Here is a 120,158-nt window from a genome sequence, read left to right as displayed (position 1 = left end):
CTGGTAGAAGGGAATTCCTGGGGTTTTATCACCTGTCATTGGAGCAGGGCCGTAGATGAGCTAATGAGGTCAGGGGAGGAGAGAAAATAATACCCTTTATATGAGTTTTTCCAAATATTCAAAACATTTTATATCCAGTATGTTCCAGAATTTTTTCAACATTCCTATAGTGCAGTGTTTCTCGAATGTGGGTCAGAACCCACTAGGTGGGTTGTAGCAGCGCAAGACGTTGCTTTGGGAAACAACCAAGGCTTCTGGGGCCTTGTTGTTTGGTGGGAGTGCAGAGGCACTGAGAAAGTTTAGACTATAAACAGGAACAGCGAGGCGCAGAGCAATGAATGAGAGCCGGGAGACAGGTCTCCGAAGGTTGATGCAGAGAGGCTTGAAGCTGGAGCAGATCTGACTTCTTTGCCCTGCCTCTGCAAGCTTTCTTTATTCTTAAACATGTCACAATCCCTTGCAATACAAATTACACTAACAGCTTCTAGCTGGCCTGGCTAACCGCAACACATTCTTAAGATAAAGCTCTTTTTTTAACATTCTGTTGTTTTCTAGCACTGGCTTTCAGACACTCAGCATATCTTAAGGCTGCTCTCCAAAGAGTGTGCTCTTTGCGCAGACGCAGAGTGTGCTCTGCTTTGTTGCCACATATGCTAAGACATCTCAAAGCTCAGTGCCTGTGCACATAAATACTACAGTGGGTCACGAGCCAATCTGAGGTGGTTCCCATTCATTTCAATATTTTATTTTTAATATATTAGTATTGATGGTAACATGATATGTGACTGCATTTGGAAAAAAGTTACAGATGTATATGCTTCAACAATGATAGTCAATGGGGCTTACTCCTGGGTAAGTGTGGATAGAATTGCAGCCTAGGATTGTTAAAAATTTTCCTGCATGATGTCACTTCTGGCTATGACACCACTTTCAGGTTAATGACATCACTTCTGGTGGGTCCTGGCAGATTGTCATTCTCATATATATGAGAGTGGGAGAACCAGGGCTTCCTAGACATCCATTCAGTGGATTCTGGTTTTTGAAATCTCATTTCTTAACCACAACAGTATGCCCAGGGATGCTGCACCCCAAAGCGCCACCCAATGCATTCTGGGGTCCAAAACCTCTGTATGGAGGAAAAGTCCATCACAGGTTACGAGTTATGACTCTGTGCAGACTCTGGGTTTTAGAGGTAGCCTGTGTCTGAATGGCAGATGCAAGGGAATGACAAGATACAGGTCTCGTGTAGTCCTAGAGGCATCTGGTGAGCCACTCAGAAGTACAGGAAGTTGAATTAAATCAGCCTGATCCAGCAGGGCTTTTCTTTTGCACTTCTGTCTTTCTCTTTGTTTCAGAGCCTACAATGGTGGCTTTCAGTGGCTTGCACATTGCCAACAATAAACCAATAATGCATAGAAAAAATAATAGACCTTTTTGTTGATGTTTCAGGATTGGCATGGTTCTTCCCTGATAGCACCGTTCAAATGATATCCTGGTAACTGTTAGCACAGGCCAACACACATTTTGCTTCCTTAAACATTACACCAATTCCTGGGTATATTTGGGGTGCCGATTCCAAAAAGGGTATCTATTTTGCCCTATCACATCTAGTTTAGCAGACATGGCATAGCCTCTTTAGTGAATGGTTCAAGCGGCTTCCTCATGAAGAAGCCTGCAGCATGGCTTCCTCATGAGGAAGCTGCTTGAACCATTCACTAATGAGGCTATACTATATCTCCAAAACTAGACGTGATAGGGCAAAACGGATGCCATTTTTTGAATCGCCACCCCAAATCCATATCAAACCACCATAAAGTTTGGGAAAAACTTTTCTGACCCTCAATTTTGTAGGCCTGTGTAATCAGCGGTAAATAGGCAAAGTGATCAGTAGATGATGCAGAAAGCAATAACAACATGGAGCATGAAACCACTGAACAGGGTGAATGTATCCTTTAATATTGTAAAGATGCCCAGGTTCTTATTCAAACCATTCAAATCACAAGAATAACCTACTGATTCTCCTTTACAAATGGGCCCATTCTAATGCGTCCTTTTCTATCTTTGAAGCACAAAACAAAAACTGGAAGGACAAAGGAAGTTGGAATGAAGTGATAACTTCTCAGAGGACATCAACAGAGATAAAGTCATCCTACCTGTGGAACCTTATAGATATCCAAGAGAGTTGCCACATGGAGGGAGACTCGGGAATCCACTCCCCCAATGACTGCTATCAGTTTATGCTGGTTGTCACACTTGTAGTTGGGGACAAATCTCTCTACTGAGGATAGCAGTAACATTGTGACATGATAGGACCACTTGTCACTGAAATAGCTGTCATAGATGTGGAAGCCCAGAGTGACATTGGGTAAGATGTGGGGATGTTCATTGATCTCCTTCACTGCAAAGGCCAAGGCCAGAATGTGCTGGTAATGTTTTGTTATTATTCTAGAATGAGAGTTATGTTCTTTATCACAAAAGTTTTCCAAACTGTAGTTTAATTATTGAAGTTTGGTTCTGCACATGTTTAAACTTTTTTTTTTTAACATTTATATGTTGCCTTTAGATATAGGACCCATCAACTAAAGGACAACATGTGCTTCTCTGATCAGCTAGGGGTACTGTGTTGTTTCGGATGCTGTAGTGGGGATGCACTAGAAATAGATGTACCATGAAACATTCCAAGAAGCAAGCAATCTATTTTGGTATCAAGTATCAGGAGAATATAAAGGTGATCACAGTGATGGGAATCCTGAATTGAAAGATTACTACAATGTCCTTCAGATAAAATAAGATCAAGTTAACTCTTTTTTAAAATTTAAATATCAAAGGGCACAATCCTATCTTGTGCTGGAACAGGCAAGCCAGGAGGTTTGCACCGTACCCAGCATCAGATAGGACTCCACAGTGGCTCAGCCAATGGTAAGGGGAAACTCTTCCCCTTAATCCTGGGTAAATCACTGCAGCCCCTATGGGTCTCCTCAGACTTGTGCCACCTCCTGAGGAACGGGGGTTGAGATCAGCTGGATCCTAGCCCTGCCTCCTGCTCCCTGCCCATCCGTCCCCAGGACCGCCCTCAACAATTGGTCCAAGAGCCACTGTTTTGAGGCCGCAGCTCTTAGGACTGAGCTTTCAACTAAAGAAGTATTCAGAAATAAGAACAAATAAGATGTAACTCCTCACGTAAGATGTTCATGTGATGCTGGTGGAGGTTCTTCAGTGAAGGCTATTGGATCAGAAAAAATGAAGGATTGAGAAGCAATGCCTCCGATAACAGCACCTCCTGGCTGGTGATACTTCTGAAGTGGAGGGTGTGGATCACGGACTTGGCATTTAGCAGCGTGAGCCTGGCATACCCAGTGAAGAATCAGTTCCAGATATAACACCACAAATGCCACCATCCTAAGCTCACATCTATATCTTCCTTCTCTAACTAGAATCTTTCTATTTGTTGGCCTGACATGATGGTATTTTTGTCTCCTAATATGCCTGAACCCAGAGATATATTGTCAAAACCGTGCAAATCAGATTGATGGAGCCTTGTCTGCTTGTTGTCTGAGCTCTAAATGGTAGTTCTGGATAGATTTGTAAGGTTCATCTTGCTCTTTGCCGTATATTTTTCTGGCTGCCACACTATAGTTTGGTGTTGTTTTTTTTTAGTACTTGAATTAATTACAGTCCCCAAGTTAAACATATAGGAAGGCAGTTATTAATTCTTCAATGGGTATTGCCTGTGGAACTGATGAAGAAAACATGTTTTGGGGGCTAAACAGAAGTGATGTCATCTGTTTATTTTGATAGCAAGAGACATGAGGGAATTGGAGTGTTCCACAGCAAGTTAAGGATACTTGAAGTCCAGTGGTGAGCCTACCCTTGGTGTCACCCAGGGCCAGGACTGCCGAATGCCCCCCCCCAATCTCATTTAGGGGCCTTCTGAGCACTGGAGGAGCCTGTGTGCAGCCTTCTCCGGCTCACTGAAGGCCTTCTAGGCCTCCAGAATGCCTTAAAACATTGCTACTAGTTTTTGTCTGAAAACTGGAACTGAGGTTGAAAGTCCTTCTGGAGGCCTTAGAAGGTCTTCAGAGGGGCAGGGATGGTGCATGTGGCCTCCCCGGCCCTCCGAAGGCCTTCAGATGGGGGCAGGGTAGGTGGAGAAGTGAGGAAGGTGCCACTGCCCCTGCAGATGTGGAAGCCGGGGGCATTTGACCCCCTTGACACCCCCAGGTGCACCAGTGTAGCAGACCAATTCTAGTCCCCCCATATGATGCAGCAAGGTCAAGGAGGCTTGCTAGGTATCCGGAGGGGGGGTGATGCCATGGTATGATGGGAAAGGGAAGTAAGGAAAACTTTTCCTTATTTTACTCCATCATGCCATGGTCTCCCATGGATCTCCTTGGATATGTGACAGCTCTTTAGCTGGCGTAAGTCTGAGGTCACAAAAGGGGCATGCTGACTGTTATTGGAGGGGATAGGATTTGATGCGAGGTGCCACCCTTTCCTGCTTCCATCACGCCCCCACCCTCCCCCGTTCCACCATGTTCCTCCTTCCCCCTGCCCGTTCTGCCTCTCCTGCTGACTTATGTGACTCTGTGGGCCTTCTTCTACTTGGTGCCACACATGGGGCCATTCCAGCCTCCCCACCCATGTTCTGGCAGCTTCGAGCACTACCAGTGCACCTTTTACAATTGCCATAATAGGATTGGGCTGTTAAAATAATGGTTTGTGGGGTAAAAGTCGAGGGGGATGAAACATCTTGGCTGAAAGGTCTGTGTTACAGGCAGTGCTTTTTCAACCCCATAACATGTACACACTAGGGGTATGCATGGATCAACGTAGCTGCTAATGGCACAGCTATGCAGTAAAAGAATTAGGGAGAAGTACGGGAAAGGTGCAACAAAAATGATTTAGTGTAGTGACTTAAGCAATTTTTTCTCCTTAAATGTAAAAAAATAGGGCCAAGCTGAACCTACTCACTCAGGTAGACAGAAGAAATCTATTGTTTCTCATTCACTCCTGACTGAAATCATGACTGCGTCAGGTGTTGTTAGGAGGCAAAATGAGGACAAGGGAAGAGAAAGGAATTCCTGAGAAGGAGCAAAGGGCAGAACAAGAGGGGGGAAAAGACAGGGACACTAGCTTGGTTTCCAGGGGGAACCTGGGGTTCCGGAAGTGTGGGTTTTTGGTTGCAGGGAAGGAAAATGAAAGCCACACTGAGTGTGCCGTCAGTGTGACTGCACACAGCAGGGAGTTGGTGGGACTTTGGCAAGCCTGAACTGAAGACTATGGCTACTGCTCTTCTTCTGTGTCTCAGGGACCATGAGGCAAATTTGCCAAGACCAGGTGAACAACTGTGTGTAGTGGAATCTCATAAACAGAAAGAGGGCTCTGGAGCAACCCCTGCCATACACCCAAGCTGGAGGGGACATACCCCATCCACCTGGGCTTAGGGTGGAGGATCTCCAATCTGTTGTTGTAAGACCGGGTCTGGCAGTGTCCTGCGCTTTTGGACTGCCAATGCAAATAGCAGGAGCCCCTACATGCTCCCAGATGCCCAGCTGGAGCAAGTGAGAAGGTTTGGTGGAGAATCATGGGTGGAGAGGGCCAGGAGTGGCCCTGGCAGGAGGCAGCTGATGGGCTGAAGGGTGTGGATCTCAGCAGCAGCAGCACCTGTTGAGATCCTAAGCCTTCTTTCCCACCCAACCCCTGAGGCTCCTCAGATTAACAGAAGCTAAAAAGTTGGCCTAGATCTGAGGAGTCCCATTCATAATCGGGCAGCTTAGAAGGAGGTAAACTAAAGATATTTTTAGTGTTACACGCTTTGGGCTGGTGTGGGCTAGGGCTGGGCTGTTAATCATTGAGGGAAGTAGTGCAAGGGAGCCACATTTCTTTCCTGGAGGGAAGGAGCACATAGAGAAGTGGCCTACAAAGTTTATCTGGGGGGTAGCAGATTAGTTTGGGGAAGCATCACCATCTCTTCTTGCTTCCACAAGCCATGCAAAGCAATGGTAATTGTAGCAGCTGAAAGGACAGACAGCTGCTACAGTCACCTTAATACTTCCAACAATACAGAGGGGTCCATCTCTAGTTAGCTCATCCAAAGCTCCTCCACACAGCTGCAGTGTTCCTTATTGCACATTTGCAACAGTGTGCGTACCCATCCTGCTGGCAAAGGCTGGCGTAGGATTGAGCCGTGCGTTTTCCATAGCTTTTCAGAGACACTTTGCAGAAGGGGTTCACAAACTTTATGTTACTGCAACACTTGAAAACTAATATATAAATGCAGAGGTTCTCAAATTGGTCGCAATGCCCCAGCTCGAGAAGCTCTGCCTTTGCCCCTCTAAGGGGCGGGGGGATCTGTCATCTGTGCATTCATAACAGTCATTCATGTCTAAAAAGGAAAAGATGTGGTCTTGATTGTACCATACCATGAAACTCAACAAAATACCATAATTCTTTTCTCTTCTGACCAATAGCATTCTATCCTGTCGGTCTAAGGGCCAATTACCCAGCACCCCCCAATAAAGACACAGGCAAGGGCATATGGTACAAAGGGCCACTTTATTAACTATTTAAATATACTTCAGATTGCAACAGGGCCTAACAAATAAGTCATGCGGGTTCTACATGGGGGAAACGGAGCTGCCCGTCTACTTCCCCCTATATTGATTTGGGCGACCACACCAGACTCTGGGCAGCGTCAGTACAAGCCTGCCGCCCCCTTCATTGTCACCCCGAAGGGGCAGGGTGGCAGGCTAGCTCAGGCCACCCGAGCGAACCCGCGGTGCGCCTTTACCACCAGGCCGAGGTTCATCCAGCCTGCATCACCCAGCCGGGAATGCCAGCATGACCAAGCGTGGAGTCCACCCGGCCCTTGCCACCCTGCGGTGTACACCGATATGACCTTACCTACCCAAAACCCGCACGACACCTGCCTAAAGTGACCAAGAAGACCTATGGAAAACCCCCATTCCGCCCCTAACTCCACAGTCCGGGGTAGGCAAAAAACCACCAACCGATGTGCCAATTAGGCTGATGGCAAAAATTCCTACCCGGCCCCAGAAGGCGACCAGCTAGTCTCGGACTGCCAGAGGGTGGGCGGGTGGGTGACTGCTGCCTGGTCCCGACTGCGCGGGCTTCTCCGAGCAGCCTGCACGTGGCCCCAGACCAATTAGCCCCCAGCCAATCAACTGCGAGGCTGACCCGTCCTGTGTCTCGTGAGGGGGCAGGGTAAACGCCGGTGGCGCGCTAATACACGTGCCACCAGAATTCTATGCTTACCTAGTGCTGGCACTGAGCCCTAGCCCGTGCGCTAGGTACTATAAACATGCCATAAAGCACGTTTATGCTACATGGAGAGTAGGGAGCACTGTGCCCAGTACCAATATGTATGTAGTCATACATGCTACATGGAAGGTCAGCCATTGACTGATCTTTTAAGGTGAGAACCTAAATGATTAATTCTCTTTTCTAGGTTTAGGAAAAGAACAGAAATTAGAGCCAGAAGGATGACTGTGTTCTTCTGTGCCAGGTAGGAGTTACAGTGTCACAATGACTGATGAGAACAATAGTTGGAAACCCCTTTTGGGGAATTACAAAGTTGTAGGGTTCACCAAGATCTTTCATAACCAAGGTAATGAATAGTAAATGAGGTTCAAATGACATAGTACTTGGGGAGAAGAGGCTTTTCCTGAACTTGTTTATGTCAAGTTACTGATTACTTATGGTTACTGATGGGATGTGGTCTTTGGGAAGAACGAGACTAGAGTAGCAGGCAAAGAAGATCTCTATCCAGGATCCTGTAAATTGGTTTGTGATTGATCTACCATTGTAAGAAAAAACCTTCTAAAATTCTAAAATAAAATAAGAGTTTTGACTCTTTTGAAGTGTGTCAATCAATGAACACCAGATTTTTTCCATCACTGACAGTCGCTTTTCAGGGGTTCAGACAGGACTGGGCTGTCAGTCTTTTCTTCTTGTCAGTTGTTCCTTGTTGTTCAGCTCAGACCTCAGCACAATGATGTGACATTTGGGGAAAAAGATGCAGCCCAGCAGCCCAGCACTAGAGGACAAGATAGAGAAGATCTCCACAGCAATCATGTTTTTCCTCTTCGTGCTCAGGTAGGTAGGAATAAAGGAAAGCCAAACACTGCAAAAGACCAACATGCTGAAGGTGATGAATTTGGCTTCATTGAAGCTATCGGGTAGTTTCCTGGCAAGAAATGCCACAGAGAAACTGACAACAGCCAAGAAGCCCATATAGCCCAGGACACAGTAAAACATAGTCACAGATCCCTCGTTACATTCCAATACAATTTCCTCCAGCACTGAATGCTTGTCAGTGTCTGGGAAAGGAGGAGACGTTGCCAGCCACACAATACAAATGCCTGTTTGAATGAGGGAGCAGGAAACAACAATGGAGGTGGCCAGTGTGGTTCCCATCCACTTCCTCATCCTGCTTCCTGGCTTGGTGGCCATGAAAGCCAGAACCACCGTGATGGTCTTTGCCAGCACGCAAGAAACAGCCACCGAGAAGATGATGCCAAAAGCAGTTTGTCGGAGGAGACACGTCACTGTCATGGGCCGTCCGATGAAGAGCAACACGCAGAGGAAGCAGAGCAGGAGGGAGATGAGGAGGGTGTAGGTGAGGCTGCGGTTGTTGGCTTTGACGATGGGAGTGTTGTGATGTTTCCTAAATGTTCTTAGCACCAGAGCTGTGGTCAAGGAGAGCAAAAGGGCAGCAAAGGCCAAACCGATCCCTAGAGGGTCTTTGTAGGACAAGAAGGTCACAATCTTTGGAATACATTCATTTCTTTTTTGGTTTGGATAGTTTTCATCCGTGCATCCATAACAGTCATTCATGTCTGCAAAGGAAAAGGTATGGTCTTGATTACACCAACATGCCATGAAACTCAGCAACATGCCATAGTTCTTTATCCTCTGACAGGTAACATTCTGCTGTTCATATTAAAGGATCTATTCTGAGCAGATCCTGTGAAATGTAGCAGAAGATGGTTTAAGTGGTTGCGAGCACTGCGTTATAACCTACATTGTCAGCCAAACCCTATCTTACAAACCCCCCTCCCCCACTTGATCAGCAGTTGCAAATAATGGGCATATTGTATTCAGCAGCGAAGGTAGATTCCCTTTCTCCTCTCCATATACCTCCCACTCTACAGTGGGTCTCCTGGAACTGGCGCTCGCACAAGTCCGAGTTGAGAAAGGGGGCCTTGAGGCTCCTTCCAGATGAGAAAGGACCCGACGCATGCCATTGCCACTGGATCCACCCCTCCCATAGCTCCCCATCTCCTGTTCTTTCCTTATCCTGCTCCCATTTTGCCTTCCCCCAACCCATCCTTGGCTTACGTGCTCTGGATAGCTTCCCACTAGTGCTCCAGCAGCATGCTACTTGGAAGACTACTGGAGCATGCTTTATGACTGTTTTTGGCAACTTCCAACTGTAAAATGTAGTACAGGCATGTGCCGCTTAACAACTGTTCGCTTAACGACGGAGTGCATATATGATGGTGGTCAAAGCACAATAAACATGCTCTTAATGAGAGAATCGTGTCTCCCATAGCCTGCAGTAGAGTGTCTGTTTACACAACAGAGAGGCTCTTGACGCAAAGAAGAGGTGATCTATCTCCAGTAGCCTGTTCAGCCAGCTAGGGTCTGGCAGGGAGTGTCTGTTAACACAACAAAGTCAATAGATTGGACTGAATGTTCACTCAATGACCTAATCGCATAACAACAGGGATAGGAGAACATGTCCTATATTGGGAATATCCCTGTATCGGGCTCTCAGTCCCATAGTCATTGACAGTAAACCATGGTAACAAGCATTTACTCGAGACTTTACATTATTTCTTCATCAGCTTTCTACCAGCTAAATGGTGACCTGCTAACTAACCGCAGAAAATGTGGTGAGTGTCTTACGTTTAGCAGGGGAGAGCAAATGTCCTTCTGCCCAGCATAGCACCTTCCCAGCGGAAGTCTATTGTCTATTTCTTGAACTCTACGAGAACAGCAACCATCTTTCCTTTTGATGTCATATGCCAACTGCTTAGACAACAATTTGAGATAATAATAGATAATTCAATCAGACACTGAATGGAGCTAACCCCAGCAATCTCCCAATTTGCTAGATACGTTTCTCAGGAATACAGTCACCCGGTTTGATACCTCTGTGCAGACCTTGGTTCCAGGATTAGGTTAGGATTGGGCTGTCTGTTAAATAATAAATTCAATCCGTTTAACCATTTCTGAATGAAATGCATGCAAGTGTACAGCAAGCAATGAAGGAGAACCTGGAGCATCAACTGTTTCATCAATGTATAAAATGTCTCCATCATAGTATTTATAGAGGCTCCTATTCATAGGAAAAGAAAAAAAAAACTTTGCTTGTCATGGTTGAAACTTATTTCTCACTCAGCACAGGAAGTCTTCCTGGACTTACCAACAACACCCTCCTACCTGATTAAACCATCTGTGCCATGTGAGGACATCCTCATTGATGGTGAAAGCCTGGTCTGGAGGAGCCTGGGGATCCACACTCCCAACTTTATCTCTATGAAAGGATTGAATGGAGGAAATAATCCAGTTGATGATATCAAATCCCGCAATTAATTCCCCATTTTGGTCAAAAGAAACTTTGTCTCCTGCACTGTTGTTAAATGAGACGATTCTCAGAAACTAGATAGAAAATGGAAAGTCAAGGGTATAGAAAGACTGCACTTGGAGATGATCATTTATGTACTTCTTTTACTTATATCTAGGGATAGTCTAAATTGGTAAAAATGAAATACCACCGCCAAAACAAAAGTTGGGCTTATCAAACAACAAAATGCAATATCCTGCTCAATTAATGAACTAACATTGATATGTACCTATGAAAGTGGCTGCAGAGCGTCTGTGAATTCTCCCAAGTACTTCTGACTGTGTGACTCAGATCCCAATCCTGAGATCCGTGGCATGGTCCTTACGGCATGTTTGCGTGGTTTACCGCTGGGTTCCCACCGGAACTAGCCCAGCGCCAACCGGCGCTGGGCTTGCGCCCAGCGGTTGCCAAGTTCCCCAGCTCCGTGGTCCCCCGGACTGCTGCGCTGTGGAACGGGAGGCAGTGGCGTGGCCGGGGGCGTGGGGGAGGCGTTCCGAGGAGGGGGGAGCATGGCTGGGGGTGTCGGGGTGGTGTGTCGGGGGCGTGGGAGAGGCGGATCTGCGGAGCTGAGCTCGGCAGGATCCAAGGTGCTCGTGCAGGGCTGCTCACTCTTCACGAGCACCTTTACTTTAGAGGTGACCTTTTGGTTGCCGCTAAAGTGAGTAGCCTCATTGCGGGGCTGCTTCCCTTACTTGGGGGAAGGGGATGAACATCCCCTTTTCCCAAGGAGCCTCCCGTGGTAGCGCAGGTGGCGCAGGATCTTGTGGCATCCCTCCGTGGAGCCGCCAGGTTCGGGAGCGCCGGGCAGCTCAGGAATGGGCTGCCCGCCATTTCTGCCCAATGTTGCATATACACAGCAGAGATCAAATGCGTACGCCTGTGGACTGGACAACTATGGGCTAAGCCCCTGACTTGCTCACAGCTCTGTTGCTTTCACTTCTGAGAATGCTCAGAAGCCGCCAAGCAGTGGAGTAGCTAATGAATGTGTAGCCCAGTGCAGAGCTCAAAATGAGACCCCAGAAATGATGTCACAACCAGAAGTAACATTACACCCAGGCTTTTTAAAAAGTGCAAATTGGGGGGAAACCAGCCTCCTCCATATTAACACCGTATTGGTCCCATGCAGTATCATAACATCTCATTGGCTCTCAGAACAGTTCCGTTTTGAGTTAAAGAAATCCACTTTTTGTTCCCTAAGGCAGTTGTGTTTTCATTTTCTGGTTAATTGACCATAACGTTTGATAGCATACAGATATTCTGATGTGGTTGGATTCATTGCATTCTGCATTGCACTGCCTTTCCAGTGATATATAACATGATGGTATTATTTGTATATTTTCACAATTTTGGCCACTACTCAGTGGTCAAAGCTCAGCTTGTTGCTCCCCTAAAGCTTGTTGTCTGGTGTGATGGCTACCCCCTGCACCCCCTTAGCTACACCACTGCCGCCAAGAAAAATGCATGGAGCCCTATGGAAAGTGAAACTGAGTGACATGTTTATTCATGTTAACTCATGAGTAGGTGACCGTGCCTTAGTCCATTGGGAAGGACAGGCCGAGAGGAATGCAAGGACACCAGAATGGTCCCAATCTGATGAACCAAAAACATGCGAGAAGGAAGTCCCTCCCTCCAAGCTGATAAGTGTATTGAAAGCTATGAAAAGTAAAACTGAGCTATGCGTTTGCGTTTACTTATGAGTAAACAAATGCTTAATGGTTCCTTGTTATGTTGGTGTTCCCCCCCCCGCTCTTTAAAACCAGTTTGTTTCCATAGCAATGCAACACTTATTATTAAATTTAAAACTATATTACATATAATTGATTAATTTAAGAGGCTATGCGCTGCCTTTAAGTGTCACTCATAGGAAAAAGGAGGACATTTAAGTTAAGGACACGAGGCTTAAAAGGAGGACATGTCCTGGAAAAAGTGAGCATCTGGTCATCCAGTCTTCAGGGGTGTTTGTGTGAGTGTTATGCCAGCTTTATTCCTGTGGCTATGCCTGCTGACAGCCACAGGCATAAAAACATATATGCCACCTATACAACAGTGATTACAGTAGATAAAAATGCTTTAAAATGGATTAAAACATTAATTTGGAATAAAAACACATAACACCGTTATAACACTGCTTTCAGCCCCCCTTTTAAGGATAGCACCGCTGTCCATGAAAAATAAAACGGTTCTAGACTGCTACTACTTACATCACTTTTTTCCATAGGAATGAATACTTAAAGGGCTTGAGATGCAGCCTATTCTATGGCGCAAAGGGAAATTTCTAACACACTGGATAGTGATTGCTGCTTATATGAGGAGGAAAAAGCAAAGATGTTTGAATCTGTCCATTCTGCATTTCAGCCTGAAAGTGCTCAGAAACAACATGGGGAACTGGACAAAGGAAGGATGTGGGGAGGCGGTTTGTTTACAGATACGGCTTGCTTTAACACCCAATGCACACTGCTTTGCTACATGAGGAGGCTGATTCCATTACCTGCCACAACTGCTGATTCTGGCATTTCAGTCCCCTTTCTTCAACAAGGGCTGTATGTGGGAGAATAGACAAGGACATGGCATGTAAAGCACGGGCCACAGCATGGACAGCATTGTAGACACTGTAGCTGTGTCCAAGCATGCCCATTTCAAAGAAAGGTCCCGGAAGACTCTCCAGCTTCTCCTGTCCTGTGCAAATACCTTCATTCACTGTAACCAGGTCTGGATTTGGGAAGACACAGTCGAACGCATCTTGCCAGAAACTTCTGATAAAGCCATCTCCATTGGTGCTGGATGGGTTTCTGCTCTCAAGAAACTGGCGGAATCCTGGTGGGTCATTGGTGTGAATTGTGAAGGATATCGCACCATGTAATATTTGTGCATCCCAAATCCTTTGAAAGGGATTCAATACAAACTCTATCTGGGCATTCATTATGAAAACTTTACTTTCTCCTGTACTTGTCATGTGTTCCTGTTCTGACAGATATGGCAACCATCTCAGAAATGTCATCACATCAGATTCTCCATAGACAACCACCACATTGGCTTTAGTGCCCGTGATTATATCATCTATTTTTGCCCAACTTTGCATCCTGTCAGTCATTTCAGAGATTCGTTCTATGAAGGCGAAACAGATGCCTCTCTGGGAAAACAGTGGAACCACCATCTGCACAAATCTCTCTCCATCATCATTTTCCATAGTCAGGAGCCCAATCCAAGTCCAGCTGAAATGAAGAAGTAGGGAGAGAATCCCTGCACATTGAAGGGCTTCCTTGGGGAACATCTGGTAGAAGGGAATTCCTGGTGTTTTAATCTTCATCATTGGAGCAGGGCCATAAATGAGCTAACGAGGAAAGAAAATAATAATAAACTTTACGCAACTTTTTTAAGTATTCAAAACACCACCATCTGTTCAGCAATTCTTTCAACAACCCTGCACTGAAAGTTATATTCTATTCCTATCTTACAGAGAAGTCTCAGAGGATGGAAGAACCAGGTTTTCCTAGAAATCCTTTAGTGGATTCTGGGTTCAGAAACCCCATTCCTTAACCGTTACACTATCCAAGAGATGGCGCCCCCCCAAAGTGCCACCCACCTGCCTTTGCAGGTTCACCCCCTCTGTGCTAAAAATGAAACAAAGAGAGGGACTTCCTGGTTTTCCAGCAGCATGCAGGTAGCAAGTCAAACAGAGGAACAGTCTTCTTGCTTGAGAAGGCAGATCACTGCAGTTTACACTTGCAGCCAGTGGGGGAAGTGGCAGCAGCTTATTCAGGGTCCAAGTTATCCTGTATCTGCTCTCCTTGGAGCTCTCAAAATGTGCCACGGATACAACCCACATCAGCTAGCCTCATGAACTGGCAAGCGCTGAACTGCACCGCTGTTCACAGAGAAAGATGTTGCACAACACGTAAATATGTGTGTGCCCCAATACATACATATGTAATAGTGTACCTGTTAAATTCACAGAACAGTCTGCCGCTTTCACGCAGGTTCAATCCAGAACTTCCTTCAATAATTGGCTAGGCACATCATTACAAATGAAACAAACTCTCACTGATTTTCAGATAACCTTTCCTTCCTTCAAAAACTTGGTAAGCATGGTCTTGCAAGGTTAGAGAGCTTGGGGACAGGTTTTAGCTCAGTGGCATGGTGTGCTGAAGAGGGCCTAGGGTTATGTGCTGAAATGTTTCTCGGGTATTTGTTATATTGGCCACATCAGCTTTTTCTACCTAAACATCATGTGCACTTAGAGGTTGCAACAGAACACAACAAGACCACTGTGTCCCCTCTCTATGGTGTGAGCATTTGGGCAGGCAGATAGAGAGCACAATTTTGTCACCACTGTGCCACGTTCCTGGCACTTTCCAAGGGCCAGAAGTGACATCATTAAGCAAGAAGTGACATCATTCAGCTGATGATGGGCAGAAATAAGCACTTTGTTAAGAACATAAGAAGAGCCCTGCTGGTTCAGGCCAAAGGCCCATCTAGTCCAGTTGTATCTCACCTGTATCTCATGGTGGCCCACCAAATGCCCCAGGGAGCACACAAGACAACAGACACAACCTGTGTGCGTCCTGGTGCCCTCCACTGCATCTGGCAATCAGAGGCAGCCTGCCTCTAAAACCAAGAGCTTGCACATATCTACTATGACTTGTAAGCCGTAATGAACTTTTCCTCCAGAAATGTGTCCAATCCCTTCTTCGAGGCATCCAGGCAAGACGCCATCACTACTTCCTGTGGCAAAGAGTTCCACAAACTAATTGGAGAACTCAAACACACACAACCCCTGGCAGCAGCCCCATTTTTTTCCAGTGTTGGCTTTTTAGAGGGGGAGACTTGACTCGAGTCCTTTAGAGTCATGAAAGGGCATGCTGGTAATTTCTTTTATTATTATTATATCTTCATTTTTTTTAAAAAAAATGGTAATTATTCATATGCATTCATTAGGCAAAATGATCAGTAGATGATGCAGAAAACATTAATAACATGAAGCATGAAAGCATTGAACAGGGTGTTTCTGTGAATGTGGTTGGTAATACTGCAAGGATTCCTGAGTTCACCAACTGAGTGGCTGCCCACAAGAATATGATACTGAATTCCCTTTCCAAATGTTCCCATTCTAATGCTTTTTTTCCTGTCGTCAAACCACAGTATGAAATCTGAAGGGAGAAAGGAAGTGTGAAGGAAGTGTTACAGCCCCATATCCCATAAACAGAGACACTCTACCTGTGGAACCTTATAGATATCCAAGGCAATTGCCACATGAAGAGAGACTTGGGAGTCCAGTCCCCCAATGACTGCTGTCAGCTTATGCTGGATGCCACACTTGTAGTTGGGGACAAATCTCTCCAGAGAAGACAGAAGCAGCATCGTGACATGATAGGTCCATTTTGTGCTGAAATAGTTGTCATAGATGTGGAAGCCCAGAGTGACATTGGGTAAGATGCGGGGATTTTCATTGATCTCCTTCACTGCAAATGCCAAGGCCAGGACATGCTGGTAATGTTTTGTTATTATCCTAGAATGAGAGTTGCATTCTTTATCAGAGAGGTATTCCAAAGCATAGCTTAATTATTGAAGCTGGGTACTGCACAAGTTTAAAGCTTTTCTCATTTTTTTTTTACATTGTATATGTTACCTTTCATGAAGGTAGCATGTATATGTTACCTTTCCTGCATGTGTGATTTGTAGCTGCCTGTGAAAGGCTCAGAGGGCATGAAATGTACAGCCATAGAGACAATAACATTGCGAAGGATAACATCCGGAGTGTGAAGGTTCTATATGACTAGAATAATATTGTAAAAAACCCCTACAGGGTGTGTGTGTGTGTGTGTGTGTGAGAGAGAGAGAGAGAGAGAGAGAGAGAGAGAGAGAACTGCCTGCCTGTGTAAACCTTGATAAATCTGAAGAAAATCAGATGAGAAATGTGGTATATAAACTCAGATATAAATAAATAAATTGAATGAATGCATGAATAAGTAAATGAATAAATGAGAGGTGTAGGCCCCTTCATGTGTGTCATTTGCCAGCTAGGCTACTGAGTAGTTTAGAATGTTGCACTAGAAAGAGATGTGCACAAGAATATGTCATGAAACACAGCACCGAGCAACCTATTCATTTTGGTATCAAATGTCAGGAGGATACAAAGATTATCACAGTGCTGAGATTCCTGAAGTGAAAGATTACTACAGTGTTCCTCAGGGATGGGAAAACCCAGCATGGCTTCACTCAAGTCGAGTCGCCAAGTCACCACCCCCAGCAACTGGACTCAAAAACGAGTCATAATGGGGCCACTTTCTGAGTTGCTGAGTCACCCTTTAATGACTCTAGAAGACTCAAGTAGAGTCGCCCCCCTTTAAAAAGCCAGCTGCAGAAAAAATGGGGCTGCTTCCGGGCTCTGTGTGTGTCAGAGTTCTCTTTAACTGCTCCCCTGCTGCCCCATATCATCTGTAAACTGGGTGGGAGGGGTTGGAGGAACTGCGAGAGAGCTGGGAGAGAAGCGACAAGAGGGAGGAGGGTCAAGTGCAGCAGCTGCGAGGCTTACCAGGACGACCCAATCCTTTGCAGTCCTACTTAAAAGTATTCACACTGCAACCAGTCAATCAATAAGGCTTCCCCCTCCCCACCAGGCATGGTGGATCTCCCTCCCCCCATCCCTGCCTCCTCCCCTTCCCTGGGCTTCTGTAGCCAAAGGTAAGGCAAGAACCCCCCTTGGCGCCTCCTCCTGCTCTCCCTCAGCCAATGAAAATATCAGAATGCCCATCCTTTGTCCAATGTTCATCCATTCCTTCCTTCCTATCAGAGATGGGGAAAAAAGCCCAGTCCTGCCTTCCCCCATTCATTGCAACATTAACGCTTTCCTGCCTCCTGGCTGGAACATCCCTATTGCTCGCCCTATCAGAATAATGGCCCCACGAGGTTTTTCGCACCATGAAAACAGTAAGCAAGCACACCGATACACAGGTAGACTTGAGTCTGCACTCGTGGGGACAAGTGCCCAGTTGGCAGTGCCCTGACTTGAGTCTTTTTCAGAGTTTTCCACGTATGGGACTCACGAGTTGCTGAGTCACCCAAAATCAGACATTTTCGCAACTCAAGTCTGAGTCACTACCTCAGGTTCCCAACCCTCGTGTTTTTCAGATGAAATAAGATAAACTTTACTCTTTTTGAAAAGTTCAAATATCCGAATTTCAAATATCAAGATGAGTCTTCTAAAAGGAATGCTTCTATAAAGCACACAACCAAACAATGTGCACAAGTGATACAAATTGACTTAGAAAAATCCTCCATGGAGGAGATGGATGGAGGTAGCCACAAACAGTGGGAGGAAACCCATAGTCAAGCTGGAGCAAAATATAAATAAGAACCAAAATAAGAACCAAATAAGAAATAAAAACCAAAAAAGCATAAGTCCTTACATACGATAGTCACGTAATGCTGGTAGGGGTTCTTCAGTGAAGGATGTTGACTCAGAAATAATGGAGGACTGAGAAGCAATGCCACCAATGATGAGATCTCCTGGCTGATGGTACTTGTGGGGTGGAGGGTGTGGATTGTGGACTTGGCATTTACCAAGGTGAGCTTTGCATATCCAGTGAATCAAGAGAACTAGCAACAGTAACACAAATGCCTCCATCCTCTCCATACGTCCAGAAACTCTGTAGTTACTCGCCTGAGATGAATGCTGGTTTTGTCTTCTAATATGCTTGGACCCTGGGATGCACTGTCTGATGCATCCAAGATCAAAAATCAGAGTGAATGATCCTTATCTGACTTAGCTCTAAATGGTAGTTCTGTTCACCCCGGTCTGTACTGTATATTTTTGTAGTTGCCACTTAAACTCCATTATTTTTTAGAAGTAATTGATTACTAGTACTGTATATTTACCTTGGGGACTTAATTATAGTCCTCAAGTTAAATTAACAGTAGTCTTTAATTCTTCATTGAGTACTGTCTGTAAAAATGATGATGAAAAACATATTTTTTGAAGTTGAACAGATGCCATCTGTTTAGTCCAACAGCAAGAGACCAGGACATGCATTCAGGAGAGGTAGGGGAGGCAGAGCCTTTCTGGACTCAACAAGTAAAAAAAAGAAGGCACAAGGACTCACACAAAGGCACCCCTATTACAATACACAATGGCAGCCTGCAGAGCTGCTTCAGCAGGTTAGGCACTGGCTCTGTAAAAGCAGCAGGAGAGGGAGCAGGCAGAGTTCGCTGTGTGTAATGGATAGAAAAAAAAACAGCAGGGCACCCATGCAAGCCAGGCTCTATTTAAAGCACCAAGGAGGTGGTTATTGAGTCGTGTCTTTGCTATCCCTCTCCCCCAACAGATCAGCCTACTCTGCTGAGAATCAATTGTGTATGGACTGGCTAGTACTGTAGTAAGTATGCAGTGACAGTATTAAAGAAGATTCCTTGTACTGTACTGCTATGAGGCAAGCACTCAGCTCCTACTATTTGAGAGGGTGTCTCCTGGGTCCTAAATCTCTCAATTGGCATTGGAGGGGGGGGGGTGCGTTAATAAACCAAATCGGGAAACTCCCATGCTTTCACACTACCATGAGAGCAAGTCCCACTGAATACAACAAATTTTTCATCTGAGGAGACATGTATAGGAATGCACTGCATGTCAAATGCAAAGTAAGCCAAGTGCACATGTCAACCTCCCAACCACCCCTATTCCCTCTAGATGGGTGGGCACAGAAGGGAAGAGTGGACAAGGAAGTGGCTTGAAAGCCACAGAGGTCTAAGGAAGGTCGGTGGCAGTTGATGACACCTCCAGGCTTGCTGCCTGGGTTCCTACACCCCCAGCCCACCTAGCTATGCTAGCGGTCTGAGGAAGCTTTCTTGTTTCCATCCATCCATTTAAGCCATTTCTGCCCAACGTTGCATATACACAACAGGGACCAAATGTGTACACTTGTGGGCCAGGCAAAAATGGGTTAAGTTATGGAAGAGTTGGAGGTAAAATGTCTACCTTTGCCCATCTTGTAAATCTTGACAATTGGGAGGGGGCTTGTGAACATAATCCTGCTTTCCCTCTGATTGTTCCCAGAAGAAAGATGATGTAAATGGTGCTTGTAAGTTTGTGTGAATGAGAGCGAGGAAAACTGTTGCAAATTTGAGAAATGTGCCACGAAACGTGATGGAGAAGAGTCACCCATTCTTGAAAAAATAAAACACTTTCAATATGATTTGGAATTATGCCTTTGAGGGCAAGAATGATATATTTAACCTTTTCCCCAATGAAGATTTGCTGATGAAAAATTACAATTCCATTGAGGCTGTTGTCACACGGAGGAAGATTTTCAGGCATGACATATATGTTTTAACAGAGTCTCACAAGATTGATATACACCCAGTATATAGTAATAAATAGTAGCAATTAAGTAGTAGTTTCTCTTTAAAGAAATGTTCATTAAGCTATCTACATGCATATTTAATATAGGGAGCATTTTGGAGTCCTTCAAGAAAGATCTATATATGGTAACTGCTGGGACAGAAACTCTCACAGATAGTGTTTTGTATAGTGTTTTGTACACACACACAAGGTCAAAGAACACCAAAGCGTGAAATGCTTCAGTCTTTTCTTCTTGTTAGTTTTTCTCTGTTGTTCAGCTTAGGTCTCAGCACAATGATGTAACATTTGGGGAAAAAGATCCAGCCCAGCAGACCAGCACTGGAGGCCAAGATAGAGAAGATCTCCACAGCTACCATGTATTTTCCTTTGGTGCTCAGGTAGGTTGGGACAAAGGAGAGCCAAACACTGCAAAAGACCAGCATGCTGAAAGTGATGAACTTGGCTTCATTGAAGCTGTCAGGAAGTTTTCTGGCAAGGAATGCCACAGTGAAACTGCCAATAGCCAAGAAGCCCATATAGCCCAAGACACAGTAAAACATAGTTACAGACCCTTCATTACATTCCAATACAATTTCCATAAGCACTGAGTGTGTGTCAGTGTCTGGGAAAGGAGGTGAAGTTGTGAGCCACAAAATACATATGCCGGTCTGAATAAGAGAGCAGGAACCAACAATGGAGGTGGCCAGTCTTGTCCCCACCCACTTCCTCATCCTGCTTCCTGGCTTGGTGGCCATGAAAGCCAGAACCACCGTGATGGTCTTTGCCAGCACGCAAGAAACAGCCACTGAGAAGATGATGCCAAAAGCAGCTTGTCGGAGGAGACACGTCACTGTCATGGGCCGTCCGATGAAGAGCAACACGCAGAGGAAGCAGAGCAGGAGGGAGATGAGGAGGGTGTAGGTGAGGTTGCGGTTGTTGGCTTTGACAATTGGAGTGTCGTGGTGTTTCACAAACGTTCTTAGTACCAGAGCTGTGACCAATGAAAGACAAAGAGTAATGAAAGCCAAACAGATCCCCAGAGGGTCTTTGTAGGACAAGAAGGCCACAGCCTTGGGAATACATGCATCTCTTTTTTGGCTCGGATAGCTTTCATCTGTGCATTCATAACAGTCATTCATGTCTACAGAGGAAAAGATGCGGTCTTGATTATACCAACATGCCATGAAACTCCACAAAATACCATCATTCCTAATCCTCTGACCAATAGCATTTCCAGTTGTGGGCCTAAATCAGTAATTTGGCTTGTAAGCCCCAAGGTCTGGAATGCCACCTGATAACGAAGTCTTCGTAAACATGTCAAAAGTCCCACAGCAATGTACAGTGCAAAAAAAAAAATGCTTTGGAATGCCCAACTGTCATGTTACAAAGTCATCAATGATGGCGGCTTAGAGGAAAAGTTGAGAGGGTACTTATCAATGAATTTTCTGTATGGTGATGGCAACTGGCCTGGATGCCTTTAAAAGGGGATTGGACAAGTTTCTGGAGGAAAAATCCATTACGGGGTACAAGCCATCATCAGTGATGGCTGCTTAGAGGAAAAGTTGGGAGGGTACTTATCAATGAATTTTCTGTGATGCAGTACCAACTTTGGGTCACGGATAAGCATAAGAATTGTAATCAGCGAGGGAGCTACTCCTCGCCCTTGAAAGATTCATTTTCTCTTTTGATTTCACCCAAACCACTCACCAGTCTTATTACAATTCCAGAATTAATCATAATTTTATTGACAGTTAATAGTGGTAACTTATGCATGTGCACATTTACACATATTTACGTGAGACATCACATTATTTCTTCTTCATCAGCATTCTACCTTCTAACTAACATAAGAACATAAGAACATAAGAACAGCCCCACTGGATCAGGCCATAGGCCCATCTAGTCCAGCTTCCTGTATCTCACAGCGGCCCACCAAATGCCCCAGGGAGCACACCAGATAACAAGAGACCTCATCCTGGTGCTCTCCCCTACATCTGGCATTCTGACTTAACCCATTCCTAAAATCAGGAGGTTGCGCATACACATCATGGCTTGTACCCCATAATGGATTTTTCCTCCAGAAACTCGTCCAATCCCCTTTTAAAGGCGTCTAGGCTAGACGCCAGCACCACATCCTGTGGCAAGGAGTTCCACAGACCGACCACGCGCTGAGTAAAGAAATATTTTCTTTTGTCTGTCCTAACCCGCCCAACACTCAATTTTAGTGGATGTCCCCTGGTTCTGGTATTATGTGAGAGTGTAAAGAGCATCTCCCTATCCACTCTGTCCATCCCCTGCATAATTTTGTATGTCTCAATCATGTCCCCCCTCAAGCGTCTCTTTTCTAGGCTGAAGAGGCTCAAATGCCGTAGCCTTTCCTCATAAGGAAGGTGCCCCAGCCCCGTAATCATCTTAGTCGCTCTCTTTTGCACCTTTTCCATTTCCACTATGTCTTTTTTGAGATGCGGCGACCAGAACTGGACACAATACTCCAGGTGTGGCCTTACCATCGATTTGTACAACGGCATTATAATACTAACCGTTTTGTTCTCAATACCCTTCCTAATGATCCCAAGCATAGAATTGGCCTTCTTCACTGCTGCCGCACATTGGGTCGACACTTTCATCGACCTGTCAACCACCACCCCAAGATCTCTCTCCTGATCTGTCACAGACAGCTCAGAACCCATCAGCCTATATGTGAAGTTTTGATTTTTTGCCCCAATGTGCATGACTTTACACTTACTGACATTGAAGCGCATCTGCCATTTTGCTGCCCATTCTGCCAGTCTGGAGAGATCCTTCTGGAGCTCCTCACAATCACTTCTGGTCTTTACCACTCGGAAAAGTTTGGTGTCGTCTGCAAACTTAGCCACTTCACTGCTCAACCCTGTCTCCAGGTCATTTATGAAGAGGTTGAAAAGCACCGGTCCCAGGACAGATCCTTGGGGCACACCGCTTTTCACCTCTCTCCATTGTGAAAATTGCCCATTGACACCCACTCTCTGCTTCCTGGCCTCCAACCAGTTCTCAATCCACGAGAGGACCTGTCCTCTAATTCCCTGACTGTGGAGTTTTTTCAGTAGCCTTTGGTGAGGGACCGTGTCAAATGCCTTCTGAAAGTCCAGATATATAATGTCCACGGGTTCTCCCACATCCACATGCCTGTTGACCTTCTATAAGGTTTGTGAGGCAAGACTTACCCTTACAGAAGCCATGCTGACTCTCCCTCAGCAAGGCCTGTTCGTCTATGTGTTTTGAGATCCTATCTTTGATGAGGCATTCCACCATCTTACCCGGTATGGATGTTAGGCTGACCGGCCTATAGTTTCCCAGGTCCCCCCTCTTTCCCTTTTTAAAAATAGGCGTGACATTTGCTATCCTCCAATCTTCTGGTACCATGGCCGTTTTGAGGGACAAGTTGCATACCTTAGTCAAGAGATCTGCAACTTCATTCTTCAATTCCTTAATAACCCTTGGGTATATGCCATCAGGGCCCGGTGACTTATTGATCTTTAATTTATCAATGAGGTCTGAAACATCTTCTCTTTTAACCTCTATCTGACTTAACTCCTCGGTTAGGAGGGGCCGTTCGGGCAGCGGTATCTGCCCGAGGTCTTCTGCAGTGAAGACAGATGCAAAGAACTCATTTAATTTCTCTGCCATCTCTAAGTCTCCTTTTATCTCCCCTTTCCCTCCCTCACCATCCAGAGGGCCAACCGCTTCTCTGGCGGGTTTCCTGCTTCTAACATATTTGAAGAAGCTTTTATTATTCCCCTTAATGTTGCTGGCCATGCGTTCCTCATAGTCTCGCTTGGCCTCCCCTATCACCTTCTTACATTTCTTTTGCCACAGTTTATGTTCCTTTTTATTCTCTTCATTAGGGCAAGACTTCCATTTACGGAAGGAAGCTTCCTTGCCCTTCACAGCCTCTCTAACTTGGCTGGTTAGCCATGCGGGCACTCTCCTGGATTTAGTGGAACCCTTCTTTCTTTGCGGTATACACCTCTGCTGGGCCTCTATTACTGTTGTTTTAAGCAGCCTCCATGCACTCTGGAGAGACTGGACTCTTTTTACCCTCCCTTTCAACCTCCTTCTAACCAGCCTCCTCATTTGAGGGAAGTCCGCCCGTCGGAAGTCAAGGGTTTTTGTTAGAGATTTGCCTGGTATTCTTCCCCCAGCGTGCACGTCAAAACGGATCGCAGCATGATCACTGTTCCCCAATGGCTCAGTAACGTTTACATCTCTAACCAGGTCCTGCGTACTGCACAAAATTAAATCCAGAGTCACCTGTCCTCTGGTGGGCTCCGTGACTAGCTGATCTAAGCCACAGTCATTTAGCACGTCAAGAAATCCGGTTTCCTTATTGTGACCAGAACACAAATTGACCCAGTCAATATGAGGATAATTGAAGTCCCCCATGATTACAACCCTGTCCTTCCTTGTCACCTCCCTGATCTGTTTCCTCATTTCAAGGTCCCCATCAGATTTCTGGTCTGGAGGACGATAGCACGCCCCCAGTATTACATCGCTGCACAAGCCTGGTAATTTAACCCACAGAGATTCTACGGTGGAGTCGGACCCACCTTCAATCTCTACTTTGCTGGATTCTATCCCTTCCTTAACATAAAGGGCCACCCCACCTCCAACACGCCCCTGCCTGTCCCTCCTGTAGAGTTTATAGCCCGGGATTGCGGTATCCCACTGATTCTCCGCATTCCACCAGGTTTCCGTTATGCCCACTATGTCAATATTTTCCCTTGTCACCAGACATTCCAGTTCTCCCACCTTTGCTCGTAGACTTCGGGCATTCGCATAAAAGCATTTTATGCCTGTTGACCTTTTCAAAGAATTCTATAACTGGGTTTAAGGATTGCAAAGGGGGTGTGTCCTGTGTTTAGTGGGAAGACCAAATTGATTTATATTAGCCAGTGTAGCATTGTTCCCCATGAAGGTGGAAGTAACCCTAGCATTTTCCTAATCTGATAGGATTACAGTCCTCCTGTTGGATACCTCTGTGCAGTCCATTTCTTACCCTTCTGGTCTGAAATCTTCCCTTCTGGACATGGGATGCAATCATAGCAGCAAAATGGTTCCCCTTCCTTCACTTTCTTGCTAAATCCAGGATGGCAGCTCTCACTACATACAGAACGAGGTTGAACCTGAAACATATGTGAAAGATGAGATGGAGAATCATGGGGAAAATGTGCTTTAAATCCTTAGCTTTCTGGAGCCTTTTTGTATTCATGAAAGAGATGAAGCATCTTAGCAATATGTGAATGGACTCAATATGGACCACTTGGTATACTATAAACAGTTGCTCTTTTTCTTTTGAAAACCAAAAGGAGCCAATCAGGGGACAGATTAGAGGAGGGTTGAGGGCAGTTCACCCAGAGGTTCAGGTGGGGAGCTGGAGACAGTATGGTGTTGGAAAGGGGTGATCATGGCACATACCACATCCCCTCTGTCCTTCCCTAGCCCCCTGACTCTCTTCAGACTTACACCAGATAAGGAGCTGGTATAGGTCTGAGGATTCCTTGCAGGTGACCGACAGAGAGTTAAATATGATCTTAACCTATTTCTCTGGAGCCATCTTGTCTACTGTGGACCCAGCTTTACTGTGTAACATTATTACAATGCTATAAAAACTTATTAGTTTTCAAAAAAATTCCTATGTGAGTTCCACTGTTCATTGATTTGTCCATGGTTCTCCAAAGTGCTCCATCACAAATCTGCAGCAGGTGCTACTGGATCTGAAATTTCAGGAGTTGGCCAAGTGGTTAGATCTTCTGATGGTCAATAACAGTTGACAGTGACTCATATGACCAACCCTTGACATTTGTCAGGGTCCCCCTGACTTACCTGGGGGAAACCTGGAGAGAACAGGCTTGCAGGGTGAGAGGGCAGCTCAGGGCAAGGAGGAGACAGGCCCCAAGGCCAGCAGCAGGTGGAGTACTGGCCTGGAGAGCCAGGAGAGGAAGAAGAGGGGAGGAACACCAGGCTCCAACCTTTTGGCTCTCACAAGCAGTGAGGGGAAGGGCCAGAAGAGGCCAGTCAGCCTTTTAACCCTCCCATGGAGGAAGGGGCGGGGCCTGGAGGGGCTGGTCATGAGCATAAAGCCCAGCTGGGCCAAGGATGAAGCCAGTCTGGGGCAGGCAGCTGGAGGGAGAAGAACCCAGCCTGCCTATGAACTAAAGACTGGCTAGGAGCCAAAAAGCCCTAGCAGCTGGGGGAGAAGGGCCCAGGTGACGCAACCCCCTTCCCCCACACTCTCTGCTGAGGCCCCAGTGGCTGGGCCATTGCTCTGGGAGACAGAACCTCCAGGGCCCCGCCACTGCCTCTTGCAAATACGTGTGTCCCTCCTCAAGGCATTCAATACTTCCCCTCCTTTGTGTTGCCTCTCCTTCATTGCCCACCGCAGGAAACAGGACGGTTAACACTGAACACAATGAAACTAATTCACACACCTGCTTTGAGTGGAAATGATTAGTAGATGCAGAGAATGGAAGCATATTGGCATACCCCTGCTAATTGGGCAAGAGGCACTTTTTCAAGTGGGTGCTCGCTCCTCTTTTTAGCAGGGGGAGAGTAACTGGCCCACCTCACCCCAGCAGTGTCTGTTCTAGTGGCTGTCTGCTGGTGTTCTTTTTGCATCTTTTTAGATTGTGAGCCCTTTTGGGACAGGGAGCCATTAGTTAATTCATTTTTCTGTGTAAACCGCTTTGTGAACTTTTAGTTGAAAAGCGGTATATAAATTCTGTTAATAATAATAATAATAATGAGCAGAAGCCATGCGTTTTGAGCAACATTAACTTTGGTCCTAATGATGGAATTAGCTGAATGCTGAAGAACATTCATTTTGAGCTTAGATCCATTCACCAGAATAGCGATTTAGGGTGCAATCTGATCCTGCTCTGGAACAGGCAAGCCAAGAGGCTTGTACTGTATCCAGTGCAGGATAGGGGCCCAAAGTGGCTCAGCCAGAGGTAAGGGGAAACACCCTGGCCCCTATGGGTCTGCTCAGACTTGCGCCATCTCCTGAGGTGGTACAAGTCCAAGGAGAGCAGAGCTGCTTGAAGCTGCTGCAAACTCCCCGGGAACAGGGGTTGGGAGCCGGCATAACTGCTGGATCCCAGCCTCACCTCCCACTCCCCACCCACCTGCCCCAGGGCCACCCACCACTTGACATCTCCCCGTCCCAGTACGCCTCCTTCCTGCCTCCTCCCCGCCTCCTCCCCGCCCACCCCAGAATCTTGTGTTGGCTGACGCAAGGCTTGGTGCCTCTGTCAGCACTGAGGATTATGTCGGTCTCTGCAGGCTGGTGCGCCTCTGCCGTGCCAGCCTAACCGACTCACAAGGGGGCACGTTTCTGCCTCCTCCACATTTGTGCCTTATGGCATGTTTGTGACCCTCTTGGGTCAGCACAAGGGACTTGCACTGGGCCAACGTGCAGTCTGGATTGCGTTGTTAAATAATATATTCAGTCCCACTAAGCTTTTCTGAATCCAATGCATGCAGGAGCACAGCAAGCAAGCCAAAAGCAGCTGGAGCATCAGCTCTTTTTCAAAGCATAAAATGTCTCCATCATAATAAGTATTTATAGGGAATTCTATTCACTGAAAGTAACTTTGCATATCAAGGCCAAAACTTATATAGTGCTCATTCAGTACAGGAAGTCTTCCTGGACTTGCCAACAACATCATCCTACCTGATTAAACCATCTGTGCCATGTGATGGCATCCTCATTGATGGTGAATGCCTGGTCTGGAAAAGCCTGGGGATCCATACTCCCAACTTTCACTCTATGAAAGGATTGATTGGAGGAAATAATCCAGTTGATAATATCAAATCCAGCAATTAACTCCCCATTGTGGTCAAAAGAAACTTTGTCCCCAGCACTGTTATTAAATGAGACGATTCTTAGGAACTAGATGGAAAAAGAATGCATCGAAAGAACATGTAGAAAGCCTGCAGCTGGATATTTGAGATGATCATTTATGAATTTGCTTTATATTATTTTTTTGTCTATTAGAATGTAGACTCAAAGTGCTTGGGACACAGCCTGCTTCATAGTTGTATATTTTTCTTTCACAAGGAAGTACTTGGTACTAAGTATTCTCCAATGATCTGCAGAATGATCACTGGTCAGTTTTGGGGCTGGCCAAGACTGATGGGAGAACACTGATGGAAGACTGATGGAAGACTTCCAGGACTGCTGGAAGAGGATGCAATGACTGAGGCACTTGTTTTTACTAACCCAGAGGCTACAAGCAGAACACTATATTCAAGGAAAACTACAGTGGGCACAATCCTATCTTGGGCAGGAACAGGCAAGCCAAGAGGCTTGTGCTGTATCCAGCGCAGGATAGGGGCCCAAAGTGGCTCAGCCAGAGGTAAGGGGAAACATTTCCCCTTACCTCTGGGTAAGGCACCCTGGCCCCTATGGGTCTCCTTAGACTTGGGCCACCTCCTGAGGTGGCGCAAGTTTGAGAAGGGCGGAGTGGCCTGAAGCTGCTCAGAGCTCTCCTGTAATGGGGGTTGCGATCTGGTATAACTGCCAGATCCGTGCCCCGCTCTCCACCTGCCTACCCCCAGAGCCACCCACTGCCTGCCCTCCCCCTGTCCCAGAATACCTCCCTCCTGCCTCCTCGCTGTCCATCCTGGAGTCTTGGGTTGGCTGAGCTCGGCTGACGCAAGACTTGGAGCCTCTGTTGGCGCAGAGGCTTCTGCCAGCCTCCGCAGGTCGGCGCGCCTCCGAGCACCGGACTTGCCGAATCATGAGGGACTTGTGCCAGCCCAACATGCAGTCTGGAGTGCGCTGTGTATCACTGAATAGAGGTTGCTACTCATATGAGAAGTTTATAGAGAAGAGGGAGAAGAACAGAGATACGTGTTCAAAAGAGTCAATTCTGCATTTCTGTCTACAAGTGCTCAGAAAGAAAATGGGAAATGGGACAAAGGAAGAATTTTGAACACAGTTTATTTAGAGATGGGCCTGCTATAATCGTTAATTCATGGTGTTTTGCTGCATGAGGAGGCCGGGTTCATTACCTGCCACAACTGCTGGTTCCAGAGCTTCAGTTCCCTTCCTTCAAGTAGGATTTTGTGTGGGTATATAGACGACGACATGGCATGTAAAGCACGAGCCAAAGCATGGACAGCATTGTAAACACTGTAGCTGTGTCCAAGCATGCTCATTTCAAAGAAAGGTCCCGGAAGGCTTCTGAGCTTCTCATACCCTGTGCAGATATCTTCATTCACTGTGCCTTGGTCTGAATCTGGGAAGACACAGTTGAATGCATTTTGCCAGAAACTTCTGATAAAGCCATCTCCATTGGTGCTGAATGGGTTTCTGCTCTCAAGAAACTGGTGAAATCCTGGTGGATCCGTGCTGTGCATTGTGAAGGATATTGCACCATGGAATATTTCTGCATTCCAAATCCTTTGATAGGGATTCAGTACAAACTCTATCTGGGCAGTCAGTAGGAAAACTTTACCTTTTCCACTAGCCTGTTCTGATAGATATGGCAACCATCTCAGAATTGTCATAGAATTTGATTCTCCATAGACAATGACTACGTTCGCTTTAGCGTCCATGATTATATTGTGGATTTTTGCCACTTGTTGGAACATCTCACTTATTTCAGAGACAAAAGTCATTCGGGGGATTTGTTTTACGAAGGCAATGCAGATGCCTCTCTGGGAAAACACTGGAGACACCATCTGCACAAATCTTTCTCCATCTTCATTTTCCACAGTAACAAGTCCAATCCACGTCCAGCTGAAATGCAGAAGTAAAGAGAGAATCCCTGCATACTGAAGGGCTTCCTTGGGGACCATCTGGAAGAAGGGCAGTCCTGGGGTTTTATCATCCATTTGTGGAGCAGGGCCATAGATGAACTAATGAAAAATGGCCAGGTGGGGCCAAGAGAAAAAAAAAATAGCATTTATATGACTTTTTCAAGAATTTAAAACACTTCATGTACATTGTGTTTCAGCAATTTTTTCAACAACTGTGTCGAGAGTGTTATTGTTACTATTCGCTTGTTACTGACAAGAATCTGAGGCTGAGAGAACAGTGGCTTTCGTGACAACACTAAGGGCGCAGTCCTAACTCCTTATGTCAGTGCTTTCTAGCACTGGCATAGCAGTGCCAATGGGACGTGTGCTGCATCCTGCAGTTGGGTGTCACTCACGGAGACCTCCTCAGGGAATGTTTGTTCCCTTACCTTACAGCTGCATTGCCCTTATGTCAGTGCTGGAAAGCACTGACATAAGGGGTGAGGATTGTGCTGGATATTACCTGCCTCAGAACTTCCATTCCATATCGACTACACAAGATTCAGGAGCCGCATAACATAGAATGCCAGCTGCACTTCAAATACAAACACTCCAACACCCTTATCTGATGTCATTATACCTTCAGAACTTCAACGACTGATGACTGTATGTGAGGAGCATAGCAAGGAGGGGAATGACCTGCTTCAAGAAGGGGGTTCTTTCATTGTTGCTTGCAATGGGGGTGGCAAGTCTATAGTGAAAGGTGTTCTAATTCTGCCACATTGGGCACTTTGCAATCTGCCACTGATGCAACTCGCATGTGCACATGAGGGCCCTGGGTAATCCCACATTAAGAGAATAAGATGTTCACAATGCAGTAAATTCTTGCTTACATTTCCTCACAATCATATCCATGCCTACTGAGAAGTAAATTTCATTGTATCCAGTAGGGCAGTGGTTCTCTAACTGGCGAGTCGCCACCCACCAGTTTGTGTAATGCTTCCCCCGTCCCTTTAAGGTGCAGGGGAAGAGGAAAGGCAGGGAAGCGATCCCCAGGATTGTGTCCCTAAAGGGAGTGAAGTGGGAGTGTTTTCACTTACTTGGACTCAGTGAGGGCTGCTGGAGTCTGCTGGAGATGCAGGGAGCCCTGTGCAACACTTCACAGAGCTTCCTGAGGTTTGGAATCTTGAAACAGAGTGATTGCAATGCACCTCATTGAACAAGTGATCTTTATTCAAAAAGATGTTTCCTTTCTTCAAAAGATCACTCATCCTCTCTTTCAAAAGGTATATTGGTGGCTTACAGTATGACTTACTGATCCCCAAGAATAAAGCTACAACATTGCTACATTCCACCCCAGCAATAAAATAGTCACCCCTCCCTTTGATGTTCCTGGATTGGCATGGTTCGATCTACATAGCATGGTTCAAATTATATACCAGGAACTGTAAATGAATGAAGCATTAAGTATGCCAAGTGAACCATATACAAAGCAGAATAGCATCAAGCATGAAAGCACTGATTGGCATGTTTCTGTGAAATTGACCTGTAATACTGCAGAAATGCATGGCTTCCTCAACTCCATAGCTACCCAGAACTGGTCTATGGTCTGAAAGTCCAGGAAGACTGTATATGTTCATGAAAGGGCTGTGTTTCTGGCAGTGCTTTTTAACCACCTGTAACATGCACACATTCAGGAAAAACAATGTGGCTGCTCAGGTTCTGTGTATTGGCCAGTGGTATAGCTGTATAGTTTAGCAGGAAAAAGACTACAGAGAATTAGGTGATAAATGCAGAAACAACAGGATTAATTATAGAACCATAAGGAAAATAAAAACAATGATTCAAAAAACAGTGCCTAGCTGAACACACTCATTCAGTTAGACAAAAAAAATCTATTTCCACACATTCTTTTAAACGTGACTCCATGTATAAGATGTGTAAGATGAGTCTGAAGGTAACTCCTGGCATACAGTCAGGGAGTACACTTTGGGCCAAATCCTCCCAATCTTCCAGCACTGGAGCAGCTCTGCCAACAGGGCATGCGCTGCATCCTGTAGTTGGGGGGCTTTCATAGAGGCCTCCTCTAGCTAAGTGAATGCTTGTTCCCTTTCCTCGGGGCTGCATTGTGTCTGCACCAGCATTGTGCATTCATAACAGTCATTCATGTCTAAAAAGGAAAAGATGTGGTCTTGACTGTACCATGCCATGAAACTCAACAAAATCATATCCATGCCTACTGAGAAGTAAATTTCATTGTATCCAGTAGGGCAGTGGTTCTCTAACTGGCGAGTCGCCACCCACCAGTTTGTGTAATGCTTCCCCCGTCCTTTTAAGGTGCAGGGGAAGAGGAGAGGCAGGGAAGCGATCCCCAGGATTGTGTCCCTAAAGGGAGTGAAGTGGGAGTGTTTTCACTTACTTGGACTCAGTGAGGACTGCTGGAGGTGCAGGGAGCCCTGTGCAACACTTCACAGAGCTTCCTGAGGTTTGGAATCTTGAAACAGAGTGACTGCAATGCACCTCATTGAACAAGTGATCTTTATTCAAAAAGATGTTTCCTTTCTTCAAAAGATCACTCATCCTCTCTTTCAAAAGGTATATTGGTGGCTTACAGTATGACTTACTGATCCCCAAGAATAAAGCTACAACATTGCTACATTCCACCCCAGCAATAAAATAGTCACCCCTCCCTTTGATGTTCCTGGATTGGCATGGTTCGATCTACATAGCATGGTTCAAATTATATACCAGGAACTGTAAATGAATGAAGCATTAAGTATGCCAAGTGAACCATATACAAAGCAGAATAGCATCAAGCATGAAAGCACTGATTGGCATGTTTCTGTGAAATTGACCTGTAATACTGCAGAAATGCATGGCTTCCTCAACTCCATAGCTACCCAGAACAATATAAGACTGAATCCTCATTATAGTTTTTTTCCCCTATTCTGATTCATAGGTCCACTTCTCCAAACCGCAAAGTCTGGAATAACAGTGAACATATGAATGAAGCCTTAAATTCTCATAGAGCTGTAAGCAAAGAGACCAGGGTATCCTACCTGTGGAACTTTGTAAATATCCAAGACACTTGCCACATGACGGGAGATTTGGGAGTCCAGTCCTCCAATGACCACTATCAGGTTGTGCTGCATGTCACATTTATAGTTGGGGACAAATCTCTCCAGGGAAGACAGAAGCAGCATTGTGACATGATAGGACCACTTGTCACTGAAGTAGCTGTCATAGATGTGGAATCCCAAAGTGACATTGGGTAAGCTGTGGGGATTCTCATTGATCTCCTTCACTGCAAATGCCACAGCCAGGATGTGTTGGTAATGTTTTGTTATTGTCCTAGAATGAGAGTTTCAGTCTTTATCAGGAAGGTGTTCTAAACCATAACAGAATGACTGAAACTGGGTATTGCATGTGTTGAAACCCTTTTCTTTTTTTAACATCATATGCCTTGCCTTTCATGAAGAGGTGTAGGCCCCATCATACAAACACATGTTTCACCTTTCAGATGGAGTGCTGTGTAGTTGTAGTGTTGCATTAGAAAGAGAAGGGCACAAGAAGATGTCATGAAACACAGCAAGTAGCAACCAATCCATATTGGTATCAAATGTCAGGAAGATACTAACATGATCAGGGTGACTGGAGTGATGACACCAAAGACCACTACAATGTACTTCACATGAAATAAGATCAAGTTCACTCTTTTAAAAAGTTCAAATATTTAAGTTTCAAATATCGAGATGGACAGTTTGGGTAGTATCTTCGTCAAAGAAAGGTATCCCTGGGCCTTCTTCCTGAAAGCCGCTCTACAAAAAGCAGTATTATGTAGTAATTGCGTTGGGTCAGTCAGTCAGTCTGTCTGGTGAATGTGATGTGATGTGAGAAAGCAATTGATGGAAGAAGAAAAACAAGTGAGGAAAAAAATAAATTGTTATACAAAGAAGTCAACTAATGTTTAGAAGCATCTATGGAGTGACTTTCCTTCTCTGTGTTTCTACTCTTCAGAACTTCCTTCATGCAATTAACCTTTTCTGCAGTCAGTCTAAGAACCACTGTTTTGTGCCTGCAGCTCTTAGGGCACAATCCTAACCCACTTTCTAGCACCGGCATAAGGGCAATGCTGCTCCGAGGGAAGGGAACAAACATTCCCTTACTTTGAGGAGGGCTCTGTGAGTGCCATCCAACTGCAGGATGCAGCACACATCCTATTGGCACAGCTATGCCAGCGCTGAAAAGTTGGTTAGCATTTGGGCCTTAAGGTCTGAGCTTAAGTGATGAATTATTTCATCACTCAAGTGATGAAATAAATGGATAGAAGAACAAACGTCTTACGTCAGGTGTTCGAGTAATGTTGGTGGGGGTTCTTCGGTGAAGTCTATTGTATCAGCAAGAATGAAGGATTGAGAAGCAACCCCTCCGATGATGAGATCTCCTGGCTGATGATACATGTGGAGTGGCGGGTATGGATCACGGACTTGGCACTTACCAATGTGAGCCTTGCAGGCCCACAGAAGCAGCACTTCCAGAGACAGCAACACAAATGCCAGCATCCTAAGCACAGGACTTGCTCCTCACCCCCTAAGTAGAGTCTCCATATTTCCTCTCCCAAAATGAATGGTATTTTGTCTCCTAAAATACCTGGATCTGGAATGTAGCGTCTAAAGTACCCAAGATACGTCTGATGCTTCCTTGCCTGTTTCTTGCCTTAGTTCTAAATGGTAGTTCTGGGAATAATTATCATGTCCATCCTGAACGTTTTCCCAGCTGCCACTGAAACTTCATAGAGTTTTTTTTTTTAACAAGTACCTGAGTTAATTACAGTCTGTTAAGATAATTAAACAAAAAAAAGCTGTTAGTTCATAATTGGTACTCCCTGTGGAATTGATGAAGTAAATAATGATTTTTGGTTCTGAAGTGTCAACAGATGTATTGTTTAAGAGTGAGGGACATGTAGGTTTGGAATGACCTACAGCAAGTTCAGGACACCCAAGAATAATACTCTATTGCAGTGGTTTCCTAACTTTCCAGCACAGCGACACACCTTGTCCTCCACAGTGGGTTGCATCATGATGTTCATTGCAAGGCCTTCTCGGGAGGCCTCTTTTGGGCCACACTGAGCCAGCAATGCACACTATTGACCTGTGTGGGCCTCAGAATGGCCCACAGAAATGATGAGAAGCGACTTCCGGTTAAACTGGAAGTTGTGTCCAAAAACTGGAAGCCACTTTCAGAGCTTCTTCAGGACATTCCAAGGCCTGTGGAGGCCAATAGATTGGATCGCTGGCCCAGCATGTCCTAGAAGAGGTCTCTGGGGCTTTCCAATGCTTCTGGAATGGCTGTAATTTGGAACCGACCAGAAGTAGTTTGGACAGGGGGGGAACCCATGACCCACTACACCCACCAGTAAGTTATGGACCAGACTTTGGGAAACTATGGTCTATGGCAGCCATATTTTCAACCACTATATTTTGGCACACTGGTGGTCTGCAGGTGTGACACAGGAGTTTGGGGGAGGGTCATTTATTAGTAGGGCCATTGGGGGATGTGAGCCCCCCCACCAACAGCAGTATGTGCCTTATCAATTGTCAGAAAACTGATGGGATGCCTTGACAACTTTAGTACCTTGTCAGTGGGCCAAGAGGCAAAAAAAGGTTGAAAATCACTGGTCTATGGTCTGAAAGTCCAGGAAGACTGTATATGTTCATGAAAGGGCTGTGTTTCTGGCAGTGCTTTTTAACCACCTGTAACATGCACACATTCAGGAAAAACAATGTGGCTGCTCAGGTTCTGTGTATTGGCCAGTGGTATAGCTGTATAGTTTAGCAGGAAAAAGACTACAGAGAATTAGGTGATAAATGCAGAAACAACAGGATTAATTATAGAACCATAAGGAAAATAAAAACAATGATTCAAAAAACAGTGCCTAGCTGAACACACTCATTCAGTTAGACAAAAAAAATCTATTTCCACACATTCTTTTAAACGTGACTCCATGTATAAGATGTGTAAGATGAGTCTGAAGGTAACTCCTGGCATACAGTCAGGGAGTACACTTTGGGCCAAATCCTCCCAATCTTCCAGCACTGGAGCAGCTCTGCCAACAGGGCATGCGCTGCATCCTGTAGTTGGGGGGCTTTCATAGAGGCCTCCTCTAGCTAAGTGAATGCTTGTTCCCTTTCCTCGGGGCTGCATTGTGTCTGCACCAGCATTGTGCATTCATAACAGTCATTCATGTCTAAAAAGGAAAAGATGTGGTCTTGACTGTACCATGCCATGAAACTCAACAAAATACCATAATTCTTTTCTCTTCTGACCAATAGCATTCTATCCTGTCGGTCTAAGGGCCAATTCTATGCTTACCTAGTGCTGGCACTGATCCCTAGCCCGTGCGCTAGGTACTATAAACATGCCATAAAGCATGTTTATGCTACATGGGGAGTAGGGAGCACTGTGCCCAGTACCAATATGTATGTAGTCATACATGCTACATGGAAGGTCAGCCATTGACTGATCTTTTAAGGTGAGAACCTAAATGGTTAATTCTCTTTTCTAGGTTTAGGAAAAGAACAGAAATTAGAGCCAGAAGGTTGACCGTGTTCTTCTGTGCCAGGTAGGAGTTACAGTGTCACAATGACTGATGAGAACAATAGTTGGAAACCCCTTTTGGGGAATTACAAAGTTGTAGGGTTCACCAAGATCGTTCATAACCAAGGTAGTGAATAGTAAATGAGGTTCAAATGACATAGTACTTGGGGGGAAGAGGCTTTTCCTGAACTTGTTTATGTCAAGGCATAAAGGTTACTGATGGGATATGGTCTTTGGGAAGAATGAGACTAGAGTAGCAGGCAAAGAAGATCTCTATCCAGGATCCTGTAAATTGGCTTGTGATTGATCTACCATTGTAAGAATAAAGCTTCTAAAATTCTTTAAAGAGTTTTGACTCTTTTGAAGTGCGTCAATCAACCAACACCAATTTTTTCCATCACTGGCAGTCGCTTTTCAGGGTTTCAGACAGGACTGGGCTGTCAGTCTTTTCTTCTTGTTATTTGTTCCTTGTTGTTCAGCTCAGGCCTCAGCACAATGATGTAACATTTGGGGAAAAAGATGCAGCCCAGCAGCCCAGCACTAGAGGACAAGATAGAGAAGATCTCCACAGCAATCATGTTTTTCCCCTTCGTGCTCAGGTAGGTAGGAATAAAGGAAAGCCAAACACTGCAAAAGACCAACATGCTGAAGGTGATGAATTTGGCTTCATCAAGAAATGCCACAGAGAAACTGACAACAGCCAAGAAGCCCATATAGCCCAGGACACAGTAAAACATAGTCACAGATCCCTCGTTACATTCCAGTACAATTTCCTCCAGCACTGAATGCTTGTCAGTGTCTGGGAAAGGAGGAGACGTTGCCAGCCACACAATACAAATGCCTGTTTGAATGAGGGAGCAGGAAACAACAATGGAGGTGGCCAGTCTTGTCCCCACCCACTTTCTCATCCTGCTTCCTGGCTTTGTGGCCATGAAAGCCAGAACCACCGTGATGGTCTTTGCTAGACGCAAGAAACAACCACAGAGAAGATGATGCCAAAAACAGTTTGTTGGAAGAGACACGTCACTTTTGTGGGCTGTCCAATGAAAAGCAATGATGAGAGGAAGCAGAGCAGGAGGGAGATGAGGAGGGTGTAGGTGAGGTTGCGGTTGTTGGCTTTGACGATGGGAGTGTTGTGGTGTGTCCTAAATGTTTTTAGCACCAGAGCTGTGATCAAGGAAAACAAAAAGGCAGCAAAGGCCAAACCGATTCCCATAGGTTCTTCATAGGACAAGAAGGTCACAACCTTGGGAATACATTCATCTCTTTTTTGGTTTGCATAGCTTTCATCTGTGCATCCGTAACAGTCATTCATGTCTGCAAAGGAAATTGTATGGTCTTGATTACACCAACATGCTATAAAACTCAGCAACATGCTATAGTTCTTTATCCTCTGACAGGTAGCATTCCACTGTTCACATTAAAGGATCTATTCCAAGCAGATCCTGTGAAATGTAGCAGAGGATGGTTTAAGTGGTTGGGAATGTTGGGTTATAACTTACACTTTCAGCCCAATTCTATCCTCCCCCAAATTCTATCCTCGCCCATTTGTTCAGCAGTTACAAAAAATAGGCATGCTGTATTCAGCAGCAAAGGTAGATCCCCTTACCCCTCTCCTAGAACTGGCGCTAGCACAAGTCCGAGTTGAGAAAGGGGCCCTTGAGGCCCCTTCCAGATGGGATAGGACCCAATGCATGCCATTGCCACTGGATCCACCCCTCCCATAACTCCCCATCCCCTGTTCCTCCCTATCCTGGTCCACTTTCGCCCCTTCCATTTGGCCTTCCCCCACCCCTTCCCTCCTCTCCCACTGGCTTTCCAGCTCCAGATAGCTTCCCACTAGTGCTCCAGCAACTTGGAAGACTACTGGAGTATGCTTTATGGCTGTTTCTGGCAACTGCCACCAGCAAAATGTAGTGCAGGCGTGTCATGTCATAACAGTCATTCATGTCTGCAAAGGAAAAGGTATGGTCTTGATTACATCAACATGCCATGAAACTCAGCAACATGCCATAGTTCTTTATCCTCTGACAGGTAACATTCTGCTGTTCATATTAAAGGATCTATTCTGAGCAGATCCTGTGAAATGTAGCAGAAGATGGTTTAAGTGGTTGCGAGCACTGCGTTATAACCTACATTGTCAGCCAAACCCTATCTTACAAACCCCCCTCCCCCACTTGATCAGTAGTTGCAAAAAATGGGCATATTGTATTCAGCAGCAAAGGTAGATTCCCTTTCTCCTCTCCATATACCTCCCACTCTACAGTGGGTCTCCTGGAACTGGCGCTCGCACAAGTCCGAGTTGAGAAAGGGGGCCTTGAGGCTCCTTCCAGATGAGAAAGGACCCGATGCATGCCATTGCCACTGGATCCACCCCTCCCATAGCTCCCCATCTCCTGTTCTTTCCTTATCCTACTCCCATTTTGCCTTCCCCCAACCCATCCTTGGCTTACGTGCTCTGGATAGCTTCCCACTAGTGCTCCAGCAGCATGCTACTTGGAAGACTACTGGAGCATGCTTTATGACTGTTTTTGGCAACTTCCAACTGTAAAATGTAGTACAGGCATGTGCCGCTTAACAACTGTTCGCTTAACGACGGACTGCATATATGATGGTGGTCAAAGCACAATAAAGATGCTCTTAATGAGAGAATCGTGTCTCCCATAGCCTGCAGTAGAGTGTCTGTTTACACAACAGAGAGGCTCTTGACGCAAAGAAGAGGTGATCTATCTCCAGTAGCCTGTTCAGCCAGCTAGGGTCTGGCAGGGAGTGTCTGTTAACACAACAAAGTCAATAGATTGGACTGAATGTTCACTCAATGACCTAATCGCATAACAACAGGGATAGGAGAACATGTCCTATATTGGGAATATCCCTGTATCGGGCTGTCAGTCCCATAGTCATTGACAGTAAACCATGGTAACAAGCATTTACTCGAGACTTTACATTATTTCTTCATCAGCTTTCTACCAGCTAACTGGTGACCTGCTAACTAACCTGTCTAGACTGATGTCTATGTTGTGGTGTCTTTGTATATTTTTGTTTTGTTTTGTTCTTTCTCGTATTTTATGTCAATAAAGGTCTTACTGAACTGAACTGAATAGATAATTCAATCAGACACTGAATGGAGCTAAACACAGGTTTCTCAGGAATACAGTCACCCGGTTTGATACCTCTGTGCAGTCTCTTACCCTTCTGATCTGAAATCTTCTCTTCTGGACATGGGATACAGTCATAGCAGCAAAATGGCCTCCCTCTTTCACTTTCTTGCTCCAACCAGGATTGCAGCTCTTACTACATTTAGAAAGAGGTTGTACCTGAACCATAAATGAAAGAAGAGGTGGAGAAGCAGGAAAATACTGTGCATGGTTACCTTATGTTTTTGGGGCCATTTTGCACGTTATCAAAACTGGTGAAGCATCTCAGGAATGAATGAATGTACTTAAGTAGTACCACTTGATATGCTACAAACTGTCACTCCATTTCTTTACAGGTTGAATCTATTTATCAGTGAATTTTCCCTTCTTGGATCTGGCTCAACCCAGGTCCCCTGGACCTTGGTTCCAGGATTAGGTTAGGATTGGGCTGTCTGTTAAATAATAAATTCAATCCGTTTAACCATTTCTGAATGAAATGCATGCAAGTGTACAGCAAGCAATGAAGGAGAACCTGGAGCATCAACTGTTTCATCAATGTATAAAATGTCTCCATCATAGTATTTATAGAGGCTCCTACTCACAGGAAAAAAAAAAAAAAAAACTTGGCTTGTCATGGATGAAACTTATTTCTCACTCAGCACAGGAAGTCTTCCTGGACTTGCCAACAACACCCTCCTACCTGATTAAACCATCTGTGCCATGTGAGGACATCCTCATTGATGGTGAAAGCCTGGTCTGGAGGAGCCTGGGGATCCACACTCCCAACTTTAACTCTATGAAAGGATTGAATGGAGGAAAGAATCCAGTTGATGATATCAAATCCCGCAATTAATACCCCATTTTGGTCAAAAGAAACTTTGTCTCCTGCACTGTTGTTAAATGAGACGATTCTCAGAAACTAGATAGAAAACGGAAAGTCAAGGGTATAGAAAGACTGCACTTGGAGATGATCATTTATGTACTTCTTTTACTTATATCTAGGGACAGTCTAAATTGGTAAAAATGAAATACCACCGCCAAAACAAAAGTTGGGCTTATCAAACAACAAAATGCAATATCCTGCTCAATTAATGAACTAACATTGATATGTACCTATGAAAGTGGCTGCAGAGCGTCTGTGAATTCTCCCAAGTACTTCTGACTGTGTGACTCAGATCCCAATCCTGAGGTCCTTGGCATGGTCCTTACGGCACGTTTGCGTGGTTTACTGCTGGGTTCCTGCTGGAACTAGCCCAGCGCCAACCGGCGCTGGGCTTGCGCCCAGCGGTTGCCAAGTTCCCCAGCTCCGTGGTCCCCCAGACTGCTGGGCTGTGGAACGGGAGGCAGTGGCGTGGCCGGGGGTGTGGGGCAGGCATTCCGAGGAGGGGGGAGCATGGCCGGGGGTGTCGGGGTGGTGTGTCGGGGGCGGGGGAGAGGCGGATCCGCGGAGCTAAGCTCGGCAGGATCCAAGGCACTCGTGCAGGGCTGCTCACCCTTCACGAGCACCTTTACTTTAGAGGTGACCTTTTGGTTGCTGCTAAAGTGAGTAGCCTCATTGCGGGGCTGCTTCCCTTACTTGGGGGAAGGGGATGAACGTCCCCTTCTCCCAAGGAGCCTCCCATGGTAGCGCAGGAGGCGCAGGAACTTGCGGCAGCCATTCGTGGAGCCGCCGGGTTCGGGAGCTCCGGGCAGCTCAGGAATGGGCTGCCCGCCATTTCTGCCCAATGTTGCATATACACAACAGAGATCAAATGCGTACGCCTGTGGACTGGACAACTATGGGCTAAGCCCCTGACTTGCTCACAGCTCTGTTGCTTTCACTTCTGAGAATGCTCAGAAGCTGCCAAGCAGTGGAGTAGCTAATGAATGTGTAGCCCAGTGCAGAGCTCAAAATGAGACCCCGGAAATGATGTCACAACCAGAAGTAACATTACACCCAGGCTTTTTCAAAAGTGCAAATTGGGGGAAACCAGCCTCCTCCATATTAACACCGTATTGGTTCCATGCAGTATCATAACATCACATTGGCTCTCAGAACAGTTTCATAGTTCCGTTTTGAGTTTAAAAAATCCACTTTTTGTTCCCTAAGGCAGTTGTGTTTTCATTTTCTGGTTAATTGGCCATAACGTTTGATAGCATACAGATATTTTGATGTGGTTTGATTCATTGCATTCTGCATTGCACTGCCTTTCCAGTGATATATAACATGATGGTATTATTCGTATATACCAAGATTTTCACAATTTTAGCCACTACTCAGTGGTCAAAGCTCAGCTTGTTGCACCCCTAAAGCTTGTTGTCTGGTGTGACGGCTACCCCTTGCACCCCCTTAGCTATGCCACTGCCACCAAGAAAAATGCATGCAGCCCTATGGAAAGTGAAACTGAGTGACATGTTTATTCATGTTAACTCATGAGTAGGTGACCGTGCCTTGGTCCATTGGGAAGGACAGGCCAAGAGGAATGCAAGGACACCAGAATGGTCCCAATCTGATGAATCAAAAACATGCGAGAAGGAAGTCCCTCCCTCCAAGCTGATAAGTGTATTGAAAGCTATGAAAAGTAAAACTGAGCTATGTGTTTGCTTTTACTTATGAGTAAACAAATGCTTAATGGTTCCTTGTTATGTTGGTGTTTTACCCCCTGCTCTTTAAAACCAGTTTGTTTCCATAGCAATGCAACACTTATTATTAAATTTAAAACTATATTACATATAATTGATTAATTATAAGAAGGCTATGCGCTGCCTGCAGGTGTCACTCATAGGAAAAAGGAGGACATTTAAGTTAAAGGGAGGACATGTCCTGGAAAAAGTGGACATCTGGCCACCCAGTCTTCAGGGGTGTTTGTGTGTGTGTGATGCTTGTTTTATTCCTGTGGCTATGCTTGCTGACAGCCACAGGCATAAAAACATATATGCCACCTATACAACAGTGATTACACTCGATAAAAATGCTTTAAGATTGATTAAAACATTAATTTGGAATAAAAACACATAACACCGTTATAACACTGCTTTCAGCCCCCTTTTTAAGGATAGCACCACTGTCCATGAAAAATAAAACCGTTTTAGACTGCCACTACTTACATCACTTTTTTTCCATAGGAATGAATACTTAAAGGGCTTGAGATGCAGCCTATTCTATGGCACAAAGGAATAAACAAACAAACAACAAACCTTTATTAGGCATATAGTTTTACAACTAATATCTCCAGACAGTCAGGTATGAAGGTATATGTTAAAAGAGAGATAAAAATAAGGGTTAAAACACAACAATTTACTTACAGAGTTGCTCCAAGTTGCTTAGGACCAGCAGCTTAGCCCGCTTCAAGTTGCTCAAATTTAAAAAATTTAGCAACTGGAAGGGTCACTAATTCAGTTTCACCCACCAGCAAAAGTTGTAAAGAGGTGATCTCAGAGAGACCTTTTTTGATTCCTGACAATGAGGGGAGATACTGGTCTCTGAGCACCTGATTGAAAGCACAGTGCAGAACAATGTGTGGAAGAGAGTCTGCCTCTCTGAGGCCACAATTGCAAAATCGTTCTTCCTTTGGGGCATTTCTAAACTTACCAAGTAGGTCTTTAGAAGTCAACACCTTGCAACAGGCTAATGTAAAAGCCCTCCTTGCAAAGGGGCACTCTAAGAAGCTCAGGTACTTTGGTTGTTGACCAAAGGTATTGTTAAGATGGAAATTTAGGGGCAAACATTTTTTTTGTGCTGCAGCCAAAATCTCTTGCCTTTCTATGTCAGTTAGTCTTGTTGTCAAGAGCCTAATAGAAACCTCAAGTGTAGCAGCTCCTTGTAGATCTTCCTCGAGACTCATTTGTCTAATTTTCTCATTGAATAGAGCTAAGCAAGGAGATAACAGCGAGTCAGTCAATAACCCCTTTAAGAATGGGTTTTGGTCAGCCCTGAAGCACACTTTGGCCCAGTATTTTAAGAAATTGGACCAATCTAGAAACTCCAGCCTAAATTGGCCTGTCTCCAGGCAAAGTGCCGCGAAAGGAACGCAATGCGGTATACCTAAGATCTGATATAGAAAATTGGAATGGATCTTTTCAATCGAGTCATTTAATGCTGGCATCCAAACAGGAATGCCATACAAAATTTGAGGTGTAACTTTGGCATTAAAAACCTGAAGAACAGCTGGAATGAATGAGTTACCCCAAGAGAAGAAAAAACGAGTAATAGCCTGAACAGCTAGTTTGGATGAGTTGATTACAGTAAGACGATGGGAAGACCAGAAATGCCGGTAATGAAACCGGAGACCTGCTGTTGGCATCCTTCAGTCTCAGAAGACTATGGTGTCACGCTCTGAATGGTGGTTCTGGAACAGAGTGTCCTCTCCAGTGCGTGAAGCCTGGGTAAAGTAGGTATGGAGGATAGGCTGTTACCCATGCAGCAAATTCCCCCTCTCCACGTCGCTGAAATGGTCGAATGGAAAGGCAGAGGCCAATACGGTTGGTTCCAGCGGCGTCGCAGGAGTTGCCAGAACGTGACTGTGGTCAGCCATGAACTGCCTCAGGGACTCTGGCTCCGGATTTTGCCTCGAGGTTGACTCCTGAAGCCTTTTCCATAACTGGATGTAGCCACAAGGCAGTGGAGGTTTGGGATCAGAGTTTTCCTTCTCTCAGATGAGCTGCCTCCCCAGGCTCACGAGTCCCATCTACCCGGTGGCTGTTCAGTCACCTCTTATGACAAGTACAGCCAAACTGAGGGCCTATTCTTATCCCCAGCCCCCAGGGGATACCAAGAGACAGGGGAACCGGAGACCAAGATACTGAAATTCCTTGACTTGTTGTATTGATTCACCATTGAAAAACCAAGACTATGGTTTCCAAGAGTGCCCAAACACCACAATCTTGGACTTTTCATAGTTTAGCTGCAGGGCGTTGTTGGTAAAATATTCTATGTAGGCGTTAACCAGCCTCCTTAATCCTAGTTTAGTTCGGGATATCAGGGCCATGTCATCATCATACAAAAGTAGAGAGATATCCACTGAACCTAATTTGGGGGAATGCGTATCGAAGTTTGCTAGAAAGGGAGCCAGATCGTTAATGAAGAGATTGAACAGGGTGGGAGCAAGAACGCACCCCTGCTTGACCCCCTTGTTGATTGGAATTGGGGCCGAGAGGCCGCCCCTCAGAGATAATTTCACTTGGCAAGACGTGTTTAAATGAAAGGCACGAATTAATATTAATAGCCTTTTGTCCACTCCCATCTTCTCAAGTTTATCCCAGAATCTATCTCTGTCTATGGAATCAAAGGCCGACTTTAAATCTAAAAAGGCCACATATAGTTGGGATTTATTTTGAGTCCTTTGTTTGGAGATTAGGTGGGATAATACCACACACTGATCAATTGCGGACTTATCTGGCCTAAAACCCGCTTGCTCTGGGCCTATGATGTTATGGTCAGAAATCCAGGCCGAAAGTTTCTTCAGGAGACGGGAGGCATACATTTTCCCTGCTAGGTCTAAAAGGCTGATTGGCCTGTAGCTGGGGGGAAGTTTTTTATCCCCTCACAAAGGAATATTACTAACACACTGGATAGCGATTGCTGCTTATATGAGGAGGAAAACAGCAAAGGATGTTTGAATCTGTCCATTCTGCATTTCAACCTGAAAGTGCTCAGAAACAACATGGGGAACTGGACAAAGGAAGGATGTGGGGAGGCAGTTTGTTTACAGATACGGCTTGCTTTAACACCCAATGCACACTGCTTTGCTACATGAGGAGGCTGATTCCATTACCTGCCACAACTGCTGATTCTGGCGCTTCAGTCCCCTTTCTTCAACAAGGGCTCTATGTAGGAGAATAGACAAGGACATGACATGTAAAGCACGGGCCACAGCATGGACAGCATTGTAGACACTGTAGCTGTGTCCAAGCATGCTCATTTCAAAGAAAGATCCCGAAAGGCTTCCGAGCTTCTCTTCCCCTGTGCAAATATCTTCATTCACTGTGCCTTGGTCTGAATCTGGGAAGACACAGTTGAATGCGCTTTGCCAGAAACTTCTGATAAAGCCATCTCCATTGGTGCTGGATGGGTTTCTGCCCTCAAGAAACTGGCAGAATCCTGGTGGGTCATTGGTGTGAATTGTGAAGGATATCGCACCATGGAACGTTTCTGCATCCCAAATCCTTTGATAGGGATTCAATACAAACTCTAACTGGGCAGTCATTATGAAAACTTTACCTTTTCCTGTACTTGTCATGTGTTCCTGTTCTGACAGCAATGGGAACCATCTCAGAAGTGTCATCGCATCAGATTCTCCATAGACAACCACCACATTGGCTTTAGTGCCCGTGATTATATCATCTATTTTTGCCCCTCTTTGCATCCTGTCAGTCATTTCAGAGACAACAGTCATTCAGGGGATTCGTTCTATGAAGGCGAAACAGATGCCTCTCTGGGAAAACAGTGGAACCACCATCTGCACAAATCTCTCTCCATCATCATTTTCCATAGTCAGGAGCCCAATCCAAGTCCAGCTGAAATGAAGAAGTAGGGAGAGAATCCCTGCACATTGAAGGGCTTCCTTGGGGAACATCTGGTAGAAGGGAATTCCTGGTGTTTTAATCTTCATCATTGGAGCAGGGCCATAAATGAGCTAACGAGGAAAGAAAATAATAATAAATTTTACGCAACTTTTTTAAGTATTCAAAACACCACCATCTGTTCAGCAATTCTTTCAACAACCCTGTACTGAAAGTTATATTCTATTCCTATCTTACAGAGAAGTCTCAGAGGATGGAAGAACCAGGTTTTCCTAGAAATCCATTAGTGGATTCTGGGTTCAGAAACCCCATTCCTTAACCGTTACACTATCCAAGAGATGGCGCCCCCCCAAAGTGCCACCCACCTGCCTTTGCAGGTTCACCCCCTCTGTGCTAAAAATGAAACAAAGAGAGGGACTTCCTGGTTTTCCAGCAGCATGCAGGTAGCAAGTCAAACAGAGGAACAGTCTTCTTGCTTGAGAAGGCAGATCACTGCAGTTTACACTTGCAGCCAGTGGGGGAAGTGGCAGCAGCTTATTCAGGGTCCAAGTTATCCTGTATCTGCTCTCCTTGGAGCTCTCAAAATGTGCCACGGATACAACCCACATCAGCTAGCCTCATGAACTGGCAAGCGCTGAACTGCACCGCTGTTCACAGAGAAAGATGTTGCACAACACGTAAATATGTGTGTGCCCCAATACATACATATGTAATAGTGTACCTGTTAAATTCACAGAACAGTCTGCCGCTTTCACGCAGGTTCAATCCAGAACTTCCTTCAATAATTGGCTAGGCACATCATTACAAATGAAACAAACTCTCACTGATTTTCAGATAACCTTTCCTTCCTTCAAAACCTTGGTAAGCATGGTCTTGCAAGGGTAGAGAACTTGGGGACAGGTTTTAGCTCAGTGGCATGGTGTGCTGAAGAGGGCCTAGGGTTATGTGCTGAAATGTTTCTCGGGTATTTGTTATATTGGCCACATCAGCTTTTTCATCATGTGCACTTAGAGGTTGCAACAGAACACAACAAGACCACTGTGTCCCCTCTCTATGGTGTGAGCATTTGGGTAGGCAGATAGAGAGCACAATTTTGTCACCACTGTGCCACGTTCCTGGCACTTTCCAAGGGCCAGAAGTGACATCATTAAGCAAGAAGTGACATCATTCAGCTGATGATGGGCAGAAATAAGCACTTTGTTAAGAACATAAGAAGAGCCCTGCTGGTTCAGGCCAGAGGCCCATCTAGTCCAGTTGTATCTCACCTGTATCTCACGGTGGCCCAGCAAATGCCCCAGGGAGCACACAAGACAACAGACACAACCTGCGTGCGTCCTGGTGCCCTCCACTGCATCTGGCAATCAGAGGCAGCCTGCCTCTAAAACCAAGAGCTTGCACATATCTACTATGACTTGTAACCCGTAATGAACGTTTCCTCCAGAAATGTGTCCAATCCCCTCTTCAAGGCTTCCAGGCAAGACACCATCACAACTTCCTGTGGCAAAGAGTTCCACAAACTAATTGGAGAACTCCAACACACACAACCCCTGGCAGCAGCCCCATTTTTTTTTCCACTGTTGGCTTTTTAGAGGGGGAGAGTTTACTTTAGAGTCATGAAAGGGCATGCTGGTAATTTCTTTTATTTTTATTATTATTATAACTTAATTTTTTTTAAAAATGGTAATTATTCATATGCATTCATTAGGCAAAATGATCAGTAGGTGATGCAGAGAACATTAATAACATGAAGCACGAAAGCATTGAACAGGGTGTTTCTGTGAATGTGGTTGGTAATACTGCAAGGATTCCTGAGTTCACCAACTGAGTGGCTGTCCACAAGAATATGATACTGAATTCACTTTCCAAATGTTCCCATTCTAATGCATTTTTTCCTGTCGTCAAACCACAGTATGAAATCTGAAGGGAGAAAGGAAGTGTGAAGGAAGTGTTACAGCCCCATATCCCATAAACAGAGACACTCTACCTGTGGAACCTTATAGATATCCAAGGCAATTGGCACATGAAGAGAGACTTGGGAGTCCAGTCCCCCAATGACTGCTGTCAGCTTATGCTGGATGTCACACTTGTAGTTGGGGACAAATCTCTCCAGAGAAGACAGAAGCAGCATCGTGACATGATAGGTCCATTTTGTGCTGAAATAGTTGTCATAGATGTGGAAGCCCAGAGTGACATTGGGTAAGATGCGGGGATTCTCATTGATCTCCTTCACTGCAAATGCCAAGGCAAGGACATGCTGGTAATGTTTTGTTATTATCCTAGAATGAGAGTTGCATTCTTTATCAGAGAGGTATTCCAAAGCATAGCTTAATTATTGAAGCTGGGTACTGCACAAGTTTAAAGCCTTTCTCATTTATTTTTTACATTGTATATGTTACCTTTCCTGCCTGTGTGATTTGTAGCTGCCTGTGAAAGGCTCAGAGGGCAGGAACTGTACAGCCATAGAGACAATCACACTGCAAAGGATAACATCTGGAATGTGAAGGTTCTATATGACTAGAATAATATTGTAAAAAAAAACCCCTACAGGGTATGTGTGTGTGTGTGTGTGTGTGTGTGTGTGAGAGAGAGAGAGAGAGAGAGAGAGAGAGAACTGCCTGCCTGTGTAAACCTTGATAAATCTGAAGAAAATCAGATGAGAAATGTGGTATATAAACTCGGATATAAATAAATAAATACACTGAATGAATGCATGAATAAGTAAATGAATAAATGAGAGGTGTAGGCCCCTTCATGTGTGTCATTTGCCAGCTAGGCTACTGAGTAGTTTAGAATGTTGCAGTGGTGTTGCACTAGAAAGAGATGTGCACAAGAATATGTCATGAAACACAGCACAGAGCAACCAATTCATTTTGGTATCAAATGTCAGGAGGATACAAAGGTTATCACAGTGCTGAGATCCTGAAGTGAAAGATCACTACAGTGTTCCTCAGGGATGGGAAAACCCAGCATGGCTTCACTCAAGTCGAGTCGCCAAGTCACCACCCCCAGCAACTTGACTCGAAAACGAGTCAAAATGGGGCCACTTTCTGAGTTGCTGAGTCACCCTTTAATGACTCTAGAGGACTCAAGTAGAGTCGCCCCCTTTAAAAAGCCTGCTGCAGAAAAAATGGGGCTGCTTCTGGGCTCTGTGTGTGTGTCAGAGTTCTCTTTAACTGCTCCCCTGCTGCCCCATATCATCTGTAAACTGGGTGGGAGGGGTTGGAGGAACTGCAAGAGAGCTGGGAGAGAAGCGGCAAGAGGGAGGAGGGTCAAGTGCAGCAGCTGCGAGGCTTACCAGGACGACCCAATCCTTTGCATGCCTACTTAAAAGTAGTCACACTGCAGCCAGTCATTCAATAAGGCTTCCCCCTCCCCACCAGGCATGGTGGAAAGCGTGATCGCTATAATCTCCCTCCTCCCATCCCTGGCTCCTCCCCTTCCCTGGGCTTCTGAAGCCAAAGGTAAGGCAAGAACCCCTTTGGCGCCTCCTCCTGCTCTCCCTCAGCCAATGAAAATATCAGAATGCCAATCCTTTGTCCAATGTTCATCCATTCCTTCCTTCCTATCAGAGATGGGGAAAAAAGCCCAGTCCTGCCTTCCCCCATTCATTGCAACATTAACGCTTTCCTGCCTCCTGGCTGGAACATCCCTACTGTTCGCCCTATCAGAATAATGGCCCCACGAGGTTTTTCGCACATGAAAACAGTAAGCAAGCACACCCATTGTCAAACTGGAGCAAAATATAAATAAGAACCAAAATAAGAACCAAATAAGAAATAAAAACCAAAAAAGCATAAGTCCTTACATACGATAGTCACGTAATGCTGGTAGGGGTTCTTCAGTGAAGGATGTTGACTCAGAAATAATGGAGGATTGAGAAGCAATGCCACCAATGATGAGATCTCCTGGCTAATGGTACTTGTGGAGTGGAGGGTGTGGATTGTGGACTTGGCATTTACCAAGGTGAGCTTTGCATATCCAGTGAATCAAGCGAACTAGCAACAGTAACACAAATGCCTCCATCCTCTCCATACGTCCAGAAACTCTGTAGTTACTCGCCTGAGATGAATGCTGGTTTTGTCTCCTAATATGCTTGGACCCTGGGATGCACTGTCTGATGCATCCAAGATCAAAAATCAGAGTGAATGATCCTTATCTGACTTAGCTCTAAATGGTAGTTCTGTTCACCCCGGTCTGTACTGTATATTTTTGTAGTTGCCACTTGAACTCCATTATTTTTTTAGAAATAATTGATTACTAGTACTGTATATTTACCTTGGGGACTTAATTATAGTCCTCAAGTTAAATTAACAGTAGTCTTTAATTCTTCATTGAGTACTGTCTGTAAAAATGATGATGAAAAATATGTTTTTGAAGTTGAACAGATGGCATCTGTTTAGTCCAACAGCAAGAGACCAGGACATGCATTCAGGAGAGGTAGGGGAGGCAGAGCCTTTCTGGACTCAACAAGTAAAAAAAAGAAGGCACAAGGACTCACACAAAGGCACCCCTATTACAATACACAATGGCAGCCTGCAGAGCTGCTTCAGCAGGTTAGGCCCTGGCTCTGTAAAACCAGCAGGAGAGGGAGCAGGCAGAGTTCGCTGTGTGTAATGGATAGGAAAAAAACAGCAGGGCACCCGTGCAAGACAGGCTCTATTTAAAGCACCAAGGAGGTGGCTATTGAGTCATGTCTTTGCTGTTCCTCTCCCCCAACAGATCAGCCTACTCTGCAGAGAATCAATTGTGTATGGACTGGCTAGTACTGTAGTAAGTATGCAGTGACAGTATTAATGAAGAGTCCTTGTACTGTACTACTATGTGGAAAGCACTCAGCTTCTACTATTTGAGAGGGTGTCTCCTGGGTCCTAAATCTCTCAATTGGCATGGGGGGGGTGCGAATAAACCAAATGGGGAAACTCCCACGCTTTCACACTGCCATGAGAGCAAGTCCCATTGAATACAACAAATTTTTCATCTGAGGTGACATGTATAGGCATGCACTGCAAGTCAAATGCTAAGTAAGCCAAGTGCACATGTCAACCTCCTAACCAGCCCTATTCCCTCTAGATGGGTGGGCACAGAAGGGAAGAGTGGACAAGGATATGGCTTGAAAGCCACAGAGGTCTAAGGAAGGTTGGTGGCAGTTGATGACACCCCCAGGCTTGCTGCCTGGGGTCTTACACCCCCAGCCCACCTAGCTATGCTAGCGGTCTGAGGAAGCTTTCTTGTTTCCATCCATCCATTTAAGCCATTTCTGCCCAACATTGCATATATGCAACAGGGGCCAAATGTGTACACTTGGGTTCAGTTATGGTTCAGTTATGAAAGAGTTGGAGGTAAAATGTCTACCTGTGCCCATCTTGTAAATCTTGACAATTGGGAGGGGGCTTGTGAACATTGGGAGGGGGGAACAATTGGGAGGGGGCTTGTGCTTCCTTTCTGATTGTTCCCAGAATAAAGATGGTGTAAATGGTGTTTGCAAGTCTGAGTGAATGAGAGCGAGGAAAACTGTTGCAAATTTGAGAAAGGTGCCACGAAACGTGATGGAGAAGAGTCACCCATTCTTGAAAAAATAAAACACTTTCAATATGATTTGGAACTATGCCTTTGAGGGCAAGAATGATATATTTAACCTTTTCCCCAATGAAGATTTGCTGATGAAAAATTACAATTCCATTGAGGCTGTTGTCACACGGAGGAAGATTTTCAGGCATGACATATATGTTTTAACAGAGTCTCACTAGATCGATATACACCCAGTCACTGAGCCATGACATTGGCCACCACTCAGTTCCTAAGTAATAAATAGTAGCAATTAAGCAGTAGTTTCTCTTTAAAGAAATGTTCATTAAGCTATCTACATGCATATTTAATATAGGGAGCATTTTGGAGACCTTCAAGAAAGATCTATATATGGTAACTGCTGGGACAGAAACTCTCACAGATAGTGTTTTGTACAGTGTTTTGTACACACACACACAAGGTCAAAGAACACCAAAGCGTGAAATGCTTCAGTCTTTTCTTCTTGTTAGTTTTTCTCTGTTGTTCAGCTTAGGTCTCAGCACAATGATGTAACATTTGGGGAAAAAGATCCAGCCCAGCAGACCAGCACTGGAGGCCAAGATAGAGAAGATCTCCACAGCTACCATGTATTTTCCTTTGGTGCTCAGGTAGGTTGGGACAAAGGAGAGCCAAACACTGCAAAAGACCAGCATGCTGAAAGTGATGAACTTGGCTTCATTGAAGCTGTCAGGAAGTTTTCTGGCAAGGAATGCCACAGTGAAACTGCCAATAGCCAAGAAGCCCATATAGCCCAAGACACAGTAAAACATAGTTACAGACCCTTCATTACATTCCAATACAATTTCCATAAGCACTGAGTGTGTGTCAGTGTCTGGGAAAGGAGGTGAAGTTGTGAGCCACAAAATACATATGCCGGTCTGAATAAGAGAGCAGGAACCAACAATGGAGGTGGCCAGTCTTGTCCCCACCCACTTCCTCATCCTGCTTCCTGGCTTGGTGGCCATGAAAGCCAGGACCACTGTGATGGTTTTTGCTAGCACGCAAGAAACGCTCACTGAGAAGATGATGCCAAAAGCAGCTTGTCGGAGGAGACACGTCACTGTCATGGGCCGTCCGATGAAGAGCAACACACAGAGGAAGCAGAGCAGGAGGGAGATGAGGAGGGTGTAGGTGAGGTTGCGGTTGTTGGCTTTGACAATTGGAGTGTCGTGGTGTTTCACAAACGTTCTTAGTACCAGAGCTGTGACCAATGAAAGACAAAGAGCAATGAAAGCCAAACAGATCCCCAGAGGGTCTTCGTAGGACAAGAAGGCCACAGCCTTGGGAATACATGCATCTCTTTTTTGGCTCGGATAGCTTTCATCTGTGCATTCATAACAGTCATTCATGTCTACAGAGGAAAAGATGCGGTCTTGATTATACCAACATGCCATGAAACTCCACAAAATACCATCATTCCTAATCCTCTGACCAATAGCATTTCCAGTTGTGGGCCTAAATCAGTAATTTGGCTTGTAAGCCCCAAGGTCTGGAATGCCACCTGACAACGAAGTCTTCATAAACATGTCAAAAGTCCCACAACAATGTACAGTGCAAAAAAAAAATGCTTTGGAATGCCCAACTGTCATGTTACAAAGTCATCAATGATGGCTGCTTAGAGGAAAAGTGGGGAGGGTACTTATCAATGAATTTTCTGTGATGCAGTACCAACTTTGGGTCACGGATAAGCATAAGAATTGTAATCAGCGAGGGAGCTACTCCTCGCCCTTGAAAGATTCATTTTCTCTTTTGATTTCACCCAAACCACTCACCAGTCTTATTACAATTTTTTTTCCAGAATTAATCATAATTTTATTGACAGTTAATAGTGGTAACTTATGCATGTGCACATTTACACATATTTTCGTGAGACATCACATTATTTCTTCTTCATCAGCATTCTACCTTCTAACTGGGTTTAAGGATTGCAAAGAGGGTGTGTCCTGTGTTTAGTGGGAAGACCAAATTGATTTATATTATCCAGTGTAGCATTGTTCCCCGTGAAGGTGGAAGTAACCCTAGCACTTTCCTGATCTGATAGGATTACAGTCCTCCTGTTGGATACCTCTGTGCAGTCCATTTCTTACCCTTCTGGTCTGAAATCTTCCCTTCTGGACATGGGATGCAATCATAGCAGCAAAATGGTTCCCCTTCCTTCACTTTCTTGCTAAATCCAGGATGGCAGCTCTCACTACATACAGAACGAGGTTGAACCTGAAACATATGTGAAAGATGAGAAGGAGAATCATGGGGAAAATGTGCTTTAAATCCTTAGCTTTCTGGAGCCTTTTTGTATTCATGAAAGAGATGAAGCATCTTAGCAATATGTGAATGGACTCAATACGGACCACTTGGTATACTATAAACAGTTGCTCTTTTTCTTTTGAAAACAGAAAGGAGCCAATCAGGGGACAGATTAGAGGAGGGTTGAGGGTAGTTCACCCAGAGGTTCAGGTGGGGAGCTGGAGACAGTATGGTGTTGGAAAGGGGTGATCATGGCACATACCACATCCCCTCTGTCCTTCCCTAGCCCCCGGACTCTCTTCAGACTTACACCAGATAAGGAGCTGGTATAGGTCTGAGGATTCCTTGCAGGTGACCGACAGAGAGTTAAATATGATCTTAACCTATTTCTCTGGAGCCATCTTGTCTACTGTGGACCCAGCTTTACTGTGTAACATTATTACAATGCTATAAAACTTATTAGTTTTCAAAAAAATTCCTATGTGAGTTCCACTGTTCATTGATTTGTCCGTGGTTCTCCAAAGTACTCCATCACAAATCTGCAGCAGGTGCTACTGGATCTGAAATTTCAGGAGTTGGCCAAGTGGTTAGATCTTCTGATGGTCAATAACAGTTGACAGTGTCTCATGTGACCAACCCTTGACATTTGTCAGGGTCCCCCTGACTTACCTGGGGGAAACCTGGAGGGAACAGGCTTGCAGGGTGAGAGGGAAGCTCAAGGCAAGGAGGAGACAGGCCCCAAGGCCAGCAGCAGGTAGAGTACTGGCCTGGAGAGCCAGGAGAGGAAGAAGAGGGGAGGAACACCAGGCTCCAACCTTTTGGCTCTGACAAGCAGTGAGGGGAAGGGCCAGAAGAGGCCAGTCAGCCTTTTAACCCTCCCATGGAGGAAGGGGCGGGGCCTGGAGGGGCTGGTCATGAGAATAAAACCCAGCTGGGCCAAGGATGAAGCCAGTCTGGGGCAGGCAGCTGGAGGGAGAAGAACCCAGCCTGCCTATAAACTAAAGACTGGCTAGGAGCCGAAGGGCACAGGTGACGCAACCCCCTTCCCCCACACTCTCTGCTGAGGCCCCAGTGGCTGGGCCATTGCTCTGGGAGATAGAACCCCCAGGGCCCCGCCACTGCCTCTTGCAAATACGAGTGTCCCTCCTCAAACCAGGACCCCACAACATTCATGGGGTAATGTGAAACCAATGCATTCAATACTTCCCCTCCTTTGTGTTGCTTCATTGCCCACCACAGGAAACAGGATGGTTAACACTGAACAGAATGAAACTAATTCACACACCTGCTTTGAGTGGAAATGATTAGTAGATGCAGAGAATGGAAGCATATTGGCATACCCCTGCTAATTGGGCAAGAGGCACTTTTTCAAGTGGGTGCTCCTCTTTTTAGCAGGGGGAGAGTAACTGGCCCACCTCACCCCAGCAGTGTCTGTTCTAGTGGCTGTCTGCTGGTGTTCTTTTGCATCTTTTTAGATTGTGAGCCCTTTTGGGACAGGGAGCCATTAGTTATTTCATTTTTCTCTGTAAACCGCTTTGTGAACTTTAAGTTGAAAAGCTGTATATAAATACTGTTAATAATAATAATAATAATAATAATAATAATAATAACGAGCAGAAGCCATGCATTTTGAGCAACATTAACTTTGGTCCTAATGATGGAATTAGCTGAATGCTGAAGAACATTCATTTTGAGTTTAGATCCATTCACCAGAATAGCGATTTAGGGCGCAATCTGATCCTGCTCTGGAACAGGCAAGCCAAGAGGCTTGTACTGTATCCAGTGCAGGATAGGGGCCCAAAGTGGCTCAGCCAGAGGTAAGGGGAAACTTTCCTCCTTACCTCTGGGTAAGGCACCCTGGCCCCTATGGGTCTGCTCAGACTTGCGCCATCTCCTGAGGTGGTACAAGTCCAAGGAGTGCGAGGCGGCTTGAAGCTGCTGCAAACTCCCCAGGAACAGGGGTTGGGAGCCGGCATAACTGCTGGATCCCAGCGTCATCTCCCACTCCCCACCCACCTGCCCCAGGGCCACCCACCACTCGACAACTCCCTGTCCCAGTACGCCTCCTTCCTGCCTCCTCCCCGCCTCCTCCCCGCCCACCCCAGAATCTTGTGTTGGCTGACGCAAGGCTTGGTGCCTCCGTCAGCACTGAGGATTATGTCGGTCTCTGCAGGCTGGTGCGCCTCTGCCGTGCCAGCCTAACCGACTCACGAGGAGGCATGTTTAACTTTGCATATCAAGGCCAAAACTTATATAGTGCTCATTCAGTACAGGAAGTCTTCCTGGACTTGCCAACAACATCATCCTACCTGATTAAACCATCTGTGCCATGTGATGGCATCCTCATTGATGGTGAATGCCTGTTCTGGAGAAGCCTGTGGATCCATACTCCCAACTTTCACTCTATGAAAGGATTGATTGGAGGAAATAATCCAGTTGATAATATCAAATCCAGCAATTAACTCCCCATTGTGGTCAAAAGAAACTTTGTCCCCAGCACTGTTATTAAATGAGACGATTCTTAGGAACTAGATGGAAAAGGAACGTGTTGAAAGAACATGTAGAAAGCCTGCAGCTAGATATTTGAGATGATCATTTATGAATTTGCTTTATTAACAGTATTTATATACAGCTTTTCAACTAAAAGTTCACAAAGCAGTTTACAGAGAAAAATCAAATAAATCAAGCCTTGCGTCAGCCAACACAAGATTCTGGGGTGGTCGGGGAGGAGGCGGGGAGGAGGCAGGAAGGAGGCGTACTGGGACAGGGAGTTGTCGAGTGGTGGGTGGCCCTGGGGCAGGTGGGTGGGGAATGGGAGATGACGCTGGGATCCAGCAGTTATGCCGGCTCCCAACCCCTGTTCCTGGGGAGTTTGCAGCAGCTTCAAGCTGCCTCGCACTCCTTGGACTTGTACCACCTCAGGAGATGGCGCAAGTCTGAGCAGACCCATAGGGGCCAGGGTGCCTTACCCAGAGGTAAGGGGGAAAGTTTCCCCTTACCTCTGGCTGAGCCACTTTGGGCCCCTATCCTGCACTGGATACAGTACAAGCCTCTTGGCTTGCCTGTTCCAGAGCAGGATCAGATTGCGCCCTAAATCACTATTCTGGTGAATGGATCTAAACTCAAAATGAATGTTCTTCAGCATTCAGCTAATTCCATCATTAGGACCAAAGTTAATGTTGCTCAAAATGCATGGCTTCTGCTCATTATTATTATTATTATTATTATTATTATTATTATTATTATTATTATTATTATTATTATTATTATTATTATTATTATTATTAACAGTATTTATATACAGCTTTTCAACTTAAAGTTCACAAAGCGGTTTACAGAGAAAAATGAAATAACTAATGGCTCCCTGTCCCAAAAGGGCTCACAATCTAAAAAGATGCAAAAGAATACCAACAGACAGCCATTAGAACAGACAGTGCTGTGGTGAGGTGGGCCAGTTACTCTCCCCCTGATAAAAAAAGGAGCACCCACTTGAAAAAGTGCCTCTTACCCAATTAGCAGGGGTTAATTTGTATTCATATTGTTTTTTGTCTATTAGCAGTGCTTTTTTTGTAAAAAAATAGGTGCAGGAACTCACAACTTTTTATTTATTTATTTATTTATTTATTTATTTATTTATTTATTTATGTTTAAACCATTTTTTATACATGCGCGCGCGCGAACACACACACACACACACACGTCCATCCCGTGTGAGATCCCTGGTAGCAAAAGCACTCCTGCCACAGCTGGAGTGAATCACCCCATTTTTTTTAGGTGGGGAGGTGCTCCATTGGGCTATAGGAAACTCTCTCCATTGGGCTATAGGAAAGCCTATACAGTAGTTAAAGTGTTCAGAACAAATATATAAGGTCTTCAGCCCAGCTGGTGGCCATCAGTGCCTCAAGTGTTAGTTCCAAACACTTTGAACTTAAGACCTCTGGTGGCTCAGTGGTTAAATTATAGATCTGTGGAGCTGGGGGCCTGGGGTTCAAATCCCACTGAGGAATAATTTTTTTTTTTTTTTTTTTAAGGTGGGAAGCTGCTCCATGGCTGCAAAATTGCTAGTTGGTTGGTTGGTTGGTTGCTAGTTGCCAAAAGGGGGGCCAGTTGAGGCTGCAAAACTCCTCAAAGTTCAGTCCCAGGCAGGCTCTTTTTTTAACTTTTTTTTTTTTTAAGTCCCAGGTAGGACTTAACCCACAGCCTCCAGCAGGGGGCTCACTCCAGGAGCTTAACTGGTGCAGGAACGCCATTCCGGTGCGTTCCATTACAAAAAAAGCCCTGTCTATTAGAATGTAGACTCAAAGGGCTTGGAACACAGCCTGCTTCATAGTTGTATATTTTTCTCTCTCAAGGAAGTACTTGGTACTAAGTATTCTCCAATGATCTGCAGAATGATCACTGATCAGTTTTGGGGACTGGCCAAGACTGATGGGAGAACACTGATGGAAGACTTCCAAGACTGCTGGAAGAGGATGCAATGACTGAGGCACTTGTTTATACTAACCCAGAGGCTATAAGCAGAACACTATATTCAAGGAAAATTACTGTAGGCATAATCCTATCCTGAGCAGGAACAGGCAAGCCAAGAGGCTTGTGCTGTATCCAGTGCAGCATAGGGGCCCAAAGTGGCTCAGCCAGAGGTAAGGGGAAACATTTCCCCTTACCACTTAACTTACCTTCCCCTTACCTCTGGGTAAGGCACCCTGGTCCCTATGGGTCTCCTTAGACTTGGGCCACCTCCTGAGGTGGCGCAAGTTCGAGAAGGGCGGAGTGGCCTGAAGCTGCTCAGAGCTCCCCAGGAACGGGGGTTGGGATCTGGTATAACTGCCAGATCCCAGCCCCACCTCCCGCTCTCCACCTGCCTGCCCCCAGAGCCACCCACTGCCTGCCCTCCCCCTGTCCCGGAATACCTCTCTCCTGCCGCCTCCCTGTCCATTCCAGAATCTTGGGTTGGTTGAGCTCGGCTGACGCAAGACTTGGAGCCTCTGTGGCACAAAGTCTTCTGCCAGCCTCCGCAGGTCGGCACGCCTCCGAGCACTGGACTTGCCGAATCATGAGGGACTTGTGCCAGCCCAACATGCAGTCTGGAGTGCGCTGTGTATCACTGAATAGAGGTTGTTACTCATATGAGAAGTTTATAGAGAAGAGGGAGAAGAACAGAGATACGTGTTCAAAAGAGTCAATTCTGCATTTCTGTCTACAAGTGCTCAGAAAGAAAATGAGAAATGGGACAAAGGAAGGATTTTGAACACAGTTTATTTAGAGATGGGCCTGCTATAATCGTTAATTCATGGTGTTTTGCTGCATGAGGAGGTCGGGTTCATTACCTGCCACAACTGCTGGTTCCAGAGCTTCAGTTCCCTTCCTTCAAGTAGGATTTTGTGTGGGTATGTAGATGACGACATGGCATGTAAAGCATGAGCCACAGCATGGACAGCATTGTAAACACTGTAGCTGTGTCCAAGCATGCTCATTTCAAAGAAAGGTCCTGGAAGGCTTCCGAGCTTCTCATACCCTGTGCAGATATCTTCATTCACTGTGCCTTGGTCTGAATCTGGGAAGACACAGTTGAATGCATTTTGCCAGAAACTTCTGATAAAGCCATCTCCATTGGTGCTGAATGGGTTTCTGCTCTCAAGAAACTGGTGAAATCCTGGTGGATCTGTGCTGTGCATTGTGAAGGATATTGCACCATGAAATATTTCTGCATTCCAAATCCTTTGATAGGGATTCAGTACAAACTCTATCTGGGCAGTCAGTAGGAAAACTTTACCTTTTCCACTATTTGTCATGTGTTCCTGTTCTGATAGATATGGCAACCATCTCAGAATTGTCATAGAATTTGATTCTCCATAGACAATGACTACGTTCGCTTTAGCGTCCGTGATTATATCATGGATTTTTGCCCCATGTTGGAACATCTCATTTATTTCAGAGACAAAAGTCATTCGGGGGATTTGTTCTACAAAGGCAATGCAGATGCCTCTCTGGGAAAACACTGGAGACACCATCTGCACAAATCTTTCTCCGTCTTCATTTTCCACGGTAACAAGTCCAATCCACGTCCAGCTGAAATGCAGAAGTAAAGAGAGAATCCCTGCATACTGAAGGGCTTCCTTGGGGACCATCTGGAAGAAGGGCAGTCCTGGGGTTTTATCATCCATTTGTGGAGCAGGGCCATAGATGAACTAATGAAAAATGGCCAGGTGGGGCCAAGAGAAAAAAAAAATAGCATTTATATGACTTTTTCAAGAATTTAAAACACTTCATGTACATTGTGTTTCAGCAATTTTTTCAACAACTGTGTCGAGAGTGTTATTGTTACTATTCGCTTGTTACTGACAAGTATCTGAGGCTGAGAGAACAGTGGCTTTCGTGACAACACTAAGGGTGCAATCCTGCTTTCTAGCACTGGCATAGCAGTGCCAATGGGACGTGTGCTGCATCCTGCAGTTGGGTGTCACTCACGGAGACCTCCTCAGGGAATGTTTGTTCCCTTACCTTACAGCTGCATTGCCCTTATGTCAGTGCTGGAAAGCACTGACATAAGGGGTGAGGATTGTGCTGTTAGTGTGTTGTGGGTTCAGGATATTACCTGTCTCAGAACTTCCATTCCATATCGACTACACAAGATTCAGGAGCCGCATAACATAGAATGCCAGCTGCACTTCAAATACAAACACTCCAACACCCTTATCTGATGTCATTATACCTTCAGAACTTCAACGACTGATGACTGTATGTGAGGAGCATAGCAAGGAGGGGAATGACCTGCTTCAAGAAGGGGGTGCTTTCATTGTTGCTTGCAATGGGGGTGGCAAGTCTATAGTGAAAGGTGTTCTAATTCTGCCACATTGGGCACTTTGCAATCTGCCACTGATGCAACTCGCATGTGTACATGAGGGCCCTGGGTAATCCCACATTAAGAGAATAAGATGTTCACAATGCAGTAAATTCTTGCTTACATTTCCTCACAATCATATCCATGCCTACTGAGAAGTAAATTTCATTGTATCCAGTAGGGCAGTGGTTCTCTAACTGGCGAGTCGCCACCCACCAGTTTGTGTAATGCTTCCCCCGTCCTTTTAAGGTGCAGGGGAAGAGGAGAGGCAGGGAAGCGATCCCCAGGATTGTGTCCCTAAAGGGAGTGAAGTGGGAGTGTTTTCACTTACTTGGACTCAGTGAGGACTGCTGGAGGTGCAGGGAGCCCTGTGCAACACTTCACAGAGCTTCCTGAGGTTTGGAATCTTGAAACAGAGTGATTGCAATGCACCTCATTGAACAAGTGATCTTTATTCAAAAAGATGTTTCCTTTCTTCAAAAGATCACTCATCCTCTCTTTCAAAAGGTATATTGGTGGCTTACAGTATGACTTACTGATCCCCAAGAATAAAGCTACAACATTGCTACATTCCACCCCAGCAATAAAATAGTCACCCCTCCCTTTGATGTTCCTGGATTGGCATGGTTCGATCTACATAGCATGGTTCAAATTATATACCAGGAACTGTAAATGAATGAAGCATTAAGTATGCCAAGTGAACCATATACAAAGCAGAATAGCATCAAGCATGAAAGCACTGATTGGCATGTTTCTGTGAAATTGACCTGTAATACTGCAGAAATGCATGGCTTCCTCAACTCCATAGCTACCCAGAACAATATAAGACTGAATCCTCATTATAGTTTTTTTCCCCTATTCTGATTCATAGGTCCACTTCTCCAAACCGCAAAGTCTGGAATAACAGTGAACATATGAATGAAGCCTTAAATTCTCATAGAGCTGTAAGCAAAGAGACCAGGGTATCCTACCTGTGGAACTTTGTAAATATCCAAGACACTTGCCACATGACGGGAGATTTGGGAGTCCAGTCCTCCAATGACCACTATCAGGTTGTGCTGCATGTCACATTTATAGTTGGGGACAAATCTCTCCAGGGAAGACAGAAGCAGCATTGTGACATGATAGGACCACTTGTCACTGAAGTAGCTGTCATAGATGTGGAATCCCAAAGTGACATTGGGTAAGATGTGGGGATTCTCATTGATCTCCTTCACTGCAAATGCCACAGCCAGGATGTGTTGGTAATGTTTTGTTATTGTCCTAGAATGAGAATTTCAGTCTTTATCAGGAAGGTGTTCCAAACCATAACAGAATGACTGAAACTGGGTATTGCATGTGTTGAAACCCTTTTCTTTTTTTAACATCATATGCCTTGCCTTTCATGAAGAGGTGTAGGCCTCATCATACAAACACATGTTTCACCTTTCAGATGGAGTGCTGTGTAGTTGTAGTGTTGCATTAGAAAGAGAAGGGCACAAGAAGATGTCATGAAACACAGCAAGTAGCAACCAATCCATATTGGTATCAAATGTCAGGAAGATACTAACATGATCAGGGTGATTGGAGTGATGACACCAAAGACCACTACAATGTACTTCACATGAAATAAGATCAAGTTCACTCTTTTAAAAAGTTCAAATATTTAAGTTTCAAATATCGAGATGGACAGTTTGGGTAGTATCTTCGTCAAAGAAAGGTATCCCTGGGCCTTCTTCCTGAAAGCCGCTCTACAAAAAGCAGTATTATGTAGTAGTTGCGTTGGGTCAGTCAGTCAGTCAGTCAGTCTGTCTGGTGAATGTGATGTGAGAAAGCAATTGATGGAAGAAGAAAAACAAGTGAGGAAAAAAATAAATTGTTATACAAAGAAGTCAACTAATGTTTAGAAGCATCTATGGAGTGACTTTCCTTCTCTGTGTTTCTACTCTTCAGAACTTCCTTCATGCAATTAACCTTTTCTGCAGTCAGTCTAAGAACCACTGTTTTGTGCCTGCAGCTCTTAGGGCACAATCCTAACCCACTTTCTAGCACCGGCATAAGGGCAATGCTGCTCCGAGGGAAGGGAACAAACATTCCCTTACTTTGAGGAGGGCTCTGTGAGTGCCATCCAACTGCAGGATGCAGCACACGTCCTATTGGCACAGCTATGCCAGCACTGAAAAGTTGGTTAGCATTTGGGCCTTAAGTTCTGAGCTTAAGTGATGAATTATTTCATCACTCAAGTGATGAAATAAATGGATAGAAGAACAAACTTCTTACGTAAGCTGTTCGAGTAATGTTGGTGGGGGTTCTTCGGTGAAGTCTATTGAATCGGAAAGAATGAAGGACTGAGAAGCAACCCCTCCGATGATGAGATCTCCCGGCTGATGATACATGTGGAGTGGAGGGTGTGGATCACGGACTTGGCACTTACCAATGTGAGCCTTGCAGGCCCACAGAAGCAGCACTTCCAGAGACAGCAACACAAATGCCAGCATCCTAAGCACAGGACTTGCTCCTCACCCCCTAAGTAGAGTCTCTGTATTTCCTCTCCCAAAATGAATGGTATTTTGTCTCCTAGAATACCTGGACTCTGGAATGTAGCGTCTAAAGTACCCAAGATACGTCTGATGGTTCCTTGCCTGTTTCTTGCCTTAGTTCTAAATGGTAGTTCTGGGAATATTTATCATGTCCATCCCTGTCTTTACTGAACATTTTCCCAGCTGTCACTGAAACTTCATAGTGTTTTTTTTTTTTTTAACAAGTACCTGAGTTAATTACAGTCTGTTAAGATAATTAAACAAAAAATAGCTGTTAGTTCATAATTGGTACTCCCTGTGGAATTGATGAAGTAAATAATGATTTTTGGTTCTGAAGTGTCAACAGATGTATTGTTTAAGAGTGAGGGACATGTAGGTTTGGAATGACCTACAGCAAGTTCAGGACACCCAAGAATAATACTCTATTGCAGTGGTTTCCTAACTTTCCAGCACAGCGACACACCTTGTCCTCCACAGTGGGTTGCATCATGATGTTCATTCTCACACTGCAAGGCCTTCTCGGGAGGCCTCTTTTGGGCCACACTGAGCCAGCAATGCACACTATTGACCTGTGTGGGCCTCAGAATGGCCCACAGAAGTGACGAGAAGCGACTTCCGGTTAAACTGGAAGTTGTGTCCAAAAACTGGAAGCCACTTTCAGAGCTTCTTCAGGACATTCCAAGGCCTGTGGAGGCCAATAGATTGGATCGCTGGCCCAGCATGTCCTAGAAGAGGTCTCTGGGGCTTTCCAATGCTTCTGGAATGGCTGTAATTTGGAACCGACCAGGACAGGGGGGGAACCCATGACCCACTACACCCACCAGTAAGTTATGAACCAGACTTTGGGAAACTATGGTCTATGGCAGCCATATTTTCAACCACTATACTTTGGCACACTGGGGGTCTGCAGGTGTGACACAGGAGTTTGGGGGAGGGTCACTTATTAGTAGGGCCATTGGGGGATGTGAGCCCCCCCACCAACAGCAGTGTGTGCCTTGTCAATTGTCAGAAAACTGATGGGATGCCTTGACAACTTTAGTACATTGTCAGTGGGCCAAGAGGCGAAAAAAGGTTGAAAATGACTGGTCTATGGTCTGAAAGTCAAGGAAGACTGTATATGTTCATGAAAGGGCCGTGTTTCTGGCAGTGCTTTTTAACCACCTGTAACATGCACACATTCAGGAAAAACAATGTGAGGATGCTCAGGTTCTGTGTATTGGCCAGTGGTATAGCTGTATAGTTTAGCAGAAAAAAGACTACAGAGAATTAGGTGATAAATGCAGAAACAACAGGATTAACTATAGAACCTGTTAAATAAAACAATGATTTGTTTTAATCAAATCATTAAACCTTTAAAATAAAAACAATGATTCAAAACACAGTGCCTAGATGAACACGCTCATTCAGTTAGACAAAAAAAAAAATCTATTTCCACACATTCTTTTAAACGTGACTCCATGTATAAGATGAGTCTGAAGGTAACTCCTGGCATACAGTCAGGGAGTACACTTTGGGCCAAATACTCCCAATCTTCCAGCACTGGAGCAGCTCTGCCAACAGGGCATGCGCTGCATCCTGTAGTTGGGGGGCTTTCATAGAGGCCTCCTCTAGCTAAGTGAATGCTTGTTCCCTTTCCTCGGGGCTGCATTGTGTCTGCACCAGCATTGTGCATTCATAACAGTCATTCATGTCTAAAAAGGAAAAGATGTGGTCTTGATTGTACCATGCCATGAAACTCAACAAAATACCATAATTCTTTTTTCTTCTGACCAATAGCATTCTATCTTGTCGGTCTAAGGGCCAATTCTATGCTTACCTAGTGCTGGCACTGAGCCCTAGCCCGTGCGCTAGGTACTATAAACATGCCATAAAGCACGTTTATGCTACATGGGGAGTAGGGAGCACTGTGCCCAGTACCAATATGTATGTAGTCATACATGCTACATGGAAGGTCAGCCATTGACTGATCTGTTAAGGTGAGAACCTAAATGGTTAATTCTCTTTTCTAGGTTTAGGAAAAGAACAGAAAATAGAGCCAGAAGCATGACCGTGTTTTTCTGTGCCAGGTAGGAGTTACTGTGTCACAATGACTGATGAGAACAATAGTTGGAAACCCCTTTTGGGGAATTACAAAGTTGTAGGGTTCACCAAGATCTTTCATAACCAAGGTAGTGAATAGTAAATGAGGTTCAAATGACATAGTACTTGGGGGGAAGAGGCTTTTCCTGAACTTGTTTATGTCAAGGCATAAAGGTTACTGATGGGATGTGGTCTTTGGGAAGAACGAGACTAGAGTAGCACGCAAAGAAGATCTCTATCCAGGATCCTGTAAATTGGCTTGTGATTGATCTACCATTGTAAGAATAAACCCTCTAAAATTCTTTAAAGAGTTTTGACCCTTTTGAAGTGCATCAATCAACCAATACCAATTTTTTTCCATCATTGACAGTCGCTTCTCAGGGTTTCAGACAGGACTGGGCTGTCAGTCTTTTCTTATTGTCAGTTGTTCCTTGTTGTTCAGCTCAGGCCTCAGCACAATGATGTAACATTTGGGGAAAAAGATGCAGCCCAGCAGCCCAGCACTAGAGGACAAGATAGAGAAGATCTCCACAGCAATCATGTTTTTTCCCTTCGTGCTCACGTAGGTAGGAATAAAGGAAAGCCAAACACTGCAAAAGACCAACATGCTGAAGGTGATGAATTTGGCTTCATTGAAGCTGTCGGGTAGTTTCCTGGCAAGAAATGCCACAGAGAAACTGACAACAGCCAAGAAGCCCATATAGCCCAGGACACAGTAAAACATAGTCACAGATCCCTCGTTACATTCCAGTACAATTTCCTCCAGCACTGAATGCTTGTCAGTGTCTGGGAAAGGAGGAGACGTTGCCAGCCACACAATACAAATGCCTGTTTGAATGAGGGAGCAGGAAACAACAATGGAGGTGGCCAGTCTTGTCCCCACCCACTTTCTCATCCTGCTTCCTGGCTTTGTGGCCATGAAAGCCAGAACCACTGTGATGGTCTTTGCTAGACGCAAGAAACAACCACAGAGAAGATGATGCCAAAAACAGTTTGTTGGAGGAGACACGTCACTTTTGTGGGCTGTCCAATGAAAAGCAATGATGAGAGGAAGCAGAGCAGGAGGGAGATGAAGAGGGTGTAGGTGAGGTTGCGGTTGTTGGCTTTGACGATGGGAGTGTTGTGGTGTGTCCTAAATGTTTTTAGCACCAGAGCTGTGATCAAGGAAAACAAAAAGGCAGCAAAGGCCAAACCGATTCCCATAGGTTCTTCATAGGACAAGAAGGTCACAACCTTGGGAATACATTCATCTCTTTTTTGGTTTGCATAGCTTTCATCTGTGCATCCGTAACAGTCATTCATGTCTGCAAAGGAAATTGTATGGTCTTGATTACACCAACATGCTATAAAACTCAGCAACATGCTATAGTTCTTTATCCTCTGACAGGTAGCATTCCACTGTTCACATTAAAGGATCTATTCCAAGCAGATCCTGTGAAATGTAGCAGAGGATGGTTTAAGTGGTTGGGAATGTTGGGTTATAACTTACACTTTCAGCCCAATTCTATCCTCCCCCAAATTCTATCCTCGCCCATTTGTTCAGCAGTTACAAAAAATAGGCATGCTGTATTCAGCAGCAAAGGTAGATCCCCTTACCCCTCTCCTAGAACTGGCGCTAGCACAAGTCCGAGTTGAGAAAGGGGCCCTTGAGGCCCCTTCCAGATGGGATAGGACCCAATGCATGCCATTGCCACTGGATCCACCCCTCCCATAACTCCCCATCCCCTGTTCCTCCCTATCCTGGTCCACTTTCGCCCCTTCCATTTGGCCTTCCCCCACCCCTTCCCTCCTCTCCCACTGGCTTTCCAGCTCCAGATAGCTTCCCACTAGTGCTCCAGCAACTTGGAAGACTACTGGAGTATGCTTTATGGCTGTTTCTGGCAACTGCCACCAGCAAAATGTAGTGCAGGCGTGTGCTGCTTAACAACAGTTTGCTTAACTACGAACCGCATATATGATGGTGGTCAAAGAACAATAAAGATGTTCTTAATGAGGCAATCATATCCCCCATAGCCTGCAGTAGAGTGTCTGTTTACACAACAGAGAGGCTCTTAATGCAAAGGAGAGGCAATTTATCTCCAGTAGCCTGTTCAGCCAGCTAGTGTCTGGCAGGGAGTGTCTGTTAACACAACAAAATCAATAGATTGGATTGAATGTTTACTCAATGACCTAATTGCATAACAACAAGGTTAGGAGAACATATCCCCGTCGTTAAGTGGCACACACCTGTATTGGGCTGTCAGTCCCATAGTCATTAAATCATGGTAATACACATTTACTCGAGACTTTACATTATTTCTTCATCAGCTTTCTGCCAGTTAACTGGTGACTTCCTAACTAACCACAGAAAAGGTGGAGAGTGTCCTACGTTTAGCAGGGGAGAGCAAATGTCCTTATTCTGCCATTATAGCGTCTCCGCAGTGGAAGTGTCTGACTTGTCTATTTTTTTCGTTTGTGAACTCTAAGAGAACAGCGAACCATCTTTCCTTTTGCTAGGTATGTTTAGGAACACAGTCATCTGTTTTGATACCTCTGTGCAGTCTATTCCTTACCTTTCTGATTTGAAATCTTCCCTTCTGGACATAGGACACACTCATAGCAGCAAAAGGGCTCCCCCTCCTTCACTCTCTTGCTAAATCCAGGGTAGCAGCTCCTGCTACATTTAGAAAGAGGTTGTACCTGAACCATAAATGAAAGAAGAGGTGGAGAAGCAGGAAAATAATATGCATGGTTACCGACCTTATGTTTCTTGGGCCATTTTGCATGTTATCAAAGTGAGGAAGCATCTCAGGAATGGACGAATGTACTTGTATTTAAGTAGTACCACTTGATACGCTACAAACTGTTGCTCCATTTCTTTACAGGTCAAGCCTATTAGCGAATTTTCCATTCGCGGATCTGGCTCAGCCCAGGTGCTCTGGACCTACGTTCCAGCACAGGTTAGGATTAATTAATAAGTTCAGTCCTTTTAACTATTTTCAAATAAAATGCATGCAAGTGTACAGCAAGCAATGAAGGAGAACCTGGAGCATCAACTGTTTCATCAATTCATAAAATGTCTGGAGGCAGGCTGTGCAGCATGGCCTTTCCCAGTTTGAAGAGACACTTGGCCAACAGTCTGAGGCTAAGAGGCAAAGAAGGAAGGCCCATAGCCAGGGAGACAGACCAGGGACAGACTGCACTTGCTGCCAGTGTGGAAGGGATTGTCACTCCCGAATTGGCCTTTTCAGCCACACTAGACGCTGTTCCAGAACCACCTTTCAGAGTGCGATACCAGAGTCTTTCGAGACTAAAGGTGGCCAACATGAACAGTATTTATAGGGGCTCCTACTAACTGGGAAAAAAGAAAAAGAAAAACTTTGCTTGTCATGGATGAAACTTATTTAATTCTCACTCAGCACAGGAAGTCTTCCTTGACTTGCCAACAACACCCTCCTACCTGATTAAACCATCTGTGCCATGTGAGGACATCCTCATTGATGGTGAAAGCCTGGTCTGGAGGAGCCTGGGGATCCACACTCCCAACTTTAATTCTATGAAAGGATTGATTGGAAATAATCCAGTTGATGATATCAAATCCTGCAATTAATTCCCCATTTTGGTCAAAAGAAACTTTGTCTCCTGCACTGTTGTTAAATGAGACGATTCTCAGAAACTAGATAGAGAAAGGAAGTGTCAAGGGTATAGAAAGACTGCACTTGGAAGTTGGAGACGATCATTTATGTACTTCTTTTACTTACATCTAGGAACAGTGTAAGAGTCCAATCCTGGGCTCAGGGTGCTGGCTCACCACTGGTGCGCACTGCCTTATGGCACGTTTGCGGACCCTACTATCAGGTGAGCGCCGGTAACAGCCCAGTGCTGGCTGATGCCAGGCTACTGCCAGGCAGTCACCCAACCTCCGCCACTCTGCAGTCACGTGGACCGCCAAGCAGCACAGAGGTAAGCAGGGGTGTGGGGGCAGGCAGGGAGGAGGCGAACCGGGGAGGGGGAGGTGAGCAGAGGGCGGGGAGAGGGTGGGGACAAGGCATGGAGGGGGCGGGGAGAGGGCAGGTAGAGGCATGTTGAGGGAGGGAGGCAGGACTCAAAAGTCACCATGTTGGGCTCACTGCCTGACATGAAGACACTTGATTCACCACTGACCTTTGAGTTGGCAGTGAATCGAGTAATCCCATTGTGAGGCTAGTGCGCTTACCGGGGAAAGGGAACAAAAGTCCCCTTCTCCTGAAGTGCCACCACCGGCTGCTTTGGGCACTCAGGATGCGGCGGCAGCCATTTTCAGCGCCACAGCATCCACACACCCCAGTCAGCTCAGGATTGGGCTGTAAATTGGTAAAAACAATATAGCACTGCCAAAACACGAAATTGGGCTTATAGAACAACAAAATGTGGTATCCTGCTCAATTAGTGAAATAACACTGACATTTACTTATTAAAGTAGGTGCGGAGCATCTGTGAATCGTCCCGAGTGCTTCTGTGTGACTGAGGGCGCAATTCTAACCCCTTATGTCAGCAGTTTCCAGCACTGGCATAGCAGTGTCAATGGGACATGTGCTGCATCCTGCAGTTGGGCGTCACTCACGGAGGACTCCTCAAAGTAAGGGAGTGTTTGTTCCCTTACCTCAGAGCTGCATTGCCCTTAAGTCAGTGCTGGAAAGCACTGACATGATGGGTTAGGACTGCGCCCTAAGCCATTTCTGCCCAAGATTGCATATGCGCAACAGGGATCAAATGTGTACACCTGTGGGTGGGCAACTATGGGCTAAGCATCTGACTCCCTTGGAGTTCTGTTGCTTTCACTGGCTGTAAAGTCTTCTGAGAATGCTCAGAAGCTGCCAAGGAAAATGCATGGAGCCCTATGGAAAGTGAAACTGAGTGACACGTTTATTCATGTTTCCTCATGAGTAAGTGACTGTGCTTTGGTCCAGTGGAAAGGACAGGCTGAGCGGAATGCAAGGACACCAGAATGGTCCCAGTCTGATGAACCAGGCCCCAAAAACATGCGAGAAGGAAGTCCCTCCCTCCAAGCAGATAAGTGTATTGAAAGCTATGAAAAGTAAAACTGAGCTAAGAGTTTGCGTTTACTGATGATTAAGCAAATACTTAATGGTTCCTTGCTATGTTTTTTTTGCTTGCTCTTTAAAACTACTTTGTTTCCATAGCAATTCAATGCTATGTTCAAATCTGTTGGTTCAAGTTGCTATCTCCTCAATGGTTTCCTTTGCCAATGTCTTAATTTGTTTGTGTTTGGTAGCACAGGGTTCATTGTAGTTGTTCATCCAAGTAGCAGGCACATCTTAAACAGCTCCTGTAAGTTTAATTCAAGTAGTTGACTATGTAGTTGTGCTCTTCGGGCAGGGTGAGCAGATGTCATAACCACAAAAGATGACCAGGCACCCCAAAATGTAGCATCCAAGAAAAATGTAGGACAAGACAAAGTAGAAGCTAAAAACACTTGTATATGGATTTCATGTGGTTAGTTTAAATGCTATATTATTAATTATTAAATTTAAAACTGTGTTACATTTAATTTATTAATTATAAGAAGGCTATGCGCTGCCTGCTCACAGGGAAAAGGAAGATATTTATGTTCTTTTCCAGGACATGAGGCTTAAAAAGAGGACATGTCCTGGATAAAGAGGATGTCTGGTCACCCTGTCTTCGGCTGTGTGTGCGTGTGTGTGCGTGCATGTGTGTTGTTGTCAGGACAGTTTGGCCCATGCTGCAGAAATTTGCTGTGTGAGCATGGCAAGGCCTTAACGCCTGGGCCCTGTGTATGTATGTAAGCCCATGGCCAAAGTAAGGCTACCTGTGTATGTACCACATGACTCTGGACTGGCCAATCAAGATAATGTAAATGTGCTGAGTCACTGTGACTGTGCAGCCCCAATGCAAGGGAATGTAAGAGGTACAAGTGCATCTAGGGAGGCTGATTCAATAGAGTCACAAGTCATGAGTACACATGTGTGTTATGCCTGTTTTATTCCTGTGGCTATGCCTGCTGACAGCCACATGCGTAAAAACATATATACCCTCTATACAACAGTGATTACACTCGATAAAAATGCTTTAAGATTGATTAAAATATTGATTAAAATATTATTGATTGATAAATTGGTTAAATATTAATTTGGAATAAAAACACATAACACCGTTATAACACTGCTTTCAGCCCCCTTTCTAAGGATAGCACCGCTGTCCATGAAAAATAAAACCGCTTTAGACTGCCACTACTTGCATCCCTTTTTCCATAAGAATGAATACTTGAAGAGTTTGAGATGCAGCCTATTCTATGGCGCAAAGGGAAATTTCTAACACACTGGATAGTGATTGCTGCTTATATGAGAAGGAAAACAGCAAAGGATGTTTGAATCTGTCCATTCTGCATTTCAACCTGAAAGTGCTCAGAAACAACATGGGGAACTGGACAAAGGAAGGATCTGGGGAGGCGGTTTGTTTACAGATACGGCCTGCTTTAACACCCAATGCACACTGCTTTGCTACATGAGGAGGCTGATTCCATTACCTGCCACAACTGCTGATTCTGGAGCTTCAGTCCCCTTTCTTCAACAAGGGCTCTATGTGGGAGACTAGAGAAGGACATGGCATGTAAAGCACGGGCCACAGCATGGACAGCATTGTAGACACTATAGCTGTGTCCAAGCATGCTCATTTCAAAGAAAGGTCCTGGAAGACTCTCCAGCGTCTCCTGCCCTGTGCAAATATCTTCATTCACTGTGCCTTGGTCTGAATCTGGGAAGACACAGTTGAATGCGCTTTGCCAGAAACTTCTGATAAAGCCATCTCCATTGGTGCTGGATGGGTTTTTGCCCTCAAGAAACTGGCGGAATCCTGGTGGGTCATTGGTGTGAATTGTGAAGGATATCACACCATGGAATGTTTCTGCATCCCAAATCCTTTGAAAGGGATTCAATACAAACTCTATCTGGGCAGTCATTATGCAAACTTTACCTTTTCCTGTACTTGTCATGTGTTCCTGTTCTGACAGATATGGGAACCATCTCAGAAGTGTCATCGCATCAGATTCTCCATAGACAACCACCACATTGGCTTTAGCGCCCATGATTATATCATGTGTTTTTGCCCCACTTTGCATCTTGTTAGTCATTTCAGAGACAAAAGTCATTCGGGGGATTCGTTCTATGAAGTTGAAACAGATGCCTCTCTGGGAAAACAGCGGAACCACCATCTGCACAAATCTCTCTCCATCATCATTTTCCATAGTCACGAGCCCAATCCATGTCCAGCTGAAATGCAGAAGTAAGGAGAGAATTCCTGAGTACTGAACCTCTCCCTTGGGGACCATCTGGTAGAAGGGAATTCCTGGGGTTTTATCACCTCTCATTGGAGCAGGGCCGTAGATGAGCTAATGAGGTCAGGGGAGGAGAGAAAATAATACACTTTATATGAGTTTTTCCAAATATTCAAAACATTTTATATCCAGTATGTTCCAGAATTTTTTCAACAATCCTATAGTGCAGTGTTTCTCAAATGTGGGTCAGAACCCACTAGGTGGGTTGTAGCAGCGCAAGACGTTGCTTTGGGAAACAACCAAGGCTTCTGGGGCCTTGTTGTTTGGTTGGATTGCAGAGGCACTGAGAAAGTTTAGATTATAAACAGGAACAGCGAGGCGCAGAGCAATGAATGAGAGCCGGGAGACAGGTCTCCGAAGGTTGATGCAGAGAGGCTTGAAGCTGGAGCAGATCTGACTTCTTTGCCCTGCCTCTGCAAGCTTTCTTTATTCTTAAACATGTCACAATCCCTTGCAATACAAATTACACTAACAGCTTCTAGCTGGCCTGGCTAACCGCAACACATTCTTAAGATAAAGCTCTTTCTTTAACATTCTGTTGTTTTCTAGCACTGGCTTTCAGACACTCAGCATATCTTAAGGCTGCTCTCCAAAGAGTGTGCTCTTTGCGCAGATGCAGAGTGTGCTCTGCTTTGTTGCCACATATGCTAAGACATCTCAAAGCTCAGTGCCTGTGCACATAAATACTACAGTGGGTCACGAGCCAATCTGAGGTGGTTCCCATTCATTTCAATATTTTATTTTTAATATATTAGTATTGATGGTAACATGATATGTGACTGCATTTGGAAAAAAGTTACAGATGTATATGCTTCAACAATGATAGTCAATGGGGCTTACTCCTGGGTAAGTGTGGATAGAATTGCAGCCTAGGATTGTTAAAAATTTTCCTGCATGATGTCACTTCTGGCTATGACACCACTTTCAGGTTAATGACATCACTTCTGGTGGGTCCTGGCAGATTGTCATTCTCATATATATATGAGAGTGGGAGAACCAGGGCTTCCTAGACATCCATTCAGTGGATTCTGGTTTTTGAAATCTCATTTCTTAACCACAACAGTATGCCCAGGGATGCTGCACCCCAAAGCGCCACCCAATGCATTCTGGGGTCCAAAACCTCTGTATGGAGGAAAAGTCCATCACAGGTTACGAGTTATGACTCTGTGCAGACTCTGGATTTTAGAGATAGCCTGTGTCTGAATGGCAGATGCAAGGGCATGACGAGATACAGGTCTCGTGTAGTCCTAGAGGCATCTGGTGAGCCACTCAGAAGTACAGGAAGTTGAATTAAATCAGCCTGATCCAGCAGGGCTTTTCTTTTGCACTTCTGTCTTTCTCTTTGTTTCAGAGCCTACAATGGTGGCTTTCAGTGGCTTGCACATTGCCAACAATAAACCAATAATGCATACAAAAAATAATAGACCTTTTTGTTGATGTTTCAGGATTGGCATGGTTCTTCCCTGATAGCACCGTTCAAATGATATCCTGGTAACTGTTAACACAGGCCAACACACATTTTGCTTCCTTAAGCATTACACCAATTCCTGGGTATATTTGGGGTGCCGATTCCAAAAAGGGTATCTATTTTGCCCTATCACATCTAGTTTAGCAGACATGGCATAGCCTCTTTAGTGAATGGTTCAAGCGGCTTCCTCATGAAGAAGCCTGCAGCATGGCTTCCTCATGAGGAAGCTGCTTGAACCATTCACTAATGAGGCTATACTATATCTCCAAAACTAGACGTGATAGGGCAAAATGGATGCCATTTTTTGAATCGGCACCCCAAATCCATATCAAACCACCATAAAGTTTGGGAAAAAACTTTTCTGACCCTCAGTTTTGTAGGCCTGTGTAATCAGCGGTAAATAGGCAAAGTGATCAGTAGATCATGCAGAAAGCAATAACAACATGGAGCATGAAACCACTGAACGGGGTGAATGTATCCTTTAATATTGTAAAGATGCCCAGGTTCTTATTCAAACCATTCAAATCACAAGAATAACCTACTGATTCTCCTTTACAAATGGGCCCATTCTAATGCGTCCTTTTCTATCTTTGAAGCACAAAACAAAAACTGGAAGGACAAAGGAAGTTGGAATGAAGTGATAACTTCTCAGAGGACATCAACAGAGATAAAGTCATCCTACCTGTGGAACCTTATAGATATCCAAGAGAGTTGCCACATGGAGGGAGACTCGGGAATCCACTCCCCCAATGACTGCTATCAGTTTATGCTGGTTGTCACACTTATAGTTGGGGACAAATCTCTCTACTGAGGATAGCAGTAACATTGTGACATGATAGGACCACTTGTCACTGAAATAGCTGTCATAGATGTGGAAGCCCAGAGTGACATTGGGTAAGATGTGGGGATGTTCATTGATCTCCTTCACTGCAAAAGCCAAGGCCAGAATGTGCTGGTAATGTTTTGTTATTATTCTAGAATGAGAGTTATGTTCTTTATCACAAAAGTTTTCCAAACTGTAGTTTAATTATTGAAGTTTGGTTCTGCACATGTTTAAACTTTTTTTTTTAACATTTATATGTTGCCTTTCATCAAGAGATATAGGACCCATCAACTAAAGGACAACATGTGCTTCTCTGATCAGCTAGGGGTACTGTGTTGTTTCGGATGCTGTAGTGGGGATGCACTAGAAATAGATGTACCATGAAACATTCCAAGAAGCAACCAATCCATTTTGGTATCAAGTATCAGGAGACTATAATGGTGATCACAGTGATGGGAATCCTGAATTGAAAGATTGCTACAATGTCCTTCAGATAAAATAAGATCAAGTTAACTCTTTTTAAAAAGTTTAAATATCAAAGGGCACAATCCTATCTTGTGCTGGAACAGGCAAGCCAGGAGGTTTGCGCCGTACCCAGCATGAGATAGGACTCCACAGTGGCTCAGCCAATGGTAAGGGGAAACTCTTCCCCTTAAACCTGGGTAAATCACTGCAGCCCCTATGGGTCTCCTCAGACTTGTGCCACCTCCTGAGGAACGGGGGTTGGGATCAGCTGGATCCTAGCCCTGCCTCCTGCTCCCTGCCCATCCGTCCCCAGGACCGCCCTCAACAATTGGTCCAAGAGCCACTGTTTTGAGGCCACAGCTCTTAGAACTGAGCTTTCAACTAAGGAAATATTCAGAAATAAGAGCAAATAAAATGTAACTCCTTATGTAAGATGTTCATGTGATGCTGGTGCAGGTTCTTCAGTGAAGGCTATTGGATCAGAAAAAATGAAGGATTGAGAAGCAATGCCTCCGATAACAGCACCTCCTGGCTGGTGATACTTCTGAAGTGGAGGGTGTGGATCACGGACTTGGCATTTAGCAGCGTGAGCCTGGCATACCCAGTGAAGAATCAGTTCCAGATATAACACCACAAATGCCACCATCCTAAGCTCACATCTATATCTTCCTTCTCTAACTAGAATCTTTCTATTTGTTGGCCTGACATGATGGTATTTTTGTCTCCTAATATGCCTGAACCCAGAGATATATTGTCAAAACCGTGCAAATCAGATTGATGGAGCCTTGTCTGCTTGTTGTCTGAGCTCTAAATGGTAGTTCTGGATAGATTTATAAGGTTCATCTTGCTCTTTGCCGTATATTTTTCTGGCTACCACACTATAGTTTGGTGTGTGTTTTTTTTAGTACTTGAATTAATTACAGTCCCCAAGTTAAACATATAGGAAGGCAGTTATTAATTCTTCAATGGGTATTGCCTGTGTAACTGATGAAGAAAACATGTTTTGGGGGCTAAACAGAAGTGATGTCATCTGTTTATTTTGATAGCAAGAGACATGAGGGAATTGGAGTGTTCCACAGCAAGTTAAGGATACTTGAAGTCCAGTGGTGAGCCTACCCTTGGTGTCAACCAGGGCTAGGACTGCAGAATGCCCCCCCAACTCATTTAGGGGCCTTCTGAGCACTGGAGGAGCCTGTGTGCAGCCTTCTCCGGCTCACTGAAGGCCTTCTAGGCCTCCAGAATGCCTTAAAACATCGCTACTAGTTTTTGTCTGAAAACCGGAACTGAGGTTGAAAGGCCTTCTGGAGGCCTTAGAAGGTCTTCAGAGGGGCAGGGATGGTGCATGTGGCCTCCCTGGCCCTCCGAAGGCCTTCAGATGGGGGCAGGGTAGGTGGAGAGTTGAGGAAGGTGCCACTGCCCCTGCAGATGTGGAAGCCGGGGGCATTTGACCCCCTTGACACCCCCAGGTGCACCAGTGTAGCAGACCAATCCTAGTCCCCCCATATGATGCAGCAAGGTCAAGGAGGCTTGCTTTGTATCTGGAGGGGGGTGATGCCATGGTATGATGGGAAAGGGAAGTAAGAAAAACTTTTCCTTATCCTACTCCATCATGCCATGGTCTCCCATGGATCTCCTTGGACATGTGCCAGCTCTTTAGCTGGCGTAAGTCTGAGGTCACAAAAGGGGCATGCTGACTGTTATTGGAGGGGATAGGATTTGATGCGAGGTGCCACCCTTTCCTGCTTCCATCACGCCCCCACCCTCCCCCGTTCCACCATGTTCCTCCCTCCCCCTGCCCGTTCTGCCTCTCCTGCTGACTTATGTGACTCTGTGGGCCTTCTTCTACTTGGTGCCACACATGGGGCCATTCCAGCCTCCCCACCCATGTTCTGGCAGCTTCGAGCACTACCAGTGCACCTTTTACAATTGCCATAATAGGATTGGGCTGTTAAAATAATGGTTTGTGGGGTAAAAGTCGAGGGGGATGAAACATCTTGGCTGAAAGGTCTGTGTTACAGGCAGTGCTTTTTCAACCTCATAACATGTACACACTAGGGGTATGCATGGATCAACGTAGCTGCTAATGGCACTGCTATGCAGGAAAAGAATTAGGGAGAAGTACGGGAAAGGTGCAACAAAAATGATTTAGTGTAGTGACTTAAGCAATTTTTTCTCCTTAAATGTAAAAAAAATAGGGCCAAGCTGAACCTACTCACTCAAGTAGACAGAGGAAATCTATTTTTTCTCATTCACTCCTGACTGAACTCATGACTGCGTCAGGTGTTGTTAGGAGGCAAAATGAGGACAAGGGAAGAGAAAGGAATTCCTGAGAAGGAGCAAAGGGCAGAACAAGAGGGGGGAGAAGACAGGGACACTAGCTTGGTTTCCAGGGGGAACCTGGGGTTCTGGAAGTGTGGGTTTTTGGTTGCAGGGAAGGAAAATGAAAGCCACACTGAGTGTGCCATCAGTGTGACTACACACAGCAGGGAGTTGGTGGGACTTTGGCAAGCCTGAACTGAAGACTATGGCTACTGCTCTTCTTCTGTGTCTCAGGGACCATGAGGCAAATTTGCCAAGACCAGGTGAACAACTGTGTGTAGTGGAATCTCATAAACACAAAGAGGGCTCTGGAGCAACCACTGCCATACACCCAAGCTGGAGGGGACATGCCCCATCCACCTGGGCTTAGGGTGGAGGATCTCCAATCTGTTGTTGTAAGACCGGGTCTGGCAGTGTCCTGCGCTTTTGGACTGCCAATGCAAATAGCAGGAGCCCCTACATGCTCCCAGATGCCCAGCTGGAGCAAGTGAGAAGGTTTGGTGGAGAATCATGGGTGGAGAGGGCCAGGAGTGGCCCTGGCAGGAGGCAGCTGATGGGCTGAAGGGTGTGGATCTCAGCAGCAGCAGCACCTGTTGAGATCCTAAGCCTTCTTTCCCACCCAACCCCTGAGGCTCCTCAGATTAACAGAAGCTAAAAAGTTGGCCTAGATCTGAGGAGTCCCATTCATAATCAGGCAGCTTAGAAGGAGGTAAACTAAAGATATTTTTAGTGTTACACGCTTTGGGCTGGTGTGGGCTAGGGCTGGGCTGTTAATCATTGAGGGAAGTAGTGCAAGGGAGCCACATTTCTTTCCTGGAGGGAAGGGGCACATAGAGAAGTGGCCTACAAAGTTTATCTGGGGGGTAGCAGATTAGTTCGGGGAAGCATCATCATCTCTTCTTGCTTCCACAAGCCGTGCAAAGCAGTGGTAATTGTAGCAGCTGAAAGGACAGACAGCTGCTACAGTCACCTTAATACTTCCAACAATACAAAGGGGTCCATCTCTAGTTAGCTCATCCGAAGCTCCTCCACACAGCTGCAAAGTTCCTTATTGCACATTTGCAACAGTGTGCGTACCCATCCTGCTGGCAAAGGCTGGTGTAGGATTGGGCTGTGCGTTTTCCATAGATTTTCAGAGACACTTTGCAGAAGGGGTTCACAAACTTTATGTTACTGCAACACTTGAAAACTAATATATAAATGCAGAGGTTCTCAAATTGGTTGCGATGCCCCAGCTCGAGAAGCTCTGCCTTTGCCCCTCTAAGGGGCGGGGGGATGGTGGCGATGTGATGAGAGTTATCGTGCTGCTGGTGGGGACCCAGAGGCTTGGTTTTTACTCACCATTCTCTGCTGCAGCTTCTGGGGGAGGGGTACAGCGGGTCCTGTGGACTCTAAAAAAGAGTTTGAGAACTGCTGTATGAACATATGCTGTTACAGTTGGTCATGTCACCCAACTTGAGAACCCATGGAGTAAGGCAATCAGTCCGTCTACCTGTTGCCTACACATACTGACAGCGTTGCCTCTAAAGTGCAATTAGGTGACAACATGATCACAGCATCACTGAATGTCTGGGAGCTGCAAATTGTCATGCCTTGGACAGAATGCTGCTTCTTGTTAATTACTTTTTGGGGTTTCAGACAGGAGTCTTACCTAGTCCTAAAAATACAGGTTGAGACTCATTATTTGTGAGGGTCCCTTCCAAGAACTCATGTGGATGGCAAAAAAAACGCACTAAAGCAAATCAGTTTAAAAAACAAAGGGCACAATCCTAACCAGTTCTACTCAGAAGTAAGTTCTATTTTGTTCAATGGGGCTTAGTCTCAGGAAAATGTGGTTAGGATTACAGCCAAAGTCTCTTTGCTCTGGTGATTTAAAACAGCCTTGCTGACCTTTTGAAATGCACACAGAGGCAATCTGTCTCCAGGCGCTAGGAGGCAGCAATCCCTCCCTTTACCAGGAGCCCCAGCAAGGGGGAAAGAATGGAGAAGGTGATAATCGATGCCATTTAGCCTTCTTTCACGTGCGCAGGGGGAAGGGATGGGTGAAGCCTGCAGAGATTGATGGATTCATTGATTGTCAGCCCTCTCTGGCATTATTAAACAACTGTTTTTCTTTAATTTAAAGGGCCCTTCTCATCAGCTTTGAGATAGAAAAATCTGTGGATACTTAGATTATACCTGTAATCACTTGTATGACTGTCTCTCCGCAATAGTAAAAAGCAGTTTTTTAAACTGTGATTTTAAAGGGGTGCATCTCCAGGGATCAGAACATTCCTTCTCATTTGCAGGGGTCGTTCGTGTTGAGTCAAATCCGTGTATAAAAATATCAATGTATAATAATAATAATAATAATAATAATAATAATAATAATAATAATAATAATAATAACTTTATTTCTATCCCAAAGGGACCCAGGACGGCTAACAACATATAAAACAGATTAAAACATAATTTCACAAACAGATAAAAACACATTAAAAAACACATTAGCAGAACCCATAAAAACAGTAGTCAGATAAAAGTCAGAATAAAAGAGCACAAAACAGCAGTACTTAGAGGAACCAAGCCTGTAGAAAGCAACTAAAAGATGTATAAAAGATGTTAAAAAGGCCATGAAGTCAGAAGGCTTGATTAAACAACAAGGTCTTCAGGCCTCGCCGAAAGGTCTCCAGAGAGGGAGCCATTCTCAAGTCAAGGGGAAGGGAGTTCCACAATGTTGGTGCCACTACTGAGAAGGCCCTATTTCTTGCCGCCACCCCACGTACCTCCTTAGGCGGCGGCACTTGTAAAAAGGCCTTCTCTGATGACCTGAGAGGACAAGCCGGATTGTACGAAAGTAGGCGATCTCTAAGTTAGCCTGGCCCAGAGCAGTATAGGGCTTTAAAGGTCAAAACCAGCACCTTGAATTGGGCCCGGAAACGAATGGGCAGCCAATGTAGCCCCCGGAGAAGCGGACGGAAAGAGGCCAGACCTGTATGTTCCATTGATTGAAAAGAGTTCATCAGAGCCTTGTAACCCCCTCCCAAGATGCTCATAAGCCCTTTAGGTGTCACAAGCCAAACTTTGAGAACTCAACTATATTGGAAAGTTCTTGAGAGACACTTGCCCAAATATTATGCTGTTTACAGCTCTTGAGATTCAGCAGTAGCAACGGAAACATACATCAAAAGTTTCACTCTTTTTTTCTTGTTAGTTGTTCTCTGTTGTTCAACTTAGACCTGAACATAATGATGTAACATTTGGGGAAAAAGACGCAGCCCAGCAGAACAGCACTGGAGGCCGAGATAGAGAAGTTCTCCACAGCAACCATGTACTTCCCCTTTGTGCTCACTTAGGTTGGAATGAAGGAGAGCCAAACACTGCAAAAGACCAACATACTGCATGTGATGAACTTGCTTTCATTGAAACTGTCACGTAGTTTCCTAAATGTTCTTAGCACCAGAGCTGTGATCAAAAAAAGAAAAGACCAAAGAAAGCCAAACAGATCCCCAGAGGTTCTTCATAGGACAAGACTGCTACAGCCTTGGGAATGCATAGATCTCTTTTTTGGTTTGGTTAGCTGTCATCTGTGCATTCATAACAGTCATTCATGTCTAAAAAGGAAAAGATGTGGTCTTGATTGTACCATGCCATGAAACCCAACAAAATACCATGATTCTTTTTATCTTCTGACCAATAGCATTCTATCTTGTCGGTCTAAGGGCCAATTCTATGCTTACCTAGTGCTGGCACTGAGCCCTAGCCCATGCGCTAGGTACTATAAACATGCCATAAAGCAAGTTTATGCTACATGGAGAGTAGGGAGCACTGTGCCCAGTACCAATATGTATGTAGTCATACATGCTACATGGAAGGACAGCCATTGACTGATCTGTTAAGGTGAGAACCTAAATGGTTAATTCTCTTTTCTAGGTTTAGGAAAAGAACAGAAATTAGAGCCAGAAGGATGACTGTGTTCTTCTGTGCCAGGTAGGATTTACTGTGTCACAATGACTGATAAGAACAATAGTTGGAAACCCCTTTTGGGGAATTACAAAGTTGTAGGGTTCACCAAGATCTTTCATAACCAAGGTAATGAATAGTAAATGAGGTTCAAATGACATAGTACTTGGGGGGAAGAGGCTTTTCCTGAACTTGCTTATGTCAAGGCATAAAGGTTACTGATGGGATGTGGTCTTTGGGAAGAACGAGACTAGAGTAGCAGGCAAAGAAGATCTCTATCCAGGATCCTGTAAATTGGCTTGTGATTGATCTACCATTGTAAGAATAAACCTTCTAAAATTCTTTAAAGAGTTTTGACTCTTTTGAAGTGTGTCAATCAATGAACACCAGATTTTTTCCATCACTGACAGTCGCTTTTCAGGGTTTCAGACAGGACTGGGCTGTCAATCTTTTCTTCTTGTCAGTTGTTCCTTGTTGTTCAGCTCAGGCCTCAGCACAATGATGTAACATTTGGGGAAAAAGATGCAGCCCAGCAGCCCAGCACTAGAGGACAAGATAGAGAAGATCTCCACAGCAATCATGTTTTTCCCCTTCGTGCTCAGGTAGGTAGGAATAAAGGAAAGCCAAACACTGCAAAAGACCAACATGCTGAAGGTGATGAATTTGGCTTCATTGAAGCTGTCGGGTAGTTTCCTGGCAAGAAATGCCACAGAGAAACTGACAACAGCCAAGAAGCCCATATAGCCCAGGACACAGTAAAACATAGTCACACATCCCTCGTTACATCCCAATACAATTTCCTCCAGCACTGAATGCTTGTCAGTGTCTGAGAAAGGAGGAGACGTTGCCAGCCACACAATACAAATGCCTGTTTGAATGAGGGAGCAGGAAACAACAATGGAGGTGGCCAGTCTTGTCCCCACCCACTTCCTCATCCTGCTTCCTGGCTTGGTGGCCATGAAAGCCAGAACCACCGTGACGGTCTTTGCCAACATGCAAGAAACAGCCACCGAGAAGATGATGCCAAAAGCAGCTTGTCGGAGGAGACACGTCACTGTCATGGGCCGTCCGATGAAGAGCAACACGCAGAGGAAGCAGAGCAGGAGGGAGATGAGGAGGGTGTAGGTGAGGTTGCGGTTGTTGGCTTTGACGATGGGAGTGTTGTGATGTTTCCTAAATGTTCTTAGCACCAGAGCTGTGGTCAAGGAGAGCAAAAGGGCAGCAAAGGCCAAACCGATCCCTAGAGGGTCTTTGTAGGACAAGAAGGTCACAATCTTTGGAATACATTCATTTCTTTTTTGGTTTGGACAGTTTTCATCCGTGCATCCATAACAGTCATTCATGTCTGCAAAGGAAAAGGTATGGTCTTGATTACACCAACATGCCATGAAACTCAGCAACATGCTATAGTTCTTTATCCTCTGACAGGTAACATTCTGCTGTTCATATTAAAGGATCTATTCCGAGCAGATCCTGTAAAATGTAGCAGAAGATGGTTTAAGTGGTTGCGAGCACTGCGTTATAACCTACATTGTCAGCCGAACCCTATCTTACAAACCCCCCTCCCCCACTTGATCAGCAGTTGCAAATAATGGGCATATTGTATTCAGCAGCGAAGGTAGATTCCCTTTCTCCTCTCCACATACCTCCCACTCTACAGTGGGTCTCCTGGAACTGGCGCTCGCACAAGTCCGAGTTGAGAAAGGGGGCCTTGAGGCTCCTTCCATATGAGAAAGGACACGACGCATGCCATTGCCACTGGATCCACCCCTCCCATAGCTCCCCATCTCCTGTTCTTTCCTTATCCTGCTCCCATTTTGCCTTCCCCCAAACCATCCTTGGCTTACGTGCTCTGGATAGCTTCCCACTAGTGCTCCAGCAGCATGCTACTTGGAAGACTACTGGAGCATGCTTTATGACTGTTTTTGGCAACTTCCAACTGTAAAATGTAGTACAGGCATGTGCCGCTTAACAACTGTTCGCTTAACGACGGACTGCATATATGATGGTGGTCAAAGGACAATAAAGATGCTCTTAATGAGAGAATCGTGTCTCCCATAGCCTGCAGTAGAGTGTCTGTTTACACAACAGAGAGGCTCTTGATGCAAAGAAGAGGTGATCTATCTCCAGTAGCCTGTTCAGCCAGCTAGGGTCTGGCAGGGAGTGTCTGTTAACACAACAAAGTCAATAGATTGGACTGAATGTTCACTCAATGACCTAATCGCATAACAACAGGGATAGGAGAACATGTCCTATATTGGGAATATCCCTGTATCAGGCTGTCAGTCCCATAGTCATTGACAGTAAACCATGGTAACAAGCATTTACTCGAGACTTTACATTATTTCTTCATCAGCTTTCTACCAGCTAAATGGTGACCTGCTAACTAACCGCAGAAAATGTGGTGAGTGTCTTACGTTTAGCAGGGGAGAGCAAATGTCCTTCTGCCCAGCATAGCACCTTCCCAGCGGAAGTCTATTGTCTATTTCTTGAACTCTACGAGAACAGCAACCATCTTTCCTTTTGATGTCATATGTAAACTGCTTAGACAACAATTTGAGATAATAATAGATAATTCAATCAGACACTGAATGGAGCTAACCCCAGCAATCTCCCAATTTGCTAGATATGTTTCTCAGGAATACAGTCACCCGATTTGATACCTCTGTGCAGACCTTGGTTCCAGGATTAGGTTAGGATTGGGCTGTCTGTTAAATAATAAATTCAATCCGTTTAACCATTTCTGAATGAAATGCATGGAAGTGTACAGCAAGCAATGAAGGAGAACCTGGAGCATCAACTGTTTCATCAGTGTATAAAATGTCTGCATCATAGTATTTATAGAGGCTCCTATTCATAGGAAAAAAAAAAAAAACTTTGCTTGTCATGGATGAAACTTATTTCTCACTCAGCACAGGAAGTCTTCCTGGACTTGCCAACAACACCCTCCTACCTGATTAAACCATCTGTGCCATGTGATGACATCCTCATTGATGGTGAAAGCCTGGTCTGGAGGAGCCTGGGGATCCACACTCCCAACTTTTACTCTATGAAAGGATTGATTGGAAATAATCCAGTTGATGATATCAAATCCCGCAATTAATTCCCCATTTTGGTCAAAAGAAACTTTGTCTCCTGCACTGTTGTTAAATGAGACGATTCTCAGAAACTAGATAGAAAACGGAAAGTCAAGGGTATAGAAAGACTGCACTTGAGATGATCATTTATGTACTTCTTTTACTTATATCTAGGGATAGTCTAAATTGGTAAAAATGAAATACCACCGCCAAAACAAAAGTTGGGCTTATCAAACAACAAAATGCAATATCCTGCTCAATTAATGAACTAACATTGATATGTACCTATGAAAGTGGCTGCAGAGCGTCTGTGAATTCTCCCAAGTACTTCTGACTGTGTGACTCAGAGCCCAATCCTGAGATCCGTGGCATGGTCCTTACGGCATGTTTGCGTGGTTTACCGCTGGGTTCCCACCGGAACTAGCCCAGCGGTTGCCAAGTTCCCCAGCTCCGTGGTCCCCCGGACTGCTGCGCTGTGGAACGGGAGGCAGTGGCGTGGCCGGGGGCGTGGGGGAGGCGTTCCGAGGAGGGGGGAGCATGGCCGGGGGTGTCGGGGTGGTGTGTCGGGGGCGGGGGAGAGGCGGATCTGCGGAGCTGAGCTCGGCAGGATCCAAGGCGCTCGTGCAGGGCTGCTCACTCTTCACGAGCACCTTTACTTTAGAGGTGACCTTTTGGTTGCCGCTAAAGTGAGTAGCCTCATTGCGGGGCTGCTTCCCTTACTTGGGGGAAGGGGATGAACATCCCCTTTTCCCAAGGAGCCTCCCATGGTAGCGCAGGTGGCGCAGGATCTTGTGGCAGCCCTCCGTGGAGCCACCAGGTTCGGGAGCGCCGGGCAGCTCAGGAATGGGCTGCCCGCCATTTCTGCCCAATGTTGCATATACATAGCAGAGATCAAATGTGTACGCCTGTGGACTGGACAACTATGGGCTAAGCCCCTGACTTGCTCACAGCTCTGTTGCTTTCACTTCTGAGAATGCTCAGAAGCCGCCAAGCAGTGGAGTAGCTAATGAATGTGTAGCCCAGTACAGAGCTCAAAATGAGACCCCGGAAATGATGTCACAACCAGAAGTAACATTACACCCAGGCTTTTTCAAAAGTGCAAATTGGGGGGAAACCAGCCTCCTCCATATTAACACCGTATTGGTCCCATGCAGTATCATAACATCACATTGGCTCTCAGAACAGTTTCATAGTTCCGTTTTGAGTTAAAGAAATCCACTTTTTGTTCCCTAAGGCAGTTGTGTTTTCATTTTCTGGTTAATTGACCATAACGTTTGATAGCATACAGATATTCTGATGTGGTTGGATTCATTGCATTCTGCATTGCACTGCCTTTCCAGTGATATATAACATGATGGTATTATTTGTATATTTTCACAATTTTGGCCACTACTCAGTGGTCAAAGCTCAGCTTGTTGCTCCCCTAAAGCTTGTTGTCTGGTGTGATGGCTACCCCCTGCACCCCCTTAGCTACACCACTGCCGCCAAGAAAAATGCATGGAGCCCTATGGAAAGTGAAACTGAGTGACATGTTTATTCATGTTAACTCATGAGTAGGTGACCGTGCCTTAGTCCATTGGGAAGGACAGGCCGAGAGGAATGCAAGGACACCAGAATGGTCCCAATCTGATGAACCAAAAACATGCGAGAAGGAAGTCCCTCCCTCCAAGCTGATAAGTGTATTGAAAGCTATGAAAAGTAAAACTGAGCTATGCGTTTGCGTTTACTTATGAGTAAACAAATGCTTAATGGTTCCTTGTTATGTTGGTGTTCCCCCCCGCTCTTTAAAACCAGTTTGTTTCCATAGCAATGCAACACTTATTATTAAATTTAAAACTATATTACATATAATTGATTAATTTAAGAGGCTATGCGCTGCCTTTAGGTGTCACTCATAGGAAAAAGGAGGACATTTAAGTTAAGGACACGAGGCTTAAAAGGAGGACATGTCCTGGAAAAAGTGAGCATCTGGTCATCCAGTCTTCAGGGGTGTTTGTGTGTGTGTTATGCCAGCTTTATTCCTGTGGCTATGCCTGCTGACAGCCACAGGCATAAAAACATATATGCCACCGATACAACAGTGATTACAATAGATAAAAATGCTTTAAAATGGATTAAAACATTAATTTGGAATAAAAACACATAACACCGTTATAACACTGCTTTCAGCCCCCCTTTTAAGGATAGCACCGCTGTCCATGAAAAATAAAACCGTTTTAGACTGCCACTACTTACATCACTTTTTTCCATAGGAATGAATACTTAAAGGGCTTGAGATGCAGCCTATTCTATGGCGCAAAGGGAAATTTCTAACACACTGGATAGTGATTGCTGCTTATATGAGGAGGAAAAAGCAAAGATGTTTGAATCTGTCCATTCTGCATTTCAACCTGAAAGTGCTCAGAAACAACATGGGGAACTGGACAAAGGAAGGATGTGGGGAGGTGGTTTGTTTACAGATACGGCCTGCTTTAACACCCAATGCACACTGCTTTGCTACATGAGGAGGCTGATTCCATTACCTGTCACAACTGCTGATTCTGGCATTTCAGTCCCCTTTCTTCAACAAGGGCTCTATGTGGGAGAATAGACAAGGACATGGCATGTAAAGCACGGGCCACAGCATGGACAGCATTGTAGACACTGTAGCTGTGTCCAAGCATGCCCATTTCAAAGAAAGGTCCCGGAAGACTCTCCAGCTTCTCCTGCCCTGTGCAAATACCTTCATTCACTGTAACCAGGTCTGGATTTGGGAAGACACAGTCGAACGCATCTTGCCAGAAACTTCTGATAAAGCCATCTCCATTGGTGCTGGATGGGTTTCTGCTCTCAAGAAACTGGCGGAATCCTGGTGGGTCATTGGTGTGAATTGTGAAGGATATCGCACCATGTAATATTTGTGCATCCCAAATCCTTTGAAAGGGATTCAATACAAACTCTATCTGGGCATTCATTATGAAAACTTTACTTTCTCCTGTACTTGTCATGTGTTCCTGTTCTGACAGATATGGCAACCATCTCAGAAATGTCATCACATCAGATTCTCCATAGACAACCACCACATTGGCTTTAGTGCCCGTGATTATATCATCTATTTTTGCCCAACTTTGCATCCTGTCAGTCATTTCAGAGATTCGTTCTATGAAGGCGAAACAGATGCCTCTCTGGGAAAACAGTGGAACCACCATCTGCACAAATCTCTCTCCATCATCATTTTCCATAGTCAGGAGCCCAATCCAAGTCCAGCTGAAATGAAGAAGTAGGGAGAGAATCCCTGCACATTGAAGGGCTTCCTTGGGGAACATCTGGTAGAAGGGAATTCCTGGTGTTTTAATCTTCATCATTGGAGCAGGGCCATAAATGAGCTAACGAGGAAAGAAAATAATAATAAACTTTACGCAACTTTTTTAAGTATTCAAAACACCACCATCTTCAGCAATTCTTTCAACAACCCTGCACTGAAAGTTATATTCTATTCCTATCTTACAGAGAAGTCTCAGAGGATGGAAGAACCAGGTTTTCCTAGAAATCCTTTAGTGGATTCTGGGTTCAGAAACCCCATTCCTTAACCGTTACACTATCCAAGAGATGGCGCCCCCCCCCCAAAGTGCCACCCACCTGCCTTTGCAGGTTCACCCCCTCTGTGCTAAAAATGAAACAAAGAGAGGGACTTCCTGGTTTTCCAGCAGCATGCAGGTAGCAAGTCAAACAGAGGAACAGTCTTCTTGCTTGAGAAGGCAGATCACTGCAGTTTTCACTTGCAGCCAGTGGGGGAAGTGGCAGCAGCTTATTCAGTGTCCAAGTTATCCTGTATCTGCTCTCCTTGGAGCTCTCAAAATGTGCCACGGATACAACCCACATCAGCTAGCCTCATGAACTGGCAAGCGCTGAACTGCACCGCTGTTCACAGAGAAAGATGTTGCACAACACGTAAATATGTGTGTGCCCCAATACATACATATGTAATAGTGTACCTGTTAAATTCACAGAACAGTCTGCCGCTTTCACGCAGGTTCAATCCAGAACTTCCTTCAATAATTGGCTAGGCACATCATTACAAATGAAACAAACTCTCACTGATTTTCAGATAACCTTTCCTTCCTTCAAAAACTTGGTAAGCATGGTCTTGCAAGGGTAGAGAGCTTGGGGACAGGTTTTAGCTCAGTGGCATGGTGTGCTGAAGAGGGCCTAGGGTTATGTGCTGAAATGTTTCTCGGGTATTTGTTATATTGGCTACATCAGCTTTTTCTACCTAAACATCATGTGCACTTAGAGGTTGCAACAGAACACAACAAGACCACTGTGTCCCCTCTCTATGGTGTGAGCATTTGGGCAGGCAGATAGAGAGCACAATTTTGTCACCACTGTGCCACGTTCCTGGCACTTTCCAAGGGCCAGAAGTGACATCATTAAGCAAGAAGTGACATCATTCAGCTGATGATGGGCAGAAATAAGCACTTTGTTAAGAACATAAGAAGAGCCCTGCTGGTTCAGGCCAGAGGCCCATCTAGTCCAGTTGTACCTCACCTGTATCTCACGGTGGCCCACCAAATGCCCCAGGGAGCACACAAGACAACAGAAACAACCTGCGTGCGTCCTGTTGCCCTCCACTGCATCTGGCAATCAGAGGCAGCCTGCCTCTAAAACCAAGAGCTTGCACATATCTACTATGACTTGTAAGCCGTAATGAACTTTTCCTCCAGAAATGTGTCCAATCCCTTCTTCGAGGCATCCAGGCAAGACGCCATCACTACTTCCTGTGGCAAAGAGTTCCACAAACTAATTGGAGAACTCCAACACACACAACCCCTGGCAGCAGCCCCATTTTTTTCCAGTGTTGGCTTTTTAGAGGGGGAGACTTGACTCGAGTCCTTTAGAGTCATGAAAGGGCATGCTGGTAATTTCTTTTATTATTATTATATCTTCATTTTTTTAAAAAAATGGTAATTATTCATATGCATTCATTAGGCAAAATGATCAGTAGATGATGCAGAAAACATTAATAACATGAAGCATGAAAGCATTGAACAGGGTGTTTCTGTGAATGTGGTTGGTAATACTGCAAGGATTCCTGAGTTCACCAACTGAGTGGCTGCCCACAAGAATATGATACTGAATTCCCTTTCCAAATGTTCCCATTCTAATGCATTTTTTTCTGAAATTCTAATGCATTTTTTTCTGAAATCTGAAGGGAGAAAGGAAGTGTGAATGAAGTGTTACAGCCCCATATCCCATAAACAGAGACACTCTACCTGTGGAACCTTATAGATATCCAAGGCAATTGCCACATGAAGAGAGACTTGGGAGTCCAGTCCCCCAATGACTGCTGTCAGCTTATGCTGGATGCCACACTTGTAGTTGGGGACAAATCTCTCCAGAGAAGACAGAAGCAGCATCGTGACATGATAGGTCCATTTTGTGCTGAAATAGTTGTCATAGATGTGGAAGCCCAGAGTGACATTGGGTAAGATGCGGGGATTCTCATTGATCTCCTTCACTGCAAATGCCAAGGCCAGGACATGCTGGTAATGTTTTGTTATTATCCTAGAATGAGAGTTGCATTCTTTATCAGAGAGGTATTCCAAAGCATAGCTTAATTATTGAAGCTGGGTACTGCACAAGTTTAAAACTTTTCTCATTTTTTTTTTACATTGTATATGTTACCTTTCATGAAGGTAACATGTATATGTTACCTTTCCTGCATGTGTGATTTGTAGCTGCCTGTGAAAGGCTCAGAGGGCATGAAATGTACAGCCATAGAGACAATAACATTGCGAAGGATAACATCCGGAGTGTGAAGGTTCTATATGACTAGAATAATATTGTAAAAAACCCCTACAGGGTGTGTGTGTGTGTGTGTGTGTGTGTGTGTGTGTGTGTGTGTGAGAGAGAGAGAGAGAGAGAGAGAGAGAGAGAGAGAGAGAGAGAGAGAACTGCCTGCCTGTGTAAACCTTGATAAATCTGAAGAAAATCAGATGAGAAATGTGGTATATAAACTCGGATATAAATAAATAAATTGAATGAATGCATGAATAAGTAAATGAATAAATGAGAGGTGTAGGCCCCTTCATGTGTGTCATTTGCCAGCTAGGCTACTGAGTAGTTTAGAATGTTGCACTAGAAAGAGATGTGCACAAGAATATGTCATGAAACACAGCACCGAGCAACCTATTCATTTTGGTATCAAATGTCAGGAGGATACAAAGATTATCACAGTGCTGAGATTCCTGAAGTGAAAGATTACTACAGTGTTCCTCAGGGATGGGAAAACCCAGCATGGCTTCACTCAAGTCGAGTCGCCAAGTCACCACCCCCAGCAACTGGACTCGAAAACGAGTCATAATGGGGCCACTTTCTGAGTTGCTGAGTCACCCTTTAATGACTCTAGAAGACTCAAGTAGAGTCGCCCCCCTTTAAAAAGCCAGCTGCAGAAAAAATGGGGCTGCTTCCGGGCTCTGTGTGTGTCAGAGTTCTCTTTAACTGCTCCCCTGCTGCCCCATATCATCTGTAAACTGGGTGGGAGGGGTTGGAGGAACTGCGAGAGAGCTGGGAGAGAAGCGACAAGAGGGAGGAGGGTCAAGTGCAGCAGCTGCGAGGCTTACCAGGACGACCCAATCCTTTGCAGTCCTACTTAAAAGTATTCACACTGCAACCAGTCAATCAATAAGGCTTCCCCCTCCCCACCAGGCATGGTGGATCTCCCTCCCCCCATCCCTGCCTCCTCCCCTTCCCTGGGCTTCTGTAGCCAAAGGTAAGGCAAGAACCCCCCTTGGCACCTCCTCCTGCTCTCCCTCAGCCAATGAAAATATCAGAATGCCCATCCTTTGTCCAATGTTCATCCATTCCTTCCTTCCTATCAGAGATGGGGAAAAAAGCCCAGTCCTGCCTTCCCCCATTCATTGCAACATTAACGCTTTCCTGCCTCCTGGCTGGAACATCCCTATTGCTCGCCCTATCAGAATAATCGCCCCACGAGGTTTTTCGCACCATGAAAACAGTAAGCAAGCACACCGATACACAGGTAGACTTGAGTCTGCACTCGTGGGGACAAGTGCCCAGTTGGCAGTGCCCTGACTTGAGTCTTTTTCAGAGTTTTCCACGTATGGGACTCACGAGTTGCTGAGTCACCCAAAATCAGACATTTTCGCAACTCAAGTCTGAGTCACTACCTCAGGTTCCCAACCCTCGTGTTTTTCAGATGAAATAAGATAAACTTTACTCTTTTTGAAAAGTTCAAATATCCGAATTTCAAATATCAAGATGAGTCTTCTAAAAGGAATGCTTCTATAAAGCACACAACCAAACAATGTGCACAAGTGATACAAATTGACTTAGAAAAATCCTCCATGGAGGAGATGGATGGAGGTAGCCACAAACAGTGGGAGGAAACCCATAGTCAAGCTGGAGCAAAATATAAATAAGAACCAAAATAAGAACCAAATAAGAAATAAAAACCAAAAAAGCATAAGTCCTTACATACGATAGTCACGTAATGCTGGTAGGGGTTCTTCAGTGAAGGATGTTGACTCAGAAATAATGGAGGACTGAGAAGCAATGCCACCAATGATGAGATCTCCTGGCTGATGGTACTTGTGGGGTGGAGGGTGTGGATTGTGGACTTGGCATTTACCAAGGTGAGCTTTGCATATCCAGTGAATCAAGAGAACTAGCAACAGTAACACAAATGCCTCCATCCTCTCCATACGTCCAGAAACTCTGTAGTTACTCGCCTGAGATGAATGCTGGTTTTGTCTTCTAATATGCTTGGACCCTGGGATGCACTGTCTGATGCATCCAAGATCAAAAATCAGAGTGAATGATCCTTATCTGACTTAGCTCTAAATGGTAGTTCTGTTCACCCCGGTCTGTACTGTATATTTTTGTAGTTGCCACTTAAACTCCATTATTTTTTAGAAGTAATTGATTACTAGTACTGTATATTTACCTTGGGGACTTAATTATAGTCCTCAAGTTAAATTAACAGTAGTCTTTAATTCTTCATTGAGTACTGTCTGTAAAAATGATGATGAAAAACATATTTTTTGAAGTTGAACAGATGCCATCTGTTTAGTCCAACAGCAAGAGACCAGGACATGCATTCAGGAGAGGTAGGGGAGGCAGAGCCTTTCTGGACTCAACAAGTAAAAAAAAGAAGGCACAAGGACTCACACAAAGGCACCCCTATTACAATACACAATGGCAGCCTGCAGAGCTGCTTCAGCAGGTTAGGCACTGGCTCTGTAAAAGCAGCAGGAGAGGGAGCAGGCAGAGTTCGCTGTGTGTAATGGATAGAAAAAAAAACAGCAGGGCACCCATGCAAGCCAGGCTCTATTTAAAGCACCAAGGAGGTGGTTATTGAGTCGTGTCTTTGCTGTCCCTCTCCCCCAACAGTTCAGCCTACTCTGCAGAGAATCAATTGTGTATGGACTGGCTAGTACTGTAGTAAGTATGCAGTGACAGTATTAAAGAAGATTCCTTGTACTGTACTGCTATGAGGCAAGCACTCAGCTCCTACTATTTGAGAGGGTGTCTCCTGGGTCCTAAATCTCTCAATTGGCATTGGAGGGGGGGGTGCGTTAATAAACCAAATCGGGAAACTCCCATGCTTTCACACTACCATGAGAGCAAGTCCCACTGAATACAACAAATTTTTCATCTGAGGAGACATGTATAGGAATGCACTGCATGTCAAATGCAAAGTAAGCCAAGTGCACATGTCAACCTCCCAACCACCCCTATTCCCTCTAGATGGGTGGGCACAGAAGGGAAGAGTGGACAAGGATGTGGCTTGAAAGCCACAGAGGTCTAAGGAAGGTCGGTGGCAGTTGATGACACCTCCAGGCTTGCTGCCTGGGTTCCTACACCCCCAGCCCACCTAGCTATGCTAGCGGTCTGAGGAAGCTTTCTTGTTTCCATCCATCCATTTAAGCCATTTCTGCCCAACGTTGCATATACACAACAGGGACCAAATGTGTACACTTGTGGGCCGGGCAAAAATGGGTTAAGTTATGGAAGAGTTGGAGGTAAAATGTCTACCTTTGCCCATCTTGTAAATCTTGACAATTGGGAGGGGGCTTGTGAACATAATCCTGCTTTCCCTCTGATTGTTCCCAGAAGAAAGATGATGTAAATGGTGCTTGTAAGTTTGTGTGAATGAGAGCGAGGAAAACTGTTGCAAATTTGAGAAATGTGCCACGAAACGTGATGGAGAAGAGTCACCCATTCTTGAAAAAATAAAACACTTTCAATATGATTTGGAACTATGCCTTTGAGGGCAAGAATGATATATTTAACCTTTTCCCCAATGAAGATTTGCTGATGAAAAATTACAATTCCATTGAGGCTGTTGTCACACGGAGGAAGATTTTCAGGCATGACATATATGTTTTAACAGAGTCTCACAAGATTGATATACACCCAGTATATAGTAATAAATAGTAGCAATTAAGTAGTAGTTTCTCTTTAAAGAAATGTTCATTAAGCTATCTACATGCATATTTAATATAGGGAGCATTTTGGAGTCCTTCAAGAAAGATCTATATATGGTAACTGCTGGGACAGAAACTCTCACAGATAGTGTTTTGTATAGTGTTTTGTACACACACACAAGGTCAAAGAACACCAAAGCGTGAAATGCTTCAGTCTTTTCTTCTTGTTAGTTTTTCTCTGTTGTTCAGCTTAGGTCTCAGCACAATGATGTAACATTTGGGGAAAAAGATCCAGCCCAGCAGACCAGCACTGGAGGCCAAGATAGAGAAGATCTCCACAGCTACCATGTATTTTCCTTTGGTGCTCAGGTAGGTTGGGACAAAGGAGAGCCAAACACTGCAAAAGACCAGCATGCTGAAAGTGATGAACTTGGCTTCATTGAAGCTGTCAGGAAGTTTTCTGGCAAGGAATGCCACCGTGAAACTGCCAATAGCCAAGAAGCCCATATAGCCCAAGACACAGTAAAACATAGTTACAGACCCTTCATTACATTCCAATACAATTTCCATAAGCACTGAGTGTGTGTCAGTGTCTGGGAAAGGAGGTGAAGTTGTGAGCCACAAAATACATATGCCGGTCTGAATAAGAGAGCAGGAACCAACAATGGAGGTGGCCAGTCTTGTCCCCACCCACTTCCTCATCCTGCTTCCTGGCTTGGTGGCCATGAAAGCCAGAACCACCGTGATGGTCTTTGCCAGCACGCAAGAAACAGCCACTGAGAAGATGATGCCAAAAGCAGCTTGTCGGAGGAGACACGTCACTGTCATGGGCCGTCCGATGAAGAGCAACACGCAGAGGAAGCAGAGCAGGAGGGAGATGAGGAGGGTGTAGGTGAGGTTGCGGTTGTTGGCTTTGACAATTGGAGTGTCGTGGTGTTTCACAAACGTTCTTAGTACCAGAGCTGTGACCAATGAAAGACAAAGAGTAATGAAAGCCAAACAGATCCCCAGAGGGTCTTCGTAGGACAAGAAGGCCACAGCCTTGGGAATACATGCATCTCTTTTTTGGCTCGGATAGCTTTCATCTGTGCATTCATAACAGTCATTCATGTCTACAGAGGAAAAGATGCGGTCTTGATTATACCAACATGCCATGAAACTCCACAAAATACCATCATTCCTAATCCTCTGACCAATAGCATTTCCAGTTGTGGGCCTAAATCAGTAATTTGGCTTGTAAGCCCCAAGGTCTGGAATGCCACCTGATAACGAAGTCTTCGTAAACATGTCAAAAGTCCCACAGCAATGTACAGTGCAAAAAAAAAAATGCTTTGGAATGCCCAACTGTCATGTTACAAAGTCATCAATGATGGCGGCTTAGAGGAAAAGTTGAGAGGGTACTTATCAATGAATTTTCTGTATGGTGATGGCAACTGGCCTGGATGCCTTTAAAAGGGGATTGGACAAGTTTCTGGAGGAAAAATCCATTACGGGGTACAAGCCATCATCAGTGATGGCTGCTTAGAGGAAAAGTTGGGAGGGTACTTATCAATGAATTTTCTGTGATGCAGTACCAACTTTGGGTCACGGATAAGCATAAGAATTGTAATCAGCGAGGGAGCTACTCCTCGCCCTTGAAAGATTCATTTTCTCTTTTGATTTCACCCAAACCACTCACCAGTCTTACTACAATTTTTTTCCCAGAATTAATCATAATTTTATTGACAGTTAATAGTGGTAACTTATGCATGTGCACATTTACACATATTTACGTGAGACATCACATTATTTCTTCTTCATCAGCATTCTACCTTCTAACTAACATAAGAACATAAGAACATAAGAACAGCCCCACTGGATCAGGCCATAGGCCCATCTAGTCCAGCTTCCTGTATCTCACAGCGGCCCACCAAATGCCCCAGGGAGCACACCAGATAACAAGAGACCTCATCCTGGTGCTCTCCCCTACATCTGGCATTCTGACTTAACCCATTCCTAAAATCAGGAGGTTGCGCATACACATCATGGCTTGTACCCCATAATGGATTTTTCCTCCAGAAACTCGTCCAATCCCCTTTTAAAGGCGTCTAGGCTAGACGCCAGCACCACATCCTGTGGCAAGGAGTTCCACAGACCGACCACGCGCTGAGTAAAGAAATATTTTCTTTTGTCTGTCCTAACCCGCCCAACACTCAATTTTAGTGGATGTCCCCTGGTTCTGGTATTATGTGAGAGTGTAAAGAGCATCTCCCTATCCACTCTGTCCATCCCCTGCATAATTTTGTATGTCTCAATCATGTCCCCCCTCAAGCGTCTCTTTTCTAGGCTGAAGAGGCCCAAACGCCGTAGCCTTTCCTCATAAGGAAGGTGCCCTAGCCCCGTAATCATCTTAGTCGCTCTCTTTTGCACCTTTTCCATTTCCACTATGTCTTTTTTGAGATGCGGCGACCAGAACTGGACACAATACTCCAGGTGTGGCCTTACCATCGATTTGTACAACGGCATTATAATACTAACCGTTTTGTTCTCAATACCCTTCCTAATGATCCCAAGCATAGAATTGGCCTTCTTCACTGCTGCCGCACATTGGGTCGACACTTTCATCGACCTGTCAACCACCACCCCAAGATCTCTCTCCTGATCTGTCACAGACAGCTCAGAACCCATCAGCCTATATGTGAAGTTTTGATTTTTTGCCCCAATGTGCATGACTTTACACTTACTGACATTGAAGCGCATCTGCCATTTTGCTGCCCATTCTGCCAGTCTGGAGAGATCCTTCTGGAGCTCCTCACAAGCACTTCTGGTCTTTACCACTCGGAAAAGTTTGGTGTCGTCTGCAAACTTAGCCACTTCACTGCTCAACCCTGTCTCCAGGTCATTTATGAAGAGGTTGAAAAGCACCGGTCCCAGGACAGATCCTTGGGGCACACCGCTTTTCACCTCTCTCCATTGTGAAAATTGCCCATTGACACCCACTCTCTGCTTCCTGGCCTCCAACCAGTTCTCAATCCACGAGAGGACCTGTCCTCTAATTCCCTGACTGTGGAGTTTTTTCAGTAGCCTTTGGTGAGGGACCGTGTCAAATGCCTTCTGAAAGTCCAGATATATAATGTCCACGGGTTCTCCCGCATCCACATGCCCGTTGACCTTTTCAAAGAATTCTATAAGGTTTGTGAGGCAAGACTTACCCTTACAGAAGCCATGCTGACTCTCCCTCAGCAAGGCCTGTTCGTCTATGTGTTTTGAGATCCTATCTTTGATGAGGCATTCCACCATCTTACCCGGTATGGATGTTAGGCTGACCGGCCTATAGTTTCCCGGGTCCCCCCTCTTTCCCTTTTTAAAAATAGGCGTGACATTTGCTATCCTCCAATCTTCTGGTACCATGGCCGTTTTGAGGGACAAGTTGCATACCTTAGTCAAGAGATCTGCAACTTCATTCTTCAATTCCTTAATAACCCTTGGGTGTATGCCATCAGGGCCCGGTGACTTATTGATCTTTAATTTATCAATGAGGTCTGAAACATCTTCTCTTTTAACCTCTATCTGACTTAACTCCTCGGTTAGGAGGGGCCGTTCGGGCAGCGGTATCTGCCCGAGGTCTTCTGCCGTGAAGACAGATGCAAAGAACTCATTTAATTTCTCTGCCATCTCTAAGTCTCCTTTTATCTCCCCTTTCCCTCCCTCACCATCCAGAGGGCCAACCGTTTCTCTGGCGGGTTTCCTGCTTCTAACATATTTGAAGAAGCTTTTATTATTCCCCTTAATGTTGCTGGCCATGCGTTCCTCATAGTCTCGCTTGGCCTCCCCTATCACCTTCTTACATTTCTTTTGCCACAGTTTATGTTCCTTTTTATTCTCTTCATTAGGGCAAGACTTCCATTTACGGAAGGAAGCTTCCTTGCCCTTCACAGCCTCTCTAACTTGGCTGGTTAGCCATGCGGGCACTCTCCTGGATTTAGTGGAACCCTTCTTTCTTTGCGGTATACACCTCTGCTGGGCCTCTATTACTGTTGTTTTAAGCAGCCTCCATGCACTCTGGAGAGACTGGACTCTTTTTACCCTCCCTTTCAACCTCCTACTAACCAGCCTCCTCATTTGAGGGAAGTCCGCCCGTCGGAAGTCAAGGGTTTTTGTTAGAGATTTGCCTGGTATTCTTCCCCCAACGTGCAGGTCAAAACGGATCACAGCATGATCACTGTTCCCCAATGGCTCAGTAACGTTTACATCTCTAACCAGGTCCTGCGTACCGCACAAAATTAAATCCAGAGTCACCTGTCCTCTGGTGGGCTCCGTGACTAGCTGATCTAAGCCACAGTCATTTAGCACGTCAAGAAATCCAGTTTCCTTATCGTGACCAGAACACAAATTGACCCAGTCAATATGAGGATAATTGAAGTCCCCCATGATTACAACCCTGTCCTTCCTTGTCACCTCCCTGATCTGTTTCCTCATTTCAAGGTCCCCATCAGATTTCTGGTCTGGAGGACGATAGCACGCCCCCAGTATTACATCGCTGCACAAGCCTGGTAATCTAACCCACAGAGATTCTACGGTGGAGTCGGACCCACCTTCAATCTCTACTTTGCTGGATTCTATCCCTTCCTTAACATAAAGGGCCACCCCAACTCCAACACGCCCCTGCCTGTCCCTCCTGTAGAGTTTATAGCCCGGGATTGCGGTATCCCACTGATTCTCCGCATTCCACCAGGTTTCCGTTATGCCCACTATGTCAATATTTTCCCTTGTCACCAGACATTCCAGTTCTCCCACCTTTGCTCGTAGACTTCGGGCATTCGCATAAAAGCATTTTATGCCTGTTGACCTTTTCAAAGAATTCTATAACTGGGTTTAAGGATTGCAAAGGGGGTGCGTCCTGTGTTTAGTGGGAAGACCAAATTGATTTATATTAGCCAGTGTAGCATTGTTCCCCATGAAGGTGGAAGTAACCCTAGCATTTTCCTAATCTGATAGGATTACAGTCCTCCTGTTGGATACCTCTGTGCAGTCCATTTCTTACCCTTCTGGTCTGAAATCTTCCCTTCTGGACATGGGATGCAATCATAGCAGCAAAATGGTTCCCCTTCCTTCACTTTCTTGCTAAATCCAGGATGGCAGCTCTCACTACATACAGAACGAGGTTGAACCTGAAACATATGTGAAAGATGAGATGGAGAATCATGGGAAAAATGTGCTTTAAATCCTTAGCTTTCTGGAGCCTTTTTGTATTCATGAAAGAGATGAAGCATCTTAGCAATATGTGAATGGACTCAATATGGACCACTTGGTATACTATAAACAGTTGCTCTTTTTCTTTTGAAAACCGAAAGGAGCCAATCAGGGGACAGATTAGAGGAGGGTTGAGGGTAGTTCACCCAGAGGTTCAGGAGGGGAGCTGGAGACAGTATGGTGTTGGAAAGGGGTGATCATGGCACATACCACATCCCCTCTGTCCTTCCCTAGCCCCCTGACTCTCTTCAGACTTACACCAGATAAGGAGCTGGTATAGGTCTGAGGATTCCTTGCAGGTGACCGACAGAGAGTTAAATATGATCTTAACCTATTTCTCTGGAGCCATCTTGTCTACTGTGGACCCAGCTTTACTGTGTAACATTATTACAATGCTATAAAAACTTATTAGTTTTCAAAAAAATTCCTATGTGAGTTCCACTGTTCATTGATTTGTCCATGGTTCTCCAAAGTGCTCCATCACAAATCTGCAGCAGGTGCTACTGGATCTGAAATTTCAGGAGTTGGCCAAGTGGTTAGATCTTCTGATGGTCAATAACAGTTGACAGTGTCTCATGTGACCAACCCTTGACATTTGTCAGGGTCCCCCTGACTTACCTGGGGGAAACCTGGAGGGAACAGGCTTGCAGGGTGAGAGGGAAGCTCAAGGCAAGGAGGAGACAGGCCCCAAGGCCAGCAGCAGGTAGAGTACTGGCCTGGAGAGCCAGGAGAGGAAGAAGAGGGGAGGAACACCAGGCTCCAACCTTTTGGCTCTGACAAGCAGTGAGGGGAAGGGCCAGAAGAGGCCAGTCAGCCTTTTAACCCTCCCATGGAGGAAGGGGCGGGGCCTGGAGGGGCTGGTCATGAGCATAAAGCCCAGCTGGGCCAAGGATGAAGCCAGTCTGGGGCAGGCAGCTGGAGGGAGAAGAACCCAGCCTGCCTATGAACTAAAGACTGGCTAGGAGCCAAAAAGCCCTAGCAGCTGGGGGAGAAGGGCCCAGGTGACGCAACCCCCTTCCCCCACACTCTCTGCTGAGGCCCCAGTGGCTGGGCCATTGCTCTGGGAGACAGAACCTCCAGGGCCCCGCCACTGCCTCTTGCAAATACGTGTGTCCCTCCTCAAGGCATTCAATACTTCCCCTCCTTTGTGTTGCCTCTCCTTCATTGCCCACCGCAGGAAACAGGACGGTTAACACTGAACACAATGAAACTAATTCACACACCTGCTTTGAGTGGAAATGATTAGTAGATGCAGAGAATGGAAGCATATTGGCATACCCCTGCTAATTGGGCAAGAGGCACTTTTTCAAGTGGGTACTCGCTCCTCTTTTTAGCAGGGGGAGAGTAACTGGCCCACCTCACCCCAGCAGTGTCTGTTCTAGTGGCTGTCTGCTGGTGTTCTTTTTGCATCTTTTTAGATTGTGAGCCCTTTTGGGACAGGGAGCCATTAGTTAATTCATTTTTCTGTGTAAAACGCTTTGTGAACTTTTAGTTGAAAAGCGGTATATAAATTCTGTTAATAATAATAATAATAATGAGCAGAAGCCATGCGTTTTGAGCAACATTAACTTTGGTCCTAATGATGGAATTAGCTGAATGCTGAAGAACATTCATTTTGAGCTTAGATCCATTCACCAGAATAGCGATTTAGGGCGCAATCTGATCCTGCTCTGTTCCAGCAAGCCAATGGGCTTGTACTGTATCCAGTGCAGGATAGGGGCCCAAAGTGGCTCAGCCAGAAGTAAGGGGAAACACCCTGGCCCCTATGGGTCTGCTCAGACTTGTGCCATCTCCTGAGGTGGTACAAGTCCAAGGAGAGCTAGGCGACTTGAAGCTGCTGCAAACTCCCGGGGAACGGGTTGGGAGCCGGCATAACTGCTGGATCCCAGCCTCACCTCCCACTCCCCACCCACCTGCCCCAGGGCCACCCACCACTCGACATCTCCCCGTCCCAGTACGCCTCCTCCCCACTCACCCCAGAATCTTGTGTTGGCTGACGCAAGGCTTGGTGCCTACGTCAGCACTGAGGATTATGTCGGTCTCTGCAGGCTGGTGCGCCTCTGCCGTGCCAGCCTAACTGACTCACGAGGGGGCACGTTTCTGCCTCCTCCACATTTGTGCCTTATGGCATGTTTGTGACCCTCTTGGGTCAGCACAAGGGACTTACACTGGGCCAACGTGCAGTCTGGATTGCGTTGTTAAATAATATATTCAGTCCCACTAAGCTTTTCTGAATCCAATGCATGCAGGAGCTCAGCAAGCAAGCCAAAAGCAGCTGGAGCATCAGCTCTTTTTCAAAACATAAAATGTCTCCATCATAGTAAGTATTTATAGGGAATTCTATTCACTGAAAGTAACTGTGCATATCAAGGCCAAAACTTATATAGTGCTCATTCAGTACAGGAAGTCTTCCTGGACTTGCCAACAACATCATCCTACCTGATTAAACCATCTGTGCCATGTGATGGCATCCTCATTGATGGTGAATGCCTGGTCTGGAAAAGCCTGGGGATCCATACTCCCAACTTTCACTCTATGAAAGGATTGATTGGAGGAAATAATCCAGTTGATAATATCAAATCCAGCAATTAACTCCCCATTGTGGTCAAAAGAAACTTTGTCCCCAGCACTGTTATTAAATGAGACGATTCTTAGGAACTAGATGGAAAAAGAACGTGTTGAAAGAACATGTAGAAAGCCTGCAGCTGGATATTTGAGATGATCATTTATTAATTTGCTTTATATTTTTTTTTTTTTGTCTATTAGAATGTAGACTCAAAGGGCTTGGGACACAGCCTGCTTCATAGTTGTATATTTTTCTTTCACAAGGAAGTACTTGGTACTAAGTATTCTCCAATGATCTGCAGAATGATCACTGGTCAGTTTTGGGGCTGGCCAAGACTGATGGGAGAACACTGATGGAAGACTGATGGAAGACTTCCAGGACTGCTGGAAGAGGATGCAATGACTGAGGCACTTGTTTTTACTAACCCAGAGGCTACAAGCAGAACACTATATTCAAGGAAAACTACAGTGGGCACAATCCTATGTTGCGCAGGAACAGGCAAGCCAAGAGGCTTGTGCTGTATCCAGCGCAGGATAGGGGCCCAAAGTGGCTCAGCCAGAGGTAAGGGGAAACATTTCCCCTTACCTCTGGGTAAGGCACCCTGGTTCCTATGGGTCTCCTTAGACTTGGGCCACCTCCTGAGGTGGCGCAAGTTTGAGAAGGGCGGAGTGGCCTGAAGCTGCTCAGAGCTCCCCTGTAATGGGGGTTGCAATCTGGTATAACTGCCAGATCCCTGCCCCGCTCTCCACCTGCCTACCCCCAGAGCCACCCACTGCCTGCCCTCCCCCTGTCCCAGAATGCCTCCCTCCTGCCTCCTCCCTGTCCATCCTGGAGTCTTGGGTTGGCTGAGCTTGGCTGACGCAAGACTTGGAGCCTCTGTTGGCGCAGAGGCTTCTGCCAGCCTCCGCAGGTCGGCGCGCCTCCGAGCACCGGACTTGCCAAATCATGAGGGACTTGTGCCAGCCCAACATGCAGTCTGGAGTGCGCTGTGTATCACTGAATAGAGGTTGTTACTCATATGAGAAGTTTATAGAGAAGAGGGAGAAGAACAGAGATACGTGTTCAAAAGAGTCAATTCTGCATTTCTGTCTACAAGTGCTCAGAAAGAAAATGGGAAATGGGACAAAGGAAGAATTTTGAACACAGTTTATTTAGAGATGGGCCTGCTATAATCGTTAATTCATGGTGTTTTGCTGCATGAGGAGGCCGAGTTCATTACCTGCCACAACTGCTGGTTCCAGAGCTTCAGTTCCCTTCCTTCAAGTAGGATTTTGTGTGGGTATGTAGACGACGACAGGGCATGTAAAGCACGAGCCACAGCATGGACAGCATTGTAAACACTGTAGCTGTGTCCAAGCATGCTCATTTCAAAGAAGGGTCCTGGAAGGCTTCCGAGCTTCTCATACCCTGTGCAGATATCTTCATTCACTGTGCCTTGGTCTGAATCTGGGAAGACACAGTTGAATGCATTTTGCCAGAAACTTCTGATAAAGCCATCTCCATTGGTGCTGAATGGGTTTCTGCTCTCAAGAAACTGGTGAAATCCTGGTGGATCCGTGCTGTGCATTGTGAAGGATATTGCACCATGGAATATTTCTGCATTCCAAATCCTTTGATAGGGATTCAGTACAAACTCTATCTGGGCAGTCAGTAGGAAAACTTTACCTTTTCCACTAGCCTGTTCTGATAGATATGGCAACCATCTCAGAATTGTCATAAAATTTGATTCTCCATAGACAACGACTATGTTCGCTTTAGCGTCCATAATTATATTGTGGATTTTTGCCACTTGTTGGAACATCTCACTTATTTCAGAGACAAAAGTCATTCGGGGGATTTGTTTTACGAAGGCAATGCAGATGCCTCTCTGGGAAAACACTGGAGACACCATCTGCACAAATCTTTCTCCGTCTTCATTTTCCACAGTAACAAGTCCAATCCACGTCCAGCTGAAATGCAGAAGTAAAGAGAGAATCCCTGCATACTGAAGGGCTTCCTTGGGGACCATCTGGAAGAAGGGCAGTCCTGGGGTTTTATCATCCATTTGTGGAGCAGGGCCATAGATGAACTAATGAAAAATGGCCAGGTGGGGCCAAGAGAAAAAAAAATAGCATTTATATGACTTTTTCAAGAATTTAAAACACTTCATGTACATTGTGTTTCAGCAATTTTTTCAACAACTGTGTCGAGAGTGTTATTGTTACTATTCGCTTGTTACTGACAAGTATCTGAGGCTGAGAGAACAGTGGCTTTCGTGACAACACTAAGGGCGCAGTCCTAACTCCTTATGTCAGTGCTTTCTAGCACTGGCATAGCAGTGCCAATGGGACGTGTGCTGCATCCTGCAGTTGGGTGTCACTCACGGAGACCTCCTCAGGGAATGTTTGTTCCCTTACCTTACAGCTGCATTGCCCTTATGTCAGTGCTGGAAAGCACTGACATAAGTGGTTAGGATTGCGCCGCTAGTGTATTGTGGCTTCAGGATATTACCGGCCTCAGAACTTCCATTCCATATCAACTACACAAGATTCAGGAGCCGCATAACATAGAATGCCAGCTGCACTTCAAATACAAACACTCCAACACCCTTATCTGATGTCATTATACCTTCAGAACTTCAACAACTAATGACTGTATGTGAGGAGCATAGCAAGGAGGGGAATGACCTGCTTCGAGAAGGGGGTGCTTTCATTGTTGCTTGCAATGGGGGTGGCAAGTCTATAGTGAAAGGTGTTCTAATTCTGCCACATTGGGCACTTTGCAATCTGCCACTGATGCAACTCGCATGTGCACACGAGGGCCCTAGGTAATCCCACATTAAGAGAATAAGATGTTCACAATGCAGTAAAATCTTGCTTACATTTCCTCACAATCATATCCATGCCTACTGAGAAGTAAATTTCATTGTATCCAGTAGGGCAGTGGCTCTTTAACTGGCAAGTCGCCACCCACCAGTTTGTGTAATGCTTCCCCAGTCCCTTTAAGGTGCAGGGGAAGAGGAGAGGCAGGGAAGCGATCCCCAGGATCGTGTCCCTAAAGGGAGTGAAGTGGGAGTGTTTTCACTTACTTGGACTCAGTGAGGGCTGCTGGAGACTGCTGGAGGTGCAGGGAGCCCTGTGCAACCCTTCACAGAGCTTCCTGAGGTTTGGAATCATGAAACAGAGTGACTGCAATCCACCTCATTGAACAAGTGATCTTTATTCAAAAAGATGTTTCCTTTATTCAAAAGATCACTCATCCTCGCTTTCAAAAGGTATATTGGTGGCTTACAGTATGACTTACTGATCCCCAAGAATAAAGCTACAACATTGCTACATTCCACCCCAGCAATAAAATAGTCACCCCTCCCTTTGATGTTCCTGGATTGGCATGGTTCTATCTACATAGCATGGTTCAAATTATATACCAGGAACTGTAAATGAATGAAGCATTAAGTATGCCAAGTGAACCATATACAAAGCAGAATAGCATCAAGCATGAAAGCACTGATTGGCATGTTTCTGTGAAATTGACCTGTAATACTGCAGAAATGCATGGCTTCCTCAACTCCATAGCTACCCAGAACAATATAAGACTGAATCCTCATTATAGTTTTTTTCCCCTATTCTGATTCATAGGTCCACTTCTCCAAACCGCAAAGTCTGGAATAACAGTGAACATATGAATGAAGCCTTAAATTCTCATAGAACTGTAAGCAAAGAGACCAGGGTATCCTACCTGTGGAACTTTGTAAATATCCAAGACACTTGCCACATGACGGGAGATTTGGGAGTCCAGTCCTCCAATAACCACTATCAGGTTATGCTGCATGTCACATTTATAGTTGGGGACAAATCTCTCCAGGGAAGACAGAAGCAGCATTGTGACATGATAGGACCACTTGTCACTGAAGTAGCTGTCATAGATGTGGAATCCCAAAGTGACGTTGGGTAAGATGTGGGGATTCTCATTGATCTCCTTCACTGCAAATGCCACAGCCAGGATGTGTTGGTAATGTTTTGTTATTGTCCTAGAATGAGAGTTTCAGTCTTTATCAGGAAGGTGTTCCAAACCATAACAGAATGACTGAAACTGGGTATTGCATGTGTTGAAACCCTTTTCTTTTTTTAACATCATATGCCTTGCCTTTCATGAAGAGGTGTAGGCCCCATCATACAAACACATGTTTCACCTTTAAGATGGAGTGCTGTATAGTTGTAGTGTTGCATTAGAAAGAGAAGGGCACAAGAAGATGTCATGAAACACAGCAAGTAGCAACCAATCCATATTGGTATCAAATGTCAGGAAGATACTAACATGATCAGGGTGATTGGAGTGATGACACCAAAGACCACTACAATGTACTTCACATGAAATAAGATCAAGTTCACTCTTTTAAAAAGTTCAAATATTTAAGTTTCAAATATCGAGATGGACAGTTTGGGTAGTATCTTCGTCAAAGAAAGGTATCCCTGGGCCTTCTTCCTGAAAGCCGCTCTACAAAAAGCAGTATTATGTAATAATCTGGTTTGGGTCAGTCAGTCAGTCAGTCAGTCAGTCTGTCTGGTGAATGTGATGTGATGTGAGAAAGCAATTGATGGAAGAAGAAAAACAAGTGAGGAAAAAAATAAATTGTTATACAAAGAAGTCAACTAATGTTTAGAAGCATCTATGGAGTGACTTTCCTTCTCTGTGTTTCTACTCTTCAGAACTTCCTTCATGCAATTAACCTTTTCTGCAGTCAGTCTAAGAGCCACTGTTTTGTGCCTGCAGCTCTTAGGGCACAATCCTAACCCACTTTCTAGCACCGGCATAAGGGCAATGCTGCTCCGAGGGAAGGGAACAAACATTCCCTTACTTTGAGGAGGGCTCTGTGAGTGCCATCCAACTGCAGGATGCAGCACACGTCCTATTGGCACAGCTATGCCAGCGCTGAAAAGTTGGTTAGCATTTGGGCCTTAAGGTCTGAGCTTAAGTGATGAATTATTTCATCACTCAAGTGATGAAATAAATGGATAGAAGAACAAACTTCTTACGTCAGGTGTTCGAGTAATGTTGGTGGGGGTTCTTCGGTGAAGTCTATTGAATCGGCAAGAATGAAGGATTGAGAAGCAACCCCTCCGATGATGAGATCTCCCGGCTGATGATACATGTGGAGTGGAGGGTGTGGATCACGGACTTGGCACTTACCAATGTGAGCCTTGCAGGCCCACAGAAGCAGCACTTCCAGAGACAGCAACACAAATGCCAGCATCCTAAGCACAGGACTTGCTCCTCACCCCCTAAGTAGAGTCTCCATATTTCCTCTCCCAAAATGAATGGTATTTTGTCTCCTAGAATACCTGGACTCTGGAATGTAGCGTCTAAAGTACCCAAGATACGTCTGATGGTTCCTTGCCTGTTTCTTGCCTTAGTTCTAAATGGTAGTTCTGGGAATATTTATCTTGTCATCCCTATCTTTACTGAACATTTTCCCAGCTGCCACTGAAACTTCATAGAGTTTTTTTTTTTTTTTAACAAGTACCTGAGTTAATTACAGTCTGTTAAGATAATTAAACAAAAAAAAAGCTGTTAGTTCATAATTGGTACTCCCTGTGGAATTGATGAAGAAAATGATTTTTGGTTCTGAAGTGTCAACATATGTATTGTTTAAGAGTGAGGGACATGTAGGTTTGGAATGACCTACAGCAAGTTCAGGACACCCAAGAATAATACTCTATTGCAGTGGTTTCCTAACTTTCCAGCACAGCGACACACCTTGTCCTCCACAGTGGGTTGCATCATGATGATCATTCTCACACTGCAAGGCCTTCTCGGGAGGCCTCTTTTGGGCCACACTGAGCCAGCAATGCACACTATTGACCTGTGTGGGCCTCAGAATGGCCCACAGAAGTGACGAGAAGTGACTTCCGGTTAAACTGGAAGTTGTGTCCAAAAACTGGAAGCCACTTTCAGAGCTTCTTCAGGACATTCCAAGGCCTGTGGAGGCCAATAGATTGGATCGCTGGCCCAGCATGTCCTAGAAGAGGTCTCTGGGGCTTTCCAATGCTTCTGGAATGGCTGTAATTTGGAACCGACCAGAAGTAGTTTGGACAGGGGGGGAACCCATGACCCACTACACCCACCAGTAAGTTATGAACCAGACTTTGGGAAACTATGGTCTATGGCAGCCATATTTTCAACCACTATACTTTGGCACACTGGTGGTCTGCAGGTGTGACACAGGAGTTTGGGGGAGGGTCATTTATTAGTAGGGCCATGGGGGGATGTGAGCCCCCCCCACCAACAGCAGTGTGTGCCTTGTCAATTGTCAGAAAACCGATGGGATGCCTTGACAACTTTAGTACCTTGTCAGTGGGCCAAGAGGCGAAAAAAGGTTGAAAATCACTGGTCTATGGTCTGAAAGTCAAGGAAGACTGTATATGTTCATGAAAGGGCCGTGTTTCTGGCAGTGCTTTTTAACCACCTGTAACATGCACACATGCAGGAAAAACAATGTGAGGATGCTCAGGTTCTGTGTATTGGCCAGTGGTATAGCTGTATAGTTTAGCAGGAAAAAGACTACAGAGAATTAGGTGATAAATGCAGAAACAACAGGATTAACTATAGAACCATAAGGAAAATAAAAACAATGATTCAAAAAACAGTGCCTAGCTGAACACACTCATTCAGTTAGACAAAAAAAAAATCTATTTCCACACATTCTTTTAAACGTGACTCCATGTATAAGATGCGTAAGATGAGTCTGAAGGTAAGTCCTGGCATATAGTCAGGGAGCAGACTTGGGTCAAATCCTCTCCAATCTTCCAGCACTGGTGCAGCTCTGCCAACAGGGTATGCGCTGCATCCTGTAGTCGGAGGGCTTTCATAGAGGCCTCCTCTAGCTAAGAGAATGCTTGTTCCCTTTCCTTGGGTGCTGCATTGTGTCTGCACCAGCATTGTGCATTCATAACAGTCATTCATGTCTAAAAAGGAAAAGATGTGGTCTTGACTGTACCATGCCATGAAACTCAACAAAATACCATAATTCTTTTCTCTTCTGACCAATAGCATTCTATCCTGTCGGTCTAAGGGCCAATTCTATGCTTACCTAGTGCTGGCACTGAGCCCTAGCCCGTGCGCTAGGTACTATAAACATGCCATAAAGCCCGTTTATGCTACATGGGGAATAGGGAGCACTGTGCCCAGTACCAATATGTATGTAGTAATACATGCTACATGGAAGGTTAGCCATTTGACTGATCTTTTAAGCTGAGAACCTAAATGGTTAATTCTAGGTTTAGGAAAAGAATAGAAATGAGAGCCAGAAGGATTACCATGTTCTTCTGTGCCAGGTAGGAGTTACTGTGTCACAATGACTGATGAGAACAATAGTTGGAAACACCTTTTGGGGAATTACAAAGTTGTAGGGTTCACCAAGATCTTTCATAACCAAGGTAGTGAATAGTAAATGAGGTTCAAATGACATAGTACTTGGGGGGAAGAGGCTTTTCCTGAACATGTTTATGTCAAGGCATAAAGGATACTGATGGAATGTGGTCTTTGGGAAGAATGAGACTAGAGTAGCAGGCAAAGAAGATCTCTATCCAGGATCCTGTAAATTGGCTTGTGATTGATCTACCATTGTAAGAATAAACCTTCTAAAATTCTTTAAAGAGTTTTGATCCTTTTGAAGTGCGTAAATCAACCAACACCAATTTTATTCCATCACTGACAGTCGCTTTTCAGGGTTTCAGACAGGACTGGGCTGTCAGTCTTTTCTTCTTGTCAGTTGTTCCTTGTTATTCAGCTCAGGCCTCAGCACAATGATGTAACATTTGGGGGAAAAGATGCAGCCCAGCAGCCCAGCACTAGAGGACAAGATAGAGAAGATCTCCACAGCAATCATGTTTTTCCCCTTCGTGCTCAGGTAGGTTGGAATAAAGGAAAGCCAAACACTGCAAAAGACCAACATGCTGAAGGTGATGAATTTGGCTTCATTGAAGCTGTCGGGTAGTTTCCTGGCAAGAAATGCCACAGAGAAACTGACAACAGCCAAGAAGCCCATATAGCCCAGGACACAGTAAAACATAGTCACAGATCCCTCGTTACATCCCAATACAATTTCCTCCAGCACTGAATGCTTGTCAGTGTCTGGGAAAGGAGGAGACGTTTCCAGCCACACAATACAAATGCCTGTTTGAATGAGGGAGCAGGAAAGAACAATGGAGGTGGCCAGTCTTGTCCCCACCCACTTCCTCATCCTGCTTCCTGGCTTGGTGGCCATGAAAGCCAGAACCACCGTGATGGTCTTTGCCAGCACGCAAGAAACAGCCACCGAGAAGATGATGCCAAAAGCAGTTTGTCGGAGGAGACACGTCACTGTCATGGGCCGTCCAATGAAGAGCAACATGTAGAGGAAGCAGAGCAGGAGGGAGATGAGGAGGGTGTAGGTGAGGTTGCGGTTGTTGGCTTTGACAATGGGAGTGTTGTGGTGTTTCTTAAATGTTCTTAGCACCAGAGTTGTGATCAAGGAAAGCAAAAGGGCAGCAAAGGCCAAACCGATCCCTAGAGGGTCTTTGTAGGACAAGAAGGTCACAATCTTTGGAATACATTCATTTCTTTTTTGGTTTGAATAGTTTTCCTCCGTGCATCCATAACAGTCATTCATGTCTGCAAAGGAAAAGGTATGGTCTTGATTACACCATCATGCCATGAAACTCAGCAACATGCCATAGTTCTTTATCCTCTGACAGGTAACATTCTGCTGTTCACTTTAAAGGATCTATTCCGAGCAGATCCTGTGAAATGTAGCAGAAGATGGTTTAAGTGGTTGCGAGCACTGCGTTATAACCTACATTGTCAGCCCAACCCTATCTTACAAACCCCCCTCCCCCACTTGATCAGCAGTTGCAAAAAATGGGCATATTGTATTCAGCAGCAAAGGTAGATTCCCTTTCTCCTCTCCATATACCTCCCACTCTACAGTGGGTCTCCTGGAACTGGCGCTCGCACAAGTCCGAGTTGAGAAAGGGGGCCTTGAGGCTCCTTCCAGATGAGAAAGGACCCGACGCTTGTCATTGCCTCTGGTTCCACCCCTCCCATAGCTCCCCATCTCCTGTTCTTTCCTTATCCTGCTCCCATTTTGCCTTCCCCCAAACCATCCTTGGCTTACATGCTCTGGATAGCTTCCCACTAGTGCTCCAGCAGCATGCTACTTGGAAGACTACTGGAGCATGCTTTATGCCTGTTTTTGGCAACTTCCAACCGCAAAATGTAGTACAGGCATGTGCCGCTTAACAACTGTTCACTTAACGACCGACTGCATGTATGATGGTGGTCAAAGCACAATAAAGATGCTCTTAATGAGAGAATCGTGTCTCCCATACCCTGCAGTAGCGTGTCTGATTACACAACAGAGAGGCTCTTGATGCAGAGAAGAGGTGATCTATCTCCAGTAGCCTGTTCAGCCAGCTAGGGTCTGGCAGGGAGTGTCTGTTAACACAACAAAGTCAATAGATTGGACTGAATGTTCACTTAATGACCTAATCGCATAACAACAGGGATAGGAGAACATATCCTATATTGGGAATATCCCTGTATCGGGCTGTCAGTCCCATAGCCATTGACAGTAAACCATGGTAACAAGCATTTACTCGAGACTTTACATTATTTCTTCATCAGCTTTCTACCAGCTAAATGGTGACCTGCTAACTAACTGCAGAAAATGTGGTGAGTGTCTTACGTTTAGCAGGGGAGAGCAAATGTCCTTCTGCCCAGCATAGCACCTTCCCAGTGGAAGTCTATTGTCTATTTCTTGAACTCTACGAGAACAGCAACCATCTTTCCTTTTGATGTCATATGTAAACTGCTTAGACAACAATTTGAGATAATAATAGATAATTCAATCAGACACTGAATGGAGCTAACCCCAGCAATCTCCCAATTTGCTAGATATGTTTCTCAGGAATACAGTCACCCGGTTTGATACCTCTGTGCAGTCTCTTACCCTTCTGATCTGAAATCTTCTCTTCTGGACATGGGATACAGTCATAGCAGCAAAATGGCCTCCACTTTCTTGCTCCAACCAGGATAGCAGCTCTTACTACATTTAGAAAGAGGTTGTACCTGAACCATAAATGCAAGAAGAGGTGGAGAAGCAGGAAAATACTGTGCATGGTTACCTTATGTTTTTGGGGCCATTTTGCACGTTATCAAAACTGGTGAAGCATCTCAGGAATGAATGAATGTACTTAAGTAGTACCACTTGATATGCTACAAACTGTCACTCCATTTCTTTACAGGTTGAATCTATTTATCAGTGAATTTTCCATTCATGGATCTGGCTCAACCCAGGTCCCCTGGACCTTGGTTCCAGGATTAGGTTAGGATTGGGCTGTCTGTTAAATAATAAATTCAATCTGTTTAACCATTTCTGAATGAAATGCATGCAGGTTTACAGCAAGCAATGACGGAAAACCTGGAGCATCAACTGTTTCATCAATGTATAAAATGTCTGCATCATAGTATTTATAGAGGCTCCTATTCACAGGAAAAAAAAAAAAAAAAACTTGGCTTGTCATGGATGAAACTTATTTCACACTCAGCACAGGAATTCTTCCTGGACTTGCCAACAACACCCTCCTACCTGATTAAACCATCTGTGCCATGTGAGGACATCCTCATTGATGGTGAAAGCCTGGTCTGGAGGAGCCTGGGGATCCATTATCCCAACTTTAACTCTATGAAAGGATTGGTTGGAGGAAATAATCCAGTTGATGATATCAAATCCAGCAATTAATACCCCATTTTGGTCAAAAGTAACTTTGTCTCCTGCACTGTTGTTAAATGAGACGATTCTCAGAAGCTAGATAGAAAACGGAAAGTCAAGGGTATAGAAAGACTGCACTTGGAGATGATCATTTATGTACTTCTTTTACTTATATCTAGGGATAGTCTAAATTGGTAAAAATGAAATACCAAACAAAACAAAAGTTGGGCTTATCAAACAACAAAATGCAATATCCTGCTCAATTAATGAACTAACATTGATATGTACCTATGAAAGTGGCTGCAGAGCGTCTGTGAATTCTCCCAAGTACTTCTGACTGTGTGACTCAGAGCCCAATCCTGAGGTCCTTGGCATGGTCCTTACGGCACGTTTGTGTGGTTTACTGCTGGGTTCCTGCCGGAACTAGCCCAGCGCCAACTGGCGCTGGGCTTGCACCCAGTGGTTGCCAAGTTCCCCAGCTCTGTGGTCCCCCAGACTGCTGGGCTGTGGAACGGGAGGCAGTGGCGTGGCCGGGGGCATGGGGCAGGCATTCCGAGGAGGGGGGAGCATGGCCGGGGGTGTCGGGGTGGTGTGTCGGGGGCGTGGGAGAGGCGGATCCACAGAGCTGTGCTCGGCAGGATCCAAGGCGCTCGTGCAGGGCTGCTCACCCTTCAGGAGCACCTTTACTTTAGAGGTGACTTTTGGTTGCCGCTAAAGTGAGTAGCCTCATTGCGGGGCTGCTTCCCTTACTCGGGGGAAGGGGATGAACGTCCCCTTCTCCCAAGGAGCCTCCCGTGGTAGTGCAGGAGGCACAGGAACTTGCGGCAGCCCTCTGTGGAGCTGCCGGGTTCGGGAGCTCCGGGCAGCTCAGGAATGGGCTGCCCGCCATTTCTGCCCAATGTTGCATATACACAACAGAGATCAAATGCGTACGCCTGTGGACTGGACAACTATGGGCTAAGCCCCTGACTTGCTCACAGCTCTGTTGCTTTCACTGGCTGTAAAGTCTTCTGAGAATGCTCAGAAGCTGCCAAGCAGTGGTGTAGCTAATGAATGTGTAGCCCAGTGCAGAGCTCAAAATGAGACCCCGGAAATGATGTCACAACCAGAAGTAACATTACACCCAGGCTTTTTAAAAAGTGCAAATTGGGGGAAACCAGCCTCCTCCATATTAACACCGTATTGGTTCCATGCAGTATCATAACATCACATTGGCTCTCAGAACAGTCTCATAGTTCCGTTTTGAGTTTAAAAAATCCACTTTTTGTTCCCTAAGGCAGTTGTGTTTTCATTTTCTGGTTAATTGGCCATAACGTTTGATAGCATACAGATATTCTGATGTGGTTGGATTCATTGCATTCTGCATTGCACTGCCTTTCCAGTGATATATAACATGATGGTATTATTCATATATTTTCACAATTTTGGCCACTACTCAGTGGTCAAAGCTCAGCTTGTTGCTCCCCTAAAGCTTGTTGTCTGGTGTGACGGCTACCCCCTGCACTACCTTAGCTACGCCACTGCCGCCAAGAAAAATGCATGGAGCCCTATGGAAAGTGAAACTGAGTGACATGTTTATTCATGTTAACTCATGAGTAGGTGACCGTGCCTTGGTCCATTGGGAAGGACAGGCCGAGAGGAATGCAAGGACACCAGAATGGTCCCAATCTGATGAACCAAAAACATGCGAGAAGGAAGTCCCTCCCTCCAAGCTGATAAGTGTATTGAAAGCTAAGAAAAGTAAAACTGAGCTACGCGTTTGCATTTACTTATGAGTAAACAAATGCTTAATGGTTCCTTGTTATGTTGGTGTTCCCCCCCACTCTTTAAAACCAGTTTGTTTCCATAGCAATTCAACACTTATTATTAAATTTAAAACTATATTACATATAACTGATTAATTATAAGAAGGCTATGCGCTGCCTGCAGGTGTCACTCATAGGAAAAAGGAGAACATTTAAGTTAAGGACACGAGGCTTAAAAGGAGGACATGTCCTGGAAAAAGTGGACATCTGGTCATCCAGTCTTCAGGGGTGTTTATGTGTGTGTTATGCCTGTTTTATTCCTGTGGCTATGCCTGCTGACAGCCACAGGCATAAAAACATATATGCCACCTATACAACAGTGATTACACTCGATAAAAATGCTTTAAAATGGATTAAAACATTAATTTGGAATAAAAACACATAACACCGTTATAACACTGCTTTCAGCCCCCTTTTTAAGGATAGCACCGCTGTCCATGAAAAATAAAACCGTTTTAGACTGCCACTACTTACATCACTTTTTTCCATAGGAATGAATACTTAAAGGGCTTGAGATGCAGCCTATTCTATGGCACAAAGGAATAAACAAACAAACAACAAACCTTTATTAGGCATATAGTTTTACAACTAATATCTCCAGACAGTCAGGTATGAAGGTATATGTTAAAAGAGAGATAAAAAGAAGGGTTAAAACACAACAATTTACTTACAGAGTTGCTCCAAGTTGCTTAGGACCAGCAGCTTAGCCCGCTTCAAGTTGCTCAAATATAAAAAATTAGCAACTGGATGGGTCACTAATTCAGATTCACCCGCCAGCAAAAGTTGTAAAGAGGTGATCTCAGAGAGACCTTTTTTGATTCCTGACAATGAGGGGAGATACTGGTCTCTGAGCACCTGATTGAAAGCACAGTGCAGAACAATGTGTGGAAGAGAGTCTGCCTCTCTGAGGCCACAATTGCAAAATTGTTCTTCCTTTGGGGCATTTCTAAACTTACCAAGTAGGTCTTTAGAAGTCAACACCTTGCAACAGGCTAATGTAAAAGCCCTCCTTGCAAAGGGGCACTCTAAGAAGCTCAGGTACTTTGGTTGTTGACCAAAGGTATTGTTAAGATGGAAATTTAGGGGCAAACATTTTTTTTGTGCTGCAGCCAAAATCTCTTGCCTTTCTATGTCAGTTAGTCTTGTTGTCAAGAGCCTAATAGAAACCTCAAGTGTAGCAGCTCCTTGTAGATCTTCCTCGAGACTCATTTGTCTAATTTTCTCATTGAATAGAGCTAAGCAAGGAGATAACAGCGAGTCAGTCAATAACCCCTTTAAGAATGGGTTTTGGTCAGCCCTGAAGCACACTTTGGCCCAGTATTTTAAGAAACTGGACCAAGCTAGAAACTCCAGCCTAAATTGGCCTGTCTCCAGGCAAAGTGCCGCGAAAGGAACGCAATGCAGTACACCTAAGATCTGATATAGAAAATTAGAATGGATCTTTTCAATCGAGTCATTTAATGCTGGCATCCAAACAGGAATGCCAGACAAAATTTGAGGTGTAACTTTGGCATTAAAAGCCTGAAGAACAGCTGGAATGAATGAGTTACCCCAAGAGAAGAAAAAACGAGTAATAGCCTGAACAGCTAGTTTGGATGAGTTGATTACAGTAAGACGATGGGAAGACCAGAAATGCCAGTAATGAAACCGGAGACCTGTTGTTGGCATCCTTCAGTCTCGGAAGACTATGGTGTCACGCTCTGAATGGTGGTTCTGGAACAGAGTGTCCTCTCCAGTGCGTGAAGCCTGGGTAAAGTAGGTATGGAGGATAGGCTGTTACCCATGCAGCAAATCCCCCTTCTCCACGTCGCTGAAATGGTCCAATGGAAAGGCAGAGGCCAATACGGTTGGTTCCAGCAGCGTCACAGGAGTTGCCAGAGCGTGACTGTGGTCAGCCATGAACTGCCTCAGGGACTCCGGCTCCGGATTTTGCCTCGAGGTTGACTCCTGAAGCCTTTTCCATAACTGGATGTAGCCACAAGGCAGTGGAGGTTTGGGATCAGAGTTTTCCTTCTCTCAGATGAGCTGCCTCCCCAGGCTCACGAGTCCCATCTACCCGGTGGCTGTTCAGTCGCCTCTTACGACAAGTACAGCCAAACTGAGGGCCTATTCTTATCCCCAGCCCCCAGGGGATACCAAGAGACAGGGGAACCGGAGACCAAGATACTGAAATTCCTTGACTTGTTGTATTGATTCACCATTGAAAAACCAAGACTGTGGTTTCCAAGAGTGCCCAAACATCACAATCTTGGACTTTTCATAGTTTAGCTGCAGGGCATTGTTGGTAAAATATTCTATGTAGGCGTTAACCAGCCTCCTTAATCCTAGTTTAGTTCGGGATATCAGGGCCATGTCATCAGCATACAAAAGTAGAGAGATATCCACTGAACCTAATTTGGGGGAATGCGTATCGAAGTTTGCTAGAAAGGGAGCCAGATCGTTAATGAAGAGATTGAACAGGGTGGGAGCAAGAATGCACCCCTGCTTGACCCCCTTGTTGATTGGAATTGGGGCCGAGAGGCCGCCCCTCAGAGATAATTTCACTTGGCAAGAAGTGTTTAAATGAAGGGCATGAATTAATATTAATAGCCTTTTGTCCACTCCCATCTTCTCAAGTTTATCCCAGAATCTATCTCTGTCTATGGAATCAAAGGCCGACTTTAAATCTAAAAAGGCCACATATAGTTGGGATTTATTTTGAGTCCTTTGTTTGGAGATTAGGTGGGATAATACCACACACTGATCAATTGCGGACTTATCTGGCCTAAAACCCGCTTGCTCTGGGCCTCTGATGTTATGGTCAGAAATCCAGGCCGAAAGTTTCTTCAGGAGACGGGAGGCATACATTTTCCCTGCTAGGTCTAAAAGGCTGATTGGCCTGTAGCTGGGGGGAAGTTTTTTATCCCCTCACAAAGGAATATTACTAACACACTGGATAGTGATTGCTGCTTATATGAGGAGGAAAACAGCAAAGGATGTTTGAATCTGTCCATTCTGCACTTCAACCTGAATGTGCTCAGAAACAACATGGGGAACTGGACAAAGGAAGGATGTGGGGAGGCGGTTTGTTTACAGATACGGCCTGCTTTAACACCCAATGCACACTGCTTTGCTACATGAGGAGGCTGATTCCATTACCTGCCACAACTGCCGATTCTGGCGCTTCAGTCCCCTTTCTTCAACAAGGGCTCTATGCGGGAGAATAGACAAGGACATGGCATGTAAAGCACGGGCCACAGCATGGACAGCATTGTAGACACTGTAGCTGTGTCCAAGCATGCTCATTTCAAAGAAAGATCCCGGAAGGCTTCCGAGCTTCTCTTCCCCTGTGCAAATATCTTCATTCACTGTGCCTTGGTCTGAATCTGGGAAGACACAGTTGAATGCGCTTTGCCAGAAACTTCTGATAAAGCCATCTCCATTGGTGCTGGATGGGTTTCTGCCCTCAAGAAACTGGCGGAATCCTTTTGGTGGTTCTTGTTCCTCTTGATCTCTTTGCAAAGTCTCCAAGAAGTTTCTCATTTTCATTCTTGATGTTATACTATATCTTTTCAGTTGATATGTAAAGACTAATCCTTCTGGGAGTAACCATCTATATCTAACATTCTCTCTTCTCAAAAATGATGTAAGAGTCTTATATTGTAATCTCTTTTGTCTTATGCTACATGGTATTTCCCTTAAAATTCTCACAGGATTTCCTCCAGCCGTTAATGTTTTCTCCATCAATGCTTGTTGAACCATATCTCTCACCCTTTTCTGTGTAAACTTCAACATTATTTCTCTTGGTACATTGTGAGCTTTTGCATATACAGATCTGAGTCTATACACTGCATGCAATCCACCTTCTATAAGTTCTGTCTCAAACTCCGTTTGTTCTCCCAACCAATGAATCATCGTTGCTCTGATATCTTCTTGTTTTTCTTCTGGATAGTTCTGAATGCGGAGCATGTACCCTGCCTGTTGAAGTTCCAATAACATAATACTTCTTTCAAGCACTGAATTTCACTGATCAGCAACATCCACACGTTGATTGAGCTGTTCAATCTTTACCTGGTCTTTTTTTGCTTGTTCTTTCATCTTATTGATCTCTTTCTGATTTCTATTGACCTTTTTACGTGTCTCCTTTGCCATCTCATCCATCTCCTTCAGTTTAAATGATAACTAGTCTAGTTTCTCAGTCAAATTTTTATCTAGATTAGAGATCTGGGTTTTCATCTGTCTGGACTCTTCACGGATCTCTCTGAGAACATTCATAATTCCTGCTTGGTCCTCTTTCTTTCTTTCTGTACTCTTCTCAAGGGTTAACATTGTCTGAATGGAAGTACTAGTATTTGGTGAGGCTTTCTGAGCTTTTAAAGATTGTTTCCTAGAATATTCCATTGTACATTAAGATAAATAAAATAGATAGGGCATCCAAAACAATATATCCATACAAAATAAGTTCAGTTACTCTTATACCAATAACTACCACATCAATTCAATAAATGAAAGTCTCATTAAAGCTTACATAGTTGGCAACCTTCAGTCTCGAAAGACTATGGTATCGCGCTCTGAAAGGTGGTTCTGGAACAGCGTCTAGTGTGGCTGAAAAGGCCGATTCGGGAGTGACAATCCCTTCCACACTGGGAGCAAGTGCAGTCTGTCCCTGGCCTGTCTCCCTGGCTATGGGCCTTCCTTCTTTGCCTCTTAGCCTCAGACTGTTGGCCAAGTGTCTCTTCAAACTGGGAAAGGCCATGTTGCACAGCCTGCCTCCAAGTAGGCCGCTCAGAGGCCAGGGTTTCCCACTTGTTGAGGTCCACTCCTAAGGCCTTCAGATCCCTCTTGCAGATGTCCTTGTATCACAGCTGTGGTCTACCTGTAGGGCGCTTTCCTTGCACCAGTTCTCCATAGAGGAGATCCTTTGGGATCCGGCCATCATCCATTCTCACGACATGACTGAGCCAACGCAGGCATCTCTGTTTCAGTAGTGCATACATGCTAGGGATTCCAGCACATTCCAGGACTGTGTTGTTTGGAACTTTGTCCTGCCAGGTGATGCCGAGAATATGTCGGAGGCAGCGCATGTGGAAAGCATTCAGTTTCCTCTCCTGTTGTGAGTGAAGAGTCCATGACTCGCTGCAGTACAGAAGTGTACTCAGGACGCAAGCTCTGTAGACCTGGATCTTGGTATGTTCCGTCAGCTTCTTGTTGGACCAGACTCTCTTTGTGAGTCTGGAAAACGTGGTAGCTGCTTTACCAATGCGTTTGTTTAGCTCGGTATCGAGAGAAAGAGTGTCGGAGATCGTTGAGCCAAGGTACACAAAGTCATGGGCAACCTCCAGTTCATGTGCAGAGATTGTAATGCAGGGAGGTGAGTCCACATCCTGAACCATGACCTGTGTTTTCTTCAGACTGATTGTCAGTCCAAAATCTTGGCAGGCCTTGCTAAAACGATCCATGAGCTGCTGGAGATCTTTGGCAGAGTGGGTAGTGATAGCTGCATCATCGGCAAAGAGGAAGTCACGCAGACATTTCAGCTGGACTTTGGACTTTGCTCTCAGTCTGGAGAGGTTGAAGAGCTTTCCATCTGATCTGGTCTGGAGATACATGCCTTCTGTTGTAGTTCCAAAGGCCTGCTTCAGCAGGACAGCGAAGAAGATCCCAAACAAGGTTGGTGCAAGAACACAGCCTTGCTTCACGCCACTGTGGATGTCAAAGGGGTCTGATGTGGAGCCATCAAAGACAAC

The 120,158-nt window shown here is 45.1% G+C and overlaps 4 protein-coding genes and 2 pseudogenes across 4 annotated transcripts; all 6 read right to left on the bottom strand.

Annotated features, from left to right (window-relative positions):
• Positions 1 to 7,956: 7,956 nt before the first annotated feature.
• Positions 7,957 to 8,856, bottom strand: LOC136653408 (vomeronasal type-2 receptor 26-like). The gene has a single exon (XM_066630310.1). It carries the CDS (start codon positions 8,854 to 8,856, stop codon positions 7,957 to 7,959), a length of 900 nt encoding a protein of 299 aa, XP_066486407.1.
• Positions 8,857 to 20,221: 11,365 nt separating this feature from the next.
• LOC136653407 (vomeronasal type-2 receptor 26-like) lies at positions 20,222 to 28,785 on the bottom strand. Its single transcript, XM_066630309.1, has 4 exons — positions 28,572 to 28,785; positions 25,845 to 25,942; positions 25,018 to 25,144; positions 20,222 to 20,973 (listed from the first exon to the last, which is right to left on the bottom strand). Exons 1-4 carry the CDS (start codon positions 28,783 to 28,785, stop codon positions 20,222 to 20,224), a joined length of 1,191 nt encoding a protein of 396 aa, XP_066486406.1.
• An 8,014-nt stretch (positions 28,786 to 36,799) lies between these two features.
• On the bottom strand, positions 36,800 to 40,891 carry LOC136653406 (vomeronasal type-2 receptor 26-like; annotated as a pseudogene).
• An 11,120-nt stretch (positions 40,892 to 52,011) lies between these two features.
• Positions 52,012 to 63,022, bottom strand: LOC136653405 (vomeronasal type-2 receptor 26-like). The gene is made up of 5 exons (XM_066630308.1): positions 62,907 to 63,022; positions 61,619 to 61,910; positions 56,116 to 56,334; positions 53,650 to 53,776; positions 52,012 to 52,913 (listed from the first exon to the last, which is right to left on the bottom strand). Exons 1-5 carry the CDS (start codon positions 63,020 to 63,022, stop codon positions 52,012 to 52,014), a joined length of 1,656 nt encoding a protein of 551 aa, XP_066486405.1.
• Positions 63,023 to 65,648: 2,626 nt separating this feature from the next.
• LOC136653404 (vomeronasal type-2 receptor 26-like) lies at positions 65,649 to 85,211 on the bottom strand (annotated as a pseudogene).
• A 9,099-nt stretch (positions 85,212 to 94,310) lies between these two features.
• On the bottom strand, positions 94,311 to 110,527 carry LOC136653403 (vomeronasal type-2 receptor 26-like). The gene is made up of 7 exons (XM_066630307.1): positions 110,112 to 110,527; positions 105,616 to 105,907; positions 104,759 to 104,876; positions 103,118 to 103,344; positions 101,772 to 101,990; positions 99,124 to 99,250; positions 94,311 to 95,212 (listed from the first exon to the last, which is right to left on the bottom strand). The coding sequence occupies exons 1-7, from the start codon at positions 110,525 to 110,527 to the stop codon at positions 94,311 to 94,313; spliced, it is 2,301 nt and encodes a 766-aa protein (XP_066486404.1).
• Positions 110,528 to 120,158: the final 9,631 nt, after the last annotated feature.

Source organism: Tiliqua scincoides, chromosome 5 (assembly GCF_035046505.1).
Source record: "Tiliqua scincoides isolate rTilSci1 chromosome 5, rTilSci1.hap2, whole genome shotgun sequence".
In the NCBI taxonomy this organism is placed as follows: Eukaryota; Metazoa; Chordata; class Lepidosauria; order Squamata; family Scincidae; genus Tiliqua; species Tiliqua scincoides.
The sequence above is the reverse complement of the archived record's forward strand: the minus strand, read 5'-3'. Positions and strand labels throughout refer to the sequence as shown.

What these genes read in the sequence shown, in the direction of transcription:
- LOC136653408 (XM_066630310.1), bottom strand. Translation starts at nt 8,856, where the DNA reads ATGAATGACTGTTATGGATGCACGGATGAAAACTATCCAAACCAAAAA.
- LOC136653407 (XM_066630309.1), bottom strand. Translation starts at nt 28,785, where the DNA reads ATGTTGGGCTGGCACAAGTCCCTCATGATTCGGCAAGTCCGGTGCTCG. An exon ending in GGCAGTGGGTGGCTCTGGGG is followed by an intron (nt 25,943 to 28,571) that starts GTAGGCAGGTGG and finishes CTGGCTCTCCAG; the next exon opens with GCCAGTACTCCACCTGCTGC. An exon ending in GAAGATTTCAGACCAGAAGG is followed by an intron (nt 20,974 to 25,017) that starts GTAAGAAATGGA and finishes CATTGGTCACAG; the next exon opens with CTCTGGTACTAAGAACGTTT.
- LOC136653405 (XM_066630308.1), bottom strand. Translation starts at nt 63,022, where the DNA reads ATGTATCATCAGCCGGGAGATCTCATCATCGGAGGGGTTGCTTCTCAG. An exon ending in ACATTACTCGAACAGCTTAC is followed by an intron (nt 61,911 to 62,906) that starts GTAAGAAGTTTG and finishes TTCTCATTCTAG; the next exon opens with GACAATAACAAAACATTACC. An exon ending in GAAGATTTCAGACCAGAAGG is followed by an intron (nt 52,914 to 53,649) that starts GTAAGAAATGGA and finishes TTTCCTCTGTAG; the next exon opens with ACATGAATGACTGTTATGAA.
- LOC136653403 (XM_066630307.1), bottom strand. Translation starts at nt 110,527, where the DNA reads ATGAATGACTGTTATGGATGCACGGAGGAAAACTATTCAAACCAAAAA. An exon ending in GGATATGATTGTGAGGAAAT is followed by an intron (nt 103,345 to 104,758) that starts GTAAGCAAGATT and finishes GTGTCTTCCCAG; the next exon opens with ATTCAGACCAAGGCACAGTG. An exon ending in GGCACAGATGGTTTAATCAG is followed by an intron (nt 99,251 to 101,771) that starts GTAGGATGATGT and finishes CATATGTTTCAG; the next exon opens with GTTCAACCTCGTTCTGTATG.